The sequence below is a fragment of the Amia ocellicauda genome, unplaced genomic scaffold, assembly GCF_036373705.1.
Source record: "Amia ocellicauda isolate fAmiCal2 unplaced genomic scaffold, fAmiCal2.hap1 HAP1_SCAFFOLD_33, whole genome shotgun sequence".
Lineage (NCBI taxonomy): Eukaryota > Metazoa > Chordata > Actinopteri > Amiiformes > Amiidae > Amia > Amia ocellicauda.
The window spans coordinates 426,938-557,426 of NW_027102898.1; the positions used below are offsets into that span (position 1 = coordinate 426,938).

General features: G+C 45.1%; 45 non-coding genes and 119 pseudogenes across 45 annotated transcripts; all 164 read right to left on the reverse strand.

The window, feature by feature from the left end:
- Positions 1–18,411: 18,411 nt before the first annotated feature.
- On the reverse strand, positions 18,412–18,526 carry LOC136731579 (U5 spliceosomal RNA). Its single transcript, XR_010809573.1, has one exon. It is a non-coding gene; the product is annotated as a U5 spliceosomal RNA (small nuclear RNA).
- Positions 18,527–25,060: 6,534 nt separating this feature from the next.
- On the reverse strand, positions 25,061–25,179 carry LOC136731133 (uncharacterized; annotated as a pseudogene).
- A 226-nt stretch (positions 25,180–25,405) lies between these two features.
- Positions 25,406–25,524, reverse strand: LOC136731832 (uncharacterized; annotated as a pseudogene).
- Positions 25,525–25,740: 216 nt separating this feature from the next.
- LOC136731312 (uncharacterized) lies at positions 25,741–25,859 on the reverse strand (annotated as a pseudogene).
- Positions 25,860–26,074: 215 nt separating this feature from the next.
- LOC136731822 (uncharacterized) lies at positions 26,075–26,193 on the reverse strand (annotated as a pseudogene).
- A 216-nt stretch (positions 26,194–26,409) lies between these two features.
- On the reverse strand, positions 26,410–26,528 carry LOC136732034 (uncharacterized; annotated as a pseudogene).
- Positions 26,529–26,743: 215 nt separating this feature from the next.
- Positions 26,744–26,862, reverse strand: LOC136731809 (uncharacterized; annotated as a pseudogene).
- A 221-nt stretch (positions 26,863–27,083) lies between these two features.
- Positions 27,084–27,202, reverse strand: LOC136731206 (uncharacterized; annotated as a pseudogene).
- Positions 27,203–27,417: 215 nt separating this feature from the next.
- LOC136731659 (5S ribosomal RNA) lies at positions 27,418–27,536 on the reverse strand. The gene has a single exon (XR_010809649.1). It is a non-coding gene; the product is annotated as a 5S ribosomal RNA (ribosomal RNA).
- A 218-nt stretch (positions 27,537–27,754) lies between these two features.
- Positions 27,755–27,873, reverse strand: LOC136731735 (uncharacterized; annotated as a pseudogene).
- Positions 27,874–28,092: 219 nt separating this feature from the next.
- Positions 28,093–28,211, reverse strand: LOC136731605 (5S ribosomal RNA). Its single transcript, XR_010809598.1, has one exon. It is a non-coding gene; the product is annotated as a 5S ribosomal RNA (ribosomal RNA).
- A 221-nt stretch (positions 28,212–28,432) lies between these two features.
- Positions 28,433–28,551, reverse strand: LOC136731352 (uncharacterized; annotated as a pseudogene).
- A 210-nt stretch (positions 28,552–28,761) lies between these two features.
- LOC136731817 (uncharacterized) lies at positions 28,762–28,880 on the reverse strand (annotated as a pseudogene).
- Positions 28,881–29,432: 552 nt separating this feature from the next.
- On the reverse strand, positions 29,433–29,551 carry LOC136731879 (uncharacterized; annotated as a pseudogene).
- A 222-nt stretch (positions 29,552–29,773) lies between these two features.
- LOC136731509 (uncharacterized) lies at positions 29,774–29,892 on the reverse strand (annotated as a pseudogene).
- Positions 29,893–30,107: 215 nt separating this feature from the next.
- LOC136731513 (5S ribosomal RNA) lies at positions 30,108–30,226 on the reverse strand. The gene has a single exon (XR_010809553.1). It is a non-coding gene; the product is annotated as a 5S ribosomal RNA (ribosomal RNA).
- A 215-nt stretch (positions 30,227–30,441) lies between these two features.
- LOC136731767 (uncharacterized) lies at positions 30,442–30,560 on the reverse strand (annotated as a pseudogene).
- A 217-nt stretch (positions 30,561–30,777) lies between these two features.
- Positions 30,778–30,896, reverse strand: LOC136731700 (5S ribosomal RNA). The gene has a single exon (XR_010809688.1). It is a non-coding gene; the product is annotated as a 5S ribosomal RNA (ribosomal RNA).
- Positions 30,897–31,111: 215 nt separating this feature from the next.
- On the reverse strand, positions 31,112–31,230 carry LOC136731769 (uncharacterized; annotated as a pseudogene).
- Positions 31,231–31,447: 217 nt separating this feature from the next.
- LOC136731701 (5S ribosomal RNA) lies at positions 31,448–31,566 on the reverse strand. The gene has a single exon (XR_010809689.1). It is a non-coding gene; the product is annotated as a 5S ribosomal RNA (ribosomal RNA).
- A 220-nt stretch (positions 31,567–31,786) lies between these two features.
- LOC136731773 (uncharacterized) lies at positions 31,787–31,905 on the reverse strand (annotated as a pseudogene).
- Positions 31,906–32,122: 217 nt separating this feature from the next.
- Positions 32,123–32,241, reverse strand: LOC136731360 (uncharacterized; annotated as a pseudogene).
- Positions 32,242–32,466: 225 nt separating this feature from the next.
- On the reverse strand, positions 32,467–32,585 carry LOC136731335 (uncharacterized; annotated as a pseudogene).
- A 221-nt stretch (positions 32,586–32,806) lies between these two features.
- Positions 32,807–32,925, reverse strand: LOC136731252 (uncharacterized; annotated as a pseudogene).
- A 217-nt stretch (positions 32,926–33,142) lies between these two features.
- Positions 33,143–33,261, reverse strand: LOC136731166 (uncharacterized; annotated as a pseudogene).
- Positions 33,262–33,484: 223 nt separating this feature from the next.
- LOC136731259 (uncharacterized) lies at positions 33,485–33,603 on the reverse strand (annotated as a pseudogene).
- Positions 33,604–33,819: 216 nt separating this feature from the next.
- LOC136731439 (uncharacterized) lies at positions 33,820–33,938 on the reverse strand (annotated as a pseudogene).
- A 222-nt stretch (positions 33,939–34,160) lies between these two features.
- LOC136731223 (uncharacterized) lies at positions 34,161–34,279 on the reverse strand (annotated as a pseudogene).
- A 226-nt stretch (positions 34,280–34,505) lies between these two features.
- Positions 34,506–34,624, reverse strand: LOC136731805 (uncharacterized; annotated as a pseudogene).
- A 226-nt stretch (positions 34,625–34,850) lies between these two features.
- Positions 34,851–34,969, reverse strand: LOC136731718 (5S ribosomal RNA). The gene has a single exon (XR_010809705.1). It is a non-coding gene; the product is annotated as a 5S ribosomal RNA (ribosomal RNA).
- Positions 34,970–35,184: 215 nt separating this feature from the next.
- Positions 35,185–35,303, reverse strand: LOC136731162 (uncharacterized; annotated as a pseudogene).
- A 219-nt stretch (positions 35,304–35,522) lies between these two features.
- LOC136731892 (uncharacterized) lies at positions 35,523–35,641 on the reverse strand (annotated as a pseudogene).
- Positions 35,642–35,865: 224 nt separating this feature from the next.
- LOC136731517 (uncharacterized) lies at positions 35,866–35,984 on the reverse strand (annotated as a pseudogene).
- Positions 35,985–36,198: 214 nt separating this feature from the next.
- On the reverse strand, positions 36,199–36,317 carry LOC136731376 (uncharacterized; annotated as a pseudogene).
- Positions 36,318–36,538: 221 nt separating this feature from the next.
- LOC136731556 (uncharacterized) lies at positions 36,539–36,657 on the reverse strand (annotated as a pseudogene).
- Positions 36,658–36,872: 215 nt separating this feature from the next.
- On the reverse strand, positions 36,873–36,991 carry LOC136731240 (uncharacterized; annotated as a pseudogene).
- Positions 36,992–37,210: 219 nt separating this feature from the next.
- LOC136731135 (uncharacterized) lies at positions 37,211–37,329 on the reverse strand (annotated as a pseudogene).
- Positions 37,330–37,539: 210 nt separating this feature from the next.
- LOC136731577 (5S ribosomal RNA) lies at positions 37,540–37,658 on the reverse strand. The gene has a single exon (XR_010809571.1). It is a non-coding gene; the product is annotated as a 5S ribosomal RNA (ribosomal RNA).
- A 224-nt stretch (positions 37,659–37,882) lies between these two features.
- LOC136731227 (uncharacterized) lies at positions 37,883–38,001 on the reverse strand (annotated as a pseudogene).
- A 219-nt stretch (positions 38,002–38,220) lies between these two features.
- On the reverse strand, positions 38,221–38,339 carry LOC136731136 (uncharacterized; annotated as a pseudogene).
- A 210-nt stretch (positions 38,340–38,549) lies between these two features.
- LOC136731587 (5S ribosomal RNA) lies at positions 38,550–38,668 on the reverse strand. Its single transcript, XR_010809580.1, has one exon. It is a non-coding gene; the product is annotated as a 5S ribosomal RNA (ribosomal RNA).
- Positions 38,669–38,892: 224 nt separating this feature from the next.
- LOC136731377 (uncharacterized) lies at positions 38,893–39,011 on the reverse strand (annotated as a pseudogene).
- A 555-nt stretch (positions 39,012–39,566) lies between these two features.
- LOC136731241 (uncharacterized) lies at positions 39,567–39,685 on the reverse strand (annotated as a pseudogene).
- A 219-nt stretch (positions 39,686–39,904) lies between these two features.
- LOC136731137 (uncharacterized) lies at positions 39,905–40,023 on the reverse strand (annotated as a pseudogene).
- Positions 40,024–40,233: 210 nt separating this feature from the next.
- Positions 40,234–40,352, reverse strand: LOC136731617 (5S ribosomal RNA). Its single transcript, XR_010809609.1, has one exon. It is a non-coding gene; the product is annotated as a 5S ribosomal RNA (ribosomal RNA).
- A 224-nt stretch (positions 40,353–40,576) lies between these two features.
- Positions 40,577–40,695, reverse strand: LOC136731228 (uncharacterized; annotated as a pseudogene).
- Positions 40,696–40,914: 219 nt separating this feature from the next.
- On the reverse strand, positions 40,915–41,033 carry LOC136731138 (uncharacterized; annotated as a pseudogene).
- A 210-nt stretch (positions 41,034–41,243) lies between these two features.
- LOC136731589 (5S ribosomal RNA) lies at positions 41,244–41,362 on the reverse strand. Its single transcript, XR_010809582.1, has one exon. It is a non-coding gene; the product is annotated as a 5S ribosomal RNA (ribosomal RNA).
- A 224-nt stretch (positions 41,363–41,586) lies between these two features.
- Positions 41,587–41,705, reverse strand: LOC136731269 (uncharacterized; annotated as a pseudogene).
- A 220-nt stretch (positions 41,706–41,925) lies between these two features.
- Positions 41,926–42,044, reverse strand: LOC136731687 (5S ribosomal RNA). Its single transcript, XR_010809675.1, has one exon. It is a non-coding gene; the product is annotated as a 5S ribosomal RNA (ribosomal RNA).
- Positions 42,045–42,265: 221 nt separating this feature from the next.
- Positions 42,266–42,384, reverse strand: LOC136731557 (uncharacterized; annotated as a pseudogene).
- Positions 42,385–42,599: 215 nt separating this feature from the next.
- LOC136731209 (5S ribosomal RNA) lies at positions 42,600–42,718 on the reverse strand. The gene has a single exon (XR_010809523.1). It is a non-coding gene; the product is annotated as a 5S ribosomal RNA (ribosomal RNA).
- Positions 42,719–42,927: 209 nt separating this feature from the next.
- LOC136731405 (uncharacterized) lies at positions 42,928–43,046 on the reverse strand (annotated as a pseudogene).
- Positions 43,047–43,256: 210 nt separating this feature from the next.
- Positions 43,257–43,376, reverse strand: LOC136731384 (uncharacterized; annotated as a pseudogene).
- Positions 43,377–43,594: 218 nt separating this feature from the next.
- On the reverse strand, positions 43,595–43,713 carry LOC136731978 (uncharacterized; annotated as a pseudogene).
- Positions 43,714–43,911: 198 nt separating this feature from the next.
- On the reverse strand, positions 43,912–44,030 carry LOC136731904 (uncharacterized; annotated as a pseudogene).
- A 208-nt stretch (positions 44,031–44,238) lies between these two features.
- LOC136731406 (uncharacterized) lies at positions 44,239–44,357 on the reverse strand (annotated as a pseudogene).
- A 210-nt stretch (positions 44,358–44,567) lies between these two features.
- Positions 44,568–44,696, reverse strand: LOC136731456 (uncharacterized; annotated as a pseudogene).
- Positions 44,697–44,905: 209 nt separating this feature from the next.
- LOC136731464 (uncharacterized) lies at positions 44,906–45,034 on the reverse strand (annotated as a pseudogene).
- A 219-nt stretch (positions 45,035–45,253) lies between these two features.
- LOC136731662 (5S ribosomal RNA) lies at positions 45,254–45,372 on the reverse strand. The gene has a single exon (XR_010809652.1). It is a non-coding gene; the product is annotated as a 5S ribosomal RNA (ribosomal RNA).
- Positions 45,373–45,595: 223 nt separating this feature from the next.
- LOC136731278 (uncharacterized) lies at positions 45,596–45,714 on the reverse strand (annotated as a pseudogene).
- A 209-nt stretch (positions 45,715–45,923) lies between these two features.
- Positions 45,924–46,042, reverse strand: LOC136731408 (uncharacterized; annotated as a pseudogene).
- Positions 46,043–46,252: 210 nt separating this feature from the next.
- LOC136731385 (uncharacterized) lies at positions 46,253–46,372 on the reverse strand (annotated as a pseudogene).
- Positions 46,373–46,590: 218 nt separating this feature from the next.
- On the reverse strand, positions 46,591–46,709 carry LOC136731979 (uncharacterized; annotated as a pseudogene).
- Positions 46,710–46,919: 210 nt separating this feature from the next.
- Positions 46,920–47,038, reverse strand: LOC136731454 (5S ribosomal RNA). The gene has a single exon (XR_010809547.1). It is a non-coding gene; the product is annotated as a 5S ribosomal RNA (ribosomal RNA).
- A 210-nt stretch (positions 47,039–47,248) lies between these two features.
- LOC136731720 (5S ribosomal RNA) lies at positions 47,249–47,367 on the reverse strand. Its single transcript, XR_010809707.1, has one exon. It is a non-coding gene; the product is annotated as a 5S ribosomal RNA (ribosomal RNA).
- Positions 47,368–47,590: 223 nt separating this feature from the next.
- On the reverse strand, positions 47,591–47,709 carry LOC136731290 (uncharacterized; annotated as a pseudogene).
- A 210-nt stretch (positions 47,710–47,919) lies between these two features.
- On the reverse strand, positions 47,920–48,038 carry LOC136731615 (5S ribosomal RNA). The gene has a single exon (XR_010809607.1). It is a non-coding gene; the product is annotated as a 5S ribosomal RNA (ribosomal RNA).
- A 209-nt stretch (positions 48,039–48,247) lies between these two features.
- LOC136731590 (5S ribosomal RNA) lies at positions 48,248–48,366 on the reverse strand. Its single transcript, XR_010809583.1, has one exon. It is a non-coding gene; the product is annotated as a 5S ribosomal RNA (ribosomal RNA).
- A 223-nt stretch (positions 48,367–48,589) lies between these two features.
- LOC136731361 (uncharacterized) lies at positions 48,590–48,708 on the reverse strand (annotated as a pseudogene).
- Positions 48,709–48,918: 210 nt separating this feature from the next.
- On the reverse strand, positions 48,919–49,037 carry LOC136731466 (5S ribosomal RNA). Its single transcript, XR_010809548.1, has one exon. It is a non-coding gene; the product is annotated as a 5S ribosomal RNA (ribosomal RNA).
- Positions 49,038–49,247: 210 nt separating this feature from the next.
- Positions 49,248–49,366, reverse strand: LOC136731985 (uncharacterized; annotated as a pseudogene).
- Positions 49,367–49,589: 223 nt separating this feature from the next.
- Positions 49,590–49,708, reverse strand: LOC136731253 (uncharacterized; annotated as a pseudogene).
- A 210-nt stretch (positions 49,709–49,918) lies between these two features.
- LOC136731616 (5S ribosomal RNA) lies at positions 49,919–50,037 on the reverse strand. Its single transcript, XR_010809608.1, has one exon. It is a non-coding gene; the product is annotated as a 5S ribosomal RNA (ribosomal RNA).
- Positions 50,038–50,246: 209 nt separating this feature from the next.
- Positions 50,247–50,365, reverse strand: LOC136731314 (5S ribosomal RNA). The gene has a single exon (XR_010809533.1). It is a non-coding gene; the product is annotated as a 5S ribosomal RNA (ribosomal RNA).
- Positions 50,366–50,589: 224 nt separating this feature from the next.
- Positions 50,590–50,708, reverse strand: LOC136731294 (uncharacterized; annotated as a pseudogene).
- Positions 50,709–50,917: 209 nt separating this feature from the next.
- LOC136731413 (uncharacterized) lies at positions 50,918–51,036 on the reverse strand (annotated as a pseudogene).
- A 219-nt stretch (positions 51,037–51,255) lies between these two features.
- LOC136732026 (uncharacterized) lies at positions 51,256–51,374 on the reverse strand (annotated as a pseudogene).
- A 209-nt stretch (positions 51,375–51,583) lies between these two features.
- LOC136731409 (uncharacterized) lies at positions 51,584–51,701 on the reverse strand (annotated as a pseudogene).
- A 222-nt stretch (positions 51,702–51,923) lies between these two features.
- LOC136731957 (5S ribosomal RNA) lies at positions 51,924–52,042 on the reverse strand. The gene has a single exon (XR_010809738.1). It is a non-coding gene; the product is annotated as a 5S ribosomal RNA (ribosomal RNA).
- A 213-nt stretch (positions 52,043–52,255) lies between these two features.
- LOC136731295 (uncharacterized) lies at positions 52,256–52,374 on the reverse strand (annotated as a pseudogene).
- A 210-nt stretch (positions 52,375–52,584) lies between these two features.
- Positions 52,585–52,704, reverse strand: LOC136731386 (uncharacterized; annotated as a pseudogene).
- Positions 52,705–52,922: 218 nt separating this feature from the next.
- Positions 52,923–53,041, reverse strand: LOC136731167 (uncharacterized; annotated as a pseudogene).
- Positions 53,042–53,250: 209 nt separating this feature from the next.
- LOC136731218 (uncharacterized) lies at positions 53,251–53,369 on the reverse strand (annotated as a pseudogene).
- A 223-nt stretch (positions 53,370–53,592) lies between these two features.
- On the reverse strand, positions 53,593–53,711 carry LOC136731518 (uncharacterized; annotated as a pseudogene).
- A 216-nt stretch (positions 53,712–53,927) lies between these two features.
- Positions 53,928–54,045, reverse strand: LOC136731169 (uncharacterized; annotated as a pseudogene).
- Positions 54,046–54,927: 882 nt separating this feature from the next.
- Positions 54,928–55,045, reverse strand: LOC136732031 (uncharacterized; annotated as a pseudogene).
- A 220-nt stretch (positions 55,046–55,265) lies between these two features.
- On the reverse strand, positions 55,266–55,384 carry LOC136731500 (5S ribosomal RNA). The gene has a single exon (XR_010809551.1). It is a non-coding gene; the product is annotated as a 5S ribosomal RNA (ribosomal RNA).
- Positions 55,385–55,605: 221 nt separating this feature from the next.
- On the reverse strand, positions 55,606–55,724 carry LOC136731548 (uncharacterized; annotated as a pseudogene).
- A 215-nt stretch (positions 55,725–55,939) lies between these two features.
- LOC136731958 (uncharacterized) lies at positions 55,940–56,058 on the reverse strand (annotated as a pseudogene).
- A 214-nt stretch (positions 56,059–56,272) lies between these two features.
- Positions 56,273–56,391, reverse strand: LOC136732043 (uncharacterized; annotated as a pseudogene).
- Positions 56,392–56,607: 216 nt separating this feature from the next.
- On the reverse strand, positions 56,608–56,726 carry LOC136731296 (uncharacterized; annotated as a pseudogene).
- Positions 56,727–56,936: 210 nt separating this feature from the next.
- On the reverse strand, positions 56,937–57,055 carry LOC136731421 (uncharacterized; annotated as a pseudogene).
- A 215-nt stretch (positions 57,056–57,270) lies between these two features.
- Positions 57,271–57,389, reverse strand: LOC136731833 (uncharacterized; annotated as a pseudogene).
- Positions 57,390–57,609: 220 nt separating this feature from the next.
- Positions 57,610–57,728, reverse strand: LOC136731951 (uncharacterized; annotated as a pseudogene).
- A 223-nt stretch (positions 57,729–57,951) lies between these two features.
- Positions 57,952–58,070, reverse strand: LOC136731181 (uncharacterized; annotated as a pseudogene).
- A 215-nt stretch (positions 58,071–58,285) lies between these two features.
- Positions 58,286–58,404, reverse strand: LOC136731297 (uncharacterized; annotated as a pseudogene).
- Positions 58,405–58,614: 210 nt separating this feature from the next.
- LOC136731728 (5S ribosomal RNA) lies at positions 58,615–58,733 on the reverse strand. Its single transcript, XR_010809715.1, has one exon. It is a non-coding gene; the product is annotated as a 5S ribosomal RNA (ribosomal RNA).
- A 209-nt stretch (positions 58,734–58,942) lies between these two features.
- LOC136731696 (5S ribosomal RNA) lies at positions 58,943–59,061 on the reverse strand. The gene has a single exon (XR_010809684.1). It is a non-coding gene; the product is annotated as a 5S ribosomal RNA (ribosomal RNA).
- A 208-nt stretch (positions 59,062–59,269) lies between these two features.
- Positions 59,270–59,388, reverse strand: LOC136731298 (uncharacterized; annotated as a pseudogene).
- A 211-nt stretch (positions 59,389–59,599) lies between these two features.
- On the reverse strand, positions 59,600–59,718 carry LOC136731389 (5S ribosomal RNA). Its single transcript, XR_010809541.1, has one exon. It is a non-coding gene; the product is annotated as a 5S ribosomal RNA (ribosomal RNA).
- A 209-nt stretch (positions 59,719–59,927) lies between these two features.
- On the reverse strand, positions 59,928–60,046 carry LOC136731707 (5S ribosomal RNA). The gene has a single exon (XR_010809695.1). It is a non-coding gene; the product is annotated as a 5S ribosomal RNA (ribosomal RNA).
- Positions 60,047–60,270: 224 nt separating this feature from the next.
- On the reverse strand, positions 60,271–60,389 carry LOC136731530 (uncharacterized; annotated as a pseudogene).
- Positions 60,390–60,605: 216 nt separating this feature from the next.
- LOC136731768 (5S ribosomal RNA) lies at positions 60,606–60,724 on the reverse strand. Its single transcript, XR_010809720.1, has one exon. It is a non-coding gene; the product is annotated as a 5S ribosomal RNA (ribosomal RNA).
- A 220-nt stretch (positions 60,725–60,944) lies between these two features.
- LOC136732039 (5S ribosomal RNA) lies at positions 60,945–61,063 on the reverse strand. Its single transcript, XR_010809746.1, has one exon. It is a non-coding gene; the product is annotated as a 5S ribosomal RNA (ribosomal RNA).
- A 223-nt stretch (positions 61,064–61,286) lies between these two features.
- Positions 61,287–61,405, reverse strand: LOC136731447 (uncharacterized; annotated as a pseudogene).
- A 212-nt stretch (positions 61,406–61,617) lies between these two features.
- Positions 61,618–61,736, reverse strand: LOC136731623 (5S ribosomal RNA). Its single transcript, XR_010809615.1, has one exon. It is a non-coding gene; the product is annotated as a 5S ribosomal RNA (ribosomal RNA).
- A 220-nt stretch (positions 61,737–61,956) lies between these two features.
- Positions 61,957–62,075, reverse strand: LOC136731691 (5S ribosomal RNA). The gene has a single exon (XR_010809679.1). It is a non-coding gene; the product is annotated as a 5S ribosomal RNA (ribosomal RNA).
- Positions 62,076–62,289: 214 nt separating this feature from the next.
- LOC136731450 (uncharacterized) lies at positions 62,290–62,408 on the reverse strand (annotated as a pseudogene).
- A 210-nt stretch (positions 62,409–62,618) lies between these two features.
- LOC136731924 (5S ribosomal RNA) lies at positions 62,619–62,737 on the reverse strand. The gene has a single exon (XR_010809735.1). It is a non-coding gene; the product is annotated as a 5S ribosomal RNA (ribosomal RNA).
- A 220-nt stretch (positions 62,738–62,957) lies between these two features.
- Positions 62,958–63,076, reverse strand: LOC136731910 (uncharacterized; annotated as a pseudogene).
- Positions 63,077–63,300: 224 nt separating this feature from the next.
- Positions 63,301–63,419, reverse strand: LOC136731324 (uncharacterized; annotated as a pseudogene).
- Positions 63,420–63,638: 219 nt separating this feature from the next.
- On the reverse strand, positions 63,639–63,757 carry LOC136731920 (uncharacterized; annotated as a pseudogene).
- Positions 63,758–63,981: 224 nt separating this feature from the next.
- Positions 63,982–64,100, reverse strand: LOC136731448 (uncharacterized; annotated as a pseudogene).
- A 210-nt stretch (positions 64,101–64,310) lies between these two features.
- LOC136731630 (5S ribosomal RNA) lies at positions 64,311–64,429 on the reverse strand. The gene has a single exon (XR_010809622.1). It is a non-coding gene; the product is annotated as a 5S ribosomal RNA (ribosomal RNA).
- Positions 64,430–64,648: 219 nt separating this feature from the next.
- On the reverse strand, positions 64,649–64,767 carry LOC136731472 (uncharacterized; annotated as a pseudogene).
- A 215-nt stretch (positions 64,768–64,982) lies between these two features.
- Positions 64,983–65,100, reverse strand: LOC136731170 (uncharacterized; annotated as a pseudogene).
- Positions 65,101–65,308: 208 nt separating this feature from the next.
- Positions 65,309–65,427, reverse strand: LOC136731476 (uncharacterized; annotated as a pseudogene).
- Positions 65,428–65,650: 223 nt separating this feature from the next.
- Positions 65,651–65,769, reverse strand: LOC136731788 (uncharacterized; annotated as a pseudogene).
- Positions 65,770–66,323: 554 nt separating this feature from the next.
- Positions 66,324–66,441, reverse strand: LOC136731953 (uncharacterized; annotated as a pseudogene).
- Positions 66,442–66,661: 220 nt separating this feature from the next.
- Positions 66,662–66,780, reverse strand: LOC136731561 (5S ribosomal RNA). Its single transcript, XR_010809557.1, has one exon. It is a non-coding gene; the product is annotated as a 5S ribosomal RNA (ribosomal RNA).
- Positions 66,781–66,999: 219 nt separating this feature from the next.
- Positions 67,000–67,118, reverse strand: LOC136731219 (uncharacterized; annotated as a pseudogene).
- A 214-nt stretch (positions 67,119–67,332) lies between these two features.
- On the reverse strand, positions 67,333–67,451 carry LOC136731248 (uncharacterized; annotated as a pseudogene).
- A 219-nt stretch (positions 67,452–67,670) lies between these two features.
- LOC136731948 (uncharacterized) lies at positions 67,671–67,789 on the reverse strand (annotated as a pseudogene).
- Positions 67,790–68,004: 215 nt separating this feature from the next.
- LOC136732007 (uncharacterized) lies at positions 68,005–68,123 on the reverse strand (annotated as a pseudogene).
- Positions 68,124–68,340: 217 nt separating this feature from the next.
- Positions 68,341–68,459, reverse strand: LOC136731369 (uncharacterized; annotated as a pseudogene).
- Positions 68,460–68,676: 217 nt separating this feature from the next.
- Positions 68,677–68,795, reverse strand: LOC136731810 (uncharacterized; annotated as a pseudogene).
- Positions 68,796–69,014: 219 nt separating this feature from the next.
- LOC136731991 (uncharacterized) lies at positions 69,015–69,133 on the reverse strand (annotated as a pseudogene).
- Positions 69,134–69,347: 214 nt separating this feature from the next.
- Positions 69,348–69,466, reverse strand: LOC136731333 (uncharacterized; annotated as a pseudogene).
- Positions 69,467–69,692: 226 nt separating this feature from the next.
- Positions 69,693–69,811, reverse strand: LOC136731109 (uncharacterized; annotated as a pseudogene).
- Positions 69,812–70,021: 210 nt separating this feature from the next.
- On the reverse strand, positions 70,022–70,140 carry LOC136732030 (uncharacterized; annotated as a pseudogene).
- A 226-nt stretch (positions 70,141–70,366) lies between these two features.
- Positions 70,367–70,485, reverse strand: LOC136731712 (5S ribosomal RNA). Its single transcript, XR_010809700.1, has one exon. It is a non-coding gene; the product is annotated as a 5S ribosomal RNA (ribosomal RNA).
- Positions 70,486–70,695: 210 nt separating this feature from the next.
- Positions 70,696–70,814, reverse strand: LOC136731750 (5S ribosomal RNA). The gene has a single exon (XR_010809718.1). It is a non-coding gene; the product is annotated as a 5S ribosomal RNA (ribosomal RNA).
- A 209-nt stretch (positions 70,815–71,023) lies between these two features.
- On the reverse strand, positions 71,024–71,142 carry LOC136731772 (uncharacterized; annotated as a pseudogene).
- Positions 71,143–71,366: 224 nt separating this feature from the next.
- LOC136731531 (uncharacterized) lies at positions 71,367–71,485 on the reverse strand (annotated as a pseudogene).
- Positions 71,486–71,702: 217 nt separating this feature from the next.
- LOC136731811 (uncharacterized) lies at positions 71,703–71,821 on the reverse strand (annotated as a pseudogene).
- Positions 71,822–72,040: 219 nt separating this feature from the next.
- On the reverse strand, positions 72,041–72,159 carry LOC136731850 (uncharacterized; annotated as a pseudogene).
- Positions 72,160–72,374: 215 nt separating this feature from the next.
- Positions 72,375–72,493, reverse strand: LOC136731334 (uncharacterized; annotated as a pseudogene).
- A 227-nt stretch (positions 72,494–72,720) lies between these two features.
- On the reverse strand, positions 72,721–72,839 carry LOC136731762 (5S ribosomal RNA). Its single transcript, XR_010809719.1, has one exon. It is a non-coding gene; the product is annotated as a 5S ribosomal RNA (ribosomal RNA).
- A 214-nt stretch (positions 72,840–73,053) lies between these two features.
- Positions 73,054–73,172, reverse strand: LOC136731339 (uncharacterized; annotated as a pseudogene).
- A 210-nt stretch (positions 73,173–73,382) lies between these two features.
- On the reverse strand, positions 73,383–73,501 carry LOC136731263 (uncharacterized; annotated as a pseudogene).
- Positions 73,502–73,710: 209 nt separating this feature from the next.
- Positions 73,711–73,829, reverse strand: LOC136731790 (uncharacterized; annotated as a pseudogene).
- Positions 73,830–74,053: 224 nt separating this feature from the next.
- LOC136731473 (uncharacterized) lies at positions 74,054–74,171 on the reverse strand (annotated as a pseudogene).
- Positions 74,172–74,381: 210 nt separating this feature from the next.
- LOC136731950 (uncharacterized) lies at positions 74,382–74,500 on the reverse strand (annotated as a pseudogene).
- Positions 74,501–74,719: 219 nt separating this feature from the next.
- On the reverse strand, positions 74,720–74,837 carry LOC136731233 (uncharacterized; annotated as a pseudogene).
- A 221-nt stretch (positions 74,838–75,058) lies between these two features.
- LOC136731484 (uncharacterized) lies at positions 75,059–75,177 on the reverse strand (annotated as a pseudogene).
- Positions 75,178–75,720: 543 nt separating this feature from the next.
- Positions 75,721–75,839, reverse strand: LOC136731909 (uncharacterized; annotated as a pseudogene).
- Positions 75,840–76,047: 208 nt separating this feature from the next.
- LOC136731210 (uncharacterized) lies at positions 76,048–76,166 on the reverse strand (annotated as a pseudogene).
- Positions 76,167–76,375: 209 nt separating this feature from the next.
- LOC136731606 (5S ribosomal RNA) lies at positions 76,376–76,494 on the reverse strand. The gene has a single exon (XR_010809599.1). It is a non-coding gene; the product is annotated as a 5S ribosomal RNA (ribosomal RNA).
- A 209-nt stretch (positions 76,495–76,703) lies between these two features.
- LOC136731592 (5S ribosomal RNA) lies at positions 76,704–76,822 on the reverse strand. Its single transcript, XR_010809585.1, has one exon. It is a non-coding gene; the product is annotated as a 5S ribosomal RNA (ribosomal RNA).
- A 216-nt stretch (positions 76,823–77,038) lies between these two features.
- On the reverse strand, positions 77,039–77,157 carry LOC136731737 (uncharacterized; annotated as a pseudogene).
- Positions 77,158–77,383: 226 nt separating this feature from the next.
- Positions 77,384–77,502, reverse strand: LOC136731593 (5S ribosomal RNA). The gene has a single exon (XR_010809586.1). It is a non-coding gene; the product is annotated as a 5S ribosomal RNA (ribosomal RNA).
- Positions 77,503–77,728: 226 nt separating this feature from the next.
- Positions 77,729–77,847, reverse strand: LOC136731594 (5S ribosomal RNA). The gene has a single exon (XR_010809587.1). It is a non-coding gene; the product is annotated as a 5S ribosomal RNA (ribosomal RNA).
- Positions 77,848–78,062: 215 nt separating this feature from the next.
- Positions 78,063–78,181, reverse strand: LOC136731981 (uncharacterized; annotated as a pseudogene).
- A 220-nt stretch (positions 78,182–78,401) lies between these two features.
- Positions 78,402–78,519, reverse strand: LOC136731705 (5S ribosomal RNA). The gene has a single exon (XR_010809693.1). It is a non-coding gene; the product is annotated as a 5S ribosomal RNA (ribosomal RNA).
- A 219-nt stretch (positions 78,520–78,738) lies between these two features.
- Positions 78,739–78,857, reverse strand: LOC136731636 (5S ribosomal RNA). Its single transcript, XR_010809628.1, has one exon. It is a non-coding gene; the product is annotated as a 5S ribosomal RNA (ribosomal RNA).
- Positions 78,858–79,067: 210 nt separating this feature from the next.
- LOC136731755 (uncharacterized) lies at positions 79,068–79,186 on the reverse strand (annotated as a pseudogene).
- A 211-nt stretch (positions 79,187–79,397) lies between these two features.
- On the reverse strand, positions 79,398–79,516 carry LOC136731775 (uncharacterized; annotated as a pseudogene).
- Positions 79,517–79,726: 210 nt separating this feature from the next.
- Positions 79,727–79,845, reverse strand: LOC136731743 (uncharacterized; annotated as a pseudogene).
- Positions 79,846–80,063: 218 nt separating this feature from the next.
- LOC136731602 (5S ribosomal RNA) lies at positions 80,064–80,182 on the reverse strand. The gene has a single exon (XR_010809595.1). It is a non-coding gene; the product is annotated as a 5S ribosomal RNA (ribosomal RNA).
- Positions 80,183–80,401: 219 nt separating this feature from the next.
- LOC136731912 (uncharacterized) lies at positions 80,402–80,520 on the reverse strand (annotated as a pseudogene).
- A 210-nt stretch (positions 80,521–80,730) lies between these two features.
- On the reverse strand, positions 80,731–80,849 carry LOC136731935 (5S ribosomal RNA). The gene has a single exon (XR_010809736.1). It is a non-coding gene; the product is annotated as a 5S ribosomal RNA (ribosomal RNA).
- A 209-nt stretch (positions 80,850–81,058) lies between these two features.
- LOC136731429 (uncharacterized) lies at positions 81,059–81,177 on the reverse strand (annotated as a pseudogene).
- Positions 81,178–81,396: 219 nt separating this feature from the next.
- On the reverse strand, positions 81,397–81,515 carry LOC136731899 (uncharacterized; annotated as a pseudogene).
- Between the last annotated feature and the right edge of the window lie 48,974 nt (positions 81,516–130,489).

A 130,489-nucleotide genomic window follows, 5' to 3' on the forward strand; every position in this document is an offset into this window, starting at 1 on the left:
CACAATAAGAAAAGCACTGAAAACAGAAGACAAAATAAACAAACTGAAAAAAGTAAAGCAACAAAAAAACGCAGCCAAAGGACAGAGCTCTCAGCAGCACTCCCGCTCACTGCAGACCCCTCCCACACACTCCCAGCTGAGAGAGAGAGAGAGAGAGAGAGAGAGTTAGTGTCTGTCTGTCTCTCTCTCTCTGTAGATGCATCATAGGGAACATATGTAACAATCTCTCTTTTTGTTTACCAAAAATGAGAATGAACGTATTTCAAGTGGGTGTTGCCTTGGTTGGAAACGTTTTAAGATTATTTATGAAGTGTAAAGTGGATTTGTCTCAGTTCTCCGTAGTTTTCAATGTATGTGCCATTCAGTAGCGTTCATGTTACAGATGTGCCCTATGCAGTGGTAGGGTCAATAAAATGTCAGTAAAACTTTATTTTAGCAATTATGAAGGGGAAGAACTGCAAATAGAGGGTCCCCACTAATTATCTAACTTACCAACAACGTTTCAAATTAGGTCTTGCGAAGCTGCCAAATAATGCTGTATAATCGTATGTGTCTTCATACACCGGCTGCTATAGTCTGATAGCTTTGATTATATATATATATATTTTCTCGTGAACCACAAATGCTATTTGCTTGATTTTTACAGAGTATGTTATAAATACCATTCTTATGAAGCCTGACAAATTGTATGCTGTAATTATGAATATTTTCAAATCATTTGTTTGTTTTTCCTAACATGTTACAAATGTTCCCTATGTGAAAGATGCATTATATCTTAATAACGTCTAAACAATTAAAGATATACAGATTATTATTTTTGGTAAAGTTATAATACATTGCTATTAACTATGTGTGTCAGTAAAAGTTTAAATTTCCTAAAGGATTTTTATTGATCTTGCAAAATAAGTGTTTAGGGAACATTTGTAACATAGAGGTGGGTTAGCCACCGGCTAAGGGCAGCGGCTCCGGCTCCAGCACCGTCACCATGTCGCTGGAAAAGCGCTAAGTGAGCTCACAGTGAGCTCAGTGTAATGTCTGCTCTGGTGAGCTCACAGTGTGACCTAGTCGTGAGTTCACGTCTTCACTGGGTAGTCCTTGACAACTTAATTGACTCAAATCTTGGGCTTAATTGGTCAAAATGACCATTGGTTGAAGGTACTCAGGGACTGATGTGTAGAGAGACTTATTAAACCTGCAGGATTGTGGTTTTCCCAGATCAGAATTAACCAGATCACCACAAAGGAACATGGTAGGTGCTATTGCAACACAGATTACACAAATACATTGAAATCCAAGTTTGCAGTGGTCCTTGGGCCATTGGGTGGTGATCCAGATCACTTCAGCAGGAATTTTGCAGTGGTCTGGACTACAACTCTCTCTCTCTCTCTCTCTCTCTCTCAATTCAGTGCATTTGAATTGTCAAAGCAATTGGACATGCATACATACATACATACATATACACTCACCTAAAGGATTATTAGGAACACCTGTTCAATTTCTCATTAATGCAATTATCTAATCAACCAATCACATGGCAGTTGCTTCAATGCATTTAGGGGTGTGGTCCTGGTCAAGACAATCTCCTGAACTCCAAACTGAATGTCTGAATGGGAATGAAAGGTGATTTAAGCAATTTTGAGCGTGGCATGGTTGTTGGTGCCAGACGGGCCGGTCTGAGTATTTCACAATCTGCTCAGTTACTGGGATTTTCACGCACAACCATTTCTAGGGTTTACAAAGAATGGTGTGAAAAGGGAAAAACATCCAGTATGCGGCAGTCCTGTGGGCGAAAATGCCTTGTTGATGCTAGAGCTCAGAGGAGAATGGGCCGACTCGATTCAAGCTGATAGAAGAGCAACTTTGACTGAAATAACCACTCGCTACAACCGAGGTATGCAGCAAAGCATTTGTGATGCCACAACACGTACAACCTTGAGGCGGATGGGCTACAACAGCAGAAGACCCCACTGGGTACCACTCATCTCCACTACAAATAGGAAAAAGAGGCTACAATTTGCACAAGCTCACCAAAATTGGACAGTTGAAGACTGGAAAAATGTTGCCTGGTCTGATGAGTCTCGATTTCAGAGTCAGAATTTGGCGTAAACAGAATGAGAACATGGATCCATCATGCCTTGTTACCACTGTGCAGGCTGGTGGTGGTGGTGTAATGGTGTGGGGGATGTTTTCTTGGCACACTTTAGGCCCCTTAGTGCCAATTGGGCATCGTTTAAATGCCACGGCCCGTTGTTTCTGACCATGTCCATCCCTTTATGACCACCATGTACCCATCCTCTGATGGCTACTTCCAGCAGGATAATGCACCATGTCACAAAGGTCGAATTATTTCAAATTGGTTTCTTGAACATGACAATGAGTTCACTGTACTAAACTGGCCCCCACAGTCACCAGATCTCAACCCAATAGAGCATCTTTGGGATGGGGTGTGTAGCGTTATGTTGGGTGTATTTGGATAAGAGTATTTGGGCTCTGAGCTGAAGCACGGATCTAAAGAAGACCTCTCCCCCCCAAAGTTATCAGATTTCCTTTGCTCATCAGCTTGGAACTGGTTTGCATCAAAGTGACAGTTTTGGGGAGGATGGCACCGAGAAGAGGCCAAATAGTTTGTTATTCTGCTATGAGATGTCTGGAGAAAGGGGCCTGTGGGTGATAAAAACTCTTTGAAGTGGATGAGAGCCGAAATCCCGACATAGAGCTACGAACCCAGGCCAACCGGCATTTCCAAAAGATGGCATGGATTGACATCAGTCATAAATCAAGCCCCCCTCCAATAGGACACTGGGGGCTGAAACCGAAATCCAATCTCAAGAACGCAGGAACCAATCACCTATTGATCTGACAGACTATAAAGGACAAACACGGCCTTTCTTTCTCTCTCTCTCTCACCTGAACCAGTAACTCGCTGCCACAGCTCAACCTGTAGCTCTGTTGCCCGAACCGGAACCAGAAACCAACCAAGTCTTTGCCGGCAACAGAAGAGTTAAACTGGGAGAAGGAGATTGAGCGAAGAATTCTTTTAAAGGACTTTATTAAATAAATAACTTTACAGACCCACCTGATCAGTGGAGTTTTACAGCTGGACAATTGACTAAGTCGACTGAATACGAAAGTGTCAGTCATTTAAATAGCTATTTGAGTTTTAAGAAACTTGACCCTTGGAACAAACAGGGCCCTGCTTTCCTCAAAGACTTTGTCTTCAAGTAACTACGGTGGAACCCTGCTTACAAAGAAGATTTTGTGCACAACCTTGGAGCCTTCAAACCAGTGGAAAATCTGTTTGGAAACGACTCTACTTTCGCGAAACCCCAACTTCCAGGTGCATCGACTGAGTGGAAGTTCTTGGACAAAGCCGAACCGGACTGCCTTTGTTCCAAACCACACGGACCTCGTGCCGTGTGCTGTTATCTGAGCCCGAAGGCAGAGAGGCCTCTCTGCTACGAAGTTCAGATAAGTTTAACAGTTTGGAGTTCATGATTCATGACATTTGAGAAATCAATAAGAAATGTTAATCTGTGATTCATAACTCTAGAATGTGTAATATCATTTAGTTTTCTTAAATATAAATGTGTGTTGCATTAAACTGTTTTGTTGATAATTTTAGAAATAAAATCTGTCAACGCCGAGAAATATCTTCTCATTCCTGTTTAACTGTTTAGTCTGAAATTGACACAAGTTAATAGACACCAGATTATAGGTGGCCTGCCTGCCTATCCTTAATCATTGAATAATAATCAGTTAAGGGAAATTGTGGTAACAAGTAATGATAGGATCTTTCTCTCCACCTAAACGTTAATGAGACTGATATATATATAACGAGAAGTTACCTGACATAAATACTAACCTGCGTAGTTATTTAATGTCTGACTAATAATACTAACAAGAGACTCACCTTCATGTTACTAACTGGTATTGTAGTCAATGTGTTTATAACCTCTTTTGTTTAACGATTTGTGTTATCATATGCGATCCCATGGTCTTTGATTTGGTCACGGAAGTGATTTGTCTTTGATTTGTTGATATAGAGTTGAATTTTAATTAGTTTTTCCCTTTTGTATAATTAGTGTAGTGCTACATTTAGTCTTTGTTTTGAATAAATTTGACAATTTATATCTTTGAAATTGGTGTCTGCGTCCAATTATTACAGAAATTGAGTTCTACAAGATTCCAGGATTCGTGATAAGGTGATACTATAAATTCACTTCTTTAATTGAAATTTATAAGTGTACCTTACGCTACAGGTGGAACGGGAGCTTCGTGCCCTGGATGTGCATCCCACAAATCTCCATCAACTGCAAGATGCTATCCTATCAATATGGGCCAACATTTCTAAAGAATGCTTTCAGCACCTTGTTGAATCAATGCCACGTAGAATTAAGGCAGTTCTGAAGGCGAAAGGGGGTCAAACACAGTATTAGTATGGTGTTCCTAATAATCCTTTAGGTGAGTGTATATGGAAAAGGAACAATATGTGTACATCTCTGCATATGGTGCCCTAACAGATGTGCAAGTTACATGACAGACAGACACTCACACACACTTTCAAAGACAGACAGGCAGACAGACACTCACACACACTTTCACACACTCACTTTCACAGACAGACAGACACAGACACAGACACACTCACTTTCACACAGAGACAGGCACATTTTCACACAGAGACAGACACACAAACACACACAAACAGACACAGACACACATACTTTGACAGACAGACAGACAGACAGACACATGCATATTATGGGTCTTTGTTGGGTAGTGAAATGGGTAGCATCAGTCGCAGTGTGGGTAATGTCAGGGAGCCAATCATAGTCCCCGTTATTTGCATATCGTGGCGCAAAGCTTTCTGGGAAAAGCAACTAAACACGTTTAGTCATGTATTTGTCCATAGTTTACACATGAGATGAAAGAGACAGTATGACGTATTGAGCACCTGGGATTCCTCATGTGTATGTGAGGGGCAGAGGAACCGGATCCCAAGTGTGCGTCCCAGGTGCTATAGGTTTCAAAGCATGCAGGGGAATAGGCACCCCACCCTGACACCTATAGAAGACTGGATAGGGAGATATAAATAGCAATGGGGAGACTCTTGTACTTGGTGTGGCTCTATCCATATAGTGGGGCCAGCAGCCACTTAGCAGGTGCAGCAATAGAAGCTCAGCCTGGGGAGACTGGATTTAGCATTTCCTCTCCATTTTGATAACTATCCATAATCATTTCTGCAAAATACTTCTATGATACCTATGTATGTTTTTTACTTGTACTATATTATACTATCAAGTATCAGTGTACACATACAATGTGACCTGTTACATTAATACAGAGGCCACGGAAGGCCAGATCACTAATAGCCACTGTCCCCTGATATTACACTTTTTTACAATCACTTTGGCACTCATTTCAGAACCTTGATGTCATTTTTCAAAACTCTAGACACTAAACTCACACCCGATGATCAAAATGCACATTTTTCAAAACTCTAACACTTTTTTACAATTGCTTGGATACAATACACATCAACCTCAGATCATTTGTTCATTGAACTAAAATGACACAACTTAACATCAAAGTATTACCATTTCAAAATGCAATTCACACATTACATCTGAGATCACTGTCTATTCATTTCATTACAAAGATCTAACTATCAATTGATACAGCTGCTCAAAATGATAAGTGACTGTTGCATTACTCTTAATGCATAGTTTTATGGAAACTGACAAACAGTATTCCATGTTTCGATCATGAAAGTTTCAGGATAATGAGATCCATTGACACCAATAACCGAGGAGCATGGTTTCTTAGGGTTACCATAGACTTGACTGTGTCTTCTTGTTTGTGAAGGAACAGGACTGTGTTTTCCTGTCTGGGTTCCCGCAGGCTTAAGTGGGTTTGACCTACTATTAGAAAAAAAAAAAAAAAGGAGCGCTAATTAATTGTTCAATATCTGATACGCCGGTGATAATATAAAATAACGTGTTTATAGTTTATAGAAGTTTATAGTGTTTATGGTAAATGAAGAAAAGTCATTAAGTTATATACAAGTTCTATAAATGCAAACATTGAAAAGCATGTTTGTTGTTATTCCTATATAGGATTTAGTATTATTTGTGTTTTCTTGTTTTTTGCTATTTTTTCTCCCCTGTCGTTTATTGTTATTTTGCGGGCTTGCACGCCTTGGTTGTTGTGTACAAAACGATACATAGAAAATGGGAAAACGTGTTACTGTGTGGGAACAGCTCTAGTAAGATGGGCGACCCGCCACTTAAAGGTACACATGTAAGGTACATGTATGATAACTATGGAGTGAAGCGGTGCGTTTGACTGGACAATAGGTGACAGAAAATTAAGGTTTCCAGAAGATGGGACTTTTGATTCAGATAGACTTGAGCACCTAAAAACGGTTTTGCAAAATAGGAATACAAAGCATTAAGAAATGAGAAACCAAAGCTAGCTATCTTAAAACATTTGTTAGAGAAAAGAAAGAAAAGACAACAGGCATAATTCAATCTGAATGCCCCGAAGACAAATTAAAAATATATATATATATGTTTTTCAGTATAAATGACAGTCCTCAAGATACTGAAGGAAAATTACTAGATAAGTAATAAATAAGGGTAGTTTGAGACACTGCAGGTCAATATAACATGCCAACCAAAACCATGGTATCTGAATTTACTATGGATATAAATTAATATGTGTCTCTTTGTATGTTTGTACGTTTTCAGTTTGCGCAAGGTAAATGTCCATATTTTGACTTTTTCATGTACTGTATAGTCCAGAATATGACTAAGAGAGTCATAAGTCACAAATAGTTACAGAATGATAGCTAAAAAACGCCAGTTAAATATGTTGTAATAACAGACCTACAAGAAAGTCAGCATTTAACTGTACACAGAATGCTATTGCAAACAGAAATAATAATACAAAATTAAGTTATTTAAATAGGTCTTACGAATACAGAAGTTAAAAGTAACATGTTAGAAATGGAATTAGAGCCAAATTTAGAAATAGGAATCCGAGGCAACCACAAACATTCGGTGAAGGTTTCTTACATATTGATAAATAGATAACCAGATACTCCAGGAAATTAACGATGTGCTCATTTGGAAGCTATGAGTTCCACAATGAAGAGTTTTTAAATCCCTAGTAATAGATCCCTAAATACAATGTGTAGGTAAGAAATTAACTATTGATCAGTTCAATCTGGATTCGGGAACAGTTCTTCTGAACCTGTACTGGTGTAGATTGGACTTCAATAGGAGGAAGTGACACAATAAAGACATGAGCCACGCAGGAGGACAGTCTTAGTGCCCACGCAGGTTCTTAGTTGGGGAAATCATTGACTGGACACATTTTTTGAAAATGTGCTTTCCTGAAGTACCTGGACATCATTATTCAGAATAATGAAAAGGCTTATTTTCCAAAGATTAAATACATTCATTAACTACAATAATGTAGTGAAATGTATATAAATAGTAATAATACAAATCGATCAAATATAACTTGCATTTTCTTGTAAGAAATTACGAATAGGAGAAAGAACAGCTGTTGGGATGCAGTGCGATGTTATCCAAAATTGAAAGCGGTTGAGAAAGGAGAGTTTGTTCTGTGTGAGACAAATGTACTGCCACGAGAGACTCTGATGGTGATTGACTGGAATATGAGGGAAAATAATGAAGTTACTACAGGTATAACTAAAGGTGTAACATAACTAATTTAATGAAACATAGTCATGGCAAGTTATAAAACTGTTTGGAAATAGTCCTTTCACAAACAGAAATACCCTATCAATTAGGAAGAGGGGGGCAGGGGGCAAGGGCCGTATGTGCTCCTCTGCTCCCCCTGTTCGCCTGAGCAGACAAGCAGCCTGAGATGAGAGAGAGAGAGAGAGAGAGAGAGAGAGAGAGAGAGAGAGAGAGAAGTCAGAGACAAGGCAGAGACTGTAAGTACGTGTAAGGGTTCATAACTTATTACAAACAGAGCAAGAGTGTAATGAATGGTAATTTACACTGCTTGTATTAATAATGATAATAATATTGATGTTGATACAGACGAATACATCACATACTAGATGACAACCGCATAAAACTAATAATAATGAAAATAGGAATAATAGGAGTATGGAAATAATTTCAAATTATGGTTTATTGGTAAAAAATGAATTGAGAAACAAAGATTAATAACTGCCATCATTTACCCAACTACTATTAACTATGGTGTTGAAGGAGCTGCTGTAATAGTTATTGTAATGTTCTCAGGTATTTAAGTTAGATAAAAGGACAAAGATAAGCACATTGTTTTGAAACTTTGACAACTCCACACAAAAAGAGTATCTACACTAGGAAGTAAAGCTGATTCAATAAACACAGGAGATATGATGCTGCTGACGACAGCTGAGTGCTGTACTGAAATAATTTGATAAATGAGATAAATTGGAATCAAGATTATTATTATTTTGAATTGTCCCTTTACTAGAAACCTTATAGATTGTGCGAATGTCAACTAATGTGATAGAGATGCCTTTTATAAGGACGATCTCTGATGTTGTGTGAACCACACATTGTGTCTTCAGACTGATTTATTCCACATGGCAGATATGCATATTATGAATCGTGTCCTGAAGGAACCGATGTCTGACCCATATGGAGAAGATGCTGGTGTTCTTGTTGAGACACAGTAGGCCGAGGGCGCGGCTTTAAAGACAGCCTCACAGCAACTTGAACAGACCAATGCTGAGGTCCACTACGCTGAAGTGATGCTTGACTCAGTGGAGAAATAAGTTAAAATACTATAATTAAAGGTTTTCCAGATTATAGGAATCTACAATATATTGTGAAACTGCTCAGATGACGTCCGCAGTAGCACATATTCTTCTATTGATAGTTTAATTTATAATGTACTATTAGTGGAGATGTCACATTATTCAAATGAATAGAATGACAGCCATGAAGTCAGAATCAGTCCATTGCCCTTCACTTAAGATTTGTACAATGTATAATGTTTATAAATCAAAACGCAACAAATATATGTACAATACAGTTTACAAACTGAATTTGTAAAAAAGAATGTTTTGCTGACTTTTGTATTCTCTTTGAAGCAACAAAATGTATGTGTTATGTATGTCGTAACTAGGGTTTGACTTTTATGACCTGGGGCTGGATGAAATTTAATTTGAGATGCCCTGTAAAAGCTCCAGGAAATTGCAACTGGCCACTGCACCTTCCATAAGAGAGCTCAAACATTTGCTAATGCATTGGTTGCCTCACAGGCACTCTTTCCCTGGTTTGCCCATGTGGCGCATGGTGTTGGCCACACGGGCAAAGGGGGGATGTGTGCATCAGTCTTTTAAATTGGTTTGCCCCAGGTTTTATAGTAACAGCTTAGCAATATTGTAGAACTTGCCACATTTGTCAAGCTCATAATCCTGCAATATGCAAATAGATTGTGTTCAAAAGCTTAAATGTTGTGGATATGAATATATACTTGTAATAATATATAGGTGTTCTAAATGGGTTGAAGCCTATCCCGTAGGAAGGCTGAAGTAGTAAAAGTAGCAAAAATACAGTTAAGGGATGTTATATGTAGATTTCGCATTCCAGGGAAATTTCCAGTGATAGGAACACTCACTTCACTGGGACAATAGTGCAGGAACTATGCAAAGCCCTGCGAGGTAAACAACATTTTCACTGCCCCATCAGGCTCAGTCAGCTGGAGCAGTGGAGAAACAAAATGGGATATTAAAGAATAAGCTGTCTAATATATGCAAACAAACAGGACTCAAACGTCCAGATCCCCTTCCTATAGTCCTAATGACAATGAAATCGTCAGCAAATTGAGAAAAACAGGTCTTTCTCCGTGTGAGATTATTATGGGATGACTTATGAGACTCTCCATCACTCCTCCATTGTCTGTAAGGGAAATGGACATCCACTTGATGGATGATGCTATGTTGTCTTTTTGTATGGGACTAACACGTGCTTTCGAAGCTGTCCATTCACAGATGAAAGCCGCCCAGACTGAACCATCCCAGCAGGTTTACCACCCCTTCCAGCAAGATGACTGTGTATATCAAAGCACACAAGAGAAAGTCCTCCCAACAGCCCAGGTGGACAGGGCCCTACCAGGTGCTCCTGACCACCCACACAGCTGTGAAGTGCCTAGGAACGACGACATGGATCCACTCCTCACACTGCAAACTTGCCAATCGAGGCGATCAGCACAACCCTGGTGGAGAACAGAGGGATAAAGGAATTGTTCTTCCACATCAGATTTGACATTACTGTATGTATGCAGGCCCTTGTAATTGCTTTTCCAATACTGCCAACTGGTTATTGATGATTGATTTCACATTGTGGTACGAGTATCGAGTGAAATGCGTGCTATCCACCTCAACAACACAGCGATAACATGGAGCCGACAGGTGATCCAGGTCACAATAGAGGTCAAGCAGTGGGAGGAGGAAGACGTGGTGGTCAAAGGTGTAGCGTAAGGTACACTTATAAAATTCAATTAAAGAAGTGAATTTATAGTATCACCTTATCACGAATCCTGGAATCTTGTAGAACTCAATTTCTGTAATAATTGGACGCAGACACCAATTCCAAAGATATAAATTGTCAAATTTATTCAAAAACAAAGACTAAATGTAGCACTACACTAATTATACAAAAGGGAAAAACTAATTAAAATTCAACTCTAGATCAACAAATCAAAGACAAATCACTTCCGTGACCAAATCAAAGACCATGGGATCGCATATGATAACACACAAATCATTAAACAAAAAAGGTTATAAACACATTGACTACAATACCGGTTAGTAAGACGAAGGTGAGTCTCTCATTAGTATTGTTAGTCAGACATTCAATAACTACGCAGGTTAGTATTTATGTCAGGTAACTTCTCGTTATATATATATCAGTCTCATTAACGTTTAGGTGGAGAGAAAGATCCTATCATTACTTGTTACCACAATTTCCCTTAACTGATTATTATTCAATGATTAAGGATAGGCAGGGCCACCTATAATCTGGTGTCTATTAACTTGTGTCAATTTCAGACTAAACAGTTAAACAGGAATGAGAAGATATTTCTCGGCGTTGACAGATTTTATTTCTAAAATTATCAACAAAACAGTTGAATGCAACACACATTTATATTTAAGAAAACTAAATGATATTACACATTCTAGAGTTATGAATCACAGATTAACATTTCTAATTGATTTCTCAAATGTCATGAATCACAAACTCCAAACTGTTAAACTTATGTGAACTTCGTCACAGAGAGGCCTCTCTGGCTTCGGGCTCAGATAACAGCACACGGCACGAGGTCTGTGTGGTTTGGAACAAAGGCAGTCCGGTTCGGCTTTGTCCAAGAACTTCCACTCAGTCGATGCACCTGGAAGTTGGGGTTTCGCGAATGTAGAGTCTTTTCCAAACAGATTTTCCACTGGTTTGAAGGCTCCAAGGTTGTGCACAAAATCTTCTTTGTAAGCAGGGTTCCACCGTAGTTACTTGAAGACAAAGTCTTTGAGGAAAGCAGGGCCCTGTTCGTTCCAAGGGTCAAGTTTCTTAAGACTCAAATAGCTATTTAAATGACTTTCGTATTCAGTCGACTTAGTCAATTGTCCAGCTGGATGGCTGGGCACAGGCGGGCAGCGCAGTCTTTAAAGTTCTTTATTTAATAAAGTCCTTTAAAATAATTATTCGTACGGCTCAATCTCCTTCTCCCAGTTTAACCCTTCTGTTGCTGGTAAAGACTTAGTTGGTTTATGGTTCCGGTTCTGGCAACAGAGATACAAGTTGAGCTGTGGCAGCGAGTTACTGGTTTAGGTGAGAGAGAGAGAGAGATGCCGTGCGTTACCCTTTATACGCCTGTCAGATCAATAGGTGATTGGTTCTTTAGTTTGTGAGATTGGATTTCGGCTTCAGCCCCCAGTGTCCTATTGGAGGGGGGCTTGATTTATGACTGATGTCAATCCATGCCATCTTTTGGAAATGCCGGTTGGCACGGGTTCGTAGCTCTGTGTCGGGATTTCGGCTCTCGTCCATTTCAAAGAGTTTTTATTTCCTACAGGCCCCCTTCCCCAGACATCTCACAGCAGGGATTCCAAGCTATTTGGCCCATTCTCGGTGCCATCCTCCCAAGACTGTCACTTTGATGTAAACCAGTTCACATGCTGATGAGTTAAGGAAATCTGATAAATTTGGGGGGAGAGGTCTTCTTTAGATCAGTGCTTCAGCTCAGAGCTAAAATGCTCTTATCAGAATACACCCAACATAACGCTACACTGGTTAATTCTGTTCTGGGAAAACCACAATCCTGCAGGTTTAATAAGTCTCTCTACACATCAGTCCCTGAGTACCTTCAACCAATGGTCATTTTGACCAATTAAGCCCAAGAATTGAGTCAATTAAGTTGTCAAGGACTACCCAGTGAAGACGTGAACTCACGACTAGGTCACACTGTGAGCTCACCAGAGCAGACATTACACTGAGCTCACTGTGAGCTCACTTAGCGCTTTTCCAGCGACATGGTGCCGGTGCTGGAGCCGGAGCTGCTGCTCGGCCTGGGATCCAGCTGATCTTTTTTGAACCGGCCCGCTTTTCCACCGGTTTTGACGTCACTGGATGTGGGCGTTCCCAAGCATGGAGTAGAAGTGGAGAAACACAGCAATAGTAATCAGCACCGAGGCGACTGCGTCTTTAAACCCCATTTAACATCACAATCAAACTCATTCCGCGTCTATGGCAAATCGTAACCCTAATGTTACAAATGTTCCCTAAACACCTATTTTGCAGGATCAATAAAAAATTATTAGGATTTTTTAAACTTTTACTGACACACATAGTTAATAGCAATGTGTTATAACTTTACCGAAAATAATAATCTGTATATCTTTAATTGTTTAGACGTTATTAAGATATAATGCATCTTTCACATAGGGAACATTTGTAACATGTTAGGAAAAACAAACAAATGATTTGAAAATATTCATAATTACAGCATACAATTTGTCAGGCTTCATAACAATGGTATTTATAACATACTCTGTAAAAATCAAGCAAATAGCATTTGTGGTTCACGAGAAAATATGTATATATAATCAAAGCTATCAGACTATAGCAGCCGGTGTATGAAGACACATACGATTATACAGCATTATTTGGCAGCTTCGCAAGACCTAATTTGAAACGTTGTTGGTAAGTTAGATAATTAGTGGGGACCCGCTATTTGCAGTTCTTCCCCTCCATAATTGCTAAAATAAAGTTTTACTGACATTTTATTGACCCTACCACTGCATAGGGCACATCTGTAACATGAACGCTACTGAATGGCACATACATTGAAAACTACGGAGAACTGAGACAAATCCACTTTACACTTCATAAATAATCTTAAAACGTTTCCAACCAAGGCAACACCCACTTGAAATACGTTCATTCTCATTTTTGGTAAACAAAAAGAGAGATTGTTACATATGTTCCCTATGATGCATCTACAGAGAGAGAGAGACAGACAGACACTAACTCTCTCTCTCTCTCTCTCTCTCTCTCTCTCTCTCTCAGCTGGGAGTGTGTGGGAGGGGTCTGCAGTGAGCGGGAGTGCTGCTGAGAGCTCTGTCCTTTGGCTGCGTTTTTTTGTTGCTTTACTTTTTTCAGTTTGTTTATTTTGTCTTCTGTTTTCAGTGCTTTTCTTATTGTGGGGGAACAGGGGAGGGGAGGGGGGAGTACCGGTAGTTCTTCCCGGGTCGGGGGGTCGGACCCCCTGAATGCGTCTTTTGAAAAACTGACCCGACGCCATGGAGTCAAGATCGCTCCGGTGCAGTTCTGCCCCCTAGAGCAGTGTGTGTTAGCGGTTGGGGAGGTAGCAGGGTGTGAAAATATCAAGTCTGCTGCCATTGTTATCTTCTTAAAAACCACTGATCTGCTCAATCAGCTAGTGGCTAATGGCACAGTGTTAGACGACACTTTCACCCCGGTGTTGCCGCTCGCTGCTCCTGCCCGGAAGGTAACGCTGTCTAACGTCCCTCCGTTCATCCGCACCGGCTCGGGCAGCTGATGTCCGGCATTAAGAGGGTCCCGCTGGGCTGCAAAGCCCCGCAACTGAAACACGTCGTGTCCTTCCGAAGGCAGCTGTATATGATCCTCAATAACATCAATGAGGATCTTAATGTCTCCGAAGTTGGATCTCTCTTGCTGCCACCACCACGAAGATTGCTCTTTAGTAATGTTGGAAAGTCAAAGACAGCAACCGTCAGGGTTCTTGCATATGACGTATTCGTGCTGCACCTCTCTGCAAGGATCCAGGACAGTTTGTCAATGTAAACTCCAGTGCCTGGGAATATTTCCACCTAAAAGACAATGGTAAATAAAAAACAAGTTTATCCCCAAACTATTCTTATATTATGTTAAGTGGAATACATTATCAGTAAGGCTGTGATTTTGTTACAGAAATGTGTTATTAAAGACCACAGTATGTCTCAATTCTAAGTTTATTAATTTACAGACATAATAAAGTCAGTGAATCTGTGACACCCATAATTCAATTACATTCTTATTATCAACTATAACTATGAATATAACTGATAATGTAGCATCATTAGATTGTTTACAACCAATATTTGTTTTCAATATATATATTTTTACCTTGTCTTTGTAATATTGTAGACCAAGAGTGTTATACCTGTTTTGGTGATTCTTTGTCAGATTCAGAACAATTTGCTGTGGGGCTGTCAGAACCACTTGATGGTGACACACTTTTGTCTTCATTGCTGATAAATGTGGCTTTTGTTACAATTTTTTTCAGATTGTCCAAAAGGTCTGGAATCTCTGGAGAAAAAAACCTTAGTATTAAATGATAATCATTTCTAGTAATATATTTAATACAAAGTGAAAACAAAACCATCAATGCCTGCAATTATACTTGAGAGACTTGCTCTATGTTATTGGCAAACTGACCTTTTTGTGGGTCATTAACATTAGCTACAAAAAAATAAAAGAGATAAAATACAAGAATTACCAGGTCTAATGTAATGCATATAGTCATTAATGTAGGATTATGAAGTTATGTTGAAAAACTTTATTTAATAATCAGTATTATTAAACTATTAGACAGTGCACATTAAGAGTCTGTATTGTGGTTCTAGATTACTTCAGTATGATCAACTATAATACATTACTCTGGAATCTAAATTACTGAAGAATAACATTTATCAAGGTAAGGTCTTTTTAAGTGTTTTCCTTTTCGAGCTGCTTAACTTTTTGCTGTAGCTCAACTTCACTGGACTCTTTAAATGTCTGTAGAATATGACGGGATCTAATTCTTGAAGCTCCATCGGTTTTCTTTCTTATTTTGTGCTGTATTCAGAGAGGAAAAGAGTTTAAAATGAATATATATATATATATATGAAAATGATTTAAATAAAACAATCCTGCAATACATTTATTTAATATTTGCAGTAATTATCTCACCGGTAACTGTGGTTCATCAAGGTCACTATCATCTGAAATTTGAAGTTTTTTGTTTGGTTTAGGTACTCTCTTCATTTTAGGACAGGGCATTTTTGTTAGGTCATTAAGTTTTCTTCTTAGTTCGCCTTCTTTTCCTAAAATAAAAATAAAATAAATAAAACCCTGCATTATGTCCACAGATATTTGGGGATTATATTTATTTGTCATAAAAATACTGTGCTTTGACCATACAAATTAAGATGAACAGCCAACACTGAATCAAAACTGAAGTTAAATTATATCTGGTTTAATTTATTTTGTGATTTGGGGGATTTTATTGTAAAGCACAACACCCAATAAATCGTTCTTACAAATGCCAGTCAAGTATGACGAGTTTTTAGCGCCCTCACCACCACCTACCATGTTATAAGAGTATGTTAGAAGTACAACACCAACAGGGTGTAATCGCATAGACCACTCGAGTATAAAGTACTACATATCCCATCTGTTACAGTTTTTTTTCTTCTTCTGAAACTGCAAGCGCACTACATAAAGTTTGGCAAATGAAGAAATTTGGATGATGAGTTTACAATCTTATAAACAGTATTTAAGTAAACCTAGATATGCAATTCCAAAAAGAACAGCATCGAGATGGAGAAACAGGATAAAAAAATAATAATACAATGTTTATACTTTTTGTATTTTAATTACAGTATGTAATTATTGCCTTTTGATTTACATTTACAGAAAAAGAACGGCGGCAAACGTGGACTACCCAACAAGAAGCAACAAAGTTACTAAAATATCAGATTCTCAGGTAAGCTTCATGCAGCCATACATGTATAATTATAAAATCAATCCAAAAAATAGACCTTGTTTACCCTACAACTGATTTGAGTGTTAATTCTATTTAAGATATAAAAAAATATTTTGTTTTCTGAACTAATAATCTGTGAACATTCTATTATCTCTATAATTTTAATTAATACATTTATTTTATTATTGGTGGAACATTATATTTTTCAGCTCAGATGATTTCACATACCATCAATTTTTCTGTTAATAAATGTGCAAAAACAAATCAGATGGATAGGCCCCTACATATGAACATTAAGTTAAAGGCCTAGAGTGAGTGTTCTTCACTTCCAGTCATGGCGGGCCACAATCCAGCTCTTTGTAACTCATCAACAACCAAAGACCTGGGAAAAGGGTTAAATGGTTTCAGTTAAGCCAATTAGGTAATTAAGAGCTCAACTGGAAAAAAAACAGCAGGCATAGGGGTACTTTAGGACCACAGTCACTGATATAACCTACAATGTTGTTGTAATGAAAATCAGCAGACAGTGGGCCTCCTCCAGGACTAAGGTTGAGAAGCACTGGTCTTGAAGACCACAATAACAATCGACCTCAAGGGCTAGGGATATTCGAGGTGATGCTAAACCAGTCCTGAATGTTTAAATATAATGTTATTTTCTTGTAGTGTGCCGTTGCTGTTAATGCAACCAGTTATATTGAGCCATCAAATACAGAAGCTGACGAAAGACATCAACATGTGAATTTAGTTGTAAATTTAAAGTGTGTGTGAAAGGTATTTTGTATATGGAGATTAACCCATAGTTTCACAGATAAATTGTGGACCAGTGATATTCAGGATCTTCAAAACAAGTCCTGAATGCTCAAACTTAACACTTCTTTTTTTAGAGTGTCGTTGCTGTCAATCCAGCCAGTGATGTGGAGCCATCAGATACAGAAGCTGATGAAAAACAACATGTAAATTTCCTAAATTAATATGGTGCATCAAAATACTTATTTAGCACTTTCAACTGTTTCTTTGTGATTCCTAAAATTACTTTACAGGCTGGGGCTGGGGGAAGACACTGCGCCCGCCTGGAGAAGCCTGTACAAGCCCCCCTCAATAAGAGAGCTGGCAATCTGCAGTGGAGGGTGTTACACACCATTATTGCTGTCAATTCTTTTATTACTGTTCTTAACCCTGCTGTGTCCGACGCCTGCCCATTCTGTGCTCAGAGAGAGACCGTGTTTCACTGTTTCAGCACTTGCTCTCGGTTGTCACCCATTTTTAGTCTTTTAACTCGTCTTTTTACTGATCTTAACCTGATTTTTAACACAAAGGTTTTTATTTTAGGGGCGCGATACACCAGAAAGACCAAACATGTGGACCAGCTGGTAAACTTCTTGCTGGGCCAGGCTAAAATGGCCGTCTATAAGACTAGGAAGAACAGAGTGTGTGGGGAGGGCAGTGAGGATGCAGTGAGAGTGTTTGCCATGCTGGTCAAGTGCAGAGTCAGACTAGAGTTTAACTATTACAGGCTGATGAATGATTTGGAGAGTTTTGAACAGGTCTGGTGTATTAATGATGCCCTTTGTGAATTGTATGACGGGGAGTTGGTTTTTATTATGTAATTCATTTATAGGGTTTAGTATTTGATGGTTGTTTTGTTGTGTGTATTGGGTTGCTTTCTTTAAAAGTGTACAGATCAGTGGCGGAGTTAATGCTTGTTGGGGGGAGACAAACAAAGGGGAACACTATTTTTTATTTATTTATTTATTTTCTTTTGTATGAATTATTGCGTGTTGCAAACAGGCAATGAAGTCTGATAAAAGTCAAAAAGTCTCTCTCTCTCTCACACACACACACACAGCCAGCAAGACACACAGAGCCAGCCAGCTCAGCGATGACATCACAAACATCTCTCTCAGGTGACTCCTATGACATCACAGAGCACGTACATTCCGTTGCTTGCCGTCTGTCAACCACTCAGTCACTGCCAGCCAGACTGGCTGGCTGACTGGATGGTGGGGCTGCTTGCTGCTGCTGCGTACCTTAGCAAGCTTATTTGCTTGACCGGCCTTCCTCCTCCGCCCACATGCCCACCTATGTCCGATCTGCTGTTCACCTGGATCACAGCTCCGCCCCAACAAGGCAGAGCCTCCCAAGAATGGTACAAACTCACCCACGATCCCCTCCACGGAAAGCTATAGCAAAAGGCAAAAGCATTATACGTAATGAAGAGGAACCCGAGTCCAAGACGCATCCGACCAGCCATACATATTTGTATGTATTAAAGATCACATTTTATTACATTTAGATTTTCTGTACTTTATTACATCTTTTTGTGATTTTTAAATGTATTGTTTCTTTTCCTTATATATGTATGTATGTATGTGTGTGTGTGTCTGTGTGAAAGTGTATGTGTTTGTGTGTCTCTGTGTGAAAGTGAGTGTGTGTGTGTGTGTCTGTAAGTGTGTGTGTCTGTCTCTGTGTTTGTGTGTCTGTCTCTGTGTGAAAGTGAGTGTGTGTGCGTGTGTCTGTCTGTGAAAGTGTGTGTGTGTGTGTGGGTGTGACAGTGTGTATGAGTGTCTGTCTGTCATGTAACTCGCACATCTGTGAGGGCACCATTTTTGCAGAAAGAGATGTACACATTTTGGAGCAACATATGCTGCCATCCAGACATCGTCTTTTCCAGGGACGTCCCTGCATTTTTCAGCAGGATAACGCCAAACCACATTCTGCCCAGATTACAAGCGCATGGTTGCGTAGGCAGAGAGTGCGGGTGCTAGCATGGCCTGCCTGCAGTCCTGACCTGTCTCCGAATTGAGAATGTGTGGCGCACTATGAAGTGCAAATGAAGACAACGAAGGCCCTGTGCAGTTGCGCAGCTGAGGAAATGCATAATGGATGAATGGGGGGAAATCCCGCTTGCTAAACTTAACCAAGAGGTGCCTTCAGTGCCCAAGTGCTTAATAAGTGTTATTAAAAGAAAAGGTGATGTTACATAGTGGTAAACAGTCGACTGTCCCAGCTTTCTTGGTTTCTTTTCACTGCTAATGAGATGCTGTAGAGTGAGTTAGTTATATTGCTTTCAGGAGCTCTAATCGTATTGATGAGTTCATGCAGCATTTGTAATTGAATTTCAAAAAGAAATCCTTGCTGTCTGGCCTGTGTGTATGAGATGTACTCTGTCAATCTTTGGCTAACAACTGAAACATTGGTAGAACAGAAATGGCAACATAAAAAAGAAAAGTACATTTTAAAAGAGCACATTAAATAGGATGAATATACAGTTTTTTACAATCACTTTGTCACTAATTTCAGAACCTTGATGTCATTTTTCAAAACTCTAGACACAAAACTCAAAACGGTCATCACTTGTAACACAGGCTGTCCAATGTTCAAAACATTGCATTGTGCATTCATATCTTTAAAGAAACCTTGCACTTGCAGACTTGTTGGTTCAAATAATTCATTTATCATGAAATACCATAGTAACATTTATTTAGATCACCCACACAGAAGATACCGATAGTTTCACTGTGTAGTTGTTCGTACAATCATTAAATATTGTAGTACAAAATATGTGATACATGTTTCATTATGGTACTACACATAAATACATCACTGTAAAAGGACTAGTAGAGAGAATACTACAGACACAGTGGAATCATTGAACAAAATCTGAAATGTATTGATGCAATACAATCAAATCACACCATAGGTTTCTTTGAAGCCATGCAACAATAATTAGCTACAAAAAAGAACAAAACTACAGTAAAATGTCAACTGCAGTGTTCCTCACCTGGCTTAGTGTAAAAAGCAAAACAAAGGATTGATTACTGTACTTCTAAATTTCCATCAGCCCTGTGTTCAGGTTCAGGTTCTCACAACCATTTTTCACAAGAGGCATCTTGAAACTGAACATACCTGAACATACTCAGTCATCAGCTGCTTCACTCTGTCTGCATTTCTTTCAAAAGGCACACTATACTCTGTGCTACACATTGGTATGCAGTATACAGTCATTTGACAATTGAGAGTAGCCTAATGTTTAGTGCATGCTGAAGACTTGCCGCTTCTCAGTACGGAAATTTCTGATGATTGAGGCCACAGTTGATCCTGAGTTGATTCTGAGGTTTGATTGAATCATTGTAGCTGCCTCAGTCATGGTCATGCCATGATTTACAACATGCTCTACAACTATTTCTCGGATTTCACTGGACACTATTTGCTGTTGCTGCCGCTGTCTGGTCCGTGGCCTTGTCCTCTACCACGTTCCCCCAACACCTCTCAAATGAGGCCCATGGCTGCCTCTCTGGTGAGGCCTAAGCCCTCCTCTATGACGAGGCCCACGACCACCTCTCAGAAGGGGTGCATGTCCCCTTCCATTCCTTTGACCACCACGTCTTCCTCCTCCCACTGCTTGACCTCTATTGTGACCTGGATGACTTGCCGGCTCCATGTTATCACTGTGTTGCTGGGGTGGATAGCACTCATTTCACTCGATACTCGTACCACAATGTGAAATCAATCATCAATAACCAGTTGGCAGTATTGGAAAAGCAATTACAAGGGCCTGCATACATACAGTAATATCAAATCTGATGTGGAAGAACAATCATCTTCAACCAGGTTGGAGCGTTAGTTGCAATGCCTTTAATACACGCAGCGTGGAGAGGAACAGTGACTCAAGTAGATCCCAAAGTCGCTCTGCCTTCATTTTAACAGTCAGAGCTTTTATACACAAAAATCAAAGAGCTGGTTATAATCAGAAAGTCATTACTATGTTATCTTAAAAGTTAGCTAAGCAGAATTTATATCATTATAGGACAGAGTTCATAGATCAACACATGGATTAGGGAGCAGGCACTTCAATCATACTGTTTGACATTGTCTCCAAGATTCTCATCGTAAATAACAAGCAGAAATCAAACTACCTTCTGGCCTGACCTTCTAGCTTGACCTTATCTTTCTTAAGTATACAAGAGAGAAAAACAGGTATTAGAGAAAGAATTTCTAACTTTCCTTCCACACTGCAAACATGGTGTGGAAAAGTGCTACATGATGATGAATGATGATGAAATATTACATCCATAGATAATGTAGTCCAACTGGTTCATGCTCCTCGTTTATTGATGTCAATGGATCTCATTATCCTGAAACTTTCATGATCGAAACATGGAATATTGTTTGTCAGTTTCCATAAAATTATGCATTAAGAGTAATGCAACAGTCACTTATCATTTTGAGCAGCTGTATCAATTGATAGTTAGATCTTTGTAATGAAATGAATAGACAGTGATCTCAGATGTAATGTGTGAATTGCATTTTGAAATGGTAATACTTTGATGTTAAGTTGTGTCATTTTAGTTCAATGAACAAATGATCTGAGGTTGATGTGTATTGTATCCAAGCAATTGTAAAAAAGTGTTAGAGTTTTGAAAAATGTGCATTTTGATCATCGGGTGTGAGTTTAGTGTCTAGAGTTTTGAAAAATGACATCAAGGTTCTGAAATGAGTGCCAAAGTGATTGTAAAAAAGTGTAATATCAGGGGACAGTGGCTATTAGTGATTTGGCCTTCCGTGGCTTCTGTATTAATGTAACAGGTCACATTGTATGTGTACACTGATACTTGATAGTATAATATAGTACAAGTAAAAAACATACATAGGTATCATAGAAGTATTTTGCAGAAATGATTATGGATAGTTATCAAAATGGAGAGGAAATGCTAAATCCAGTCTCCCCAGGCTGAGCTTCTATTGCTGCACCTGCTAAGTGGCTGCTGGCCCCACTATATGGATAGAGCCACACCAAGTACAAGAGTCTCCCCATTGCTATTTATATCTCCCTATCCAGTCTTCTATAGGTGTCAGGGTGGGGTGCTTATTCCCCTGCATGCTTTGAAACCTATAGCACCTGGGACGCACACTTGGGATCCGGTTCCTCTGCCCCTCACATACACATGAGGAATCCCAGGTGCTCAACACGTCATACTGTCTCTTTCATCTCATGTGTAAACTATGGACAAATACATGACTAAACGTGTTTAGTTGCTTTTCCCAGAATGCTTTGCGCCACGATATGCAAATAACGGGGACTATGATTGGCTCCCTGACATTACCCACACTGCGACTGATGCTACCCATTTCACTACCCAACAAAGACCCATAATATGCGTGTGTCTGTCTGTCTGTCTGTCAAAGTATGTGTGTGTGTGTCTGTGTGTGTCTGTGTCTGTCTGTCTGTGTGTGAAAGTGTGTGTGTGTCTGTCTGTCTGTCTGTCATGTAACTTGCACATCTGTGAGGGCACCACTAATGCAGAAAGAGATGTACACGTATTGTTTATTTTCCATATATATGTATGTATGTATGTATGCATGTCCAATTGCTTTGACAATACAAATGAATTGAATTGAGAGGGAGAGAGAGAGAGTAAGAGAGAGAGAGAGAGACAGACAGACAGACAGACAGAGAGACACACACACACACACACACACACACACACACACACACACACAGAGAGCCAGCCAGCCAGCCAGCCAGCTCAGCGATGACATGACGAGCCTCTCTCAGCTTACTGCTATGACAGCACAGAGCACGTACATTCCGTTTAACAAATCGTTAAACAAAAAAGGTTATAAACACATTGACTACAATACCGGTTAGTAAGACGAAGGTGAGTCTCTCATTAGTATTGTTAGTCAGACATTCAATAACTACGCAGGTTAGTATTTATGTCAGGTAACTTCTCGTTATATATATATCAGTCTCATTTACGTTTAGGTGCCGAGAAAGATCCTATTTGTTACCACAATTTCCCTTAACTGATTATTATTCAATGATTAAGGATAGGCAGGGCCACCAATAATCTAATGTCTATTAACTTGTGTCAATTTCAGACTAAACAGTTAAACAGGAATGAGAAGATATTTCTCGGCGTTGACAGATTTTATTTCTAAAATTATCAACAAAACAGTTGAATGCAACACACATTTATATTTAAGAAAACTAAATGATATTACACATTCTAGAGTTATGAATCACAGATTAACATTTCTAATTGATTTCTCAAATGTCATGAATCACAAACTCCAAACTGTTAAACTTATGTGAACTTCGTCGCAAAGAGGCCTCTCTGGCTTCGGGCTCAGATAACAGCACACGGCACGAGGTCCGTGTGGTTTGGAACAAAGGCAGTCCGGTTCGGCTTTGTCCAAGAACTTCCACTCAGTCGATGCACCTGGAAGTTGGGGTTTCGCGAATGTAGAGTCTTTTCCAAACAGATTTTCCATTGGTTTGAAGGCTCCAAGGTTGTGCACAAAATCTTCTTTGTAAGCAGGGTTCCACCGTAGTTACTTGAAGACGAAGTCTTTGAGGAAAGCAGGGCCCTGTTTGTTCCAAGGGTCAAGTTTCTTAAGACTCAAATAGCTATTTAAGTGACTGACACTTTCGTATTCAGTCGACTTAGTCAATTGTCCAGCTGTAAAACTCCACTGATCAGGTGGGTCTGTAAAGTTATTTATTTAATAAAGTCCTTTAAAATAATTCTTCGCTCAATCTCCTTCTCCCAGTTTAACTCTTCTGTTGCCGGCAAAGACTTGGTTGGTTTCTGATTCCGGTTCTGGCAACAGAGCTACAGGTTGAGCTGTGGCAGCGAGTTTCTGGTTCAGGTGAGAGAGAGAGAGAGAGAAAGACTGTCCGCTGTTCCTTATAGTCTGTCAGATCAGTAGGTGATTGGTCCCTGAGTTCTTGAGATTGGATTTCGGTTTCAGCCCCCAGTGTCCTATTGGAGGGAGGCTTTATTTATGACTGATGTCAATCCATGCCATCTTTTGGAAATGCCGGTTGGCCTGGGTTCGTAGCTCTATGTCGGGATTTCGGCTCTCATCCACTTCAAAGAGTTTTTATCACCTACAGGCCCCTTTCTCCAGACATCTCATAGCAGAATTCCAAACTATTTGGCCTCTTCTCGGTGCCATCCTCCCCAAAACTGTCACTTTGATGCAAACCAGTTCCAAGCTGATGAGCTAAGGAAATCTGATAACTTTGGGGGGGGAGAGGTCTTCTTTAGAACAGTGCTTCAGCTCAGAGCCCAAATGCTCTTATCCAAATACACCCAACATAACGCTACATATGTATGTATGTATGTATATATGTGTAGAAGGAAAATTAGAAATTATTTTCTTACACCTGTTTTTCTCTCTTGTATACTTAAGAAAGATACGGTCAAGCTAGAAGGTCAGCCCAGAAGATAGTTTGATTTCTGTTTGTTATTTACGATGAGAACCTTGGAGACAATGTCAAACGGTATGACCTACGTGCCTGTTCCCTAAAACCATGTGTTGACCTATGAACTCTGTTCTATAATGATATATGTTCTGCTTAGTTAGCCTTTAAGATAACATAGTAATGACTTTCTAGCATGTATGGATGTATGTATGTATGTATATATATATATATATATGTATGTATGTATGTCCAATTGCTTTGACAATACAAATGAATTGAATTGAGAGGAAGAGAGAGAGAGAGAGAGAGAGAAAGAGAGAGAGAGAGACAGACAGACAGACAGACAGCTCAGCGATGACATCACGAGCCTCTCTCAGCTGACTGCTATGACATCACAGAGCACGTACATTCCGTTGCTTGTCGTCTGTCAACCACTCAGTCACTGCTAGCCAGACTGTCCCTAAGACAAAGTGTACAATACTTCAATTATATCTCCACCAGACAGATAAAGAGTATTAAGAGCTACGATGAAGTTACCCAGGAGACGTAAAAAGCTTGCATCACCTGGTATTTCCTGGAGGTCACCCATCCAAGTACTAACCAGGCCCTGGCCCGTTTAGTTTCCAAGGTCTGACGAGATCGGGCAAGTTCAGGACGGTGTGGCCACAAGCCAAGAGGCCTGGCTGCATGATGTCTCTAAAAGGCTGGAGGGTATTGACGGAAATTCCAGCAGAAAAAAAAAAAAAAAAAAGAAAAAAAAGAAAAATGGATGGAAAAATATCAGTGCAGCAAAGGGTGTTGACAGTAGCTGGGTACGTGTACAATACTTCAATTATATCTCCTCCAGACAGATAGAGAGTATTAAGAGCTACGATAAAGTTACCTAGGAGACGTAAAAGCTTGCAGCACCAGGTATTTCCAGGAGGTCTCACATTCAAGTACTGACCAGGTCCTGCCCCGTTTAGCTTCCGAGATCTGACGAGATCGGGCGCGTTCAGGACGGTGTGGCCGCAAGCCGAGACGCCAGGCTGCATGATGTGTCTTAAAGGCTGGAGGGTATTGACGGAACTTCCAGCAAAAAAAAAAAGAAAAAAGAAAAATGGAGGGAAAAATATTAGTGCAGCAATGGGTGTTGAAATTAGCCGGGTACGTGTACAATTCTTCAATTATATCTCCTCCAGACTGTAAGAGAGTATTAAGAGCTACGATGAAGTTACCCAGGAGAAGTAAAAAGCTCGCAGCACCTGGTATTTCCAGGAGGTCACCCATCCAAGTACTGACCAGGCCCTGCCCTGTTTAGAATCTGAGATATGACGAGATCGGGCGCGTTCAGGACGGTGTGGCCGCAAACCAAGAGGCCTGGCTGCATGATGTCTCTTAAAGGCTGGAGGGTATTGACGGAACTTCCAGCAAAAAAAAAAGAAAAAAGAAAAATGGAGGGAAAAATATCAGTGCAGCAAAGGGTGTTGAAAGTAGCCGGGTACGTGTACAATTCTTCAATTATATCTCCTCCAGACAGAAAGAGAGTATTAAGAGCTACGATGAAGTTACCCAGTAGACGTAAAAAGCTTGCAGCAGCTGGTATTTCCAGGAGGTCACCCATTCAAGCACTAACCAGGCCCTGTCCCGTTTAGCTTCCGAGATCTGACGAGATCGGGCGCGTTCAGGACGGTGTGGCCGCAAACCGAGAAGCCTGGCTGCCTGATGTCTCTTAAAGGCTGGCGGGTATTGACGGACCTTCCAGCAAAAAAAAAAGAAAAAAGAAAAATGGAGGGAAAAATATCAGTGCAGCAAAGGGTGTTTGAAAGTTGCCGGGTACGTGTACAATTCTTCAATTATATCTCCTCCAGACAGAAAGAGAGTATTAAGAGCTACGATGAAGTTACCCAGGAGACGTAAAAAGCTTGCAGCACCAGGTATTTCCACGAGTTCTCACACTCAAGTACTGACCAGGCCCTGCCCCGTTTAGCTTCCGAGATCTGATGAGATCGGGCGCATTCGGGACAATGTGTCCGCATGCCAAGAGGCCTGGTTGCATGATGTCTCTTAAAGGCTGGAGGGTATTGACGGAACTTCCAGCAAAAAAAAACGAAAAAAGAAAAATGGAGGGAAAAATATCTGTGCAGTAAAGGGTGTTGAAAGTAGCCGGGTACGTGTACAATTCTTCAATTAAATCTCCTCCAGACAGAAAGAGAGTATTAAAAGCTACAACGAAGTTCCCCAGGTGACGTAAAAAGCTTGCAGCACCTGGTACTTCCAGGAGGTCTCCCATCCAAGTACTGACCAGGTCCTGCCCCGTTTAGTTTCCGAGATCTGACGAGATCGGGCGCGTTCAGGACGGTGTGGCCACAAGCCGAGACGCCTGGCTGAATGATGTCTCTTAAAGGCTGGCGGGTATTGACGGAATTTCCAGCATAAAAAAAAAAAAAAAAAAATAGAAAAATGGAGGGAAAAATATCAGTGCAGGAAAGGGTGTTGAAAGTAGCCGGGTACGTGTACAATTCTTCAATTATATCTCCTCCAGACTGAAAGAGAGTATTAAGAGCTACGATGAAGTTACCCAGGAGACGTAAAAAGCTTGCAGCACCTGGTATTTCCAGGAGGTCAACAATCCAAGTACTGACCAGGCCCTGCCCCGTTTAGCTTCCGAGATCTGACGAGATTGGGGGCGTTTAGGACGGTGTGGCCGCAAGCCAAGAGGCCTGGCTGCATGATGTCTCTTTAAGGCTGGCGGGTATTGACGGAACTTCTAGCAAAAAAAAAAAAAAAAAGAAAAACGGAGGCAAAAATATCAGTGCAGCAAAGGGTGTTGAAAGTTGCCGGGTACGTGTACAATACTTCAATTATATCTCCCCCAGACAGAAAGAGAGTATTAAGAGCTACGATAAAGTTACCCAGGAGAAGTAAAAAGCTTGCAGCACCTGGTATTTCCAGGAGGTCACCCATCCAAGTACTGACCAGGCCCTGCCCCATTTAGCTTCCGAGATCTGACGAGATCGGACGCATTCAGGACGGTGTGGCCACAAGCCGAGACGCCTGGCTGCATGATATCTCTTAAAGGTTGGTGGGTATTGACGGAACTTCCAGCAGAAAAAAAAAAAAGAAAAAGAAAAATGGAGGCAAAAATATCAGTGCAGCAATGGGTGTTGAAAGTTGCCGGGTACGTGTACAATACCTCAATTATATCTCCTCCAGACAGAAAGAGAGTATTAAGAGCTACGATAAAGTTACCCAGGAGAAGTAAAAAGCTTGCAGCACCTGGTATTTCCAGGAGGTCTCCCATTTAAGTACTGACCAGGCCCTGCCCCGTTTAGCTTCCGAGATCTGACGAGATCGGGCGCATTCAGGACGGTGAAGCCACAAGCCGAGACGCCTGGCTGCATGATGTCTCTTAAAGGTTGGCGGGTATTGACGGAACTTCCAGCAGAAAAAAAAAAAAAGAAAAAGAAAAATGGATGGAAAAATATCAGTGCAGCAAAGGGTGTTGAAAGTAGCCGGGTACGTGTGCAATACTTCAATTATATCTCCTCCAGACTGAAAGAGAGTATTAAGAGCTACGATGAAGTTACCCAGGAGACGTAAAAAGCTTGCAGCACCTGGTATTTCCAGGAGGTCACCCACCCAAATACTGACCAGACCCTGTCCCGTTTAGCTTCCGAGATCTGATGAGATTGGGCGCGTTCAGGACGGTGTGGCCGCAAACCAAGAGGCCTGGCTGCATGATGTCTCTTAAAGGCTGGCGGGTATTGACGGAATTTCCAGCATAAAAAAAAAAAAAAAAAAATAGAAAAATGGAGGGAAAAATATCAGTGCAGCAAAGGGTGTTGAATGTAGCCGGGTACGTGTACAATTCTCCAATTATATATCCTCCAGACTGAAAGAGAGTATTAAGAGCTACGATGAAGTTACCCAGGAGACGTAAAAAGCTTGCAGCACCTGGTATTTCCAGGAGTTCACCCATCCAAGTACTGACCAGGCCCTGCCCCGTTTAGAATCTGAGATATGACGAGATCAGGCGCGTTCAGGACGGTGTGGCCGCAAACCAAGAGTCCTGGCTGCATGATGTCTCTTAAAGGCTGGCGGGTATTGACGGAACTTCCATCAAAAAAAAAAAAAGAAAAACGGAGGGAAAAATATCAGTGCAGCAAAGGGTGTTGAAAGTAGCCGGGTTCGTGTACAATACTTCAATTATATCTCCTCCAGACAGAAAGAGAGTATTAAGAGCTACGATGAAGTTACCCAGGAGACAAAAAAGCTTGCAGCACCTGGTATTTCCAGGAGGTCTCCCATCCAAGTACTGACCAGGCCCTGCCCCGTTTAGTTTCCGAGATCTGACGAGATCGGGCGCGTTAAGGACGGTGTGGCAGCAAGCCAAGAGGCCTGGCTGCATGATGTCTCTTAAAGGCTGGCGGGTATTGACGGAACTTCCAGCAGAAAAAAAAAGAAAAATGAAAAATGGAGGGAAAAATATCAGTGCAGCAAAGGGTGTTGAAAGTAGCCGGGTACGTGTACAATTCTTCAATTATTTATCCTCCAGACTGAAAGAGAGTATTAAGAGCTACGATGAAGTTACCCAGGAGACGTAAAAAGCTTGCAGCACCTGGTATTTCCAGTAGTTCACCCATCCAAGTACTGACCAGGCCCTGCCCCATTTAGAAACTGAGATATGACGAGATCGGGCGCGTTCAGGACGGTGTGGCCGCAAACCAAGAGGCCTGGCTGCATGATGTCTCTTAAGGGCTGGTGGGTATTGACGGAACTTCAAGACCCCAAAAAAAAAAAAAAAGAAAAATAGACGGAAAAATATCAGTGCAGCAAAGGGTGTTGAAAGTAGCCAGGTACGTGTACAATACTTCAATTATATCTCCTCCAGACAGAAAGAGAGTATTAAGAGCTACGATGAAGTTACCCAGGAAACGTTAAAAGCTTGCAGCACCTGGTATTTCTAGGAGGTCTCCCATCCAAGTACTGACCAGGCCCTGCCCCGTTTAGCTACCGAGATCTGACGAAATCGGGCGCATTCAGGACAGTGTGGCCACAAGCCGAGAGGCCTGGCAGCATGATGTCTCTTAAAGGTTGGCGGGTATTGATGAAACTTCCAGCAAAAAAAAAAAAAAAAAAAAAAAAGAAAAATGGATGGAAAAATATCAGTGCAGCAAAGGGTGTTGACAGTAGCTGGGTACGTGTACAATACTTCATTTATATCTCCTCCAGAAAGATAGAGAGTATTAAGAGCTACGATGAAGTTACCCAGGAGACGTAAGAAGCTTGCAGCACCTGGTATTTCCTGGATGTCACCCATCCAAATAATGACCAGGCCCTGCCACGTTTTGCTTCTAAGATCTGACAAGATCGGGCGCGTTCAGGACGGTGTGGCCGCAAGCCAAGAGGCCTGGCTGCATGATGTCTCTTAAAGGCTGGCGGGTATTGACGAACTTCCAGAAAAAATAAAAAAGTAAAAGAAAAATGGAGGGAAAAATATCAGTGCAGCAAAGGGAGTTGAAAGTATTCGGGTACTTGTACAATTCTTCAAATTTATCTCCTCCAGACAGAAAGAGAGTATTAAGAGCTACGATGAAGTTACCCAGGAGACGTAAAAAGCTTGCAGCACCTGGTATTTCCAGGAGGTCACCCATCCAAGTACTGACCAGGCCCTGTCCCGTTTAGCTTTTGAGATCTGATGAGATCGGGCGCGTTCAGGACGGTGTGGCTGCAAGCCAAGAGGTCTGGCTGCATGATGTCTCTTAAAGGCTGGAGGGTATTGACGGAACTTCCAGCAAAGAACAAAAGAAAAAAGAAAAATGAAGGGAAAAATATCAGTGCAGCAAAGGGTGTTGAAAGTAGCCGGGTACGTGTACAATACTTCAATTATATCTCCTCCAGACAGAAAGAGAGTATTAAGAGCTACGATGAAGTTACCCAGGAGACGAAAAAGCTTGCAGCACCTGGTATTTCCAGGAGATTACCCATCCAAGTACTGACCAGGCCCTGCCCTGTTTAGCTTCCGAGATCTGACAAGATCGGGCACGTTCAGGACGGTGTGGCCGCAAGCCAAGATGCCTGGCTGCATGATGTCTCTTAAAGTCTGGCGGGTATTGACGGAACTTCCAGCAAAAAAAAAAAAGATAAAAGAAAAATTGAGGGAAAAATATCAGTGCAGCAATGTGTGTTGAAAGTAGCCGGGTACGTGTACAATTCTTCAATAATATCTCCTCCAGACTGAAAGAGAGTATTAAGAGCTACGATGAAGTTACCCAGGAGACGTAAAAAGCTTGCAGCACCTGGTATTTCCAGGAGGTCTTCCATCCAAGTACTGACCAGGCCCTGCCCCGTTTAGTTTCCGAGATCTGACGAGATCGGGCGCGTTCAGGACGGTGTGGCTGCAAGCCAAGAGGTCTGGCTGCATGATGTCTCTTAAAGGCTGGAGGGTATTGACGGAATTTCCAGCAAAGAACAAAAGAAAAAAGAAAAATGAAGGGAAAAATATCAGTGCAGCAAAGGGTGTTGAAAGTAGCCGGGTACGTGTACAATACTTCAATTATATCTCCTCCAGACAGAAAGAGAGTATTAAGAGCTACGATGAAGTTACCCAGGAGACGAAAAAGCTTGCAGCACCTGGTATTTCCAGGAGATTACCCATCCAAGTACTGACCAGGCCCTGCCCTGTTTAGCTTCCGAGATCTGACAAGATCGGGCACGTTCAGGACGGTGTGGCCGCAAGCCAAGATGCCTGGCTGCATGATGTCTCTTAAAGTCTGGCGGGTATTGACGGAACTTCCAGCAAAAAAAAAAAAGATAAAAGAAAAATTGAGGGAAAAATATCAGTGCAGCAAAGTGTGTTGAAAGTAGCCGGGTACGTGTACAATTCTTCAATAATATCTCCTCCAGACTGAAAGAGAGTATTAAGAGCTACGATGAAGTTACCCAGGAGACGTAAAAAGCTTGCAGCACCTGGTATTTCCAGGAGGTCTTCCATCCAAGTACTGACCAGGCCCTGCCCCGTTTAGTTTCCGAGATCTGACGAGATCGGGCGCGTTCAGGACGGTGTGGCTGCAAGCCAAGAGGTCTGGCTGCATGATGTCTCTTAAAGGCTGGAGGGTATTGACGGAACTTCCAGCAAAAAAAAATTAATAAATAATTAGAAAAATGGAGGGAAAAAGATCAGTGCAGCAAAGGGTGTTGAAAGTAGCCGGGTACGTGTACAATACTTCAAATATATCTCCTCCAGACAGAAAGAGAGTACTAAGAGCTACGATGAAGTTACCCAGGAGACGAAAAAGCTTGCAGCACCTGGTATTTCCAGTAGGTCACCCATCCAAGTAGTGACCAGGCCCTGCCCCGTTTAGCTTCCAAGATCTGACGAGATCGGGCGCGTTCAGGACGGTGTGGCCGCAAGCCAAGATGCCTGGCTGCATGATGTCTCTTAAAGGCTGGCGGGTATTGACAGAACTTCCAGCAAAGAAAAACATAAAAAAAGAAAAATGGAGGTAAAAATATCAGTGCAGCAAAGGCTGTTGAATGTAGCTGGGTACGTGTGCAATTCCTCAATTATAACACCTCCAGACAGATAGAGAGTATTAAGAGCTACGATGAAGTTACCCAGGAGACGTAAAAAGCTTGCAGCACCTGGTATTTCTTGGAGGTCTCCAATCCAAGTACTGACCAGGCCCTGCCCCGTTTAGCTTCCGTGATCTGACGAGATCGGGCGCATTCAGGACTGTGTGGCCACAAGCCGAGAGGCCTGGCTGCATGATGTCTCTTAAAGGTTGGCGGGTATTGACGGAACTTCCAGCAAAAAAAAAAAAAAAAAAAAAGAAAAAAGAAAAATGGATGGAAAAATATCAGTGCAGCAAAGGGTGTTGACAGTAGCTGGGTACGTGTACAATACTTCAATTATATCTCCTCCAGACAGATAGAGAGTATTAAGAGCTACAATAAAGTTACCCAGGAGACGTAAAAGCTTGCAGCACCAGGTATTTCCAGGAGGTCTCACATTCAAGTACTGACCAGGTCCTGCCCCGTTTAGCTTCCGAGATATGACGAGATCGGGCACGTTCAGGACGGTGTGGCCGCAATCCGAGATGTCTGGCTGCATGATGTCTCTTAAAGGCTGGCGGGTATTGACGGAACATCCAAAAAAAAAAAAAAAAAAAGAAAAAAGAAAAACGGAGGGAAAAATATCAGTGCAGTAAAGGGTGTTGAAAGTAGCCGGGTACGTGTTCATTACTTCAATCATATCTCCTTCAGAAAGAAAGAGAGTATTAAGAGCTACGATGAAGTTACCCAGGAGACATAAAAAGCTTGCAGTACCTGGTTTTTCCAGGAGGTCACCCATCCAAATACTGACCAGGCCCTGCCACGTTTTGCTTCCAAGATCTAACAAGAACGGGCGCGTTCAGGACGGTGTGGCCGCAAGCCAAGCGGCCTGGCTGCATGATGTCTCTTAAAGGCTGGAGGGTAATGACGGAACTTCCAGCAAAAAAAAAAAAAAAAAAAGAAAAATGGAGGGAAAAATATCAGTGCAGCAAAGGCTGTTGATAGTAGCTGGGTACGTGTACAATTCCTCAATTATAACACCTCCAGACAGATAGAGAGTATTAAGAGCTACGATGAAGTTACCCAGGAGACGTAAAAAGCTTGCAGCACCTGGTATTTCCAGGAGGTCACCCATCCAAGTCGTAACCAGGCCCTGTACCCTTTAGCTTCCGAGACCTGATGAGATCGGGCGCGTTCAGGATGGTGTGGCCGCAAGCCAAAAAGTCTGCCTGCATGAAGTCTCTTAAAGGCTGGCGGGTATTGACGGAACTTCTAGCAAAAAAAAAAAAAAATTAAAAAATATAAAAATGGAGGGAAAAATATCAGTGCAGCAAAGGGTGTTGAAAGTAGCCGGGTACGTGTACAATTCTTCAATTATAACACCTCCAGACAGATAGAGAGTATTAAGAGCTACGATGAAGTTACCCAGGAGACGTAAAAAGCTTGCAGCACCTGGTATTTCCAGGAGGTCACCCATCCAAGTACTGACCAGGCCCTGCCCCGTTTATCGTCTGAGATCTGACGAGATTGGGCGTCTTCAGGACGGTGTGGCCTCAAGCCAAGAGGCCAGGCTGCATGATGTCTCTTAAAGGCTGGCGGGTTATGACGGAACTTCCAGCAAAAAAAAAAAGAAAAAAGAAAAATCGAGGGAAAAATATCAATGCAGCAAAGGGTGTTGAAAGTAGCCAGGTACGTGTAATTTTCTTCAATTATATCTCCTCCAGACAGAAAGAGAGTATTAAGAGCTACGATGAAGTTACCCAGTAGACGTAAAAAGCTAGCAGCACCTGGCATTTCCAGGAGGTCACTCATTCAAGCACTAACCAGGTCCTGTCCCGTTTAGCTTCCGAGATCTGACAAGATCAGGCGCGTTCAGGATGGTGTGGCCGAAAGCCAAGCGGTCTGGCTGCATGATGTCCCCTAAAGGCTGGCGGGTATTGACTGAATTTCCAGCTAAAAAAGAAAAAAAGAAAAAATATAAAAATGGAGGGAAAAATATCAGTGCAGCAAAGGGTGTTGAAAGTAGCCGGGTACGTGTACAACAATTCAATTATATCTCCTCCAGTCAGAAAGAGAGTATTAAGAGCTACGATAAAGTTACCCAGGAGACGTAAAAAGCTTGCAGCACCAGGTATTTCCAGGAGGTCTCACATTCAAGTAATGACCAGGCCCTGCCCCGATTAGCTTCCGAGATCTGACGAGATCGGGCGCGTTCAGGACGCTGTGGCCGCAAGCCAAGAAGCCCGGCTGCATGATGTATCTTAAAGGCACGAGGGTATTGACGGAACTTCTAGCAAAAAAAAAAAAAAAATTAAAAAAAACAGAAAAACGGAGGGAAAAATATCAGTGCAGCAAAGGGTGCTGAAAGTAGCCGGGTACGTGTACAATTCTTCAATTATATCTCCTCCAGATTTAAAGAGAGTATTAAGAGCTACGATGAAGTTACCCAGGAGACGTAAAAAGCTTGCAGCACCTGGTATTTCCAGGAGGTCACCCATCCAAGTACTGACCAGGACCTGCCCCGTTTAGCTTCCGAGATCTGACGAGATCGGGCGCGTTCAGGACGCTGTGGCCACAAGCCGAGAAGCCTGGCTGCATGATGTATCTTAAAGGCACGAGGGTATTGACGGAACTTCTAGCAAAAAAAAAAAAAAAATTAAAAAAAACAGAAAAACGGAGGGAAAAATATCAGTGCAGCAAAGGGTGCTGAAAGTAGCCGGGTACGTGTACAATTCTTCAATTATATCTCCTCCAGATTTAAAGAGAGTATTAAGAGCTACGATGAAGTTACCCAGGAGACGTAAAAAGCTTGCAGCACCTGGTATTTCCAGGAGGTCACCCATCCAAGTACTGACCAGGACCTGCCCCGTTTAGCTTCCGAGATCTGACGAGATCGGGCGCGTTCAGGACGCTGTGGCCGCAAGCCGAGAAGCCTGGCTGCATGATGTATCTTAAAGGCACGAGGGTATTGACGGAACTTCTAGCAAAAAAAAAAAAAAAAAGAAAAATGGAGGGAAAAATATCAGTGCAGCAAAGGCTGTTGAAAGTAGCAGGGTACGTGTACAATTCCTCAATTATAACACCTCCAGACAGATAGAGAGTATTAAGAGCTACGATGAAGTTACCCAGGAGACGTAAAAAGCTTGCAGCACCAGGTATTTCCAGGAGGTCTCCCATCCAAGTACTGACCAGGCCCTGCCCGGTTTAGTTTCAGAGATCTGACGAGATCGGGCGCATTCTGTACGGTGTGGCTACAAGCCGACAGTCCTGGCTGCATGATGTCTCTAAAAGACTGGCGGATATTGACGGAATTTCCAGCAAAAAAAAAAAAAAAAAAATAGAAAAATGGAGGGAAAAATATCAGTGCAGGAAAGGGTGTTGAAAGTAGCCGGGTACGTGTACAATTCTTCAATTATATCTCCTGGAGACAGAAGGAGAGTATTAAGAGCTACGATGAAGTTACCCAGGAGACGTAAAAGGCTTGCAGCACCTGGTATTTCTAGGAGGTCTCCCATCCAAGTACTGACCAGGCCCTGCCTCGTTTAGCTTCCAAGATCTGACGAGATCGGGCGAGTTCAGGATGGTGTGGCCGCAAGCCGAAATGCCTGGCTGCATGATGTCTCTTAAAGGTTGGCGGGTATTGACGGAACTTCCAGAAAAAAAAATAAATAAAAAAAGAAAAAAGAAAAATGGATGGAAAAATATCAGTGCAGCAAAGGGTGTTGACAGTAGCTGGATACGTGTACAATACTTCAATTATATCTCCTCCAGACAGAGAGAGAGTACTAAGAGCTACGATAAAGTTACCCAGGAGACGTAAAAGCTTGCAGCACCTGGTATTTCCAGGAGGTCTCACATTCAAGTACTGACCAGGTCCTGCCCCGTTTAGCTTCCGAGATCTGACGATATCATGCGCATTCAGGACGGTGTGGCCGAAAGCCGAGAGGCCCGGCTGCATGATGTCTCTTTAAGGCTGGCGGGTATTGACGGAACTTCCAGCAAAAAAAAAAGAAAAAAGAAAAATGGAGGGAGAAATATCAGTGCAGCAAAGGGTTTTGAAAGTAGCCGGGTACGTGTACAATTCTTCAATTATATCTCCTGGAGACAGAAAGAGAGTATTAAGAGCTACGATGAAGTTACCCTGGAGACGTAAAAGCTAGCAGCACCAGGTATTTCCAGGAGGTCTCACATTCATGTACTGACCAGGTCCTGCCCAGTTTACCTTCCGAGATCTGACGAGATCGGGCGCGTTCAGGACGGTGAGGCCGCAAGCCGAGATGTCTGGCTGCATGATGTCTCTTAAAGGCTGGCGGGTATTGACGGAACTTCCAGCAAAAAATTAAAAATAAATAAATAGAAAAACGGAGGGAAAAATATCAGTGCAGGACAGGGTGTTGAAAGTAGCCGGGTACATGTACAATTCTTCAATTATATCTCCTCCAGACTGAATGAGAGTATTAAGAGTTACGCTGAAGTTACCCAGGAGATGTAAAAAGCTTTCAGCACCTGGTATTTCCAGGAGGTCACCCATCCAATTACTGACCAGGACCTGCCCAGTTTTTCTTCCGAGATCTGACGAGATCTTGCGTCTTCAGGACGGTGTGGCCTCAAGCCAAGAGGCCTGGCTGCATGATGTCTCTTAAAGGCTGGAGGGTATTGATGGAACTTCCAGCAAAAAACAAAAGAAAAAAGAAAAATGGAGGGAAAAATATCAGTGCAGCAAAGCGTGTTGAAGGTAGCCGGGTACGTGTACAATTCTTCAATTATATCTCCTCCAGACAGATAGAGAGTATTAAGAGCTACGATAAAGTTACCCAGGAGACGTAAAAGCTTGCAGCACCAGGTATTTCCAGGAGGTCTCACATTCAAGTACTGACCAGATCCTGCCCCGTTTAGCTTCCGAGATCTGACGAGATCGGGCGCGTTCAGGACGGTGAGGCCGCATGCCGAGATGTCTGGCTGCATGATGTCTCTTAAAGGCTGGCGGGTATTGATGGAATTTCCAGCAAAAAAGAAAAAAAAAAAAATAGAAAAATGGAGGGAAAAATATCAGTGCAGGAAAGGGTGTTGAAAGTAGCCGGGTATGTGTACAATTCTTCAATTATATCTCCTGGAGACAGAAAGAGAGTATTAAGAGCTACGATGAAGTTACCCTGGAGACGTAAAAGCTAGCAGCACCAGGTATTTCCAGGAGGTCTCACATTCATGTACTGACCAGGTCCTGCCCCGTTTAGCTTCCGAGATCTGACGAGATCGGGCGCGTTCAGGATGGTGTGGCCGCAAGCCGAGATGCCTGGCTGCATGATGTCTCTTAAAGGCTGGCGGGTATTGACGGAACTGCCAGCAAAAAAAAAAAAGAAAAATAGAGGGAAATATACCAGTGCAGCAAAGGGTGTTGAAAGTAGCCGGGTACGTGTACAATTCTTCAATTATATCTCCTGGAGACAGAAAGAGAGTATTAAGAGCTACGATGAAGTTACCCAGGAGACGTAAAAAGCTTGCAGCACCTGGTATTTCTAGGAGGTCTCCCATCCAAGTACTGACCAGGCCCTGCCCCGTTTTGCTTCCGAGATCTGACGAGATCGGGCGCATTCAGGATGGTGTGGCCGCAAGCCGAGAGGCCTGGCTGCATGATGTCTCTTAAAGGTTGGCGGGTATTGACGGAACTTCCAGAAAAAAAAAAAAAGAAAAAAAGAAAAAAGAAAAATGGATGGAAAAATATCAGTGCAGCAAAGGGTGTTGACAGTAGCTGGATACGTGTACAATACTTCAATTATATCTCCTCCAGACAGAGAGAGAGTATTAAGAGCTACAATAAAGTTACCCAGGAGACGTAAAAGCTTGCAGCACTAGGTATTTCCAGGAGGTCTCACATTCATGTACTGACCAGGTCCTGCCCCGTTTAGCTTCCGAGATCTGACGAGATCGGGCGCGTTCAGGATGGTGTGACCGCAAGCCGAGATGCCTGGCTGCATGATGTCTCTTAAAGGCTGGCGGGTATTATCGGAACTTCCAGCAAAAAAAAAAAAAAAAAAAAATGGAAAATGGAGGGAAAAATATCAGTGCAGCAAAGGCTGTTGAAAGTAGCCGGGTACGTGTACAATTCTTCAATTATATCTCCTGGAGACAGAAAGAGAGTATTAAGAGCTACGATGAAGTTACCCTGGAGACGTAAAAGCTAGCAGCACCAGGTATTTCCAGGAGGTCTCACATTCATGTACTGACCAGGTCCTGCCCCGTTTAGCTTCCGAGATCTGACGAGATCGGGCGCGTTCAGGATGGTGTGGCCGCAAGCCGAGATGCCTGGCTGCATGATGTCTCTTAAAGGCTGGCGGGTATTGACGGAACTGCCAGCAAAAAAAAAAAAGAAAAATAGAGGGAAATATACCAGTGCAGCAAAGGGTGTTGAAAGTAGCCGGGTACGTGTACAATTCTTCAATTATATCTCCTGGAGACAGAAAGAGAGTATTAAGAGCTACGATGAAGTTACCCAGGAGACGTAAAAAGCTTGCAGCACCTGGTATTTCTAGGAGGTCTCCCATCCAAGTACTGACCAGGCCCTGCCCCGTTTTGCTTCCGAGATCTGACGAGATCGGGCGCATTCAGGATGGTGTGGCCGCAAGCCGAGAGGCCTGGCTGCATGATGTCTCTTAAAGGTTGGCGGGTATTGACGGAACTTCCAGAAAAAAAAAAAAAGAAAAAAAGAAAAAAGAAAAATGGATGGAAAAATATCAGTGCAGCAAAGGGTGTTGACAGTAGCTGGATACGTGTACAATACTTCAATTATATCTCCTCCAGACAGAGAGAGAGTATTAAGAGCTACGATAAAGTTACCCAGGAGACGTAAAAGCTAGCAGCACCAGGTATTTCCAGGAGGTCTCACATTCATGTACTGACCAGGTCCTGCCCAGTTTACCTTCCGAGATCTGACGAGATCGGGCGCGTTCAGGACGGTGAGGCCGCAAGCCGAGATGTCTGGCTGCATGATGTCTCTTAAAGGCTGGCGGGTATTGACGGAACTTCCAGCAAAAAATTAAAAATAAATAAATAGAAAAACGGAGGGAAAAATATCAGTGCAGGACAGGGTGTTGAAAGTAGCCGGGTACATGTACAATTATTCAATTATATCTCCTCCAGACTGAATGAGAGTATTAAGAGTTACGCTGAAGTTACCCAGGAGATGTAAAAAGCTTTCAGCACCTGGTATTTCCAGGAGGTCACCCATCCAATTACTGACCAGGACCTGCCCAGTTTTTCTTCCGAGATCTAACGAGATCTTGCGTCTTCAGGACGGTGTGGCCTCAAGCCAAGAGGCCTGGCTGCATGATGTCTCTTAAAGGCTGGAGGGTATTGATGGAACTTCCAGCAAAAAACAAAAGAAAAAAGAAAAATGGAGGGAAAAATATCAGTGCAGCAAAGCGTGTTGAAGGTAGCCGGGTACGTGTACAATTCTTCAATTATATCTCCTCCAGACAGATAGAGAGTATTAAGAGCTACGATAAAGTTACCCAGGAGACGTAAAAGCTTGCAGCACCAGGTATTTCCAGGAGGTCTCACATTCAAGTACTGACCAGATCCTGCCCCGTTTAGCTTCCGAGATCTGACGAGATCGGGCGCGTTCAGGACGGTGAGGCCGCATGCCGAGATGTCTGGCTGCATGATGTCTCTTAAAGGCTGGCGGGTATTGATGGAATTTCCAGCAAAAAAGAGAAAAAAAAAAATAGAAAAATGGAGGGAAAAATATCAGTGCAGGAAAGGGTGTTGAAAGTAGCCGGGTACGTGTACAATTCTTCAATTATATCTCCTGGAGACAGAAAGAGAGTATTAAGAGCTACGATGAAGTTACCCTGGAGACGTAAAAGCTAGCAGCACCAGGTATTTCCAGGAGGTCTCACATTCATGTACTGACCAGGTCCTGCCCCGTTTAGCTTCCGAGATCTGACGAGATCGGGCGCGTTCAGGATGGTGTGGCCGCAAGCCGAGATGCCTGGCTGCATGATGTCTCTTAAAGGCTGGCGGGTATTGACGGAACTGCCAGCAAAAAAAAAAAAGAAAAATAGAGGGAAATATACCAGTGCAGCAAAGGGTGTTGAAAGTAGCCGGGTACGTGTACAATTCTTCAATTATATCTCCTGGAGACAGAAAGAGAGTATTAAGAGCTACGATGAAGTTACCCAGGAGACGTAAAAAGCTTGCAGCACCTGGTATTTCTAGGAGGTCTCCCATCCAAGTACTGACCAGGCCCTGCCCCGTTTTGCTTCCGAGATCTGACGAGATCGGGCGCATTCAGGAAGGTGTGGCCGCAAGCCGAGAGGCCTGGCTGCATGATGTCTCTTAAAGGTTGGCGGGTATTGACGGAACTTCCAGAAAAAAAAAAAAAGAAAAAAAGAAAAAAGAAAAATGGATGGAAAAATATCAGTGCAGCAAAGGGTGTTGACAGTAGCTGGATACGTGTACAATACTTCAATTATATCTCCTCCAGACAGAGAGAGAGTATTAAGAGCTACAATAAAGTTACCCAGGAGACGTAAAAGCTTGCAGCACTAGGTATTTCCAGGAGGTCTCACATTCATGTACTGACCAGGTCCTGCCCCGTTTAGCTTCCGAGATCTGACGAGATCGGGCGCGTTCAGGATGGTGTGACCGCAAGCCGAGATGCCTGGCTGCATGATGTCTCTTAAAGGCTGGCGGGTATTATCGGAACTTCCAGCAAAAAAAAAAAAAAAAAAAAATGGAAAATGGAGGGAAAAATATCAGTGCAGCAAAGGCTGTTGAAAGTAGCCGGGTACGTGTACAATTCTTCAATTATATCTCCTGGAGACAGAAAGAGAGTATTAAGAGCTACGATGAAGTTACCCTGGAGACGTAAAAGCTAGCAGCACCAGGTATTTCCAGGAGGTCTCACATTCATGTACTGACCAGGTCCTGCCCCGTTTAGCTTCCGAGATCTGACGAGATCGGGCGCGTTCAGGATGGTGTGGCCGCAAGCCGAGATGCCTGGCTGCATGATGTCTCTTAAAGGCTGGCGGGTATTGACGGAACTGCCAGCAAAAAAAAAAAAGAAAAATAGAGGGAAATATACCAGTGCAGCAAAGGGTGTTGAAAGTAGCCGGGTACGTGTACAATTCTTCAATTATATCTCCTGGAGACAGAAAGAGAGTATTAAGAGCTACGATGAAGTTACCCAGGAGACGTAAAAAGCTTGCAGCACCTGGTATTTCTAGGAGGTCTCCCATCCAAGTACTGACCAGGCCCTGCCCCGTTTTGCTTCCGAGATCTGACGAGATCGGGCGCATTCAGGATGGTGTGGCCGCAAGCCGAGAGGCCTGGCTGCATGATGTCTCTTAAAGGTTGGCGGGTATTGACGGAACTTCCAGAAAAAAAAAAAAAGAAAAAAAGAAAAAAGAAAAATGGATGGAAAAATATCAGTGCAGCAAAGGGTGTTGACAGTAGCTGGATACGTGTACAATACTTCAATTATATCTCCTCCAGACAGAGAGAGAGTATTAAGAGCTACGATAAAGTTACCCAGGAGACGTAAAAGCTTGCAGCACTAGGTATTTCCAGGAGGTCTCACATTCATGTACTGACCAGGTCCTGCCCCGTTTAGCTTCCGAGATCTAACGAGATCGGGCGCGTTCAGGATGGTGTGACCGCAAGCCGAGATGCCTGGCTGCATGATGTCTCTTAAAGGCTGGCGGGTATTGACGGAACTTCCAGCAAAAAAAAAAAAAAAAAAAAATGCAAAATGGAGGGAAAAATATCAGTGCAGCAAAGGCTGTTGAAAGTAGCCGGGTACGTGTACAATACTTCAATTATATCTCCTCCAGACAGATAGAGAGTATTAAGAGCTACGATGAAGTTTCCCAGGAGACGTAAAAAGCTTGCAGCACCAGGTATTTCCAGGAGGTCTCCCATCCAAGTACTGACGAGGCCCTGCCCCGTTTAGCTTCCGAGATCTGACGAGATCGGGCGTGTTCAGGACGGTGTGGCCGCAAGCCAAGAGGCCGGGCTGCATGATGTCTCTTAAAGGCTGGCGGGTATTGACGGAACTTCCAGCAAAAAATAAAAAATAAATAAATAGAAAAACGGAGGGAAAAATATCAGTGCAGGACAGGGTGTTGAAAGTAGCCGGGTACATGTACAATTCTTCAATTATATCTCCTCCAGACTGAATGAGAGTATTAATAGCTACGCTGAAGTTACCCAGGAGATGTAAAAAGCTTTCAGCACCTGGTATTTCCAGGAGGTCACCCATCCAATTACTGACCAGGACCTGCCCAGTTTTTCTTCCGAGATCTGACGAGATCTTGCGTCTTCAGGACGGTGTGGCCTCAAGCCAAGAGGCCTGGCTGCATGATGTCTCTTAAAGGCTGGAGGGTATTGATGGAACTTCCAGCAAAAAACAAAAGAAAAAAGAGAAATGGAGGGAAAAATATCAGTGCAGCAAAGCGTGTTGAAGGTAGCCGGGTACGTGTACAATTCTTCAATTATATCTCCTCCAGACAGATAGAGAGTATTAAGAGCTACGATAAAGTTACCCAGGAGACGTAAAAGCTTGCAGCACCAGGTATTTCCAGGAGGTCTCCCATCCAAGTACTGACCAGGTCCTGCCCCGTTTAGCTTCCGAGATCTGACGAGATCGGGCGCATTCAGGACGGTGTGGCCACAAGCCGAAAGGCCTGGCTGCATGATGTCTCTTAAAGGTTGGCGGGTATTGACGGAACTTCCAGCAAAAAAAAAAAAAAAAAATGGATGGAAAAATATCAGTGCAGCAAAGGGTGTTGACAGTAGCTGGGTACGTGTACAATACTTCAATTAAATCTCCTCCAGACAGATAGAGAGTATTAAGAGCTACGATAAAGTTACCCAGGAGACGTAAAAGCTTGCAGCACGAGGTATTTCCAGGAGGACTCACATTCGTGTACAGACCAGGTCCTGCCCCGTTTAGCTTCCGAGATCTGACGAGATCGGGCGCGTTCAGGATGGTGTGGCCGCAAGCCGAGATGCCTGGCTGCATGATGTCTCTTAAAGGCTGGCGGGTATTGACATAACTGCCAGCAAAAAAAAAAAAGAAAAATAGAGGGAAAAATACCAGTGCAGCAAAGGGTGTTGAAAGTAGCCGGGTACGTTTACAATTCTTCAATTATATCTTCTCCAGACATAAAGAGAGTATTAAGAGCTACGATGAAGTTCCCCAGGAGACGTAAAAAGCTGGCAGCACCTGGTATTTCCAGGAGGTCTCACATTTAAGTACTGACCAGGTCCTGCCCCGTTTAGCTTCCGAGATCTGACAAGATCGGGCGCGTTCAGGACGGTGTGGCCGGCAAGCCGAGATGTCTGGCTGCATGATGTCTCTTAAAGGCTAGCGGGTATTGACGGAATTTCCAGCAAAAAAATAAAAAAGAAAAAAGAAAAATGGATGGAAAAATATCAGTGCAGCAAAGGGTGTTGACAGTAGTTGGGTACGTGTACAATACTTCAATTATATCTCCTCCAGACAGATAGAGAGTATTAAGAGCTACGATAAAGTTACCCAGGAGACGTAAAAGCTTGCAGCACCAGGTATTTCCAGGAGGTCTCACATTCATGTACTGACCAGGTCCTGCCCCGTTTAGCTTCCGAGATCTGACGAGATCGGGCGCGTTCAGGATGGTGTGGCCGCAAGCCGAGATGCCTGGCTGCATGATGTCTCTTAAAGGCTGGCGGGTATTGACATAACTGCCAGCAAAAAAAAAAAAGAAAAATACCAGTGCAGCAAAGGGTGTTGAAAGTAGCCGGGTACGTGTACAATTCTTCAATTATATCTCCTGGAGACAGAAAGAGAGTATTAAGAGCTACGATGAAGTTACCCAGGAGACGTAAAAAGCTTGCAGCACCTGGTATTTCTAGGAGGTCTCCCATCCAAGCACTGATCAGGCCCTGCCCCGTTTAGCTTCCGAGATCTGACGAGATCAGGCGCATTCAGGACGGTGTGGCCACAAGCCGAAAGGCCTGGCTGCATGATGTCTCTAAAGGTTGGCGGGTATTGACGGAACTTCCAGCAAAAAAAAAAAAAAAAAATGGATGGAAAAATATCAGTGCAGCAAAGGGTGTTGACAGTAGCTGGGTACGTGTACAATACTTCAATTAAATCTCCTCCAGACAGATAGAGAGTATTAAGAGCTACGATAAAGTTACCCAGGAGACGTAAAAGCTTGCAGCACGAGGTATTTCCAGGAGGACTCACATTCGTGTACAGACCAGGTCCTGCCCCGTTTAGCTTCCGAGATCTGACGAGATCGGGCGCGTTCAGGATGGTGTGGCCGCAAGCCGAGATGCCTGGCTGCATGATGTCTCTTAAAGGCTGGCGAGTATTGACATAACTGCCAGCAAAAAAAAAAAAGAAAAATAGAGGGAAAAATACCAGTGCAGCAAAGGGTGTTGAAAGTAGCCGGGTACGTTTACAATTCTTCAATTATATCTTCTCCAGACATAAAGAGAGTATTAAGAGCTACGATGAAGTTCCCCAGGAGACATAAAAAGCTGGCAGCACCTGGTATTTCCAGGAGGTCTCACATTTAAGTACTGACCAGGTCCTGCCCCGTTTAGCTTCCGAGATCTGACAAGATCGGGCAAGATCGGGCGCGTTCAGGATGGTGTGGCCGCAAGCCGAGATGCCTGGCTGCATGATGTCTCTTAAAGGCTGGCGGGTATTGACGGAACTGCCAGCAAAAAAAAAAAGAAAAATAGAGGGATATATACCAGTGCAGCAAAGGGTGTTGAAAGTAGCCGGGTACGTGTACAATTCTTCAATTATATCTTCTCCAGAGAGAAAGAGAGTATTAAGAGCTACGATGAAGTTCCCCAGGAGACATAAAAAGCTGGCAGCACCTGGTATTTCCAGGAGGTCTCACATTTAAGTACTGACCAGGTCCTGCCCCGTTTAGCTTCCGAGATCTGACAAGATCGGGCAAGATCGGGCGCGTTCAGGACGGTGTGGCCGCAAGCCGAGATGTCTGGCTGCATGATGTCTCTTAAAGGCTGGCGGGTATTGACGGAATTTCCAGCAAAAAAAAAAAAAAAAAAAAAGAAAAATGGAGGGAAAAATATCAGTGCAGGAAAGGGTGTTGAAAGTAGCCGGGTACGTGTACAATTCTTCAATTATATCTCCTGGAGACAGAAAGAGAGTATTAAGAGCTACGATGAAGTTACCCAGGAGACGTAAAAAGCTTGCAGCACCTGGTATTTCTAGGAGGTCTCCCATCCAAGTACTGACCAGGCCCTGCCCCGTTTAGCTTCCGAGATCTGACGAGATCGGGCGCATTCAGGACGGTGTGGCCACAAGTCAAAAGGCCTGGCTGCATGATGTCTCTTAAAGGTTGGCAGGTATTGAAGGAACTTCCAGCAAAAAAAAAAAAAAAAAAAAAAAAAAGAAAAATGGATGGAAAAATATCAGTGCAGCAAAGGGTGTTGACAGTAGCTGGGTACGTGTACAATACTTCATTTATATCTCCTCCAGAAAGATAGAGAGTATTAAGAGCTACGATAAAGTTACCCAGGAGACGAAAAAGCTAGCAGCACCAGGTATTTCCAGGAGGACTCACATTCATGTACTGACCAGGTCCTGCCCCGTTTAGCTTCCGAGATCTGACGAGATCGGGCGCATTCAGGACGGTGTGGCCACAAGCCGAAAGGCCTGGCTGCATGATGTGTCTTAAAGGTTGGCGGGTATTGACGGAACTTCCAGCAAAAAAAAAAAAAAAAAATGGATGGAAAAATATCAGTGCAGCAAAGGGTGTTGACAGTAGCTGGGTACGTGTACAATACTTCAATTAAATCTCCTCCAGACAGATAGAGAGTATTAAGAGCTACGATAAAGTTACCCAGGAGACGTAAAAGCTTGCAGCACGAGGTATTTCCAGGAGGACTCACATTCGTGTACAGACCAGGTCCTGCCCCGTTTAGCTTCCGAGATCTGACGAGATCGGGCGCGTTCAGGATGGTGTGGCCGCAAGCCGAGATGCCTGGCTGCATGATGTCTCTTAAAGGCTGGCGGGTATTGACATAACTGCCAGCAAAAAAAAAAAAGAAAAATAGAGGGAAAAATACCAGTGCAGCAAAGGGTGTTGAAAGTAGCCGGGTACGTTTACAATTCTTCAATTATATCTTCTCCAGACATAAAGAGAGTATTAAGAGCTACGATGAAGTTCCCCAGGAGACGTAAAAAGCTGGCAGCACCTGGTATTTCCAGGAGGTCTCACATTTAAGTACTGACCAGGTCCTGCCCCGTTTAGCTTCCGAGATCTGACAAGATCGGGCGCGTTCAGGACGGTGTGGCCGGCAAGCCGAGATGTCTGGCTGCATGATGTCTCTTAAAGGCTAGCGGGTATTGACGGAATTTCCAGCAAAAAAATAAAAAAGAAAAAAGAAAAATGGATGGAAAAATATCAGTGCAGCAAAGGGTGTTGACAGTAGTTGGGTACGTGTACAATACTTCAATTATATCTCCTCCAGACAGATAGAGAGTATTAAGAGCTACGATAAAGTTACCCAGGAGACGTAAAAGCTTGCAGCACCAGGTATTTCCAGGAGGTCTCACATTCATGTACTGACCAGGTCCTGCCCCGTTTAGCTTCCGAGATCTGACGAGATCGGGCGCGTTCAGGATGGTGTGGCCGCAAGCCGAGATGCCTGGCTGCATGATGTCTCTTAAAGGCTGGCGGGTATTGACATAACTGCCAGCAAAAAAAAAAAAGAAAAATAGAGGGAAAAATACCAGTGCAGCAAAGGGTGTTGAAAGTAGCCGGGTACGTTTACAATTCTTCAATTATATCTTCTCCAGACATAAAGAGAGTATTAAGAGCTACGATGAAGTTACCCAGGAGACGTAAAAAGCTTGCAGCACCTGGTATTTCTAGGAGGTCTCCCATCCAAGTACTGACCAGGCCCTGCCCCGTTTAGCTTCCGAGATCTGACGAGATCGGGCGCGTTCAGGATGGTGTGGCCACAAGCCGAGATGCCTGCCTGCATGATGTCTCTTAAAGGCTGGCGGGTATTGACATAACTGCCAGCAAAAAAAAAAAAGAAAAATAGAGGGAAAAATACCAGTGCAGCAAAGGGTGTTGAAATTAGCCGGGTACGTGTACAATTCTTCAATTATATCTCCTGGAGACAGAAAGAGAGTATTAAGAGCTACGATGAAGTTACCCAGGAGACGTAAAAAGCTTGCAGCACCTGGTATTTCTAGGAGGTCTCCCATCCAAGCACTGACCAGGCCCTGCCCCGTTTAGCTTCCGAGATCTGACGAGATCGGGCGCATTCAGGACGGTGTGGCCACAAGCCGAAAGGCCTGGCTGCATGATGTCTCTAAAGGTTGGCGGGTATTGACGGAACTTCCAGCAAAAAAAAAAACGAAAAATAGAAAAAAGAAAAATGGATGGAAAAATATCAGTGCAGCAAAGGGTGTTGACAGTAGCTGGATACGTGTACAATACTTCAATTATATCTCCTCCAGACAGAGAGAGAGTATTAAGAGCTACGATAAAGTTACCCAGGAGATGTAAAAGCTTGCAGCACTAGGTATTTCCAGGAGGTCTCACTTTCACGTACTGACCAGGTCCTGCCCCGTTTAGCTTCCGAGATCTGACGAGATCGGGCGCGTTCAGGATGGTGTGGCCGCAAGCCGAGATGCCTGGCTGCATGATGTCTCTTAAAGGCTGGCGGGTTTTGACATAACTGCCAGCAAAAAAAAAAAAGAAAAATAGAGGGAAAAATACCAGTGCAGCAAAGGGTGTTGAAAGTAGCCGGGTACGTTTACAATTCTTCAATTATATCTTCTCCAGACATAAAGAGAGTATTAAGAGCTACGATGAAGTTACCCAGGAGACGTAAAAAGCTTGCAGCACCTGGTATTTCTAGGAGGTCTCCCATCCAAGTACTGACCAGGCCCTGCCCCGTTTAGCTTCCGAGACCTGACGAGATCGGGCGCGTTCAGGACGGTGTGGCCGCAAGCCGAGATGCCTGGCTGCATGATGTCTCTTAAAGGCTGGCGGGTATTGACGGAACTGCCAGCAAAAAAAAAAAGAAAAATAGAGGGAAATATACCAGTGCAGCAAAGGGTGTTGAAAGTAGCCGGGTACGTGTACAATTCTTCAATTATATCTCCTGGAGACAGAAAGAGAGTATTAAGAGCTACGATGAAGTTACCCAGGAGACGTAAAAAGCTTGCAGCACCTGGTATTTCTAGGAGGTCTCCCATCCAAGTACTGAACAGGCCCTGCCCCGTTTAGCTTCCGAGATCTGACGAGATCGGGTGCATTCAGGACGGTGTGGCCACAAGCCGAAAGGCCTGGCTGCATGATGTCTCTTAAAGGTTGGCGGGTATTGACGGAACTTCCAGCAAAAAAAAAAAAAAAAAAAGAAAAAAGAAAAATGGATGGAAAAATATCAGTGCAGCAAAGGGTGTTGACAGTAGCTGGATACGTGTACAATACTTCAATTATATCTCCTCCAGACAGAGAGAGAGTATTAAGAGCTACGATAAAGTTACCCAGGAGATGTAAAAGCTTGCAGCACTAGGTATTTCCAGGAGGTCTCACTTTCATGTACTGACCAGGTCCTGCCCCGTTTAGCTTCCGAGATCTGACGAGATCGGGCGCGTTCTGGATGGTGTGGCCGCAAGCCGAGATGCCTGGCTGCATGATGTCTCTTAAAGGCTGGCGGGTATTGACATAACTGCCAGCAAAAAAAAAAAAGAAAAATAGAGGGAAAAATACCAGTGCAGCAAAGGGTGTTGAAAGTAGCCGGGTACGTTTACAATTCTTCAATTATATCTTCTCCAGACATAAAGAGAGTATTAAGAGCTACGATGAAGTTACCCAGGATACGTAAAAAGCTTGCAGCACCTGGTATTTCTAGGAGGTCTCCCATCCAAGTACTGACCAGGCCCTGCCCCGTTTAGCTTCCGAGATCTGACGAGATCGGGCGCGTTCAGGATGGTGTGGCCACAAGCCGAGATGCCTGCCTGCATGATGTCTCTTAAAGGCTGGCGGGTATTGACATAACTGCCAGCAAAAAAAAAAAAGAAAAATAGAGGGAAAAATACCAGTGCAGCAAAGGGTGTTGAAATTAGCCGGGTACGTGTACAATTCTTCAATTATATCTCCTGGAGACAGAAAGAGAGTATTAAGAGCTACGATGAAGTTACCCAGGAGACGTAAAAAGCTTGCAGCACCTGGTATTTCTAGGAGGTCTCCCATCCAAGCACTGACCAGGCCCTGCCCCGTTTAGCTTCCGAGATCTGACGAGATCGGGCGCATTCAGGACGTTGTGGCCACAAGCCGAAAGGCCTGGCTGCATGATGTCTCTAAAGGTTGGCGGGTATTGACGGAACTTCCAGCAAAAAAAAAAACGAAAAATAGAAAAAAGAAAAATGGATGGAAAAATATCAGTGCAGCAAAGGGTGTTGACAGTAGCTGGATACGTGTACAATACTTCAATTATATCTCCTCCAGACAGAGAGAGAGTATTAAGAGCTACGATAAAGTTACCCAGGAGATGTAAAAGCTTGCAGCACTAGGTATTTCCAGGAGGTCTCACTTTCACGTACTGACCAGGTCCTGCCCCGTTTAGCTTCCGAGATCTGATGAGATCGGGCGCGTTCAGGATGGTGTGGCCGCAAGCCGAGATGCCTGGCTGCATGATGTCTCTTAAAGGCTGGCGGGTTTTGACATAACTGCCAGCAAAAAAAAAAAAGAAAAATAGAGGGAAAAATACCAGTGCAGCAAAGGGTGTTGAAAGTAGCCGGGTACGTTTACAATTCTTCAATTATATCTTCTCCAGACATAAAGAGAGTATTAAGAGCTACGATGAAGTTACCCAGGAGACGTAAAAAGCTTGCAGCACCTGGTATTTCTAGGAGGTCTCCCATCCAAGTACTGACCAGGCCCTGCCCCGTTTAGCTTCCGAGACCTGACGAGATCGGGCGCGTTCAGGACGGTGTGGCCGCAAGCCGAGATGCCTGGCTGCATGATGTCTCTTAAAGGCTGGCGGGTATTGACGGAACTGCCAGCAAAAAAAAAAAGAAAAATAGAGGGAAATATACCAGTGCAGCAAAGGGTGTTGAAAGTAGCCGGGTACGTGTACAATTCTTCAATTATATCTCCTGGAGACAGAAAGAGAGTATTAAGAGCTACGATGAAGTTACCCAGGAGACGTAAAAAGCTTGCAGCACCTGGTATTTCTAGGAGGTCTCCCATCCAAGTACTGACCAGGCCCTGCCCCGTTTAGCTTCCGAGATCTGACGAGATCGGGCGCATTCAGGACGGTGTGGCCACAAGCCGAAAGGCCTGGCTGCATGATGTCTCTTAAAGGTTGGCGGGTATTGACGGAACTTCCAGCAAAAAAAAAAAAAAAAAAAAGAAAAAAGAAAAATGGATGGAAAAATATCAGTGCAGCAAAGGGTGTTGACAGTAGCTGGATACGTGTACAATACTTCAATTATATCTCCTCCAGACAGAGAGAGAGTATTAAGAGCTACGATAAAGTTACCCAGGAGACGTAAAAGCTTGCAGCACTAGGTATTTCCAGGAGGTCTCACTTTCATGTACTGACCAGGTCCTGCCCCGTTTAGCTTCCGAGATCTGACGAGATCGGGCGCGTTCAGGATGGTGTGGCCGCAAGCCGAGATGCCTGGCTGCATGATGTCTCTTAAAGGCTGGCGGGTATTGACGGAACTGCCAGCAAAAAAAAAAAGAAAAATAGAGGGAAATATACCAGTGCAGCAAAGGGTGTTGAAAGTAGCCGGGTACGTGTACAATTCTTCAATTATATCTTCTCCAGACAGAAAGAGAGTATTAAGAGCTACGATGAAGTTCCCCAGGAGACGTAAAAAGCTGGCAGCACCTGGTATTTCCAGGAGGTCTCACATTTAAGTACTGACCAGGTCCTGCCCCGTTTAGCTTCCGAGATCTGACAAGATCGGGCGCGTTCAGGACGGTGTGGCCGGCAATTCGAGATATCTGGCTGCATGATGTCTCTTAAAGGCTAGCGGGTATTGACGGAATTTCCAGCAAAAAAAATAAAAATAAAAAAGAAAAATGGATGGAAAAATATCAGTGCAGCAAAGGGTGTTGACAGTAGCTGGGTACGTGTACAATACTTCAATTATATCTCCTCCAGACAGATAGAGAGTATTAAGAGCTACGATAAAGTTACCCAGGAGACGTAAAAGCTTGCAGCACCAGGTATTTCCAGGAGGTCTCACATTCATGTACTGACCAGGTCCTGCCCCGATTAGCTTCCGAGATCTGACGAGATCGGGCGCGTTCAGGATGGTGTGGCCGCAAGCCGAGATGCCTGGCTGCATGATGTCTCTTAAAGGCTGGCGGGTATTGACGGAACTGCCAGCAAAAAAAAAAAGAAAAATAGAGGGAAATATACCAGTGCAGCAAAGGGTTTTGAAAGTAGCCGGGTACGTGTACAATTCTTCAATAATATCTCCTACAGACTGAAAGAGAGTATTAAGAGCTATGATGAAGTTACCCGGGAGACGTAAAAAGCTTTCAGCTCCTGGTATTTCCAGGAGGTCACCCATCCAAGTACTGACCAGGCCCTGCCCCGTTAGCTTCCAAGATCTGACGAGATCTGGCGAGTTCAGGATGGTGTGGCCGCAAGCCAAGAGGCCTGGCTGCATGATAAATCTCATAAAGGCTGGCGGGTATTGACGGAATTTCCAGCAAAAAAAAAAAAAAAAAAAATAGAAAAATGGAGGGAAAAATATCAGTACAGGAAAGGGTGTTGAAAGTAGCCGGGTACGTGTACAATTCTTCAATTATATCTGCTGGAGACAGAAAGAGAGTATTAAGAGCTACGATGAAGTTACCCAGGAGTCGTAAAAGGCTTGCAGCACCTGGTATTTCTAGGAGGTCTCCCATCCAAGTACTGACCAGGCCCTGCCCCGTTTAGCTTCCGAGATCTGACGAGATCGGGCGCATTCAGGACGGTGTGACCGCAAGCCAAAAGGCCTGGCTGCATGATGTCTCTTAAAGGTTGGCGGGTATTGACGGAACTTCCAGCAAAAAAAAAAAAAAAAAAAAAATGGATGGAAAAATATCAGTGCAGCAAAGGGTGTTGACAGTAGCTGGATACGTGTACAATACTTCAATTATATCTCCTCCAGACAGAGAGAGAGTATTAAGAGCTACGATAAAGTTACCCAGGAGACGTAAAAGCTTGCAGCACTAGGTATTTCCAGGAGGTCTCACTTTCATGTACTGACCAGGTCCTGCCCCGTTTAGCTTCCGAGATCTGACGAGATCGGGCGCGTTCAGGATGGTGTGGCCGCAAGCCAAGATGCCTGGCTGCATGATGTCTCTTAAAGGCTGGCGGGTATTGACGGAACTGCCAGCAAAAAAAAAAAAGAAAAATAGAGGGAAATATACCAGTGCAGCAAAGGGTGTTGAAAGTAGCCGGGTACGTTTACAATTCTTCAATTATATCTTCTCCAGACAGAAAGAGAGTATTAAGAGCTACGATGAAGTTCCCCAGGAGACGTAAAAAGCTGGCAGCACCTGGTATTTCCAGGAGGTCTCACATTTAAGTACTGACCAGGTCCTGCCCCGTTTAGCTTCCGAGATCTGACAAGATCGGGCGCGTTCAGGACGGTGTGGCCGGCAAGCCGAGATGTCTGGCTGCATGATGTCTCTTAAAGGCTAGCGGGTATTGACGGAATTTCCAGCAAAAAAATAAAAAATAAAAAATAAAAATGGATGGAAAAATATCAGTGCAGCAAAGGGTGTTGACAGTAGCTGGGTACGTGTACAATACTTCAATTATATCTCCTCCAGACAGATAGAGAGTATTAAGAGCTACGATAAAGTTACCCAGGAGACGTAAAAGCTTGCAGCACCAGGTATTTCCAGGAGGACTCACATTCATGTACTGACCAGGTCCTGCCCCGATTAGCTTCCGAGATCTGACGAGATCGGGCGCGTTCAGGATGGTGTGGCCGCAAGCCAAGATGCCTGGCTGCATGATGTCTCTTAAAGGCTGGCGGGTATTGACGGAACTGCCAGCAAAAAAAAAATGAAAAATAGAGGGAAATATACCAGTGCAGCAAAGGGTGTTGAAAGTAGCCGGGTACGTGTACAATTCTTCAATTATATCTCCTGGAGACAGAAAGACAGTATTAAGAGCTACGATGAAGTTACCCAGGAGACGTAAAAAGCTTGCTGCACCAGGTATTTCTAGGAGGTCTGCCATCCAAGCACTGACCAGGCCCTGCCCCGTTTAGCTTCCGAGATCTGACGAGATCAGGCGCATTCAGGACGGTGTGGCCACAAGCCGAAAGGCCTGGCTGCATGATGTCTCTAAAGGTTGGCGGGTATTGACGGAACTTCCAGCAAAAAAAAAAAATAAAAAAAGAAAAAAGAAAAATGGATGGAAAAATATCAGTGCAGCAAAGGGTGTTGACAGTAGCTGGATACGTGTGCAATACTTCTATTATATCTCCTCCAGACAGAGAGAGAGTATTAAGAGCTACGATAAAGTTACCCAGGAGACGTAAAAGCTTGCAGCACCTGGTATTTCCAGGAGGTCTCACATTCAAGTACTGACCAGGTCCTGCCCCGTTTAGCTTCCGAGATCTGACGATATCATGCGCATTCAGGACGGTGTGGCCGAAAGCCGAGAGGCCCAGCTGCATGATGTCTCTTTAAGGCTGGCGGGTATTGACGGTACTTCCAGCAAAAAAAAAAAGAAAAAAGAAAAATGGAGGGAAAAATATCAGTGCAGCAAAGGGTTTTGAAAGTAGCCGGGTACGTGAACAATTCTTCAATAATATCTCCTACAGACTGAAAGAGAGTATTAAGAGCTATGATGAAGTTACCCAGGAGACGTAAAAAGCTTGCAGCACCTGGTATTTCTAGGAGGTCTCCCATCCAAGTACTGACCAGGACCTGCCCCGTTAGCTTCCGAGATTTGACGAGATCGGGCGCGTTCAGGATGGTGTGGCCGCAAGCCGAGATGCCTGGCTGCATGATGTCTCTTAAAGGCTGGCGGGTATTAACGGAACTGCCAGCAAAAAAAAAAAGAAAAATAGAGGGAAATATACCAGTGCAGCAAAGGGTGTTGAAAGTAGCCGGGTACGTGTACAATATTTCAATTATATCTCCTCCAGACAGATAGAGAGTATTAAGAGCTACGATAAAGTTACCCAGGAGACGTAAAAGCTTGCAGCACGAGGTATTTCCAGGAGGTCTCACATTCATGTACTGACCAGGTCCTGCCCCATTAGCTTCCGAGATCTGACAAGATCGGGCGCGTTCAGGACGGTGTGGCCGCAAGCCGAGATGTCTGGCTGCATGATGTCTCTTAAAGGCTGGCGGGTATTGACGGAATTTCCAGCAAAAAAAAAAAAAAAAAAAAAGAAAAATGGAGGGAAAAATATCAGTGCAGGAAAGGGTGTTGAAAGTAGCCGGGTACGTACGTGTACAATTCTTCAATTATATCTCCTCCAGACAGATAGAGAGTATTAAGAGCTACGATGAAGTTACCCAGGAGACGTAACAGCTTGCAGCACCTGGTATTTCCAGGAGGTCTCACATTCAAGTACTGACCAGGTCCTGCCCGTTTAGCTTCCGAGATCTGACGATATCATGCGCGTTCAGGACGGTGTGGCCGAAAGCCAAGAGGCCCGGCTGCATGATGTCTCTTTAAGGCTGGCGGGTATTGACGGAACTTCCAGCAAAAAAAAAAAGAAAAAAGAAAAATGGAGGGAAAAATATCAGTGCAGCAAAGGGTTTTGAAAGTAGCCGGGTACGTGTACAATTCTTCAATAATATCTCCTACAGACTGAAAGAGAGTATTAAGAGCTATGATGAAGTTACCCAGGAGACGTAAAAAGCTTGCAGCACCTGGTATTTGCAGGAGGTCACCCATCCAAGTACTGACCAGGCCCTGCCCCGTTAGCTTCCGAGATCTGACGACATCGGGCGCGTTCAGGACGGTGTGGCCGCAAGCCAAGAGGCCTGGCTGCATGATGTCTCTTAAAGGCTGGCGGGTATTGACGGAACTTCCAGCAAAAAAAAAAAAAAAAAAAAATGGAAAATGGAGGGAAAAATATCAGTGCAGCAAAGGCTGTTGAAAGTAGCCGGGTACGTGTACAATACTTCAATTATATCTCCTCCAGACAGATAGAGAGTATTAAGAGCTACGATGAAGTTTCCCAGGAGACGTAAAAAGCTTGCAGCACCAGGTATTTCCAGGAGGTCTCCCATCCAAGTACTGACCAGGCCCTGCCCGGCTTAGCTTCCAAGATCTGATGAGATCGGGCGTGTTCAGGACGGTGTGGCCGCAAGCCAAGAGGCCTGGCTGCATGATGTCTCTTAAAGGCTGGCGGGTATTGACGGAACTTCCAGCAAAAAATAAAAAATAAATAAATAGAAAAATGGAGGGAAAAATATCAGTGCAGGACAGGGTGTTGAAAGTAGCCGGGTACATGTACAATTCTTCAATTATATCTCCTCCAGACTGAATGAGAGTATTAAGAGCTACGCTGAAGTTACCCAGGAGATGTAAAAAGCTTTCAGCACCTGGTATTTCCAGGAGGTCAACCATCCAATTACTGACCAGGCCCTGCCCAGTTTTTCTTCCGAGATCTGACGAGATCTTGCGTCTTCAGGACGGTGTGGCCTCAAGCCAAGAGGCCTGGCTGCATGATGTCTCTTAAAGGCTGGAGGGTATTGATGGAACTTCCAGCAAGAAACAAAAGATAAAAGAAAATTGGAGGGAAAAATATCAGTGCAGCAAAGCGTGTTGAAGGTAGCCGGGTACGTGTACAATTCTTCAATTATATCTCCTCCAGACAGATAGAGAGTATTAAGAGCTACGATAAAGTTACCCAGGAGACGTAAAAGCTTGCAGCACCAGGTATTTCCAGGAGGTCTCACATTCAAGTACTGCCTAGGTCCTGCCCCGTTTAGCTTCCGAGATCTGACGAGATCGGGCGCGTTCAGGACGGTGTGGCCGCAAGCCGAGATGTCTGGCTGCATGATGTCTCTTAAAGGCTGGCGTGTATTGACGGAATTTCCAGCAAAAAAAAAAAAAAAAAGAAAAATGGATGGAAAAATATCAGTGCAGCAAAGGGTGTTGACAGTAGCTGGGTACGTGTACAATTCTTAAATTATATCTCCTCCAGACAGAAAGAAAGAACTAAGAGCTACGATAAAGTTACCCAGGAGACGTAAAATCTTGCAGCACCAGGTATTTCCAGGAGGTCTCCCATCCAAGTACTGACCAGGTCCTGCCCCGTTTAGCTTCCGAGATTTTATGAGATCGGGCACGTTCAGGACGGTGTGGCCACAAGCCGAGAAGCCTGGCTGCATGATGTCTCTTAAAGGTTGGCGGGTATTGACGGAACTTCCAGCAAAAAAAAAAAAAAAAAAAGAAAAATGGATGGAAAAATATCAGTGCAGCAAAGGGTGTTGACAGTAGCTGGGTACGTGTACAATATTTCAATTATATCTCCTCCAGACAGATAGAGAGTATTAAGAGCTACGATAAAGTTACCCAGGAGACGTAAAAGCTTGCAGCACTAGGTATTTCCAGGAGGTCTCACTTTCATGTACTGACCAGGTCCTGCCCCGTTTAGCTTCCGAGATCTGACGAGATCGGGCGCGTTCAGGATGGTGTGGCCGCAAGCCGAGATGCCTGGCTGCATGATGTCTCTTAAAGGCTGGCGGGTATTGACGGAACTGCCAGCAAAAAAAAAAAAGAAAAATAGAGGGAAATATACCAGTGCAGCACAGGGTGTTGAAAGTAGCCGGGTACGTGTACAATTCTTCAATTATATCTCCTGGAGACAGAAAGAGAGTCATAAGAGCTACGATGAAGTTACCAAGGAGACGTAAAAAGCTTGCAGCACCTGGTATTTCTAGGAGGTCTCCCATCCAATTACTGACCAGGCCCTGCCCAGTTTTTCTTCCGAGATCTGACGAGATCTTGCGTCTTCAGGACGGTGTGGCCTCAAGCCAAGAGGCCTGGCTGCATGATGTCTCTTAAAGGCTGGAGGGTATTGATGGAACTTCCAGCAAGAAACAAAAGAAAAAAGAAAAATGGAGGGAAAAATATCAGTGCAGCAAAGCGTGTTGAAGGTAGCCGGGTACGTTTACAATTCTTCAATTATATCTCCTCCAGACAGATAGAGAGTATTAAGAGCTACGATAAAGTTACCCAGGAGACGTAAAAGCTTGCAGCACCAGGTATTTCCAGGAGGTCTCACATTCAAGTACTGACCAGGTCCTGCCCCGTTTAGCTTCCGAGATCTGACGAGATCGGGCGCGTTCAGGACGGTGTGGCCGCAAGCCGAGATGTCTGGCTGCATGATGTCTCTTAAAGGCTGGCGTGTATTGACGGAATTTCCAGCAAAAAAAAAAAAAAAAAAAATAGAAAACTGGAGGGAAAAATATCAGTGCAGGAAAGGGTGTTGAAAGTAGCCGGGTACGTGTACAATTCTTCAATTATATCTCCTGGAGACAGAAAGAGAGTATTAAGAGCTACGATGAAGTTACCCAGGAGACGTAAAAAGATTCCAGCACCTGGTATTTCTAGGAGGTCTCCCATCCAAGTACTGACCAGGCCCTGCCCCGTTTAGCTTCCGAGATCTGACGAGATCGGGCGCATTCAGGACGGTGTGGCCACAAGCCGAAAGGCCTGGCTGCATGATGTCTCTTAAAGGTTGGCGGGTATTGACAGAACTTCCAGCAAAAAAAAAAAAAAAAAAAAAAAAAAGAAAAATGGATGGAAAAATATCAGTGCAGCAAAGGGTGTTGACAGTAGCTGGGTACGTGTACAATTCTTAAATTATATCTCCTCCAGACAGAAAGAAAGAACTAAGAGCTACGATAAAGTTACCCAGGAGACGTAAAATCTTGCAGCACCAGGTATTTCCAGGAGGTCTCACATTCAAGTACTGACCAGGTCCTGCCCCGTTTAGCTTCCGAGATCTTACGAGATCGGGCACGTTCAGGACGGTGTGGCCGCAAGCCGAGAAGCCTGGCTGCATGATGTCTCTTAAAGGTTGGCGGGTATTGACGGAACTTCCAGCAAAAAAAAAAAAAAAAAAGAAAAATGGATGGAAAAATATCAGTGCAGCAAAGGGTGTTGACAGTAGCTGGGTACGTGTACAATATTTCAATTATATCTCCTCCAGACAGATAGAGAGTATTAAGAGCTACGATAAAGTTACCCAGGAGACGTAAAAGCTTGCAGCACTAGGTATTTCCAGGAGGTCTCACTTTCATGTACTGACCAGGTCCTGCCCCGTTTAGCTTCCGAGATCTGACGAGATCGGGCGCGTTCAGGATGGTGTGGCCGCAAGCCGAGATGCCTGGCTGCATGATGTCTCTTAAAGGCTGGCGGGTATTGACGGAACTGCCAGCAAAAAAAAAAAAGAAAAATAGAGGGAAATATACCAGTGCAGCAAAGGGTGTTGAAAGTAGCCGGGTACGTGTACAATTCTTCAATTATATCTCCTGGAGACAGAAAGAGAGTATTAAGAGCTACGATGAAGTTACCAAGGAGACGTAAAAAGCTTGCAGCACCTGGTATTTCTAGGAGGTCTCCCATCCAAGTACTGACCAGGTCCTGCCCCGTTTAGCTTCCGAGATCTGACAAGATCGGGCGCGTTCAGGATGGTGTGGCCGCAAGCCGAGATGTCTGGCTGCATGATGTCTCTTAAAGGCTGGCGGGTATTGACGGAACTGCCAGCAAAAAAAAAAAGAAAAATAGAGGGAAATATACCAGTGCAGCAAAGGGTGTTGAAAGTAGCCGGGTACGTGTACAATTCTTCAATTATTTCTCCTGGAGACAGAAAGAGAGTATTAAGAGCTACGATGAAGTTACCAAGGAGACGTAAAAAGCTTGCAGCACCTGGTATTTCTAGGAGGTCTCCCATCCAAGTACTGACAAGGCCCTGCCCCGTTTAGCTTCCGAGATCTGACGAGATCGGGCGCATTCAGGACGGTGTGGCCGCAAGCCAAGAGGCCTGGCTGCATGATGTCTCTTAAAGGTTGGCGGGTATTGACGGAACTTCCAGCAAAAAAAAAAAGAAAAATGGATGGAAAAATATCAGTGCAGCAAAGGGTGTTGACAGTTGCTGGATACGTGTACAATACTTCAATTATATCTCCTCCAGACAGAGAGAGAGTATTGAGAGCTACGATAAAGTTACCCAGGAGACGTAAAAGCTTGCAGCACTAGGTATTTCCAGGAGGTCTCACTTTCATGTACTGACCAGGTCCTGCCCCGTTTAGCTTCCGAGATCTGACGAGATCGGGCGCGTTCAGGATGGTGTGGCCGCAAGCCGAGATGCCTGGCTGCATGATGTCTCTTAAAGGCTGGCGGGTATTGACGGAACTGCCACTAAAAAAAAAAAAAGAAAAATAGAGGGAAATATACCAGTGCAGCAAAGGGTGTTGAAAGTAGCCGGGTACGTGTACAATTCTTCAATTATATCTCCTGGAGACAGAAAGAGAGTATTAAGAGCTACGATGAAGTTACCCAGGAGACGTAAAAAGCTTGCAGCACCTGGTATTTCTAGGAGGTCTCCCATCCAAGTACTGACCAGGCCCTGCCCTGTTTAGCTTCCGAGATCTGACGAGATCGGGCGCATTCAGGACGGTGTGGCCGCAAGCCAAGAGGCCTGGCTGCATGATGTCTCTTAAAGGTTGGCGGGTATTGACGGAACTTCCAGCAAAAAAAAAAAGAAAAATAGAGGGAAATATACCAGTGCAGCAAAGGGTGTTGAAAGTAGCCGGGTACGTGTACAATTCTTCAATTATATCTCCTGGAGACAGAAAGAGAGTATTAAGAGCTACGATGAAGTTACCCAGGAGACGTAAAAAGCTTGCAGCACCTGGTATTTCTAGGAGGTCTCCCATCCAAGTACTGACAAGGCCCTGCCCCGTTTAGCTTCCGAGATCTGACGAGATCGGGCGCGTTCAGGACGGTGTGGCCGCAAGCCGAAAGGCCTGGCTGCATGATGTCTCTTAAAGGTTGGCGGGTATTGACGGAACTTCCAGCAAAAAAAAAATAGAAAAATAGAAAAAAGAAAAATGGATGGAAAAATATCAGTGCAGCAAAGGGTGTTGACAGTAGCTGGATACGTGTACAATACTTCAATTATATCTCCTCCAGACAGAGAGAGAGTATTGAGAGCTACGATAAAGTTACCCAGGAGACGTAAAAGCTTGCAGCACTAGGTATTTCCAGGAGGTCTCACTTTCATGTACTGACCAGGTCCTGCCCCGTTTAGCTTCCGAGATGTGACGAGATCGGGCGCGTTCAGGATGGTGTGGCCGCAAGCCGAGATGCCTGGCTGCATGATGTCTCTTAAAGGCTGGAGGGTATTGACGGAACTTCCAGCAAAAAAAAAAAAGAAAAAGGAAAAATGGAGGGAAAAATATCAGTGCAGGAAAGGGTGTTGAAAGTAGCCGGGTACGTGTACAATTCTTCAATTAATCTCCTCCAGACAGAAAGAGAGTATTAAAAGCTACGACGAAGTTCCCCAGGTGACGTAAAAAGCTTGCAGCACCTGGTACTTCCAGGAGGTCTCCCATCCAAATACTGACCAGGCCCTGCCCCGTTTAGCTTCCGAGATCTGACGAGATCGGGCGCGTTCAGGACGGTGTGGCCGCAAGCCAAAAGGCCTGGCTGCATGATGTCTCTTAAAGGCTGGCGGGTATTGACGGAATTTCCAGCAAAAAAAAAAAAAAAAAAAATAGAAAAATGGAGGGAAAAATATCAGTGCAGGAAAGGGTGTTGAAAGTAGCCGGGTACGTGTACAATTCTTCAATTATATCTCCTGGAGACAGAAAGAGAGTATTAAGAGCTACGATGAAGTTACCCAGGAGACGTAAAAGGCTTGCAGCACCTGGTATTTCTAGGAGGTCTCCCATCCAAGTACTGACCAGGCCCTGCCCCGTTTAGCTTCCGAGATCTGACGAGATCGGGCGCATTCAGGACGGTGTGGCCACAAGCTGAAAGGCCTGGCTGCATGATGTCTCTTAAAGGTTGGCGGGTATTGACAGAACTTCCAGCAAAAAAAAAAAAGAAAAAAAGAAAAAGAAAAATGGATGGAAAAAAATCAGTGCAGCAAAGGGTGTTGACAGTAGCTGGATACGTGTACAATACTTCAATTATATCTCCTCCAGACAGAGAGAGAGTATTAAGAGCTACGATAAAGTTACCCAGGAGACGTAAAAGCTTGCAGCACTAGGTATTTCCAGGAGGTCTCACTTTCATGTACTGACCAGGTCCTGCCCCGTTTAGCTTCCGAGATCTGACGAGATCGGGCGCGTTCAGGATGGTGTGGCCGTAAGCCGAGATGCCTGGCTGCATGATGTCTCTAAAAAAGGCTGGCGGGTATTGACGGAACTGCCAGCAAAAAAAAAAAAGAAAAATATAGGGAAATATACCAGTGCAGCAAAGGGTGTTGAAAGTAGCCGGGTACGTGTACAATTCTTCAATTACATCTCCTGGAGACAGAAAGAGAGTATTAAGAGCTACGATGAAGTTACCCAGGAGACGTAAAAAGCTTGCAGCACCTGGTATTTCTAGGAGGTCTCCCATCCAAGTACTGACCAGGCCCTGCCCCGTTTAGCTTCCGAGATCTGACGAGATCGGGCGCGTTCAGGACGATGTGGCCGCAAGCCAAGAGGCCTGGCTGCATGATGTCTCTTAAAGGCTGGCGGGTATTGACGGAATTTCCAGCAAAAAAAAAAAAAAAAAAAATAGAAAAATGGAGGGAAAAATATCAGTGCAGGAAAGGGTGTTGAAAGTAGCCGGGTACGTGTACAATTCTTCAATTATATCTCCTGGAGACAGAAAGAGAGTATTAAGAGCTACGATGAAGTTACCCAGGAGACGTAAAAGGCTTGCAGCACCAGGTATTTCTAGGAGGTCTCCCATCCAAGTACTGACCAGGCCCTGCCCCGTTTAGCTTCCGAGATCTGACGAGATCGGGCGCGTTCAGGATTGTGTGGCCGCAAGCCAAGAGGCCTGGCTGCATGATGTCTCTTAAAGGTTGGCGGGTATTGACGGAACTTCCAGCAAAAAAAAAAAAAAAAAAAAAAATGGATGGAAAAATATCAGTGCAGCAAAGGGTGTTGACAGTAGCTGGGTACGTGTACTATACTTCAATTATATCTCCTCCAGACAGATAGAGAGTATTAAGAGCTACGATAAAGTTACCCAGGAGACGTAAAAGCTTGCAGCACTAGGTATTTCCAGGAGGTCTCACTTTCATGTACTGACCAGGTCCTGCCCCGTTTAGCTTCCGAGATCAGACGAGATCGGGCGCGTTCAGGATGGTGTGGCCGTAAGCCAAGATGCCTGGCTGCATGATGTCTCTTAAAGGCTGGCGGGTATTGACGGAACTGCCAGCAAAAAAAAAAAAGAAAAATAGAGGGAAATATACCAGTGCAGCAAAGGGTGTTGAAAGTAGCCGGGTACGTGTACAATTCTTCAATTACATCTCCTGGAGACAGAAAGAGAGTATTAAGAGCTACGATGAAGTTACCCAGGAGACGTAAAAAGCTTGCAGCACCTGGTATTTCTAGGAGGTCTCCCATCCAAGTACTGACCAGGCCCTGCCCCGTTTAGCTTCCGAGATCTGACGAGATCGGGCGCGTTCAGGACGGTGTGGCCGCAAGCCAAGAGGCCTGGCTGCATGATGTCTCTTAAAGGCTGGCGGGTATTGACGGAATTTCCAGCAAAAAAAAAAAAAAAAAAAATAGAAAAATGGAGGGAAAAATATCAGTGCAGGAAAGGGTGTTGAAAGTAGCCGGGTACGTGTACAATTCTTCAATTATATCTCCTGGAGACAGAAAGAGAGTATTAAGAGCTACGATGAAGTTACCCAGGAGACGTAAAAGGCTTACAGCACCTGGTATTTCTAGGAGGTCTCCCATCCAAGTACTGACAAGGCCCTGCCCCGTTTAGCTTCCGAGATCTGACGAGATCGGGCGCATTCAGGACGGTGTGGCCACAAGCCGAAAGGCCTGGCTGCATGATGTCTCTTAAAGGTTGGCGGGTATTGACGGAACTTCCAGCAAAAAAAAAATAGAAACAAAGAAAAAAGAAAAATGGATGGAAAAATATCAGTGCAGCAAAGGGTGTTGACAGTAGCTGGATACGTGTACAATACTTCAATTATATCTCCTCCAGACAGATAGAGAGTATTAAGAGCTACGATAAAGTTACCCAGGAGACGTAAAAGCTTGCAGCACCAGGTATTTCCAGGAGGTCTCACATTCATGTACTGACCAGGTCCTGCCCCGTTTAGCTTCCGAGATCTGACTTGATCGGGCACGTTCAGGACGGTGTGGCCGCAAGCCGAGTTGTCTGGCTGCATGATGTCTCTTAAAGGCTAGCGGGTATTGACGGAATTTCCAGCAAAAAAAAAAAAAAAAAAAAAGAAAAATGGAGGGAAAAATATCAGTGCAGGAAAAGGTGTTGAAAGTAGCCGGGTACATGTACAATTCTTCAATTATATCTCCTGGAGACAGAAAGAGAGTATTAAGAGCTACGATGAAGTTACCCAGGAGACGTAAAAAGCTTGCAGCACCTGGTATTTCTAGGAGGTCTCCCATCCAAGTACTGACCAGGCCCTGCCCCGTTTAGCTTCCGAGATCTGACGAGATCGGGAGCATTCAGGACGTTGTGGCCACAAGTCAAAAGGCCTGGCTGCATGATGTCTCTTAAAGGTTGGCGGGTATTGACGGAACTTCCAGCAAAAAAAAAAAAGAAAAAAAGAAAAAAGAAAAATGGATGGAAAAATATCAGTGCAGCAAAGGGTGTTGACAGTAGCTGGGTACGTGTACAATACTTCAATTATATCTCCTCCAGACAGAGAGAGAGTATTAAGAGCTACGATAAAGTTACCCAGGAGACGTAAAAGCTTGCAGCACTAGGTATTTCCAGGAGGTCTCACTTTCATGTACTGACCAGGTCCTGCCGCGTTTAGCTTCCGAGATCTGACGAGATCGGGCGCATTCAGGACGGTGTGGCCACAAGCCGAAAGGCCTGGCTGCATGATGTCTCTTAAAGGTTGGCGGGTATTGACGGAACTGCCAGCAAAAAAAAAATAGAAAAATAGAGGGATATATACCAGTGCAGCAAAGGGTGTTGAAAGTAGCCGGGTACGTGTACAATTCTTCAATTATATCTCCTGGAGACAGAAAGAGAGTATTAAGAGCTACGATGAAGTTACCCAGGAGACGTAAAAAGCTTGCAGCACCTAGTATTTCTAGGAGGTCTCCCATCCAAGTACTGACCAGGCCCTACCCCGTTTAGCTTCCGAGATCTGACGAGATCGGGCGCATTCAGGACGGTGTGGCCACAAGCCAAAAGGCCTGGCTGCATGATGTCTCTTAAAGGTTGGCGGGTATTGACGGAACTTCCAGCAAAAAGAAAAAAAAAAAAAATAGAAAAATGGAGGGAAAAATATCAGTGCAGGAAAGGGTGTTGAAAGTAGCCGGGTACGTGTACAATTCTTCAATTATATCTCCTGCAGACTGAAAGAGAGTATTAAGAGCTACGATAAAGTTACCCAGGAGACGTAAAAGCTTGCAGCACCTGGTATTTCCAGGAGGTCTCACATTCAAGTACTGACCAGGTCCTGCCCCGCTTAGCTTCCGAGATCTGACGATATCATGCGCATTCAGGACGGTGTGGCCGAAAGCCGAGAGGCCCAGCTGCATGATGTCTCTTTAAGGCTGGCGGGTATTGACGAACTTCCAGCAAAAAAAAAAAGAAAAAAGAAAAATGGAGGGAAAAATATCAGTGCAGCAAAGGGTTTTGAAAGTAGCCGGGTACGTGTACAATTCTTCAATAATATCTCCTACAGACTGAAAGAGAGTATTAAGAGCTATGATGAAGTTACCCAGGAGACGTAAAAAGCTTGCAGCACCTGGTATTTCTAGGAGGTCTCCCATCCAAGTACTGACCAGGACCTGCCCCGTTAGCTTCCGAGATTTGACGAGATCGGGCGCGTTCAGGATGGTGTGGCCGCAAGCCGAGATGCCTGGCTGCATGATGTCTCTTAAAGGCTGGCGGGTATTGACGGAACTGCCAGCAAAAAAAAAAAGAAAAATAGAGGGAAATATACCAGTGCAGCAAAGGGTGTTGAAAGTAGCCGGGTACGTGTACAATACTTCAATTATATCTCCTCCAGACAGATAGAGAGTATTAAGAGCTACGATAAAGTTACCCAGGAGACGTAAAATCTTGCAGCACGAGGTATTTCCAGGAGGTCTCACATTCATGTACTGACCAGGTCCTGCCCCGTTTAGCTTCCGAGATCTGACAAGATCGGGCGTGTTCAGGACGGTGTGGCCGCAAGCCGAGATGTCTGGCTGCATGATGTCTCTTAAAGGCTGGCGGGTATTGACGGAATTTCCAGCAAAAAAAAAAAAAAAAAAAAAGAAAAATGGAGGGAAAAATATCAGTGCAGGAAAGGGTGTTGATAGTAGCCGGGTACGTACGTGTACAATACTTCAATTATATCTCCTCCAGACAGATAGAGAGTATTAAGAGCTACGATGAAGTTACCCAGGAGACGTAAAAAGCTTGCAGCACCTGGTATTTCTAGGAGCTCTCCCATCCAAGTACTGACCAGGCCCTGCCCCGTTTAGCTTCCGAGATCTGACGAGATCGGGCGCATTCAGGACGGTGTGGCCACAAGCCGAAAGGCCTGGCTGCATGATGTCTCTTAAAGGTTGGCGGGTATTGACGGAACTTCCAGCAAAAAAAAAAAAAAAAAAAAATAGAAAAATGGAGGGAAAAATATCAGTGCAGGAAAGGGTGTTGAAAGTAGCCGGGTACGTGTACAATTCTTCAATTATATCTCCTGCAGACTGAAAGAGAGTATTAAGAGCTACGATAAAGTTACCCAGGAGACGTAAAAGCTTGCAGCACCTGGTATTTCCAGGAGGTCTCACATTCAAGTACTGACCAGGTCCTGCCCGTTTAGCTTCCGAGATCTGACGATATCATGCGCGTTCAGGACGGTGTGGCCGAAAGCCAAGAGGCCCGGCTGCATGATGTCTCTTTAAGGCTGGCGGGTATTGACGGAACTTCCAGCAAAAAAAAAAAGAAAAAAGAAAAATGGAGGGAAAAATATCAGTGCAGCAAAGGGTTTTGAAAGTAGCCGGGTACGTGTACAATTCTTCAATAATATCTCCTACAGACTGAAAGAGAGTATTAAGAGCTATGATGAAGTTACCCAGGAGACGTAAAAAGCTTGCAGCACCTGGTATTTCCAGGAGGTCACCCATCCAAGTACTGACCAGGCCCTGCCCCGTTAGCTTCCGAGATCTGACGACATCGGGCGCGTTCAGGACGGTGTGGCCGCAAGCCAAGAGGCCTGGCTGCATGATTCCTCTTAAAGGCTGGCGGGTATTGACGGAACTTCCAGCAAAAAAAAAAAAAAAAAAAAATGGAAAATGGAGGGAAAAATATCAGTGCAGCAATGGCTGTTGAAAGTAGCCGGGTACGTGTACAATACTTCAATTATATCTCCTCCAGACAGATAGAGAGTATTAAGAGCTACGATGAAGTTTCCCAGGAGACGTAAAAAGCTTGCAGCACCAGGTATTTCCAGGAGGTCTCCCATCCAAGTACTGACCAGGCCCTGCCCCGCTTAGCTTCCAAGATCTGACGAGATCGGGCGAGTTCAGGATGGTGTGGCCGCAAGCCGAGATGCCTGGCTGCATGATGTCTCTTAAAGGCTGGCGGGTATTGACGGAATTTCCAGCAAAAAAAAAAAAAAAAAAAATAGAAAACTGGAGGGAAAAATATCAGTGCAGGAAAGGGTGTTGAAAGTAGCCGGGTACGTGTACAATTCTTCAATTATATCTCCTCCAGACAGATAGAGAGTATTAAGAGCTACGATAAAGTTACCCAGGAGACGTAAAAGCTTGCAGCACCAGGTATTTCCAGGAGGTCTCACATTCATGTACTGACCAGGTCCTGCCCCGTGTAGCTTCCGAGATCTGACGAGATCGGGCGCGTTCAGGACGGTGTGGCCGCAAGCCGAGATTTCTGGCTGCATGATGCCTCTTAAAGGCTGGCGTGTATTGACGGAATTTCCAGCAAAAAAAAAAAAAAAAAGAAAAATGGATGGAAAAATATCAGTGCAGGAAAGGGTGTTGAAAGTAGCCGGGTACGTGTACAATTCTTCAAATATATCTCCTCCAGACAGATAGAGAGTATTAAGAGCTACGATAAAGTTACCCAGGAGACGTAAAAGCTTGCAGCACCAGGTATTTCCAGGAGGTCTCACATTCATGTACTGACCAGGTCCTGCCCCGTTTAGCTTCCAAGATCTGACGAGATCGGGCGAGTTCAGGATGGTGTGGCCGCAAGCCGAGATGCCTGGCTGCATGATGTCTCTTAAAGGCTGGCGGGTATTGACGGAATTTCCAGCAAAAAAAAAAAAAAAAAAAATAGAAAACTGGAGGGAAAAATATCAGTGCAGGAAAGGGTGTTGAAAGTAGCCGGGTACGTGTATAATTCTTCAATTATATCTCCTGGAGACAGAAAGAGAGTATTAAGAGCTACGATAAAGTTACCCAGGAGACGTAAAAGCTTGCAGCACCAGGTATTTCCAGGAGGTCTCACATTCATGTACTGACCAGGCCCTGCCCCGTTTAGCTTCCGAGATCTGACGAGATCGGGCGCATTCAGGACGGTGTGGCCACAAGCCGAAAGGCCTGGCTGCATGATGTCTCTTAAAGGTTGGCGGGTATTGACAGAACTTCCAGCAAAAAAAAAAAAAAAAAAGAAAAATGGATGGAAAAATATCAGTGCAGCAAAGGGTGTTGACAGTAGCTGGGTACGTGTACAATTCTTAAATTATATCTCCTCCAGACAGAAAGAAAGAACTAAGAGATACGATAAAGTTACCCAGGAGACGTAAAATCTTGCAGCACCAGGTATTTCCAGCAGGTCTCCCATTCAAGTACTGACCAGGTCCTGCCCCGTTTAGCTTCCGAGATCTTACGAGATCGGGCACGTTCAGGACGGTTTGGCCGCAAGCCGAGAAGCCTGGCTGCATGATGTCTCTTAAAGGTTGGCGGGTATTGACGGAACTTCCAGCAAAAAAAAAAAAAAAAAAAAGAAAAATGGATGGAAAAATATCAGTGCAGCAAAGGGTGTTGACAGTAGCTGGGTACGTGTACAATATTTCAATTATATCTCCTCCAGACAGATAGAGAGTATTAAGAGCTACGATAAAGTTACCCAGGAGACGTAAAAGCTTGCAGTACTAGGTATTTCCAGGAGGTCTCACTTTCATGTACTGACCAGGTCCTGCCCCGTTTAGCTTCCGAGATCTGACGAGATCGGGCGCGTTCAGGATGGTGTGGCCGCAAGCCGAGATGCCTGGCTGCATGATGTCTCTTAAAGGCTGGCGGGTATTGACGGAACTGCCAGCAAAAAAAAAAAAGAAAAAGGAAAAATGGAGGGAAAAATATCAGTGCAGGAAAGGGTGTTGAAAGTAGCCGGGTACGTGTACAATTCTTCAATTAAATCTCCTCCAGACAGAAAGAGAGTATTAAAAGCTACGACGAAGTTCCCCAGGTGACGTAAAAAGCTTGCAGCACCTGGTACTTCCAGGAGGTCTCCCATCCAAGTACTGACCAGGTCCTGCCCCGTTTAGTTTCCGAGATCTGACGAGATCGGGCGCGTTCAGGACGGTGTGGCCACAAGCCGAGACACCTGGCTGCATGATGTCTCTTAAAGGCTGGCGGGTATTGACGGAATTTCCAGCATAAAAAAAAAAAAAAAAAATAGAAAAATGGAGGGAAAAATATCAGTGCAGGAAATGGTGTTGAAAGTAGCCGGGTACGTGTACAATTCTTCAATTATATCTCCTCCAGACTGAAAGAGAGTATTAAGAGCTACGATAAAGTTACCCAGGAGACGTAAAAGCTTGCAGCACCAGGTATTTCCAGGAGGTCTCACATTCAAGTACTGACCAGGTCCTGCCTCGTTTAGCTTCCGAGATCTGACGAGATCGGGCGTGTTCAGGATGGTGTGGCCGCAAGCCGAGATGCCTGGCTGCATGATGTCTCTTAAAGGCTGGCGGGTATTGACGGAATTTCCAGCAAAAAAAAAAAAAAAAGAAAAACGGAGGCAAGAATATCAGTGCAGCAAAGGGTGTTGAAAGTTGCCGGGTACGTGTACAATTCTTCAATTATATCTCCTCCAGACAGAAAGAGAGAATTAAGAGCTACGATGAAGATACCCAGGAGACGTAAAAAGTTTGCAACACCTCGTATTTCCAGAAGGTCACCCATAAAAGTATTGACCAGGCCCTGCCCCGTTTAAATTCCGAGATCTGACGAGATCGGGCGCGTTCAGGACGGTGTGGCCGCAAGCCAAGAGGCCTTGTTGCATGATGTCTCTTAAAGGCTGGCGGGTATTGACGGAACTTCCAGCAAAAAAAAATAAAAAAAGAAAAAGAAAAAGAAAAATGGAGGGAAAAATATCAGTGCAGCAAAGGGTGTTGAAAGTAGACGGGTACGTGTACAATTCTTCAATTATATCTCCTCCAGACAGATAGAGAGTATAAAGAGCAACGATAAAGTTACCCAGGAGATGTAAAAGCTTGCAGCACTAGGTATTTCCAGGAGGTCTCACAATCAAGTACTGACCAGGTCCTGCCCCGTTTAGCTTCCGAGATCTGACGAGATCGGGCGCGTTCAGGATGGTGTGGCCGCAAGCCGAGATGCCTGGCTGCATGATGTCTCTTAAAGGCTGGCGGGTATTGACGGAACTGCCAGGAAAAAAAAAAAAGAAAGATAGAGTGAAAAATACCAGTGCAGCAAAGGGTGTTGAAAGTAGCCGGGTACGTGTACAATTCTTCAATTATATATTCTCCAGACAGAAAGAGAGTATTAAGAGCTACGATGAAGTTCCCCAGGAGACGTTAAAAGCTTGCAGCACCAGGTATTTCCTGGAGGTCTCCCATCCAAGTACTGATCAGGCCCTGCCCCGTTTAGCTTCCGAGATCTGACGAGATAGGGCGCGTTCAGGACAATGTGGCCGCAAGCCAAGAGGCCTGGCTGCATGATGTCTCTTAAAGGCTGACGGGTATTGACGGAACTTCCAGCAAAAAAAAAAAAAAAAAATAAAGAAAAAGAAAAATGGAGGGAAAAATATCAGTGCAGTAATGGGTTTTGAAAGTAGCCGGGTACGTGTACAATTCTTCAATTATATCTCCTCCAGACAGAAAGAGAGTATTAAGAGCTACGATGAAGTTACCCAGGAGACGTAAAAAGCTTGCAGCACCTGGCATTTCCAGGAGGTCACCCATCCAAGTACTGACCAGGCCCTGCCCCGTTTAAATTCCAAGATCTGATGAGATCGGGGGCGTTCAGGATGGTGTGGCCGCAAGCCGAGATGCCTGGCTGCATGATGTCTCTTAAAGGCTGGCGGGTATTGACGGAACTGCCACCAAAAAAAAAAAAGAAAAATAGAGGGAAATATACCAGTGCAGCAAAGGGTGTTGAAAGTAGCCGGGTACGTGTACAATTCTTCAATTATATCTCCTGGAGACAGAAAGAGAGTATTAAGAGCTACGATGAAGTTACCCAGGAGACGTAAAAAGCTTGCAGCACCTGGTATTTCTAGGAGGTCTCCCATCCAAGTACTGACCAGGCCCTGCCCCGTTTAGCTTCCGAGATCTGACGAGATCGGGCGCATTCAGGACGGTGTGGCCGCAAGCCGAGATGCCTGGCTGCATGATGTCTCTTAAAGGTTGGCGGGTATTGACGGAACTTCCAGCAAAAAAAAAAAGAAAAATAGAGGGAAATATACCAGTGCAGCAAAGGGTGTTGAAAGTAGCCGGGTACGTGTACAATTCTTCAATTATATCTCCAGAAGACAGAAAGAGAGTATTAAGAGCTACGATGAAGTTACCCAGGAGACGTAAAAAGCTTGCAGCACCTGGTATTTCTAGGAGGTCTCCCATCCAAGTACTGACAAGGCCCTGCCCCGTTTAGCTTCCGAGATCTGACGAGATCGGGCGCATTCAGGACGGTGTGGCCACAAGCCGAAAGGCCTGGCTGCATGATGTCTCTTAAAGGTTGGCGGGTATTGACGGAACTTCCAGCAAAAAAAAAATAGAAACAAAGAAAAAAGAAAAATGGATGGAAAAATATCAGTGCAGCAAAGGGTGTTGACAGTAGCTGGATACGTGTACAATACTTCAATTATATCTCCTCCAGACAGAGAGAGAGTATTGAGAGCTACGATAAAGTTACCCAGGAGACGTAAAAGCTTGCAGCACTAGGTATTTCCAGGAGGTCTCACTTTCATGTACTGACCAGGTCCTGCCCCGTTTAGCTTCCGAGATGTGACGAGATCGGGCGCGTTCAGGATGGTGTGGCCGCAAGCCGAGATGCCTGGCTGCATGATGTCTCTTAAAGGCTAGAGGGTATTGACGGAACTTCCAGCAAAAAAAAAAAAGAAATAGGAAAAATGGAGGGAAAAATATCAGTGCAGGAAAGGGTGTTGAAAGTAGCCGGGTACGTGTACAATTCTTCAATTAAATCTCCTCCAGACAGAAAGAGAGTATTAAAAGCTACGACGAAGTTCCCCAGGTGACGTAAAAAGCTTGCAGCACCTGGTACTTCCAGGAGGTCTCCCATCCAAGTACTGACCAGGTCCTGCCCCGTTTAGTTTCCGAGATCTGACGAGATCGGGCGCGTTCAGGACGGTGTGGCCACAAGCCGAGACGCCTGGCTGCATGATGTCTCTTAAAGGCTGGCGGGTATTGACGGAATTTCCAGCATAAAAAAAAAAAAAAAAAATAGAAAAATGGAGGGAAAAATATCAGTGCAGGAAATGGTGTTGAAAGTAGCCGGGTACGTGTACAATTCTTCAATTATATCTCCTCCAGACTGAAAGAGAGTATTAAGAGCTACGATAAAGTTACCCAGGAGACGTAAAAGCTTGCAGCACCAGGTATTTCCAGGAGGTCTCACATTCAAGTACTGACCAGGTCCTGCCCCGTTTAGCTTCCGAGATCTGACGAGATCGGGCGTGTTCAGGATGGTGTGGCCGCAAGCCGAGATGCCTGGCTGCATGATGTCTCTTAAAGGCTGGCGGGTATTGACGGAATTTCCAGCAAAAAAAAAAAAAATAAGAAAAACGGAGGCAAGAATATCAGTGCAGCAAAGGGTGTTGAAAGTTGCCGGGTACGTGTACAATTCTTCAATTATATCTCCTCCAGACAGAAAGAGAGAATTAAGAGCTACGATGAAGATACCCAGGAGACGTAAAAAGTTTGCAACACCTCGTATTTCCAGAAGGTCACCCATAAAAGTATTGACCAGGCCCTGCCCCGTTTAAATTCCGAGATCTGACGAGATCGGGCGCGTTCAGGACGGTGTGGCCGCAAGCCAAGAGGCCTTGTTGCATGATGTCTCTTAAAGGCTGGCGGGTATTGACGGAACTTCCAGCAAAAAAAAATAAAAAAATAAAAAGAAAAAGAAAAATGGAGGGAAAAATATCAGTGCAGCAAAGGGTGTTGAAAGTAGCCTAGTAAGTGTACAATTCTTCAATTATATCTCCTGAAGACAGAAAGAGAGTATTAAGAGCTACGATGAAGTTACCCAGGAGACGTAAAAAGCTTGCAGCACCTGGTATTTCTAGGAGGTCTCCCATCCAAGTACTGACCAGGCCCTGCCCCGTTTAGCTTCCGAGATCTGACGAGATCGGGCGCATTCAGGACGGTGTGGCCGCAAGCCGAGAGGCCTGGCTGCATGATGTCTCTTAAAGGTTGGCGGGTATTGACGGAACTTCCAGCAAAAAAAAAAAAAAAAAAAAAAATGGATGGAAAAATATCAGTGCAGCAAAGGGTGTTGACAGTAGCTGGGTAAGTGTACAATACTTCAATTATATCTCCTCCAGACAGATAGAGAGTATTAAGAGCTACGATAAAGTTACCCAGGAGACGTAAAAGCTTGCAGCACCAGGTATTTCCAGGAGGTCTCACATTCATGTACCGACCAGGTCCTGCCCCGTTTAGCTTCCAAGATCTGACGAGATCGGGCGAGTTCAGGATGGTGTGGCCGCAAGCTGAGATGCCTGGCAGCATGATGTCTCTTAAAGGCTGGCGGGTATTGACGGAACTGCCAGCAAAAAAAAAAAAGAAAAATAGAGGGAAATATACCAGTGCAGCAAAGGGTGTTGAAAGTAGCCGGGTACGTGTACAATTCTTCAATTATATCTCCTGGAGACAGAAAGAGAGTATTAAGAGCTACGATGAAGTTACCCAGGAGACGTAAAAAGTTTGCAGCACCTCGTATTTCCAGAAGGTCACCTATAAAAGTACTGACCAGGCCCTGCCCCGTTTAAATTCCGAGATCTGACGAGATCGGGCGCGTTCAGGACGGTGTGGCCGCAAGCCGAGAGGCCTGGCTGCATGATGTCTCTTAAAGGCTGGCGGGTATTGACGGAACTGCCAGCAAAAATAAAAAGAAAAATAGAGGGAAAAATACCAGTGCAGCAAAGGCTGTTGAAAGTAGCCGGGTACGTGTACAATTCTTCAATTATATCTCCTCCAGACTGAAAGAGAGTATTAAGAGCTACGATGAAGTTACCCAGGAGACATAAAAAGCTTGCAGCACCTGGTATTTCTAGGAGGTCTCCCATCCAAGTACTGACCAGGTCCTGCCCCGTTTAGCCTCCGAGATCTGACGAGATCGGGCGCGTTCAGGATGGTGTGGCCACAAGCCGAAAGGCCTGGCTGCATGATGTCTCTTAAAGGTTGGCGGGTATTAACGGAACTTCCAGCAAAAAAAAAAAAAAAAAAAAGAAAAAAGAAAAATGGATGGAAAAATATCAGTGCAGCAAAGGGTGTTGACAGTAGCTGGATACGTGTAGAATACTTCAATTATATCTCCTCCAGACAGAGAGAGAGTATTAAGAGCTACGATAAAGTTACCCAGGAGACGTAAAAGCTTGCAGCACTAGGTATTTCCAGGAGGTCTCACATTCATGTACTGACCAGGTCCTGCCCCGTTTAGCTTCCGAGATCTGACGAGATCGGGCGCGTTCAGGATGGTGTGGCCGCAGCTGAGATGCCTGGCTGCATGATGTCTCTTAAAGGCTGGCGGGTATTGACGGAACTGCCAGCAAAAAAAAAAAAGAAAAATAGAGGGAAATATACCAGTGCAGCAAAGGGTGTTGAAAGTAGCCGGGTACGTGTACAATTCTTCAATTATATCTCCTGGAGACAGAAAGAGAGTATTAAGAGCTACGATGAAGTTACCCAGGAGACGTAAAAAGCTTGCAGCACGTGGTATTTCTAGGAGGTCTCCCATCCAAGTACTGACCAGGCCCTGCCCCGTTTAGCTTCCGAGATCTGACGAAATCAGGTGCATTCAGGACGGTGTGGCCACAAGCCGAAAGGCCTGGCTGCATGATGTCTCTTAAAGGTTGGCGGGTATTGACGGAACTTCCAGCAAAAAAAAAAAAAAAAAAATAGAAAAATGGAGGGAAAAATATCAGTGCAGGAAAGGGTGTTGAAAGTAGCCGGGTACGTGTACAATTCTTCAATAATATCTCCTGCAGACTGAAAGAGAGTATTAAGAGCTACGATAAAGTTACCCAGGAGACGTAAAAAGCTTGCAGCACCTGGTATTTCCAGGAGGTCACCCATCCAAGTTCTGACCAGGCCCTGCCCAGTTAGCTTCCGAGATCTGACGAGATCGGGCGCGTTCAGGACCGTGTGGCCGCAAGCTAAGAAGCCTGGCTGCATGATGTCTCTTAAAGGCTGGCGGGTATTGACGGAACTTCCAGCAAAAAATAAAAAATAAATAAATAGAAAAATGGAGGGAAAAATATCAGTGCAGGACAGGGTGTTGAAAGTAGCCGGGTACATGTACAATTCTACAATTATATCTCCTCCAGACTGAATGAGAGTATTAAGAGCTACGATGAAGTTACCCAGGAGATGTAAAAAGCTTTCAGCACCTGGTATTTCCAGGAGGTCACCCATCCAATTACTGACCAGGCCCTGCCCAGTTTTTCTTCCGAGATCTGACGAGATCTTGCGTCTTCAGGACGGTGTGGCCTCAAGCCAAGAGGCCTGGCTGCATGATGTCTCTTAAAGGCTGGAGGGTATTGATGGAACTTCCAGCAAAAAACAAAAGAAAAAAGAAAAATGGAGGGACAAATATCAGTGCAGCAAAGCGTGTTGAAGGTAGCCGGGTACGTGTTCAATTCTTCAATTATATCTCCTCCAGACAGATAGAGAGTATTAAGAGCTACGATAAAGTTACCCAGGAGACGTAAGAGCTTGCAGCACCAGGTATTTCCAGGAGGTCTCACATTCATGTACTGACCAGGTCCTGCCCCGTTTAGCTTCCAAGATCTGACGAGTTCAGGATGGTGTGGCCGCAAGCCGAGATGCCTGGCTGCATGATGTCTCTTAAAGGCTGGCGGGTATTCACGGAATTTCCAGCAAAAAAAAAAAAAAAAAAATAGAAAAATGGAGGGAAAAATATCAGTGCAGGAAAGGCTGTTGAAAGTAGCCGGGTACGTGTACAATTCTTCAATTATATCACCTGGAGACAGAAAGAGAGTATTAAGAGCTACGATGAAGTTACCCAGGAGACGTAAAAAGCTTGCAGCACCTGGTATTTCTAGGAGGTCTCCCATCCAATTACAGACCAGGCCCTGCCCCGTTTAGCTTCCGATATCTGACGAGATCGGGCGCATTCAGGACGGTGTGGCCACAAGCCGAAAGGCCTGCCTGCATGATGTCTCTTAAAGGTTGGCGGGTATTGACGGAACTTCCAGCAAAAAAAAAAAAAAAAATGGATGGAAAAATATCAGTGCAGCAAAGGGTGTTGACAGTAGCTGGGTACGTGTACAATACTTCAATTATATCTCCTCCAGACAGATAGAGAGTATTAAGAGCTACGATAAAGTTACCCAGGAGACGTAAAAGCTTGCAGCACAAGGTATTTCCAGGAGGTCTCACATTCATGTACTGACCAGGTCCTGCCCCGTTTAGCTTCCGAGATCTGACGAGATCGGGCGCGTTCAGGATGGTGTGGCCGCAAGCCGAGATGCCTGGCTGCATGATGTCTCTTAAAGGCTGGCGGGTATTGACGGAACTGCCAGCAAAAAAAAAAATAAAAATAGAGGGAAAAATACCAGTGCAGCAAAGGGTGTTGAAAGTAGACGGGTACGTGTACAATTCTTCAATTATATCTCCTGGAGACAGAAAGAGAGTATTAAGAGCTACGATGAAGTTACCCTGGAGACGTAAAAAGCTTGCAGTACCTGGTATTTCTAGGAGGTCTCCCATCCAAGTACTGACCAGGCCCTGCCCCGTTTAGCTTCCGAGATCTGACGAGATCGGGCGCGTTCAGGATGGTGTGGCCGCAAGCCGAGATGCCTGGCTGCATGATGTCTCTTAAAGGCTGGCGGGTATTGACGGAACTGCCAGCAAAAAAAAAAAGAAAAATAGAGGGAAATATACCAGTGCAGCAAAGGGTGTTGAAAGTAGCCGGGTACGTGTACAATTCTTCAATTACATCTCCTCCAGACAGAGAGAGAGTATTAAGAGCTACGATGAAGTTACCCAGGAGACGTAAAAAGCTTGCAGCACCTGGTATTTCTAGGAGGTCTCCCATCCAAGTACTGACCAGGTCCTGCCCCGTTTAGCTTCCGAGATCTGACGAGATCGGGCGCATTCAGGACGGTGTGGCCGCAAGCCGAGAGGCCTGGCTGCATGATGTCTCTTAAAGGTTGGCGGGTATTGACGGAACTGCCAGCAAAAAAAAAAAAAAAAAAGAAAAATGGATGGAAAAATATCAGTGCAGCAAAGGGTGTTGAAAGTAGCCGGGTACGTGTACAATTCTTCAATTATATCTCCTGGAGACAGAAAGAGAGTATTAAGAGCTACGATGAAGTTACCCAGGAGACGTAAAAAGCTTGCAGCACCTGGTATTTCTAGGAGGTCTCCCATCCAAGTACTGACCAGGCCCTGCCCCGTTAAGCTTCCGAGATCTGACGAGATCGGGCGCATTCAGGACGGTGTGGCCACAAGCCGAAAGGCCTGGCTGCATGATGTCTCTTAAAGGTTGGCGGGTATTGACGGAACTTCCAGCAAAAAAAAAAAAAGAAAAAAAGAAAAAAGAAAAATGGATGGAAAAATATCAGTGCAGCAAAGGGTGTTGACAGTAGCTGGATACGTGTACAATACTTCAATTATATCTCCTCCAGACAGAGAGAGAGTATTAAGAGCTACGATGAAGTTACCCAGGAGACGTAAAAAGCTTGCAGCACCTGGTATTTCTAGGAGGTCTCCCATCCAAGTACTGACCAGGTCCTGCCCCGTTTAGCTTCCGAGATCTGACGAGATCGGGCGCATTCAGGACGGTGTGGCCGCAAGCCGAGAGGCCTGGCTGCATGATGTCTCTTAAAGGTTGGCGGGTATTGACGGAACTTCCAGCAAAAAAAAAAAAAGAAAAAAAGAAAAAAGAAAAATGGATGGAAAAATATCAGTGCAGCAAAGGGTGTTGACAGTAGCTGGATACGTGTACAATACTTCAATTATATCTCCTCCAGACAGAGAGAGAGTATTAAGAGCTACGATGAAGTTACCCAGGAGACGTAAAAAGCTTGCAGCACCTGGTATTTCTAGGAGGTCTCCCATCCAAGTACTGACCAGGTCCTGCCCCGTTTAGCTTCCGAGATCTGACGAGATCGGGCGCATTCAGGACGGTGTGGCCGCAAGCCGAGAGGCCTGGCTGCATGATGTCTCTTAAAGGTTGGCGGGTATTGACGGAACTTCCAGCAAAAAAAAAAAAAAAAAAGAAAAATGGATGGAAAAATATCAGTGCAGCAATGGGTGTTGACAGTAGCTGGGTACGTGTACAATACTTCAATTATATCTCCTCCAGACAGATAGAGAGTATTAAGAGCTACGATAAAGTTACCCAGAAGACGTAAAAGCTTGCAGCACCAGGTATTTCCAGGAGGTCTCACATTCATGTACTGACCAGGTCCTGCCCCGTTTAGCTTCCGAGATCTGACGAGATCGGGCGCGTTCAGGATGGTGTGGCCGCAAGCCGAGATGCATGGCTGCATGATGTCTCTTAAAGGCTGGCGGGTATTGACGGAATTTCCAGCAAAAAAAAAAAAAAAAAAAATTGAAAAATGGAGGGAAAAATATCAGTGCAGCAAAGGGTTTTGAAAGTAGCCGGGTACGTGTACAATTCTTCAATAATATCTCCTACAGACTGACAGAGAGTATTAAGAGCTATGATGAAGTTACCCAGGAGACGTAAAAAGCTTGCAGCACCTGGTATTTCCAGGAGGTCACCCATCCAAGTACTGACCAGGCCCTGCCCCGTTAGCTTCCGAGATCTGACGAGATCGGGCGCGCTCAGGACGGTGTGGCCGCAAGCCAAGAGGCCTGGCTGCATGATGTCTCTTAAAGGCTGGCGGGTATTGACGGAACTTCCAGCAAAAAAAAAAAAAAAAAAAATGGAAAATGGAGGGAAAAATATCAGTGCAGCAAAGGCTGTTGAAAATAGCCGGGTACGTGTACAATACTTCAATTATATCTCCTCCAGACAGATAGAAAGTATTAAGAGCTACGATGAAGTTTCCCAGGAGACGTAAAAAGCTTGCAGCACCAGGTATTTCCAGGAGGTCTCCCATCCAAGTACTGACCAGGCCCTGCCCCCTTTAGCTTCCGAGATCTGACGAGATCGGGCGTGTTCAGGACGGTGTGGCCGCAAGCCAAGAGGCCTGGCTGCATGATGTCTCTTAAAGGCTGGCGGGTATTGACGGAACTGCCAGCAAAAAAAAAAAAGAAAAATAGAGGGAAAAATACCAGTGCAGCAAAGGGTGTTGAAAGTAGCCGGGTACGTGTACAATTCTTCAATTATATCTCCTCCAGACAGAAAGAGAGTATTAAGAGCTACGATGAAGTTACCCAGGAGACGTAAAAAGCTTGCAGCACCTGGCATTTCCAGGAGGTCACCCATCCAAGTACTGACCAGGCCCTGCCCCGTTTAAATTCCAAGATCTGATGAGATCGGGGGCGTTCAGGACGGTGTGGCTGCAAGCCAAGAGGCCTGGCTGCATGATGTCTCTTAAAGGCTGGCGGGTATCGACGGAACTGCCAGCAAAAAAAAAACAAGAGAAATGGTGGTAAAAATATCAGTGCAGCAAAGGGTGTTGAAAGTAGCCAGGTACGTGTACAATTCTTCAATTATATCTCCTCCAGACTGAAAGAGAGTATTAAGAGCAACGATGAAGTTACCCAGGAGACGTAAAAAGCTTGCAGCACCTGGTATTTCCAGGAGGACACCCATCCAAGTACTGACAAGGCCCTGCCCCGTTTGGCTTCCGAGATCTGACGAGATCGGGCGCGTTCAGGACGGTGTGGCCGCAAGCCAAGATCCCTGGCTGCATGATGTCTCTTAAAGGCTGGCGGGTATTGACGGAACAGCCAGCAAAAAAAAAAAAGAGAAATGGAGGGAAAAATATCAGTGCAGTAATGGGTTTTGAAAGTAGCCGGGTACGTGTACAAATCTTCAATTATATCTCCTCCGGACAGAAAGAGAGTATTAAGAGCTACGATGAAGTTACCCAGGAGACGTAAAAAGCTTGCAGCACCTGGTATTTCTAGGAGGTCAGCCATCCAAGTACTGACCAGGCCCTGCCCCGTTTAGCTTCCGAGATCTTACGAGATCGGGCGCATTCAGGACGGTGTGGCCACAAGCCGAGAGGCCTGGCTGCATGATGTCTCTTAAAGGTTGGCGGGTATTGACGGAACTTCCAGCAAAAAAAAAAAAAAAAAAAAGAAAAATGGAGGGAAAAATATCAGTGCAGCAAAGGCTGTTGAAAGTAGCCGGGTACGTGTACAATTCTTCAATAATATCTCCTCCAGACTGAAAGAGAGTATTAAGAGCTACGATGAAGTTACCCAGGAGACGTAAAAAGCTTGCAGCACCTGGTATTTCCAGGAAGTCACCCAACCAAATACTGACCAGGTCCTTCCCCGTTTAGCTTCCGAGATCTGACGAGATCGGGCGCGTTCAGGATGGTGTGGCCGCAAGCCAAGATGCCTGGCTGCATGATGTCTCTTAAAGGATGGCGGGTATTGACGGAATTTCCAGCAAAAAAAAAAAAAAAAAAAAAAGAAAAATGGAGGGAAAAATATCAGTGCAGCAAAGGGTGTTGAAAGTAGCCGGGTACGTGTACAATTCTTCACTTATATCTCCTCCAGACAGAAAGAGAGAATTAAGAGCTACGATAAAGTTACCCAGGAGACGTAAAAGCTTGCAGCACCAGGTATTTCCAGGAGGTCTCCCATCCAAGTACTGACCAGGTCCTGCCCCGTTCAGCTTCCGAGATCTGACTAGATCGGGCGCGTTCAGGATGGTGTGGCCGCAAGCCGAGATGGCTGGCTGCATGATGTCTCTTAAAGGCTGGCGGGTATTGACGGAACTGCCAGCAAAAAAAAAAAAGAAAAATAGAGGGAAATATACCAGTGCAGGAAAGGGTGTTGAAAGTAGCCGGGTACGTGTACAATTCTTCAATTATTTCTCCTCCAGACAGAAAGAGAGTATTAAGAGCTACGATGAAGTTACCCAGGAGACGTAAAAAGCTTGCAGCACCTGGCATTTCCAGGAGGTCACCCATCCAAGTACTGACCAGGCCCTGCCCCGTTTAGCTTCCGAGATCTTACGAGATCGGGCGCATTCAGGACGGTGTGGCCGCAAGCCAAAAGGCCTGGCTGCATGATGTCTCTTAATGGTTGGCGGATATTGACGGAACTTCCAGCAAAAAAAAAAAGAAAAATGGAGGGAAAAATATCAGTGCAGCAAAGGGTGTTGAAAGTAGCCGGGTACGTGTACAATTCTTCAATTATATCTTCTCCAGACAGAAAGAGAGTATAAAGAGCTACGATGAAGTTCCCCAGGAGACGTAAAAAGCTGGCAGCACCTGGTATTTCCTGGAGGTCTCACATTTAAGTACTGACCAGGTCCTGCCCCGTTTAGCTTCCGAGATCTGACAAGATCGGGCACGTTCAGGACGGTGTGGCCGCAAGAGGAGATGTCTGGCTGCATGATGTCTCTTAAAGGCTGGCGGGTATTGACGGAATTTCCACCAAGAAAAAAAAAAAAAAAAAAGAAAAAAGGAGGGAAAAATACCAGTGCAGCAAAGGGTGTTGAAAGTAGCCGGGTACGTGTACACTTCTTCAATTATATCTCCTGGAGACAGAAAGAGAGTATTAAGAGCTACGATGAAGTTACCCAGGAGACGTAAAAAGCTTGCAGCACCTGGTATTTCTAGGAGGTCTCCCATCCAAGTACTGACCAGGCCCTGCCCCGTTTAACTTCCGAAATCTGACGAGATTGGGCGCATTCAGGACGGTGTGGCCACAAGCCAAGAGGCCTGGCTGCATGATGTCTCTTAAAGGCTGGCGGGTATTGACGGAACTTCCAGCAAAAAAAAACAAAAAAAAAAGGAAAATGGAGGGAAAAATATCAGTGCAGGAAAGGGTATTGAAAGTAGCCGGGTACGTGTACAATACTTCAATTATATCTCCTCCAGACAGAAAGAGAGTTTTAAGAGCTACGATGAACTCACCTAAAGGATTATTAGGAACACCATACTAATACTGTGTTTGACCCCCTTTCGCCTTCAGAACTGCTTTAATTCTACGTGGCATTGCTTCAACAAGGTGCTGAAAGCATTCTTTAGAAATGTTGGCCCATATTGATAGGATAGCATCTTGCAGTTGATGGAGATTTGTGGGATGCACATCCAGGGCACGAAGCTCCCGTTCCACCACATCCCAAAGATGCTCTATTGGGTTCAGATCTGGTGACTGTGGGGGCCAGTTTAGTACAGTGAACTCATTGTCATGTTCAAGAAACCAATTTGAAATGATTCGACCTTTGTGACATGGTGCATTATCCTGCTGGAAGTAGCCATCAGAGGATGGGTACATGGTGGTCAAAAAGGGATGGACATGGTCAGAAACAATGCTCAGGTAGGCCGTAGCATTTAAACGATGCCCAATTGGCACTAAGGGGCCTAAAGTGTGCCAAGAAGACATCCCCCACACCATTACACCACCACCACCAGCCTGCACAGTGGTAACAAGACATGATGGATCCATGTTCTCATTCTGTTTACGCCAAATTCTGACTCTACCATCTGAATGTCTCACCTCTTTTTCCTATTTGTAGTGGAGATGAGTGGTACCCGGTGGGGTCTTCTGCTGTTGTAGCCCATCCGCCTCAAGGTTGTACGTGTTGTGGCTTCACAAATGCTTTGCTGCATACCTCGGTTGTAACGAGTGGTTATTTCAGTCAAAGTTGCTCTTCTATCAGCTTGAATCAGTCGGCCCATTCTCCTCTGACCTCTAGCATCAACAAGGCATTTTCGCCCACAGGACTGCCGCATACTGGATGTTTTTCCCTTTTCACACCATTCTTTGTAAACCCTAGAAATGGTTGTGCGTGAAAATCCCAGTAACTGAGCAGATTGTGAAATACTCAGAACGGCCCGTCTGGCACCAACAACCATGCCACGCTCAAAATTGCTTAAATCACCTTTCATTCCCATTCAGACATTCAGTTTGGAGTTCAGGAGATTGTCTTGACCAGGACCACACCCCTAAATGCATTGAAGCAACTGCCATGTGATTGGTTGATTAGATAATTGCATTAATGAGAAATTGAACAGGTGTTCCTAATAATCCTTTAGGTGAGTGTATATGTATGTATGTGTATGTATGTCCAATTGCTTTGACAATACAAATGAAATGAATTGAGAGAGAGAGAGAGAGAGAGAGAGAGAGAGAGAGAGAGAGAGAGAGAGAGAGAGAGAGGAATATGAGCTCCTAAAAAACATTTGTTTTTATACATAAGCGGATTTAATTTGTGATTTACAAATGAATATATAGCACTATAAACATACACAGAAGACATGGAATAGAAATTCAGAAGAAAAAGTATTCAAAAAATAATAATTTTAAGAGAAACACAAAAAGAAGAAAGCAGAGAGACAGTTCAGAAAAGAAAAGCTGAAGACAAGAATTGGAGGTAAGAGACAAATAATTAAACAAAAAAATATGTATTAATAAAATAAATAAGCATTCTCAGTAGTTGACTCAGCCAATGAAAATGCAGAGCTCCGATTTGAATAGAGTGACAGTAGGAGAGAGCCCAACTGCCACTGAGACTGATAGAAATCTATCGAACAGCAGTCTGACTGCAGAGCTGCCTTTTGAAATCCGATACCCTGAAGACATTCGCTCTGCACAGGCTAAGAAGGACTACAAACAAGCTGTGATGAGAGCATCTCCTTAGACCCTCATCCTAGACTACACCGGTAAAGGAGAAAACAGGGTCAAGAACAATCTACTGTTCTACACCGCCTTTCACAAAACCCTGTGCCAGACATACCCCAATAACAACAAGAGGGGCATTAGCAGAGGCAGGCAGATCTCAGTGCTGGTAGAGAAAGACACAGACAGTGTGATGCTCACTTTTAATGTATACCACAACGGGACCATCATGGTGCAGGGCAGCGAGAGCAGCCTGGACCAATTAGCTCTCGGCTTCCACACCTCAAAGCAGCAGACTGAGGTAGAGAAACAAGAGCCAGAGCCGGCCACCCTGCAGTCTGCCCCCAGCCACACGGAGCCAGACAGTGCCCCATCTCCCACAGACTGCCCCCCTGTCTCCCCAAAACTCTCCAGCAACATTAAAACACTAAAGGAATGCCTATCAGTGCTGGAGCTGGAGTTTGCGGAGTTCAGGGAGCAGACCTTGAGCACCCTGGCCCAGACCTCCTTGTGCGATCAGCTCCGGGATGAGATGCACAGACTAAAGATGCAGCACAAGGCTGAGATCCATGAGCTGAGAGCAGCAGTGAGAGACCTGGAGGAGCAGAGCCAAACCCTGAGGACGGAGCTGCGCAGAGCGAGGGAGGAGCTGACCAGGACACCCCAGCACAGCCAGCTAAGGAGCCTGCAGAGCCAGCTGGAGGAGCTAAGAGAGGAGCTACACATCACTGGAGCACAGAGACTGCACTGCACTGACCCCACAACACCTCCAACCCCTGACGCACCCACTGATCCACCCACACTCCCCACCACTCCTGACACACCCACTATCACCAGACCTGCCACTAATACACAACCCCCTGAAACGCCACTCCCCCAAAACACACCCGCTGCCCCCACCACTCCCGACGCAAACCCGGAGTGGCAGGTCAACGCAGAGGTGGTCATTCTGAGCGAATCCAATGGGAAGTTCCTGGTTGAGAGGCGCCTCTTCCCTGGGCGAAAAGTGAAAAAGCTTTGGTGCTCCACAGCACAGAGAGCCCTGGAGCTGCTCTCCAAGAGGAGGCTTTGCCAAGTCAAACACATCCTCATCCACACCGGCACTAACGACCTGAGTGCCCGCAGGGGCGATGTGGCCTCAGCCCTGAGACAGGTAGCAACGAAAGCCACAGAGGAATTCCCAACTGCCAAAATTTCCATCTCCACACTGCTGCCCCGCACAGACGTGCCCCTGCACATCATCCAGGCCATCAACGCAGAAGTGTCCCGAAGATGTGCCCTCCTCCCCAACGTCCACCTGGCACACCACTGAGACATCCAGCCACATCACCTGTATGACCACGTCCACCTCAACAAGACGGGTGTGAGGATCATCTCAAAGGTCCTCAAGGACACAACCCTGGGCCGAAACCCCACACACCCCCACCTCGAGACCAGGAGCAAACCCCCCAGCCCCCGGCCACATCCCCAGCCACCGGCTCCACCCCAGCCCCAGCCCCTGAGACCCCGCGGCCCCATTCCCCACCCCCCCATCCCCAGAGGGCCCGTCCAGCACAGCAGAGCGGACAGCCGGGGACCAGCACAGCCACACAGCCACGCAGCAGCGGCTTCCAGAGCCTGGAGGCCCGATGCTGCCCAGCTGGCCCAGATAAGGCAACTCCTCAGTGTCATCTGTACCACACTGCTGAGTTAACTGAGCCTCAACACACATATATATGGTTGTGGAGATGGAGAGTAAGAAAAAATGTGATTTAATTATTCTGATATTTTGATGCAAAGATAAAATCTTTGTGTGATTATTATGTATATCCATATATAATTATTAATAGTAATATAATATCAGTTGTAGACCACAAATTAAACTTTCTTATGTAGAAGAGACAAGTATAATAAAATATATTAACATGTCCTTTAAAATAAGCAGTTGGAATATGCAGGGTTTACGCTCCTCAACTTTTGGAATGAAGAGCACAGGCCCTGAACTGATCAACACTGTAAATAGTTCAGATGTTTTCATTCTTGTAGAGACTTGGTGCTGTGCAGATATGTCTATACACTGGATGGATACAATGGATACAGGGAGCTGATTGTGCCCTCCTATAAAAAACCCAAAGTCAGGTGTGGCAGGGCCTCGTGGGGGATTATCGTGTGGTACAGGGAGGAGCTCCGAGCAGCCCTATGCCCAGTACAGAGAGGAGACACACACCTGTGGATGAAAATCAGAAAAGACACCCTACAAAATAACACAGATATATACCTATGTGCAATTTATATGCCACCCGCAGACTCCCCCTACTATAATGAGGAAGGCTTTCATGAGCTTCAAAACGAAATCTGCCACTTCCAGACCCTGGGCTCTGTACTGCTGTGTGGCGATCTCAATGCCAGGACTGGCAGAGAGATGGACTACATCAATACAGAGGGGAACACACACCTGTTCGGAGACTCCCCGCTGTGCCACACACACACCTCCACACTGACACAGCCACGACAGCATGGTAAACAAGAGCAGGAAGCAGGTAGTGCGCCTATGTAAAAGCCTGGGTCTATATATCATCAATGGCAGGACTAGGGGGTACTCTCTGGGGAGATTCACATACTGCTCGGCTCTGGGCAGCAGTGTGGTGGACTACACCATAACTGACCTGGACCCACAAGCCAACAATGCGTTTATAGTCAGACAACAATCTCCACTATCAGACCACAGCCAAATAACACTTTACCTAAAAAGATCAGCGCAGCCACAAGTCAGAGCCAAACTTCCCACAAAACTGGTCTCCCTGCCACCCAGTTAGAGATGGTCAGAGCCCAGCACAGAGAACTACACAAGAGCCCTGAATAGTGATGAGATTGAAAACATGTTAGACAGATATCAATCCTCACACTATCAAATAAACCAAAACGGAATAAACTCAGCCACCAAAACACTGAATGAAATATTTGAGAGACTGGCTTTAAAATCAAACATTAAAACAATTAAAAACCAAAATATGAAATCGTCTAAAAGAAAAAAAGAACAGTGGTGTGACCAGGAGTGTGAAACTTCTAGGAAACACCTGAGACATCTCTCCAACACTAAACACAGAGAGCCCGACAACCAGGAGGCTCGCCTCAGCTACTGCCAGGCCCTGCGGCACTACAAGCAACTCCTCAGTAAGAAAAAAGACCACTATATGGGCAGAATAAATACCCCAAAAACAAAAAATGAAATACCAATTCAAAATGGAGAAATCTGGAAAACACACTTTGAAAAACTTTACCAAAATGTTGAAAACAATCCAAAGCCAGAACAGGTTAAAATATTAAAAAACCTAAATAAATTGGAAGAAATCATTAAGAATAACCAAAATCCCTTAGATAACCCATTTACAATACAGGAACTAAAACATCAACTCAAAATCCTCAAACCCAGGAAAGCCAGCGGCCCCGACAGCATCAGCCCTGAGATGCTGAAGCACAGCAGCCCGCAGCTGCAGGAGGCTCTGCTCAAACTCTTTAACCTGGTGCTGAGAGCTGGGTGTTTCCCTGAGGTCGGGAATCAAGGATTGATCACCCCGATTTTTAAAAGTGGAGACAAATTAGACCCCAATAACTACTGGGGCAGCTGTGTGAGCAGTAACCTGGGGAAGGTGTTCTGCAGTATCATCAACGCCCAGATACTGGCCTTCCTTACCAAGCACAGTGTCCTGAATAAGAGTCAGATTGGCTTCCTACCAAAACACAGCACAACCGATCATATTTACACTCTACACACCCTCATAAATAAATATACCCAAAACAATAAAGGAAAAATATTTGCCTGTTTTGTAGACTTTAGAAAGGCATTTGACTCAATCTGGCACAAGGGATTATTTTATAAACTTCTACAGAGTGGTGTAGGGGGTAAAGTTTATGACATCATTAAATCAATGTATTCTGAAAACAAATGCGGAGTTCAAATTGGCAACTCAAGAACAGAGTTCTTCACTCAGGGGCGGGGAGTGAGACAGGGCTGCAGTCTGAGTCCAACACTGTTCAACATCTACATCATCGAGTTGGCCACAGTGTTGGAGCAGTCTGACGCCCGCAGCCTAACTCTCCATGACACAGAGATCAAGTTCCTGCTCTACGCAGACGACCTGGTGCTGCTGTCGCCCACAGAGCAGGGGCTTCAGCAGAACCTGGCGCTGCTAGAGCAGTACTGTCAGAAATGGGCCCTGGCAGTCAATCTGGACAAGACCAGAGTTATGGTTTTCCAGAAAAAAGCCCCATCTCAGGGAAACAGGTACCGCTTCACTCTGGGCAGCACTGGATTAGAGCACTGCACCAGATACAACTACCTTGGCCTGACCATCAGTGCGTCAGGGAGCTTCAGCCTGGCTATAAACGCATTAAAAGACAAGGCACGCCGGGCATTTTATGCCATAAAGACACAATTTGGGAAAACAACAATACCAATAACTATTTGGATTAAAATATTAAACTCCATCATCCAACCAATCCTGCTATATGGGAGCGAAGTGTGGGGTCCCCTCATGAACCTCAATAACAACAATTGGGACAAAAGCCCCATGGAAATATTCCACCTAGAATTTAATAAAAACATCTTACACGTACACAGAAACGCCCCCACGGCTCTGAGGCTCACAGAGCCCGAACACACAATGACCAAAACAACAACAATTGGGAAAATTGACATGTACCTGAAAAGCAAATACACAAAAGATTAGAGACACGAATTAGAATTACAAAACAAATTGGAATGCTACCGGGCCCTGAATAGAAACATTACATTGGCTGAATACTTAAAAATCCAAAATATAAAAGAGAGACAAAATCTAACTAAATACAGGCTCAGTGACCACAGCCTCGCCATTGAAAAAGGCCGCTACAGAAAATTCTGGGTTGCCAGAGAAGAGCGGCTGTGCAGCCAGTGTGACCTAGGGGAGGTCGAAACACAGGCGCATTTCCTGCTGTCCTGCCCTAAATACACAAAAATCAGGGAGACATACTTTAAAATATTAAAAATGCATATCCCTGAGTTCAGCATGATCCCCGATTGCTGCAAACTCCCCGTCCTGCTGGGAGAGGAGGAGCGCACTGCCTTCTTAGCAGCGCAATATGTATCCACCTGCCACAGCCTGCGAGACAGTGTGTAGACACCAGCCTGTGGCACTCCATTTGCAAAACAAAATAAAAACAGTGATTTTTCTGATGTCATGACACAAATTTTGATACAAACAACAAATATGGTTTATATCCTACTTAATTTTATTTCAATGTGTACTATATTTGTTCCACTGAATCTTGTATTGCAATGTTTTGTCTTGATTGATAGAACATTTGTATCTGCTTTGGCAATATTGTGATAGATCATGCCAATAAAGCACCTTTGAATTGAATTGAAATGAATTGACAGACAGACAGACACACGCACACACACACACACACACACACACACACACACACACACAGAGCCAGCCAGCCAGACAGCCAGCCAGCTCAGCCATGACATCACGAGCCTCTCTCAGCTGACTGCTATGACATCACAGAGCACGTACATTCCGTTGCTTGCCGTCTGTCAACCACTCAGTCACTGCCAGCCAGACTGGCTGGCTGGCTGGATGGGGGGGCTGCTTGCTGCTGCTGCGTATCTTAGCAAGCTAATTTGCCTGACCGGCCTTCCTACTCCTATGCCCAAATGCCCACCTAAGCCCGATCTACTGTTCACCTGGATCACAGCTCCGCCCCAACAAGGCAGATCCTCCCAAAAATGGTACAAACTGATCCACGTTCCCCTCCACGGAAAGCTTTAGCCCAAAATAAGGGACACATTCTGTAACAACATAACGAATGCCCACCCAACCTGTGACAAAACTGAGAAAAATGAAAAACGCTCAGTCCTCCTGGTGGAGGGACACACAGCCACCCTGGCTGCCCAATATGTCAGCGCCTACCACAGCCTGAGGGACACAGTGACACACGAGCACCGGCTGTAAATATAATGTAAATACTCGTTTGTAATGCATGTCATTGTATTTCAAAAAGGAATCTGGAAATAGTAAACCTATTTTCTTTATTTGAATGTATTAGAGATCACATTTTATTACATTTTCTTTTTCTGTACTTCATTACATTATATTGAGATTCATAATTCTATTATTTATTTTCCGTATGTATGTATGTATGTATTATTGTATGGAAGGAAAGTTAGAAATTATTTTCTCAAACCCGTTTTGCTCTCTTGTATACTTAAGAAAGATAAGGTCAAGCTAGAAGGTCAGGCGGCCATAAGGTAGTTTGATTTCTGTTTGTTATTTACGATGAGAACCTTGGAGACAATGTCAAACGGTATGACCTACGTGCCTGTTCCTTAAAACCATGTGTAGATCTATGAACTCTGTTCTATAATGAAATATGTTCTGCTTAGTTAGCCTTTAAGATAACATAGTAATGATTTTCTAGCAAGTATGTATGTATGTATGTATGTCCAATTGCTTTGACAATACAAATGAATTGAATTGAGAGGGAGAGAGAGAGAGAGAGAGAGAGAGAGAGAGACAGACAGACAGACAGACTGACAAACACAAACAGACACACACACACACACACACAGCCAGCCAGCCAGCCAGCTCAGCGATGACATCACAAGCCTCTCTCAGCTGACTGCTATGACATCACAGAGCATGAACATTCCGTTGCTTGCCGTCTGTCAACCACTCAGTCACTGCCAGCCAGACTGGCTGGCTGGCTGGATGGGGGGGCTGCTTGCTGCTGCTGTGTAACTTAGCAAGCTTATTTGCTTGACCGGCCTTCCTACTCCTCTGCCCACATGCCCACCTATGCCCGATCTGCTGTTCACCTGGATCACAGCTCCGCCCCAACAAGGCAGATCCTCCCAAAAATGGTACAAACTGATCCACGTTCCCCTCCACAGAAAGCTTTAGCCCAAAATAAGGGACACATTCTGCCCAATATGTCAGCGCCTACCACAGCCTGAGGGACACAGTGACACACGAGCACCGGCTGTAAATATAATGTAAATACTCGTTTGTAATGCATGTCATTGTATTTCAAAAAGGAATCTGGAAATAGTAAACCTATTTTCTTTATTTGAATGTATTAAAGATCACATTTTATTACATTTTCTTTTTCTGTACTTCATTACATTATATTGAGATTCATAATTCTATTATTTATTTTCCGTATGTATGTATGTATGTATTATTGTATGGAAGGAAAGTTAGAAATGATTTTCTCAAACCTGTTTTTCTCTCTTGTATACTTAAGAAAGATAAGGTCAAGCTAGAAGGTCAGGCGGCCATAAGGTAGTTTGATTTCTGTTTGTTATTTACGATGAGAACCTTGGAGACAATGTCAAACGGTATGACCTACGTGCCTGTTCCTTAAAACCATGTGTAGATCTATGAACTCTGTTCTATAATGAAATATGTTCTGCTTAGTTAGCCTTTAAGATAACATAGTAATGATTTTCTAGCATGTATGTATGTATGTATGTATGTCCAATTGCTTTGACAATACAAATGAATTGAATTGAGAGGGAGAGAGAGAGAGAGAGAGAGAGAGACAGACAGACTGACAAACACAAACAGACACACACACACACACACACACACACACACACAGACACACACACAGCCAGCCAGCCAGCCAGCCAGCCAGCTCAGCGATGACATCACAAGCCTCTCTCAGCTGACTGCTATGACATCACAGAGCATGAACATTCCGTTGCTTGCCGTCTGTCAACCACTCAGTCACTGCCAGCCAGACTGGCTGGCTGGCTGGATGGGGGGGCTGCTTGCTGCTGCTGTGTACCTTAGCAAGCTTATTTGCTTGACCGGCCTTCCTACTCCTCTGCCCACATGCCCACCTATGCCCGATCTGCTGTTCACCTGGATCACAGCTCCGCCCCAACAAGGCAGATCCTCCCAAAAATGGTACAAACTGATCCACGTTCCCCTCCACAGAAAGCTTTAGCCCAAAATAAGGGACACATTCTGCCCAATATGTCAGCGCCAACCACAGCCTGAGGGACACAGTGACACACGAGCACCGGCTGTAAATATAATGTAAATACTCGTTTGTAATGCATGTCATTGTATTTCAAAAAAGGAATCTGGAAATGGTATACCTATTTTCTTTATTTGTATGTATTAAAGATCACATTTTATTACATTTTCTTTTTCTGTACGTCATTACATCTTATTGTGATTCATAATTCTATTATTTATTTTCCGTGTATATGTATGTATGTATGTATGTATTGTGACAAACCAAGGGGCAGGGTCATACATGGCAGATATGTCAGGCCAGGTCTGCTGCAAGGTGTGTACTCTAGGGTAGAATACCGACCCTAGGCAACTACACTCCCCAGAAACCCTCAGGCAGCCATTCTAGCACCTAATGTGGTCACTTGGTGTTACTTCCTCAATTATTCACCAGGTATATAAGGCGGGCCTGAGAGAGAGAAAAGTGAGAGACAATAGGGTGAGTTATCTGGAAAACAGAGGTAGCTCATAAGGAGAAAGCCAAGACTTATATATTCCAGACTTTGTTTAAAATAGAATGATTATGTAAGATTAGTTACAACTCCAGTGTGAGTTAGGTTTTGTTTTCAGATTTGTTTTGTTTGAAGTAAACATACAGGCACAGCCCTGTATTTGCAACCTCCTCCCTGGGTCATGACTGGTTTTTACTCCTAAGAAGATCACAGAGAAGACCCGCACATGTGTACAGCCAAGGCGTTTTGTCACATTTGGTGTAGAATGCGGGCAGCACCTCATGAAACCCAGACTGGCTGAGTGAATTTTTTTATCCAAAAAAAATAAAACTACAGGCTGTAATAGCCCAACAGGAAGCGACCAGGGTGCAGCAGGTGGCTCACCAGGATGCTATGCGGATGCATCAGGAAGCACTGCAGGTCCAGCATGATACAAATAAAATGTTTAGAGTAGAGCAGGAAAAGGTGACTAAAGAGCTGAAAGAGAGTGTTGAAGCACTTGCAACCAGGATTGGGCCACAGGGGGCTGCAACCCATTCCACTCCCCGCACCAATCACTTTCTGCAGAAAATGACAAAACAGGACGATGTTGAGGCCTTCCTTATGACCTTTGAGAGGACAGCAGAGAGAGGGATGGCCAAAAGATTCCTGGGCAGGGCTTGTGGCACCTTATCTGGCAGGGGATGCACAGAAAGCGTACTTTGATCTGGAGCTGAAGGACGCCCAGGACTATGATAAATTGAAAGCGGAGATAATGACCCGATTGGGCGTGACCACCGCAGTGAGGGCACATCGGTTTCAGCAGTGGGCCTACCAACCAGGACAACCAATCCGAACGCAGATGTTTGATCTGATCCATCTGGCCAGGAAATGGCTACAGCCAGAGGTCCATTCATCAGCCGAGGTGGTGGAGGCCATAGTCCTTGACAACTACCAACGCTGTTTGCCCAAGGACGTTCGACGCTGGGTTGGCCAGAATGAGGTGCTGTCCGCTGACACCTTGGTGGCCATTGTAGAGCGGTTCTATACAGCCGGAGCAGCAGAGCATGTACCGGAGGTTAAAAACTCGTTCCCCAGGCCATGACGAACCAGCGGACCGGGTAAGATGGTTCCAAAGTACTCTGGGAAACATGACGCGCTGGGTTGGAAGAAAAGAGCAAGACTGGGGGGGGCAAAGGTGGGGCCTAAAGCCGAGACTAAGGGTTATAGGGGGTCACCATCACAACCAATTGTCTGCTACAATTGTGACAAAGTAGGACATATTGCGGCCCACTGCCCAGGTAGAGAGGAACCAATGCAATGTAATGTGTGTGATATGGGGAAAGAGAAACCGGTATTTTATGCCTGCCCTGTTGGGACGGATGTTTTCATAGGCGGAGTACCTAATCCAAAACACATGTGTACAGTGATAGTCGATGAGAAAGAAGTGGCTGCTCTGCTCGACTCTGGCAGTATGGTTACACTGGTCACAGAAAAATTAGTAGCGACCAACAAGCTGGATAGACATCAGGAGCTCAGTATCACATGCACACATGGTGACACACGCCCCTATCCCACAGCCCTTGTAAACATACAGACAGAGGCCGGGAAACTAGATTACGAAGTCGGTGTGGTACCCAACATGCCATATGATGTGATACTGGGACGATATTTTCCTAATTTTGGAAAACTAGATAGAAAACATAGTAAATTGGAAATGCACACTGAAAACTGTAAGCCAGAAGTTGCCTCGATCCCACAACTAGAGCTAAAAGTAGACCTGGTTCCAGTTGAGTCGACAGTGAAGGTTTTGGTTGGGGAAAATTAAACTGAAAACATAGGGGTGGAATGTAGTGACGTAGATGACCCTATGGAGGGTGAGGAACCCAGCACTAGCAGGGTGGGTGAGAATCCATTCATAGAGACCCCTGAAGCTGACAATGTAGAAGTGTCAGTGTTAGAGGGACTCCCCACTGATTTTGGCAGCGCACAGGTGCGAGATCTCACTCTACACTATGCTAAAGAAAATGTGAAGGTAGTAAATGGGACCCCTATGACTACTGCAGACCCGCCAACAGCTTATCCTTATTTTATGGTAAAAAATGACCTATTGTACCGTGTAAATAAGATAGGGGTGGACATTGTGGAGCAATTGCTAGTTCCCACCCCATTCAGACGAACAGTTCTCAATCTGGCACATGGGCATATCCTGGGGGGACATCTGGGGATGGACAAAACCAAGGATAGACTCCTGAGGAGGTTTTACTGGCCAGGCGTACATGCAGACGTGACAGAACATTGTAGCTCATGTCCTGAATGTCAACTACATGCTCCTAAACCAGCCTTCAGAAGCCCACTGGTCCCTTTGCCCATCATAGAGACCCCCTTTGCTAGGATAGCTATGGATGTGGTGGGACCTCTCCCGAAATCAGCCAGAGGGCATCAGTATATACTGGTTATTTTGGATTATGCCACCAGGTACCCAGAAGCCATTCCACTGCGGACCATGGCTTCAAAAGGTATTGCAAAAGAGCTAATGTTGATGTGTAGTAGGGTGGGGATACCGAGGGAGATATTAACAGATCAGGGCACACCCTTTATGTCTAAGGTTATGACCGATCTGTGTAAATTGTTGCAGGTTAAGCAGTTGAGAACATCAGTCTACCACCCACAAACAGATGGGTTGGTTGAGAGATTTAATAGGACCCTGAAGTCCATGCTAAGAAAGGTAATCGATAAGGATGGGAAAAATTGGGAATTCATGCTGCCCTACTTGATGTCTGCCATTAGGGAAGTCCCACAGGCTTCCCTGGGCTTTTCGCCTTTTGAACTGTTATATGGGAGGCACCCCAGGGGGATATTAGACATAGCCCGTGAAACGTGGGAACACGAGTCCACTCCTTTCCGGAGTGTAGTCGAGCACATCAATGCTATGCAAGAGAGAATAGCCACAGTCACTCCCATTGTGAGAGAGCACCTAAGGCAGGCACAGGAACACCAACAATTCGCCTATAATCGTCAGGCTACACTGAGGGTGTTCCAGCCTGGTGATAGGGTGTTGGTGTTGGTTCCCACTGTAGAATGTAAATTTCTGGCTACGTGGATGGGACCTTATGAGATTATAGAGCGAATACGGGAAGTGAACTATAAGGTTCAGCAACCCGGCCGCCGACCCCCAGAACAAATATATCATGTCAACTTAATAAAAGCCTGGAAGGACAGGGAAGTGTTGATGTTGACTTACCCCCCTCAGCCACTAGGGACACCGAAGGTGAATATTGCAGCTGCCTTGTCACCTGACCAGTTGAAGGAGGTGAACGACTTGATAATACGTAATAGGGAAGTTTTCTCAGGCATACCGGGGCGTACCCATTTAGTCTCTCACAACATTGTGTCTCTCCCAGGAAAGAAGGTAAATATGAGGCCTTACAGGGTACCAGAAGCTCGCAGGAACACTATTAGAAATGAGGTTAAGGAAATGCTGGAGGCAGGGGTTATTGAAGAATCCCACAGTGAGTGGTCCAGCCCTATAGTCATGGTTTCCAAACCTGATGGCTCCTGGAGATTCTGTAATGATTTTAGAAAGGTTAATGAAATTTCAAAGTTTGATGCATACCCAATGCCCCGAGTAGATGAATTGTTAGAGAATATTGGGAATGCTCGCTATATTTCAACTATTGACTTAGCCAAGGGCTACTGGCAGATTCCCTTGACCCCGGGTGCCAAAGAAAAAACAGCCTTTGCAACCCCAGATGGTCTGTTTCACTACACAGTGATGCCCTTTGGCCTGCATGGTGCTCCTGCCACCTTTCAAAGGTTGATGGACCACATACTTAGACCACACAGGACGTATGCGGCAGCATATTTAGATGATGTGGTCATTCACAGTCCAGATTGGGAATCACATTTGTCTCAGCTCCAAGCGGTATTGGATTCAATACATGCAGCAGGCCTGATGGCTAATCCAACCAAATGCAATTTGGGGTTGGAAGAGGCCAAATACTTGGGCTATACAGTAGGGAGGGGTATGGTGAAACCCCAAATATCCAAGGTTGAAGCCATAAACTCTTGGCCTAGGCCTGTCAATAAAAAGCAGGTTAGGGCATTTTTAGGGTTAACTGGGTATTACCGGAGGTTTATTCCCAACTATGCTACCTTAGCGGCCCCTCTGACTGATATGACTAAGGCTACAGAACCCAATATGGTTAGATGGGGTGATACAGCAAACCGGGCTTTCCGGAGCCTACAGGAGGCGCTCTGCCGCAACCCCGTTTTAATGGTACCTGACTTTCAGAAAGAATTTATAGTCCAGACGGACGCCTCTGAGGTGGGGATCGGAGTGGTTTTGTCCCAAAGAATGGGTGATCACGAACACCCGGTGTTGTTCCTTAGCAGAAAGTTGGAATCCAATGAAATAAATTATTTGGTAGTTGAAAAAGAATGTTTGGCAGTGAAGTGGGCTTTGGACAGTCTTCGATACTATTTGTTGGGCAGGCACTTCACCCTGATCACTGACCATGCCCCCCTCACTTGGATGCATCGTTCGAAAGACAGGAATGCCCGTGTGATGAGGTGGTTTTTGAGTCTCCAACATTTTCATTTCACCCTGCAGCACAGGCCAGGGAAGGCCATGGGGAATGTTGATGGGCTGTCCCGGGTGCATGCTTTTTTGCGGCTGTCGCTCGACCTATGGGGTCGCAGCTGGGGGGGAGGATGTGGGACAAACCAAGGGGCAGGGTCATACATGGCAGATATGTCAGGCCAGGTCTGCTGCAAGGTCTGCACTCTAGGGAAGAAAACCGACCCTAGACAACTACACTCCCCAGAAACCCTCAGGCAGCCTAATGTGGTCACTTGGTGCTACTTCCTCAATTATTCACCAAGTATATAAGGCGGAAAGATAGAGTCAAGCTAGAAGGTCAGGCCAGAAGCTAGTTTGATTTCTGTTTGTTATTTACGATGAGAACCTTGGAAACAATGTCAAACGGTATGACCTACGTGCCTGTTCCCTAAAACCATGTGTAGACCTATGGACTCTGTTCTATAATGATATATGTTCTGCTTAGTTAGCCTTTAAGATAACATAGTAATGACTTTCTAGCATGTATGCATGTATGTATGTATGTATATATATATATGTATGTATGAATGTATGTATGTCCAATTGCTTTGACAATACAAATGAATTGAATTGAGAGGGAGAGAGAGAGAGAGAGAGAGAGAGAGAGACAGACAGACAGACAGACTGACAAACACAAACAGACACACACACACACACACACAGCCAGCCAGCCAGCCAGCCAGCCAGCTCAGCGATGACATCACAAGCCTCTCTCAGCTGACTGCTATGACATCACAGAGCATGAACATTCCGTTGCTTGCCGTCTGTCAACCACTCAGTCACTGCCAGCCAGACTGGCTGGCTGGCTGGATGGGGGGGCTGCTTGCTGCTGCTGTGTAACTTAGCAAGCTTATTTGCTTGACCGGCCTTCCTACTCCTCTGCCCACATGCCCACCTATGCCCGATCTGCTGTTCACCTGGATCACAGCTCCGCCCCAACAAGGCAGATCCTCCCAAAAATGGTACAAACTGATCCACGTTCCCCTCCACAGAAAGCTTTAGCCCAAAATAAGGGACACATTCTGCCCAATATGTCAGCGCCTACCACAGCCTGAGGGACACAGTGACACACGAGCACCGGCTGTAAATATAATGTAAATACTTGTTTGTTATGCATGTCATTGTATTTCAAAAAAGGAATCTGGAAATTTTTTTACATTTTCATTTTCTGTACTTCATTACATCTTATTGTGATTCATAATTCTATTATTTATTTTCCGTGTAGATGTATGTATGTATGTATGTATGTATGTATGTATGTATGTATGTATATGTATGTATGTCCAATTGCTTTGACAATACAAATGAATTGAATTGAGAGGGAGAGAGAGAAAGAGAGCGAGAGAGAGAGAGAGAGAGAGAGAGAGAGAGAGAGAGAGGAATATGAGCTCCTAAAAAACATTTGTTTTTATACATAAGCGGATTTAATTTGTCATTTACAAATGAATATATAGCACTATAAACATACACAGAAGACATGGAATAGAAATTCAGAAGAAAAAGTATTCAAAAAATAATAATTTTAAGAGAAACACAAAAAGAAGAAAGCAGAGAGACAGTTCAGGAAGAAAAGTCAGAAAAGAAAAGCTGAAGACAAGAATTGGAGGTAAGAGACAAATAATTAAACAAAAAAATATGTATTAATAAAATAAATAAGCATTCTCAGTAGTTGACTCAGCCAATGAAAATGCAGAGCTCCGATTTGAATAGAGTGACAGTAGGAGAGAGCCCAATTGCCACTGAGACTGATAGAAATCTATCGAACAGCAGTCTGACTGCAGAGCTGCCTTTTGAAATCCGATACCCTGAAGACATTCGCTCTGCACAGGCTAAGAAGGACTACAAACAAGCTGTGATGAGAGCATCTCCTGAGACCCTCATCCTAGACTACACCGGTAAAGGAGAAAACAGGGTCAAGAACAATCTACTGTTCTACACCGCCTTTCACAAAACCCTGTGCCAGACATACCCCAATAACAACAAGAGGGGCATTAGCAGAGGCAGGCAGATCTCAGTGCTGGTAGAGAAAGACACAGACAGTGTGATGCTCACTTTTAATGTATACCACAACGGGACCATCATGGTGCAGGGCAGCGAGAGCAGCCTGGACCAATTAGCTCTCGGCTTCCACACCTCAAAGCAGCAGACTGAGGTAGAGAAACAAGAGCCAGAGCCGGCCACCCTGCAGTCTGCCCCCAGCCACACGGAGCCAGACAGTGCCCCATCTCCCACAGACTGCCCCCCTGTCTCCCCAAAACTCTCCAGCAACATTAAAACACTAAAGGAATGCCTATCAGTGCTGGAGCTGGAGTTTGCGGAGTTCAGGGAGCAGACCTTGAGCACCCTGGCCCAGACCTCCTTGTGCAATCAGCTCCGGGATGAGATGCACAGACTAAAGATGCAGCACAAGGCTGAGATCCATGAGCTGAGAGCAGCAGTGAGAGACCTGGAGGAGCAGAGCCAAACCCTGAGGACGGAGCTGCGCAGAGCGAGGGAGGAGCTGACCAGGACACCCCAGCACAGCTAGCTGAGGAGCCTGCAGAGCCAGCTGGAGGAGCTAAGAGAGGAGCTACACATCACTGGAGCACAGAGACTGCACTGCACTGACCCCACAACACCTCCAACCCCTGACGCACCCACTGATCCACCCACACTCCCCACCACTCCTGACACACCCACTATCACCAGACCTGCCACTAATACACAACCCCCTGAAACGCCACTCCCCCAAAACACACCCGCTGCCCCCACCACTCCCGACGCAAACCCGGAGTGGCAGGTCAACGCAGAGGTGGTCATTCTGAGCGAATCCAATGGGAAGTTCCTGGTTGAGAGGCGCCTCTTCCCTGGGCGAAAAGTGAAAAAGCTTTGGTGCTCCACAGCACAGAGAGCCCTGGAGCTGCTCTCCAAGAGGAGGCTTTGCCAAGTCAAACACATCCTCATCCACACCGGCACTAACGACCTGAGTGCCCGCAGGGGCGATGTGGCCTCAGCCCTGAGACAGGTAGCAACGAAAGCCACAGAGGAATTCCCAACTGCCAAAATTTCCATCTCCACACTGCTGCCCCGCACAGACGTGCCCCTGCACATCATCCAGGCCATCAACGCAGAAGTGTCCCGAAGATGTGCCCTCCTCCCCAACGTCCACCTGGCACACCACTGAGACATCCAGCCACATCACCTGTATGACCACGTCCACCTCAACAAGACGGGTGTGAGGATCATCTCAAAGGTCCTCAAGGACACAACCCTGGGCCGAAACCCCACACACCCCCACCTCGAGACCAGGAGCAACCCCCCCAGCCCCCGGCCACATCCCCAGCCACCGGCTCCACCCCAGCCCCAGCCCCTGAGACCCCGCGGCCCCATTCCCCACCCCCCCATCCCCAGAGGGCCCGTCCAGCACAGCAGAGCGGACAGCCGGGGACCAGCACAGCCACACAGCCACGCAGCAGCGGCTTCCAGAGCCTGGAGGCCCGATGCTGCCCAGCTGGCCCAGATAAGGCAACTCCTCAGTGTCATCTGTACCACACTGCTGAGTTAACTGAGCCTCAACACACATATATATGGTTGTGGAGATGGAGAGTAAGAAAAAATGTGATTTAATTATTCTGATATTTTGATGCAAAGATAAAATCTTTGTGTGATTATTATGTATATCCATATATAATTATTAATAGTAATATAATATCAGTTGTAGACCACAAATTAAACTTTCTTATGTAGAAGAGACAAGTATAATAAAATATATTAACATGTCCTTTAAAATAAGCAGTTGGAATATGCAGGGTTTACGCTCCTCAACTTTTGGAATGAAGAGCACAGGCCCTGAACTGATCAACACTGTAAATAGTTCAGATGTTTTCATTCTTGTAGAGACTTGGTGCTGTGCAGATATGTCTATACACTGGATGGATACAATGGATACAGGGAGCTGATTGTGCCCTCCTATAAAAAACCCAAAGTCAGGTGTGGCAGGGCCTCGTGGGGGATTATCGTGTGGTACAGGGAGGAGCTCCGAGCAGCCCTATGCCCAGTACAGAGAGGAGACACACACCTGTGGATGAAAATCAGAAAAGACACCCTACAAAATAACACAGATATATACCTATGTGCAATTTATATGCCACCCGCAGACTCCCCCTACTATAATGAGGAAGGCTTTCATGAGCTTCAAAACGAAATCTGCCACTTCCAGACCCTGGGCTCTGTACTGCTGTGTGGCGATCTCAATGCCAGGACTGGCAGAGAGATGGACTACATCAATACAGAGGGGAACACACACCTGTTCGGAGACTCCCCGCTGTGCCACACACACACCTCCACACTGACACAGCCACGACAGCGTGGTAAACAAGAGCAGGAAGCAGGTAGTGCGCCTATGTAAAAGCCTGGGTCTATATATCATCAATGGCAGGACCAGGGGGTACTCTCTGGGGAGATTCACATACTGCTCGGCTCTGGGCAGCAGTGTGGTGGACTACGCCATAACTGACCTGGACCCACAAGCCAACAATGCGTTTATAGTCAGACAACAATCTCCACTATCAGACCACAGCCAAATAACACTTTACCTAAAAAGATCAGCGCAGCCACAAGTCAGAGCCAAACTTCCCACAAAACTGGTCTCCCTGCCACCCAGTTAGAGATGGTCAGAGCCCAGCACAGAGAACTACACAAGAGCCCTGAATAGTGATGAGATTGAAAACATGTTAGACAGATATCAATCCTCACACTATCAAATAAACCAAAATGGAATAAACTCAGCCACCAAAACACTGAATGAAATATTTGAGAGACTGGCTTTAAAATCAAACATTAAAACAATTAAAAACCAAAATATGAAATCGTCTAAAAGAAAAAAAGAACAGTGGTGTGACCAGGAGTGTGAAACTTCTAGGAAACACCTGAGACATCTCTCCAACACTAAACACAGAGAGCCCGACAACCAGGAGGCTCGCCTCAGCTACTGCCAGGCCCTGCGGCACTACAAGCAACTCCTCAGTAAGAAAAAAGACCACTATATGGGCAGAATAAATACCCCAAAAACAAAAAATGAAATACCAATTCAAAATGGAGAAATCTGGAAAACACACTTTGAAAAACTTTACCAAAATGTTGAAAACAATCCAAAGCCAGAACAGGTTAAAATATTAAAAAACCTAAATAAATTGGAAGAAATCATTAAGAATAACCAAAATCCCTTAGATAACCCATTTACAATACAGGAACTAAAACATCAACTCAAAATCCTCAAACCCAGGAAAGCCAGCGGCCCCGACAGCATCAGCCCTGAGATGCTGAAGCACAGCAGCCCGCAGCTGCAGGAGGCTCTGCTCAAACTCTTTAACCTGGTGCTGAGAGCCGGGTGTTTCCCTGAGGTCGGGAATCAAGGATTGATCACCCCGATTTTTAAAAGTGGAGACAAATTAGACCCCAATAACTACTGGGGCAGCTGTGTGAGCAGTAACCTGGGGAAGGTGTTCTGCAGTATCATCAACGCCCAGATACTGGCCTTCCTTACCAAGCACAGTGTCCTGAATAAGAGTCAGATTGGCTTCCTACCAAAACACCGCACAACCGATCATATTTACACTCTACACACCCTCATAAATAAATATACCCAAAACAATAAAGGAAAAATATTTGCCTGTTTTGTAGACTTTAGAAAGGCATTTGACTCAATCTGGCACAAGGGATTATTTTATAAACTTCTACAGAGTGGTGTAGGGGGTAAAGTTTATGACATCATTAAATCAATGTATTCTGAAAACAAATGCGGAGTTCAAATTGGCAACTCAAGAACAGAGTTCTTCACTCAGGGGCGGGGAGTGAGACAGGGCTGCAGTCTGAGTCCAACACTGTTCAACATCTACATCATCGAGTTGGCCACAGTGTTGGAGCAGTCTGACGCCCGCAGCCTAACTCTCCATGACACAGAGATCAAGTTCCTGCTCTACGCAGACGACCTGGTGCTGCTGTCGCCCACAGAGCAGGGGCTTCAGCAGAACCTGGCGCTGCTAGAGCAGTACTGTCAGAAATGGGCCCTGGCAGTCAATCTGGACAAGACCAGAGTTATGGTTTTCCAGAAAAAAGCCCCATCTCAGGGAAACAGGTACCGCTTCACTCTGGGCAGCACTGGATTAGAGCACTGCACCAGATACAACTACCTTGGCCTGACCATCAGTGCGTCAGGGAGCTTCAGCCTGGCTATAAACGCATTAAAAGACAAGGCACGCCGGGCATTTTATGCCATAAAGACACAATTTGGGAAAACAACAATACCAATAACTATTTGGATTAAAATATTAAACTCCATCATCCAACCAATCCTGCTATATGGGAGCGAAGTGTGGGGTCCCCTCATGAACCTCAATAACAACAATTGGGACAAAAGCCCCATGGAAATATTCCACCTAGAATTTAATAAAAACATCTTACACGTACACAGAAACGCCCCCACGGCTCTGAGGCTCACAGAGCCCGAACACACAATGACCAAAACAACAACAATTGGGAAAATTGACATGTACCTGAAAAGCAAATACACAAAAGATTAGAGACACGAATTAGAATTACAAAACAAATTGGAATGCTACCGGGCCCTGAATAGAAACATTACATTGGCTGAATACTTAAAAATCCAAAATATAAAAGAGAGACAAAATCTAACTAAATACAGGCTCAGTGACCACAGCCTCGCCATTGAAAAAGGCCGCTACAGAAAATTCTGGGTTGCCAGAGAAGAGCGGCTGTGCAGCCAGTGTGACCTAGGGGAGGTCGAAACACAGGCGCATTTCCTGCTGTCCTGCCCTAAATACACAAAAATCAGGGAGACATACTTTAAAATATTAAAAATGCATATCCCTGAGTTCAGCATGATCCCCGATTGCTGCAAACTCCCCGTCCTGCTGGGAGAGGAGGAGCGCACTGCCTTCTTAGCAGCGCAATATGTATCCACCTGCCACAGCCTGCGAGACAGCGTGTAGACACCAGCCTGTGGCACTCCATTTGCAAAACAAAATAAAAACAGTGATTTTTCTGATGTCATGACACAAATTTTGATACAAACAACAAATATGGTTTATATCCTACTTAATTTTATTTCAATGTGTACTATATTTGTTCCACTGAATCTTGTATTGCAATGTTTTGTCTTGATTGATAGAACATTTGTATCTGCTTTGGCAATATTGTGATAGATCATGCCAATAAAGCACCTTTGAATTGAATTGAAATGAATTGACAGACAGACAGACACACGCACACACACGCACACACACACACACACACACACACACACACACACACACACACACACACACAGAGCCAGCCAGCCAGACAGCCAGCCAGCTCAGCCATGACATCACGAGCCTCTCTCAGCTGACTGCTATGACATCACAGAGCACGTACATTCCGTTGCTTGCCGTCTGTCAACCACTCAGTCACTGCCAGCCAGACTGGCTGGCTGGCTGGATGGGGGGGCTGCTTGCTGCTGCTGCGTATCTTAGCAAGCTAATTTGCCTGACCGGCCTTCCTACTCCTATGCCCAAATGCCCACCTAAGCCTCGTTTGTAATGCATGTCATTGTATTTCAAAAAGGAATCTGGAAATAGTAAACCTATTTTCTTTATTTGAATGTATTAAAGATCACATTTTATTACATTTTCTTTTTCTGTACTTCATTACATTATATTGAGATTCATAATTCTATTATTTATTTTCCGTATGTATGTATGTATGTATTATTGTATGGAAGGAAAGTTAGAAATGATTTTCTCAAACCTGTTTTTCTCTCTTGTATACTTAAGAAAGATAAGGTCATGCTAGAAGGTCAGGAGGCCATAAGGTAGTTTGATTTCTGTTTGTTATTTACGATGAGAACCTTGGAGACAATGTCAAACGGTATGACCTACGTGCCTGTTCCTTAAAACCATGTGTAGATCTATGAACTCCGTTCTATAATGAAATATGTTCTGCTTAGTTAGCCTTTAAGATAACATAGTAATGATTTTCTAGCATGTATGTATGTATGTATGTATGTATGTCCAATTGCTTTGACAATACAAATGAATTGAATTGAGAGGGAGAGAGAGAGAGAGAGAGAGAGAGAGAGAGAGAGAGAGAGACAGACAGACAGACAGACTGACAAACACAAACAGACACACACACACACACACACACACACACACACACAGACACACACACAGCCAGCCAGCCAGCCAGCCAGCTCAGCGATGACATCACAAGCCTCTCTCAGCTGACTGCTATGACATCACAGAGCATGAACATTCCGTTGCTTGCCGTCTGTCAACCACTCAGTCACTGCCAGCCAGACTGGCTGGCTGGCTGGATGGGGGGGCTGCTTGCTGCTGCTGTGTACCTTAGCAAGCTTATTTGCTTGACCGGCCTTCCTACTCCTCTGCCCACATGCCCACCTATGCCCAATCTGCTGTTCACCTGGATCACAGCTCCGCCCCAACAAGGCAGATCCTCCCAAAAATGGTACAAACTGATCCACGTTCCCCTCCACAGAAAGCTTTAGCCCAAAATAAGGGACACATTCTGCCCAATATGTCAGCGCCAACCACAGCCTGAGGGACACAGTGACACACGAGCACCGGCTGTAAATATAATGTAAATACTCGTTTGTAATGCATGTCATTGTATTTCAAAAAAGGAATCTGGAAATGGTATACCTATTTTCTTTATTTGTATGTATTAAAGATCACATTTTATTACATTTTCTTTTTCTGTACTTCATTACATCTTATTGTGATTCATAATTCTATTATTTATTTTCCGTGTATATGTATGTATGTATGTATTGTGACAAACCAAGGGGCAGGGTCATACATGGCAGATATGTCAGGCCAGGTCTGCTGCAAGGTGTGTACTCTAGGGTAGAATACCGACCCTAGGCAACTACACTCCCCAGAAACCCTCAGGCAGCCATTCTAGCACCTAATGTGGTCACTTGGTGTTACTTCCTCAATTATTCACCAGGTTTATAAGGCGGGCCTGAGAGAGAGAGAAGTGAGAGACAATAGGGTGAGTTATCTGGAAAACAGAGGTAGCTCATAAGGAGAAAGCCAAGACTTATTTATTCCAGACTTTGTTTAAAATAGAATGATTTTGTAAGATTAGTTACAACTCCAGTGTGAGTTAGGTTTTGTTTTCAGATTTGTTTTGTTTGAAGTAAACATACAGGCACAGCCCTGTATTTGCAACCTCCTCCCTGGGTCATGACTGGTTTTTACTCCTAAGAAGATCACAGAGAAGACCCGCACATGTGTACAGCCAAGGCGTTTTGTCACATTTGGTGTAGAATGCGGGCAGCACCTCATGAAACCCAGACTGGCTGAGTGAATTTTTTTATCCAAAAAAAAAAAACTACAGGCTGTAATAGCCCAACAGGAAGCGACCAGGGTGCAGCAGTTGGCTCACCAGGATGCTATGCGGATGCATCAGGAAGCACTGCAGGTCCAGCATGATACAAATAAAATGTTTAGAGAAGAGCAGGAAAAGGTGACTAAAGAGCTGAAAGAGAGTGTTGAAGCACTTGCAACCAGGATTGGGCCACAGGGGGCTGCAACCCATTCCACTCCCCGCACCAATCACTTTCTGCAGAAAATGACAAAACAGGACGATGTTGAGGCCTTCCTTATGACCTTTGAGAGGACAGCGGAGAGAGGGATGGCCAAAAGATTCCTGGGCAGGGCTTGTGGCACCTTATCTGGCAGGGGATGCACAGAAAGCGTACTTTGATCTGGAGCTGAAGGACGCCCAGGACTATGATAAATTGAAAGCGGAGATAATGACCCGATTGGGCGTGACCACCGCAGTGAGGGCACATCGGTTTCAGCAGTGGGCCTACCAACCAGGACAACCAATCCGAACGCAGATGTTTGATCTGATCCATCTGGCCAGGAAATGGCTACAGCCAGAGGTCCATTCATCAGCCGAGGTGGTGGAGGCCATAGTCCTTGACAACTACCAACGCTGTTTGCCCAAGGACGTTCGACGCTGGGTTGGCCAGAATGAGGTGCTGTCCGCTGACACCTTGGTGGCCATTGTAGAGCGGTTCTATACAGCCGGAGCAGCAGAGCATGTACCGGAGGTTAAAAACTCGTTCCCCAGGCCATGACGAGCCAGCGGACCGGGTAAGATGGTTCCAAAGTACTCTGGGAAACATGACGCGCTGGGTTGGAAGAAAAGAGCAAGACTGGGGGGGGCAAAGGTGGGGCCTAAAGCCGAGACTAAGGGTTATAGGGGGTCACCATCACAACCAATTGTCTGCTACAATTGTGACAAAGTAGGACATATTGCGGCCCACTGCCCAGGTAGAGAGGAACCAATGCAATGTAATGTGTGTGATATGGGGAAAGAGAAACCGGTATTTTATGCCTGCCCTGTTGGGACGGATGTTTTCATAGGCGGAGTACCTAATCCAAAACACATGTGTACAGTGATAGTCGATGAGAAAGAAGTGGCTGCTCTGCTCGACTCTGGCAGTATGGTTACACTGGTCACAGAAAAATTAGTAGCGACCAACAAGCTGGATAGACATCAGGAGCTCAGTATCACATGCACACATGGTGACACACGCCCCTATCCCACAGCCCTTGTAAACATACAGACAGAGGCCGGGAAACTAGATTACGAAGTCGGTGTGGTACCCAACATGCCATATGATGTGATACTGGGACGATATTTTCCTAATTTTGGAAAAGTAGATAGAAAACTTAGTAAATTGGAAATGCACACTGAAAACTGTAAGCCAGAAGTTGCCTCGATCCCACAACTAGAGCTAAAAGTAGACCTGGTTCCAGTTGAGTCGACAGTGAAGGTTTTGGTTGGGGAAAATTAAACTGAAAACATAGGGGTGGAATGTAGTGACGTAGATGACCCTATGGAGGGTGAGGAACCCAGCACTAGCAGGGTGGGTGAGAATCCATTCATAGAGACCCCTGAAGCTGACAATGTAGAAGTGTCAGTGTTAGAGGGACTCCCCACTGATTTTGGCAGCGCACAGGTGCGAGATCTCACTCTACACTATGCTAAAGAAAATGTGAAGGTAGTAAATGGGACCCCTATGACTACTGCAGACCCGCCAACAGCTTATCCTTATTTTATGGTAAAAAATGACCTATTGTACCGTGTAAATAAGATAGGGGTGGACATTGTGGAGCAATTGCTAGTTCCCACCCCATTCAGACGAACAGTTCTCAATCTGGCACATGGGCATATCCTGGGGGGACATCTGGGGATGGACAAAACCAAGGATAGACTCCTGAGGAGGTTTTACTGGCCAGGCGTACATGCAGACGTGACAGAACATTGTAGCTCATGTCCTGAATGTCAACTACATGCTCCTAAACCAGCCTTCAGAAGCCCACTGGTCCCTTTGCCCATCATAGAGACCCCCTTTGCTAGGATAGCTATGGATGTGGTGGGACCTCTCCCGAAATCAGCCAGAGGGCATCAGTATATACTGGTTATTTTGGATTATGCCACCAGGTACCCAGAAGCCATTCCACTGCGGACCATGGCTTCAAAAGGTATTGCAAAAGAGCTAATGTTGATGTGTAGTAGGGTGGGGATACCGAGGGAGATATTAACAGATCAGGGCACACCCTTTATGTCTAAGGTTATGACCGATCTGTGTAAATTGTTGCAGGTTAAGCAGTTGAGAACATCAGTCTACCACCCACAAACAGATGGGTTGGTTGAGAGATTTAATAGGACCCTGAAGTCCATGCTAAGAAAGGTAATCGATAAGGATGGGAAAAATTGGGAATTCATGCTGCCCTACTTGATGTCTGCCATTAGGGAAGTCCCACAGGCTTCCCTGGGCTTTTCGCCTTTTGAACTGTTATATGGGAGGCACCCCAGGGGGATATTAGACATAGCCCGTGAAACGTGGGAACACGAGTCCACTCCTTTCCGGAGTGTAGTCGAGCACATCAATGCTATGCAAGAGAGAATAGCCACAGTCACTCCCATTGTGAGAGAGCACCTAAGGCAGGCACAGGAACACCAACAATTCGCCTATAATCGTCAGGCTACACTGAGGGTGTTCCAGCCTGGTGATAGGGTGTTGGTGTTGGTTCCCACTGTAGAATGTAAATTTCTGGCTACGTGGATGGGACCTTATGAGATTATAGAGCGAATACGGGAAGTGAACTATAAGGTTCAGCAACCCGGCCGCCGACCCCCAGAACAAATATATCATGTCAACTTAATAAAAGCCTGGAAGGACAGGGAAGTGTTGATGTTGACTTACCCCCCTCAGCCACTAGGGACACCGAAGGTGAATATTGCAGCTGCCTTGTCACCTGACCAGTTGAAGGAGGTGAACGACTTGATAATACGTAATAGGGAAGTTTTCTCAGGCATACCGGGGCGTACCCATTTAGTCTCTCACAACATTGTGTCTCTCCCAGGAAAGAAGGTAAATATGAGGCCTTACAGGGTACCAGAAGCTCGCAGGAACACTATTAGAAATGAGGTTAAGGAAATGCTGGAGGCAGGGGTTATTGAAGAATCCCACAGTGAGTGGTCCAGCCCTATAGTCATGGTTTCCAAACCTGATGGCTCCTGGAGATTCTGTAATGATTTTAGAAAGGTTAATGAAATTTCAAAGTTTGATGCATACCCAATGCCCCGAGTAGATGAATTGTTAGAGAATATTGGGAATGCTCGCTATATTTCAACTATTGACTTAGCCAAGGGCTACTGGCAGATTCCCTTGACCCCGGGTGCCAAAGAAAAAACAGCCTTTGCAACCCCAGATGGTCTGTTTCACTACACAGTGATGCCCTTTGGCCTGCATGGTGCTCCTGCCACCTTTCAAAGGTTGATGGACCACATACTTAGACCACACAGGACGTATGCGGCAGCATATTTAGATGATGTGGTCATTCACAGTCCAGATTGGGAATCACATTTGTCTCAGCTCCAAGCGGTATTGGATTCAATACATGCAGCAGGCCTGATGGCTAATCCAACCAAATGCAATTTGGGGTTGGAAGAGGCCAAATACTTGGGCTATACAGTAGGGAGGGGTATGGTGAAACCCCAAATATCCAAGGTTGAAGCCATAAACTCTTGGCCTAGGCCTGTCAATAAAAAGCAGGTTAGGGCATTTTTAGGGTTAACTGGGTATTACCGGAGGTTTATTCCCAACTATGCTACCTTAGCGGCCCCTCTGACTGATATGACTAAGGCTACAGAACCCAATATGGTTAGATGTGGTGAAACAGCAAACCGGGCTTTCCGGAGCCTACAGGAGGCGCTCTGCCGCAACCCCGTTTTAATGGTACCAGACTTTCAGAAAGAATTTATAGTCCAGACGGACGCCTCTGAGGTGGGGATCGGAGTGGTTTTGTCCCAAAGAATGGGTGATCACGAACACCCGGTGTTGTTCCTTTAGCAGAAAGTTGGAATCCAATGAAATAAATTATTTGGTAGTTGAAGAAGAATGTTTGGCAGTGAAGTGGGCTTTGGACAGTCTTCGATACTATTTGTTGGGCAGGCACTTCACCCTGATCACTGACCATGCCCCCCTCACTTGGATGCATCGTTCGAAAGACAGGAATGCCCGTGTGATGAGGTGGTTTTTGAGTCTCCAACATTTTCATTTCTCCCTGCAGCACAGGCCAGGGAAGGCCATGGGGAATGTTGATGGGCTGTCCCGGGTGCATGCTTTTTTGCGGCTGTCGCTCGACCTATGGGGTCGCAGCTGGGGGGGAGGATGTGGGACAAACCAAGGGGCAGGGTCATACATGGCAGACATGTCAGGCCAGGTCTGCTGCAAGGTCTGCACTCTAGGGAAGAAAACCGACCCTAGACAACTACACTCCCCAGAAACCCTCAGGCAGCCTAATGTGGTCACTTGGTGCTACTTCCTCAATTATTCACCAAGTATATAAGGCGGAAAGATAGAGTCAAGCTAGAAGGTCAGGCCAGAAGCTAGTTTGATTTCTGTTTGTTATTTACGATGAGAACCTTGGAAACAATGTCAAACGGTATGACCTACGTGCCTGTTCCCTAAAACCATGTGTAGACCTATGGACTCTGTTCTATAATGATATATGTTCTGCTTAGTTAGCCTTTAAGATAACATAGTAATGACTTTCTAGCATGTATGCATGTATGTATGTATATATATATATATATATATATATATATGTATGTATGAATGTATGTATGTCCAATTGCTTTGACAATACAAATGAATTGAATTGAGAGGGAGAGAGAGAGAGAGAGAGAGAGAGAGAGAGAGAGAGAGAGAGAGACAGACAGACTGAAAAACAGACAAACAGACACACACACACACACACACAGACATACACACACACACACAGAGCCAGCCAGCCAGCCAGCTCAGCGATGACATCACGAGCCTCTCTCAGCTGACTGCTATGACATCACAGAGCACGTACATTCCGTTGCTTGCCGTCTGACAACCACTCAGTCACTGCCAGCCAGACTGGCTGGCTGGCTGGATGTGGGGGATGCTTGCTGCTGCTGCGTACCTTAGCAAGCTTATTTGCTTGACCGGCCTTCCAACTCCTCTGCCCACATGCCCACCTATGCCCGATCTGCTGTTCACCTGGTCACAGCTCCGCCCCAACAAGGCAGATTCTCCCAAAAATGGTACAAACTGATCCACGTTCCCCTCCACGGAAAGCTTTAGCCCAAAATAAGGGACAAATTCTGTAACAACATAATGGATGCCCACCCAACCTGTGACAAAACTGAGAAAAAAGAAAAACGCCAGTCCTCCTGGGGGAGGGACACACAGCCACCCTGGCTGCCCAATATGTCAGCGCCTACCACAGCCTGAGGGACACAGTGACACACGAGCACCGGCTGTAAATATAATGTAAATACTTGTTTGTTATGCATGTCATTGTATTTCAAAAAAGGAATCTGGAAATAGTAAACCTATTTTCTTTATTTATATGTATTAAAGATCACATTTTTTTACATTTTCATTTTCTGTACTTCATTACATCTTATTGTGATTCATAATTCTATTATTTATTTTCCGTGTAGATGTATGTATGTATGTATGTATGTATGTATGTATGTATGTATATGTATGTATGTCCAATTGCTTTGACAATACAAATGAATTGAATTAAAAGGGAGAGAGAGAAAGAGAGAGAGAGAGAGAGAGAGAGAGAGAGGAATATGAGCTCCTAAAAAACATTTGTTTTTATACATAAGCGGATTTAATTTGTCATTTACAAATGAATATATAGCACTATAAACATACACAGAAGACATGGAATAGAAATTCAGAAGAAAAAGTATTCAAAAAATAATAATTTTAAGAGAAACACAAAAAGAAGAAAGCAGAGAGACAGTTCAGGAAGAAAAGTCAGAAAAGAAAAGCTGAAGACAAGAATTGGAGGTAAGAGACAAATAATTAAACAAAAAAATATGTATTAATAAAATAAATAAGCATTCTCAGTAGTTGACTCAGCCAATGAAAATGCAGAGCTCCGATTTGAATAGAGTGACAGTAGGAGAGAGCCCAATTGCCACTGAGACTGATAGAAATCTATCGAACAGCAGTCTGACTGCAGAGCTGCCTTTTGAAATCCGATACCCTGAAGACATTCGCTCTGCACAGGCTAAGAAGGACTACAAACAAGCTGTGATGAGAGCATCTCCTGAGACCCTCATCCTAGACTACACCGGTAAAGGAGAAAACAGGGTCAAGAACAATCTACTGTTCTACACCGCCTTTCACAAAACCCTGTGCCAGACATACCCCAATAACAACAAGAGGGGCATTAGCAGAGGCAGGCAGATCTCAGTGCTGGTAGAGAAAGACACAGACAGTGTGATGCTCACTTTTAATGTATACCACAACGGGACCATCATGGTGCAGGGCAGCGAGAGCAGCCTGGACCAATTAGCTCTCGGCTTCCACACCTCAAAGCAGCAGACTGAGGTAGAGAAACAAGAGCCAGAGCCGGCCACCCTGCAGTCTGCCCCCAGCCACACGGAGCCAGACAGTGCCCCATCTCCCACAGACTGCCCCCCTGTCTCCCCAAAACTCTCCAGCAACATTAAAACACTAAAGGAATGCCTATCAGTGCTGGAGCTGGAGTTTGCGGAGTTCAGGGAGCAGACCTTGAGCACCCTGGCCCAGACCTCCTTGTGCAATCAGCTCCGGGATGAGATGCACAGACTAAAGATGCAGCACAAGGCTGAGATCCATGAGCTGAGAGCAGCAGTGAGAGACCTGGAGGAGCAGAGCCAAACCCTGAGGACGGAGCTGCGCAGAGCGAGGGAGGAGCTGACCAGGACACCCCAGCACAGCTAGCTGAGGAGCCTGCAGAGCCAGCTGGAGGAGCTAAGAGAGGAGCTACACATCACTGGAGCACAGAGACTGCACTGCACTGACCCCACAACACCTCCAACCCCTGACGCACCCACTGATCCACCCACACTCCCCACCACTCCTGACACACCCACTATCACCAGACCTGCCACTAATACACAACCCCCTGAAACGCCACTCCCCCAAAACACACCCGCTGCCCCCACCACTCCCGACGCAAACCCGGAGTGGCAGGTCAACGCAGAGGTGGTCATTCTGAGCGAATCCAATGGGAAGTTCCTGGTTGAGAGGCGCCTCTTCCCTGGGCGAAAAGTGAAAAAGCTTTGGTGCTCCACAGCACAGAGAGCCCTGGAGCTGCTCTCCAAGAGGAGGCTTTGCCAAGTCAAACACATCCTCATCCACACCGGCACTAACGACCTGAGTGCCCGCAGGGGCGATGTGGCCTCAGCCCTGAGACAGGTAGCAACGAAAGCCACAGAGGAATTCCCAACTGCCAAAATTTCCATCTCCACACTGCTGCCCCGCACAGACGTGCCCCTGCACATCATCCAGGCCATCAACGCAGAAGTGTCCCGAAGATGTGCCCTCCTCCCCAACGTCCACCTGGCACACCACTGAGACATCCAGCCACATCACCTGTATGACCACGTCCACCTCAACAAGACGGGTGTGAGGATCATCTCAAAGGTCCTCAAGGACACAACCCTGGGCCGAAACCCCACACACCCCCACCTCGAGACCAGGAGCAAACCCCCCAGCCCCCGGCCACATCCCCAGCCACCGGCTCCACCCCAGCCCCAGCCCCTGAGACCCCGCGGCCCCATTCCCCACCCCCCCATCCCCAGAGGGCCCGTCCAGCACAGCAGAGCGGACAGCCGGGGACCAGCACAGCCACACAGCCACGCAGCAGCGGCTTCCAGAGCCTGGAGGCCCGATGCTGCCCAGCTGGCCCAGATAAGGCAACTCCTCAGTGTCATCTGTACCACACTGCTGAGTTAACTGAGCCTCAACACACATATATATGGTTGTGGAGATGGAGAGTAAGAAAAAATGTGATTTAATTATTCTGATATTTTGATGCAAAGATAAAATCTTTGTGTGATTATTATGTATATCCATATATAATTATTAATAGTAATATAATATCAGTTGTAGACCACAAATTAAACTTTCTTATGTAGAAGAGACAAGTATAATAAAATATATTAACATGTCCTTTAAAATAAGCAGTTGGAATATGCAGGGTTTACGCTCCTCAACTTTTGGAATGAAGAGCACAGGCCCTGAACTGATCAACACTGTAAATAGTTCAGATGTTTTCATTCTTGTAGAGACTTGGTGCTGTGCAGATATGTCTATACACTGGATGGATACAATGGATACAGGGAGCTGATTGTGCCCTCCTATAAAAAACCCAAAGTCAGGTGTGGCAGGGCCTCGTGGGGGATTATTGTGTGGTACAGGGAGGAGCTCCGAGCAGCCCTATGCCCAGTACAGAGAGGAGACACACACCTGTGGATGAAAATCAGAAAAGACACCCTACAAAATAACACAGATATATACCTATGTGCAATTTATATGCCACCCGCAGACTCCCCCTACTATAATGAGGAAGGCTTTCATGAGCTTCAAAACGAAATCTGCCACTTCCAGACCCTGGGCTCTGTACTGCTGTGTGGCGATCTCAATGCCAGGACTGGCAGAGAGATGGACTACATCAATACAGAGGGGAACACACACCTGTTCGGAGACTCCCCGCTGTGCCACACACACACCTCCACACTGACACAGCCACGACAGCGTGGTAAACAAGAGCAGGAAGCAGGTAGTGCGCCTATGTAAAAGCCTGGGTCTATATATCATCAATGGCAGGACCAGGGGGTACTCTCTGGGGAGATTCACATACTGCTCGGCTCTGGGCAGCAGTGTGGTGGACTACGCCATAACTGACCTGGACCCACAAGCCAACAATGCGTTTATAGTCAGACAACAATCTCCACTATCAGACCACAGCCAAATAACACTTTACCTAAAAAGATCAGCGCAGCCACAAGTCAGAGCCAAACTTCCCACAAAACTGGTCTCCCTGCCACCCAGTTAGAGATGGTCAGAGCCCAGCACAGAGAACTACACAAGAGCCCTGAATAGTGATGAGATTGAAAACATGTTAGACAGATATCAATCCTCACACTATCAAATAAACCAAAACGGAATAAACTCAGCCACCAAAACACTGAATGAAATATTTGAGAGACTGGCTTTAAAATCAAACATTAAAACAATTAAAAACCAAAATATGAAATCGTCTAAAAGAAAAAAAGAACAGTGGTGTGACCAGGAGTGTGAAACTTCTAGGAAACACCTGAGACATCTCTCCAACACTAAACACAGAGAGCCCGACAACCAGGAGGCTCGCCTCAGCTACTGCCAGGCCCTGCGGCACTACAAGCAACTCCTCAGTAAGAAAAAAGACCACTATATGGGCAGAATAAATACCCCAAAAACAAAAAATGAAATACCAATTCAAAATGGAGAAATCTGGAAAACACACTTTGAAAAACTTTACCAAAATGTTGAAAACAATCCAAAGCCAGAACAGGTTAAAATATTAAAAAACCTAAATAAATTGGAAGAAATCATTAAGAATAACCAAAATCCCTTAGATAACCCATTTACAATACAGGAACTAAAACATCAACTCAAAATCCTCAAACCCAGGAAAGCCAGCGGCCCCGACAGCATCAGCCCTGAGATGCTGAAGCACAGCAGCCCGCAGCTGCAGGAGGCTCTGCTCAAACTCTTTAACCTGGTGCTGAGAGCCGGGTGTTTCCCTGAGGTCGGGAATCAAGGATTGATCACCCCGATTTTTAAAAGTGGAGACAAATTAGACCCCAATAACTACTGGGGCAGCTGTGTGAGCAGTAACCTGGGGAAGGTGTTCTGCAGTATCATCAACGCCCAGATACTGGCCTTCCTTACCAAGCACAGTGTCCTGAATAAGAGTCAGATTGGCTTCCTACCAAAACACCGCACAACCGATCATATTTACACTCTACACACCCTCATAAATAAATATACCCAAAACAATAAAGGAAAAATATTTGCCTGTTTTGTAGACTTTAGAAAGGCATTTGACTCAATCTGGCACAAGGGATTATTTTATAAACTTCTACAGAGTGGTGTAGGGGGTAAAGTTTATGACATCATTAAATCAATGTATTCTGAAAACAAATGCGGAGTTCAAATTGGCAACTCAAGAACAGAGTTCTTCACTCAGGGGCGGGGAGTGAGACAGGGCTGCAGTCTGAGTCCAACACTGTTCAACATCTACATCATCGAGTTGGCCACAGTGTTGGAGCAGTCTGACGCCCGCAGCCTAACTCTCCATGACACAGAGATCAAGTTCCTGCTCTACGCAGACGACCTGGTGCTGCTGTCGCCCACAGAGCAGGGGCTTCAGTAGAACCTGGCGCTGCTAGAGCAGTACTGTCAGAAATGGGCCCTGGCAGTCAATCTGGACAAGACCAGAGTTATGGTTTTCCAGAAAAAAGCCCCATCTCAGGGAAACAGGTACCGCTTCACTCTGGGCAGCACTGGATTAGAGCACTGCACCAGATACAACTACCTTGGCCTGACCATCAGTGCGTCAGGGAGCTTCAGCCTGGCTATAAACGCATTAAAAGACAAGGCACGCCGGGCATTTTATGCCATAAAGACACAATTTGGGAAAACAACAATACCAATAACTATTTGGATTAAAATATTAAACTCCATCATCCAACCAATCCTGCTATATGGGAGCGAAGTGTGGGGTCCCCTCATGAACCTCAATAACAACAATTGGGACAAAAGCCCCATGGAAATATTCCACCTAGAATTTAATAAAAACATCTTACACGTACACAGAAACGCCCCCACGGCTCTGAGGCTCACAGAGCCCGAACACACAATGACCAAAACAACAACAATTGGGAAAATTGACATGTACCTGAAAAGCAAATACACAAAAGATTAGAGACACGAATTAGAATTACAAAACAAATTGGAATGCTACCGGGCCCTGAATAGAAACATTACATTGGCTGAATACTTAAAAATCCAAAATATAAAAGAGAGACAAAATCTAACTAAATACAGGCTCAGTGACCACAGCCTCGCCATTGAAAAAGGCCGCTACAGAAAATTCTGGGTTGCCAGAGAAGAGCGGCTGTGCAGCCAGTGTGACCTAGGGGAGGTCGAAACACAGGCGCATTTCCTGCTGTCCTGCCCTAAATACACAAAAATCAGGGAGACATACTTTAAAATATTAAAAATGCATATCCCTGAGTTCAGCATGATCCCCGATTGCTGCAAACTCCCCGTCCTGCTGGGAGAGGAGGAGCGCACTGCCTTCTTAGCAGCGCAATATGTATCCACCTGCCACAGCCTGCGAGACAGTGTGTAGACACCAGCCTGTGGCACTCCATTTGCAAAACAAAATAAAAACAGTGATTTTTCTGATGTCATGACACAAATTTTGATACAAACAACAAATATGGTTTATATCCTACTTAATTTTATTTCAATGTGTACTATATTTGTTCCACTGAATCTTGTATTGCAATGTTTTGTCTTGATTGATAGAACATTTGTATCTGCTTTGGCAATATTGTGATAGATCATGCCAATAAAGCACCTTTGAATTGAATTGAAATGAATTGACAGACAGACAGACACACGCACACACACACACACACACACACACACACACACACACACACACACACACACACACACAGAGCCAGCCAGCCAGACAGCCAGCCAGCTCAGCCATGACATCACGAGCCTCTCTCAGCTGACTGCTATGACATCACAGAGCACGTACATTCCGTTGCTTGCCGTCTGTCAACCACTCAGTCACTGCCAGCCAGACTGGCTGGCTGGCTGGATGGGGGGGCTGCTTGCTGCTGCTGCGTATCTTAGCAAGCTAATTTGCCTGACCGGCCTTCCTACTCCTATGCCCAAATGCCCACCTAAGCCCGATCTACTGTTCACCTGGATCACAGCTCCGCCCCAACAAGGCAGATCCTCCCAAAAATGGTACAAACTGATCCACGTTCCCCTCCACGGAAAGCTTTAGCCCAAAATAAGGGACACATTCTGTAACAACATAACGAATGCCCACCCAACCTGTGACAAAACTGAGAAAAAAGAAAAACGCTCAGTCCTCCTGGTGGAGGGACACACAGCCACCCTGGCTGCCCAATATGTCAGCGCCTACCACAGCCTGAGGGACACAGTGACACACGAGCACCGGCTGTAAATATAATGTAAATACTCGTTTGTAATGCATGTCATTGTATTTCAAAAAGGAATCTGGAAATAGTAAACCTATTTTCTTTATTTGAATGTATTAAAGATCACATTTTATTACATTTTCTTTTTCTGTACTTCATTACATTATATTGAGATTCATAATTCTATTATTTATTTTCAGTATGTATGTATGTATGTATTATTGTATGGAAGGAAAGTTAGAAATTATTTTCTCAAACCTGTTTTGCTCTCTTGTATACTTAAGAAAGATAAGGTCAAGCTAGAAGGTCAGGCGGCCATAAGGTAGTTTGATTTCTGTTTGTTATTTACGATGAGAACCTTGGAGACAATGTCAAACGGTATGACCTACGTGCCTGTTCCTTAAAACCATGTGTAGATCTATGAACTCTGTTCTATAATGAAATATGTTCTGCTTAGTTAGCCTTTAAGATAACATAGTAATGATTTTCTAGCATGTATGTATGTATGTATGTATGTCCAATTGCTTTGACAATACAAATGAATTGAATTGAGAGGGAGAGAGAGAGAGAGAGAGAGAGAGAGAGACAGACAGACAGACAGACTGACAAACACAAACAGACACACACACACACACACACAGCCAGCCAGCCAGCCAGCCAGCCAGCTCAGCGATGACATCACAAGCCTCTCTCAGCTGACTGCTATGACATCACAGAGCATGAACATTCCGTTGCTTGCCGTCTGTCAACCACTCAGTCACTGCCAGCCAGACTGGCTGGCTGGCTGGATGGGGGGGCTGCTTGCTGCTGCTGTGTAACTTAGCAAGCTTATTTGCTTGACCGGCCTTCCTACTCCTCTGCCCACATGCCCACCTATGCCCGATCTGCTGTTCACCTGGATCACAGCTCCGCCCCAACAAGGCAGATCCTCCCAAAAATGGTACAAACTGATCCACGTTCCCCTCCACAGAAAGCTTTAGCCCAAAATAAGGGACACATTCTGCCCAATATGTCAGCGCCTACCACAGCCTGAGGGACACAGTGACACACGAGCACCGGCTGTAAATATAATGTAAATACTCGTTTGTAATGCATGTCATTGTATTTCAAAAAGGAATCTGGAAATAGTAAACCTATTTTCTTTATTTGAATGTATTAAAGATCACATTTTATTACATTTTCTTTTTCTGTACTTCATTACATTATATTGAGATTCATAATTCTATTATTTATTTTCCATATGTATGTATGTATGTATTATTGTATGGAAGGAAAGTTAGAAATGATTTTCTCAAACTTGTTTTTCTCTCTTGTATACTTAAGAAAGATAAGGTCAAGCTAGAAGGTCAGGAGGCCATAAGGTAGTTTGATTTCTGTTTGTTATTTACGATGAGAACCTTGGAGACAATGTCAAACGGTATGACCTACGTGCCTGTTCCTTAAAACCATGTGTAGATCTATGAACTCTGTTCTATAATGAAATATGTTCTGCTTAGTTAGCCTTTAAGATAACATAGTAATGATTTTCTAGCATGTATGTATGTATGTATGTATGTCCAATTGCTTTGACAATACAAATGAATTGAATTGAGAGGGAGAGAGAGAGAGAGAGAGAGAGAGACAGACAGACTGACAAACACAAACAGACACACACACACACACACACACACACACACACAGACACACACACAGCCAGCCAGCCAGCCAGCCAGCCAGCTCAGCGATGACATCACAAGCCTCTCTCAGCTGACTGCTATGACATCACAGAGCATGAACATTCCGTTGCTTGCCGTCTGTCAACCACTCAGTCACTGCCAGCCAGACTGGCTGGCTGGCTGGATGGGGGGGCTGCTTGCTGCTGCTGTGTACCTTAGCAAGCTTATTTGCTTGACCGGCCTTCCTACTCCTCTGCCCACATGCCCACCTATGCCCGATCTGCTGTTCACCTGGATCACAGCTCCGCCCCAACAAGGCAGATCCTCCCAAAAATGGTACAAACTGATCCACGTTCCCCTCCACAGAAAGCTTTAGCCCAAAATAAGGGACACATTCTGCCCAATATGTCAGCGCCAACCACAGCCTGAGGGACACAGTGACACACGAGCACCGGCTGTAAATATAATGTAAATACTCGTTTGTAATGCATGTCATTGTATTTCAAAAAAGGAATCTGGAAATGGTATACCTATTTTCTTTATTTGTATGTATTAAAGATCACATTTTATTACATTTTCTTTTTCTGTACGTCATTACATCTTATTGTGATTCATAATTCTATTATTTATTTTCCGTGTATATGTATGTATGTATGTATTGTGACAAACCAAGGGGCAGGGTCATACATGGCAGATATGTCAGGCCAGGTCTGCTGCAAGGTGTGTACTCTAGGGTAGAATACCGACCCTAGGCAACAACACTCCCCAGAAACCCTCAGGCAGCCATTCTAGCACCTAATGTGGTCACTTGGTGTTACTTCCTCAATTATTCACCAGGTATATAAGGCGGGCCTGAGAGAGAGAGAAGTGAGAGACAATAGGGTGAGTTATCTGGAAAACAGAGGTAGCTCATAAGGAGAAAGCCAAGACTTATTTATTCCAGACTTTGTTTAAAATAGAATGATTATGTAAGATTAGTTACAACTCCAGTGTGAGTTAGGTTTTGTTTTCAGATTTGTTTTGTTTGAAGTAAACATACAGGCACAGCCCTGTATTTGCAACCTCCTCCCTGGGTCATGACTGGTTTTTACTCCTAAGAAGATCACAGAGAAGACCCGCACATGTGTACAGCCAAGGCGTTTTGTCACATTTGGTGTAGAATGCGGGCAGCACCTCATGAAACCCAGACTGGCTGAGTGAATTTTTTTATCCAAAAAAATAAAACTACAGGCTGTAATAGCCCAACAGGAAGCGACCAAGGTGCAGCAGGTGGCTCACCAGGATGCTATGCGGATGCATCAGGAAGCACTGCAGGTCCAGCATGATACAAATAAAATGTTTAGAGAAGAGCAGGAAAAGGTGACTAAAGAGCTGAAAGAGAGTGTTGAAGCACTTGCAACCAGGATTGGTCCACAGGGGGCTGCAACCCATTCCACTCCCCGCACCAATCACTTTCTGCAGAAAATGACAAAACAGGACGATGTTGAGGCCTTCCTTATGACCTTTGAGAGGACAGCAGAGAGAGGGATGGCCAAAAGATTCCTGGGCAGGGCTTGTGGCACCTTATCTGGCAGGGGATGCACAGAAAGCGTACTTTGATCTGGAGCTGAAGGACGCCCAGGACTATGATAAATTGAAAGCGGAGATAATGACCCGATTGGGCGTGACCACCGCAGTGAGGGCACATCGGTTTCAGCAGTGGGCCTACCAACCAGGACAACCAATCCGAACGCAGATGTTTGATCTGATCCATCTGGCCAGGAAATGGCTACAGCCAGAGGTCCATTCATCAGCCGAGGTGGTGGAGGCCATAGTCCTTGACAACTACCAACGCTGTTTGCCCAAGGACGTTCGACGCTGGGTTGGCCAGAATGAGGTGCTGTCCGCTGACACCTTGGTGGCCATTGTAGAGCGGTTCTATACAGCCGGAGCAGCAGAGCATGTACCGGAGGTTAAAAACTCATTCCCCAGGCCATGACGAACCAGCGGACCGGGTAAGATGGTTCCAAAGTACTCTGGGAAACATGACGCGCTGGGTTGGAAGAAAAGAGCAAGACTGGGGGGGGCAAAGGTGGGGCCTAAAGCCGAGACTAAGGGTTATAGGGGTCACCATCACAACCAATTGTCTGCTACAATTGTGACAAAGTAGGACATATTGCGGCCCACTGCCCAGGTAGAGAGGAACCAATGCAATGTAATGTGTGTGATATGGGGAAAGAGAAACCGGTATTTTATGCCTGCCCTGTTGGGACGGATGTTTTCATAGGCGGAGTACCTAATCCAAAACACATGTGTACAGTGATAGTCGATGAGAAAGAAGTGGCTGCTCTGCTCGACTCTGGCAGTATGGTTACACTGGTCACAGAAAAATTAGTAGCGACCAACAAGCTGGATAGACATCAGGAGCTCAGTATCACATGCACACATGGTGACACACGCCCCTATCCCACAGCCCTTGTAAACATACAGACAGAGGCCGGGAAACTAGATTACGAAGTCGGTGTGGTACCCAACATGCCATATGATGTGATACTGGGACGATATTTTCCTAATTTTGGAAAACTAGATAGAAAACATAGTAAATTGGAAATGCACACTGAAAACTGTAAGCCAGAAGTTGCCTCGATCCCACAACTAGAGCTAAAAGTAGACCTGGTTCCAGTTGAGTCGACAGTGAAGGTTTTGGTTGGGGAAAATTAAACTGAAAACATAAGGGTGGAATGTAGTGACGTAGATGACCCTATGGAGGGTGAGGAACCCAGCACTAGCAGGGTGGGTGAGAATCCATTCATAGAGACCCCTGAAGCTGACAATGTAGAAGTGTCAGTGTTAGAGGGACTCCCCACTGATTTTGGCAGCGCACAGGTGCGAGATCTCACTCTACACTATGCTAAAGAAAATGTGAAGGTAGTAAATGGGACCCCTATGACTACTGCAGACCCGCCAACAGCTTATCCTTATTTTATGGTAAAAAATGACCTATTGTACCGTGTAAATAAGATAGGGGTGGACATTGTGGAGCAATTGCTAGTTCCCACCCCATTCAGACGAACAGTTCTCAATCTGGCACATGGGCATATCCTGGGGGGACATCTGGGGATGGACAAAACCAAGGATAGACTCCTGAGGAGGTTTTACTGGCCAGGCGTACATGCAGACGTGACAGAACATTGTAGCTCATGTCCTGAATGTCAACTACATGCTCCTAAACCAGCCTTCAGAAGCCCACTGGTCCCTTTGCCCATCATAGAGACCCCCTTTGCTAGGATAGCTATGGATGTGGTGGGACCTCTCCCGAAATCAGCCAGAGGGCATCAGTATATACTGGTTATTTTGGATTATGCCACCAGGTACCCAGAAGCCATTCCACTGCGGACCATGGCTTCAAAAGGTATTGCAAAAGAGCTAATGTTGATGTGTAGTAGGGTGGGGATACCGAGGGAGATATTAACAGATCAGGGCACACCCTTTATGTCTAAGGTTATGACCGATCTGTGTAAATTGTTGCAGGTTAAGCAGTTGAGAACATCAGTCTACCACCCACAAACAGATGGGTTGGTTGAGAGATTTAATAGGACCCTGAAGTCCATGCTAAGAAAGGTAATCGATAAGGATGGGAAAAATTGGGAATTCATGCTGCCCTACTTGATGTCTGCCATTAGGGAAGTCCCACAGGCTTCCCTGGGCTTTTCGCCTTTTGAACTGTTATATGGGAGGCACCCCAGGGGGATATTAGACATAGCCCGTGAAACGTGGGAACACGAGTCCACTCCTTTCCGGAGTGTAGTCGAGCACATCAATGCTATGCAAGAGAGAATAGCCACAGTCACTCCCATTGTGAGAGAGCACCTAAGGCAGGCACAGGAACACCAACAATTCGCCTATAATCGTCAGGCTACACTGAGGGTGTTCCAGCCTGGTGATAGGGTGTTGGTGTTGGTTCCCACTGTAGAATGTAAATTTCTGGCTACGTGGATGGGACCTTATGAGATTATAGAGCGAATACGGGAAGTGAACTATAAGGTTCAGCAACCCGGCCGCCGACCCCCAGAACAAATATATCATGTCAACTTAATAAAAGCCTGGAAGGACAGGGAAGTGTTGATGTTGACTTACCCCCCTCAGCCACTAGGGACACCGAAGGTGAATATTGCAGCTGCCTTGTCACCTGACCAGTTGAAGGAGGTGAACGACTTGATAATACGTAATAGGGAAGTTTTCTCAGGCATACCGGGGCGTACCCATTTAGTCGCTCACAACATTGTGTCTCTCCCAGGAAAGAAGGTAAATATGAGGCCTTACAGGGTACCAGAAGCTCGCAGGAACACTATTAGAAATGAGGTTAAGGAAATGCTGGAGGCAGGGGTTATTGAAGAATCCCACAGTGAGTGGTCCAGCCCTATAGTCATGGTTTCCAAACCTGATGGCTCCTGGAGATTCTGTAATGATTTTAGAAAGGTTAATGAAATTTCAAAGTTTGATGCATACCCAATGCCCCGAGTAGATGAATTGTTAGAGAATATTGGGAATGCTCGCTATATTTCAACTATTGACTTAGCCAAGGGCTACTGGCAGATTCCCTTGACCCCGGGTGCCAAAGAAAAAACAGCCTTTGCAACCCCAGATGGTCTGTTTCACTACACAGTGATGCCCTTTGGCCTGCATGGTGCTCCTGCCACCTTTCAAAGGTTGATGGACCACATACTTAGACCACACAGGACGTATGCGGCAGCATATTTAGATGATGTGGTCATTCACAGTCCAGATTGGGAATCACATTTGTCTCAGCTCCAAGCGGTATTGGATTCAATACATGCAGCAGGCCTGATGGCTAATCCAACCAAATGCAATTTGGGGTTGGAAGAGGCCAAATACTTGGGCTATACAGTAGGGAGGGGTATGGTGAAACCCCAAATATCCAAGGTTGAAGCCATAAACTCTTGGCCTAGGCCTGTCAATAAAAAGCAGGTTAGGGCATTTTTAGGGTTAACTGGGTATTACCGGAGGTTTATTCCCAACTATGCTACCTTAGCGGCCCCTCTGACTGATATGACTAAGGCTACAGAACCCAATATGGTTAGATGGGGTGATACAGCAAACCGGGCTTTCCGGAGCCTACAGGAGGCGCTCTGCCGCAACCCCGTTTTAATGGTACCTGACTTTCAGAAAGAATTTATAGTCCAGACGGACGCCTCTGAGGTGGGGATCGGAGTGGTTTTGTCCCAAAGAATGGGTGATCACGAACACCCGGTGTTGTTCCTTAGCAGAAAGTTGGAATCCAATGAAATAAATTATTTGGTAGTTGAAAAAGAATGTTTGGCAGTGAAGTGGGCTTTGGACAGTCTTCGATACTATTTGTTGGGCAGGCACTTCACCCTGATCACTGACCATGCCCCCCTCACTTGGATGCATCGTTCGAAAGACAGGAATGCCCGTGTGATGAGGTGGTTTTTGAGTCTCCAACATTTTCATTTCACCCTGCAGCACAGGCCAGGGAAGGCCATGGGGAATGTTGATGGGCTGTCCCGGGTGCATGCTTTTTTGCGGCTGTCGCTCGACCTATGGGGTCGCAGCTGGGGGGGAGGATGTGGGACAAACCAAGGGGCAGGGTCATACATGGCAGATATGTCAGGCCAGGTCTGCTGCAAGGTCTGCACTCTAGGGAAGAAAACCGACCCTAGACAACTACACTCCCCAGAAACCCTCAGGCAGCCTAATGTGGTCACTTGGTGCTACTTCCTCAATTATTCACCAAGTATATAAGGCGGAAAGATAGAGTCAAGCTAGAAGGTCAGGCCAGAAGCTAGTTTGATTTCTGTTTGTTATTTACGATGAGAACCTTGGAAACAGTGTCAAACGGTATGACCTACGTGCCTGTTCCCTAAAACCATGTGTAGACCTATGGACTCTGTTCTATAATGATATATGTTCTGCTTAGTTAGCCTTTAAGATAACATAGTAATGACTTTCTAGCATGTATGCATGTATGTATGTATATATATATATATATATATATATATATATATGTATGTATGAATGTATGTATGTCCAATTGCTTTGACAATACAAATGAATTGAATTGAGAGGGAGAGAGAGAGAGAGAGAGAGAGAGAGAGAGAGAGAGAGAGAGAGAGAGAGAGAGAGAGACAGACAGACTGAAAAACAGACAAACAGACACACACACACACACACAGACATACACACACACACACAGAGCCAGCCAGCCAGCCAGCTCAGCGATGACATCACGAGCCTCTCTCAGCTGACTGCTATGACATCACAGAGCACGTACATTCCGTTGCTTGCCGTCTGACAACCACTCAGTCACTGCCAGCCAGACTGGCTGGCTGGCTGGATGTGGGGGATGCTTGCTGCTGCTGCGTACCTTAGCAAGCTTATTTGCTTGACCGGCCTTCCAACTCCTCTGCCCACATGCCCACCTATGCCCGATCTGCTGTTCACCTGGTCACAGCTCCGCCCCAACAAGGCAGATTCTCCCAAAAATGGTACAAACTGATCCACGTTCCCCTCCACGGAAAGCTTTAGCCCAAAATAAGGGACAAATTCTGTAACAACATAATGGATGCCCACCCAACCTGTGACAAAACTGAGAAAAAAGAAAAACGCCAGTCCTCCTGGGGGAGGGACACACAGCCACCCTGGCTGCCCAATATGTCAGCGCCTACCACAGCCTGAGGGACACAGTGACACACGAGCACCGGCTGTAAATATAATGTAAATACTTGTTTGTTATGCATGTCATTGTATTTCAAAAAAGGAATCTGGAAATTTTTTTACATTTTCATTTTCTGTACTTCATTACATCTTATTGTGATTCATAATTCTATTATTTATTTTCCGTGTAGATGTATGTATGTATGTATGTATGTATGTATGTATGTATGTATATGTATGTATGTCCAATTGCTTTGACAATACAAATGAATTGAATTGAGAGGGAGAGAGAGAAAGAGAGCGAGAGAGAGAGAGAGAGAGAGAGAGAGAGAGAGAGAGAGAGAGGAATATGAGCTCCTAAAAAACATTTGTTTTTATACATAAGCGGATTTAATTTGTGATTTACAAATGAATATATAGCACTATAAACATACACAGAAGACATGGAATAGAAATTCAGAAGAAAAAGTATTCAAAAAATAATAATTTTAAGAGAAACACAAAAAGAAGAAAGCAGAGAGACAGTTCAGGAAGAAAAGTCAGAAAAGAAAAGCTGAAGACAAGAATTGGAGGTAAGAGACAAATAATTAAACAAAAAAATATGTATTAATAAAATAAATAAGCATTCTCAGTAGTTGACTCAGCCAATGAAAATGCAGAGCTCCGATTTGAATAGAGTGACAGTAGGAGAGAGCCCAATTGCCACTGAGACTGATAGAAATCTATCGAACAGCAGTCTGACTGCAGAGCTGCCTTTTGAAATCCGATACCCTGAAGACATTCGCTCTGCACAGGCTAAGAAGGACTACAAACAAGCTGTGATGAGAGCATCTCCTGAGACCCTCATCCTAGACTACACCGGTAAAGGAGAAAACAGGGTCAAGAACAATCTACTGTTCTACACCGCCTTTCACAAAACCCTGTGCCAGACATACCCCAATAACAACAAGAGGGGCATTAGCAGAGGCAGGCAGATCTCAGTGCTGGTAGAGAAAGACACAGACAGTGTGATGCTCACTTTTAATGTATACCACAACGGGACCATCATGGTGCAGGGCAGCGAGAGCAGCCTGGACCAATTAGCTCTCGGCTTCCACACCTCAAAGCAGCAGACTGAGGTAGAGAAACAAGAGCCAGAGCCGGCCACCCTGCAGTCTGCCCCCAGCCACACGGAGCCAGACAGTGCCCCATCTCCCACAGACTGCCCCCCTGTCTCCCCAAAACTCTCCAGCAACATTAAAACACTAAAGGAATGCCTATCAGTGCTGGAGCTGGAGTTTGCGGAGTTCAGGGAGCAGACCTTGAGCACCCTGGCCCAGACCTCCTTGTGCAATCAGCTCCGGGATGAGATGCACAGACTAAAGATGCAGCACAAGGCTGAGATCCATGAGCTGAGAGCAGCAGTGAGAGACCTGGAGGAGCAGAGCCAAACCCTGAGGACGGAGCTGCGCAGAGCGAGGGAGGAGCTGACCAGGACACCCCAGCACAGCTAGCTGAGGAGCCTGCAGAGCCAGCTGGAGGAGCTAAGAGAGGAGCTACACATCACTGGAGCACAGAGACTGCACTGCACTGACCCCACAACACCTCCAACCCCTGACGCACCCACTGATCCACCCACACTCCCTACCACTCCTGACACACCCACTATCACCAGACCTGCCACTAATACACAACCCCCTGAAACGCCACTCCCCCAAAACACACCCGCTGCCCCCACCACTCCCGACGCAAACCCGGAGTGGCAGGTCAACGCAGAGGTGGTCATTCTGAGCGAATCCAATGGGAAGTTCCTGGTTGAGAGGCGCCTCTTCCCTGGGCGAAAAGTGAAAAAGCTTTGGTGCTCCACAGCACAGAGAGCCCTGGAGCTGCTCTCCAAGAGGAGGCTTTGCCAAGTCAAACACATCCTCATCCACACCGGCACTAACGACCTGAGTGCCCGCAGGGGCGATGTGGCCTCAGCCCTGAGACAGGTAGCAACGAAAGCCACAGAGGAATTCCCAACTGCCAAAATTTCCATCTCCACACTGCTGCCCCGCACAGACGTGCCCCTGCACATCATCCAGGCCATCAACGCAGAAGTGTCCCGAAGATGTGCCCTCCTCCCCAACGTCCACCTGGCACACCACTGAGACATCCAGCCACATCACCTGTATGACCACGTCCACCTCAACAAGACGGGTGTGAGGATCATCTCAAAGGTCCTCAAGGACACAACCCTGGGCCGAAACCCCACACACCCCCACCTCGAGACCAGGAGCAAACCCCCCAGCCCCCGGCCACATCCCCAGCCACCGGCTCCACCCCAGCCCCAGCCCCTGAGACCCCGCGGCCCCATTCCCCACCCCCCCATCCCCAGAGGGCCCGTCCAGCACAGCAGAGCGGACAGCCGGGGACCAGCACAGCCACACAGCCACGCAGCAGCGGCTTCCAGAGCCTGGAGGCCCGATGCTGCCCAGCTGGCCCAGATAAGGCAACTCCTCAGTGTCATCTGTACCACACTGCTGAGTTAACTGAGCCTCAACACACATATATATGGTTGTGGAGATGGAGAGTAAGAAAAAATGTGATTTAATTATTCTGATATTTTGATGCAAAGATAAAATCTTTGTGTGATTATTATGTATATCCATATATAATTATTAATAGTAATATAATATCAGTTGTAGACCACAAATTAAACTTTCTTATGTAGAAGAGACAAGTATAATAAAATATATTAACATGTCCTTTAAAATAAGCAGTTGGAATATGCAGGGTTTACGCTCCTCAACTTTTGGAATGAAGAGCACAGGCCCTGAACTGATCAACACTGTAAATAGTTCAGATGTTTTCATTCTTGTAGAGACTTGGTGCTGTGCAGATATGTCTATACACTGGATGGATACAATGGATACAGGGAGCTGATTGTGCCCTCCTATAAAAAACCCAAAGTCAGGTGTGGCAGGGCCTCGTGGGGGATTATCGTGTGGTACAGGGAGGAGCTCCGAGCAGCCCTATGCCCAGTACAGAGAGGAGACACACACCTGTGGATGAAAATCAGAAAAGACACCCTACAAAATAACACAGATATATACCTATGTGCAATTTATATGCCACCCGCAGACTCCCCCTACTATAATGAGGAAGGCTTTCATGAGCTTCAAAACGAAATCTGCCACTTCCAGACCCTGGGCTCTGTACTGCTGTGTGGCGATCTCAATGCCAGGACTGGCAGAGAGATGGACTACATCAATACAGAGGGGAACACACACCTGTTCGGAGACTCCCCGCTGTGCCACACACACACCTCCACACTGACACAGCCACGACAGCGTGGTAAACAAGAGCAGGAAGCAGGTAGTGCGCCTATGTAAAAGCCTGGGTCTATATATCATCAATGGCAGGACCAGGGGGTACTCTCTGGGGAGATTCACATACTGCTCGGCTCTGGGCAGCAGTGTGGTGGACTACGCCATAACTGACCTGGACCCACAAGCCAACAATGCGTTTATAGTCAGACAACAATCTCCACTATCAGACCACAGCCAAATAACACTTTACCTAAAAAGATCAGCGCAGCCACAAGTCAGAGCCAAACTTCCCACAAAACTGGTCTCCCTGCCACCCAGTTAGAGATGGTCAGAGCCCAGCACAGAGAACTACACAAGAGCCCTGAATAGTGATGAGATTGAAAACATGTTAGACAGATATCAATCCTCACACTATCAAATAAACCAAAACGGAATAAACTCAGCCACCAAAACACTGAATGAAATATTTGAGAGACTGGCTTTAAAATCAAACATTAAAACAATTAAAAACCAAAATATGAAATCGTCTAAAAGAAAAAAAAGAACAGTGGTGTGACCAGGAGTGTGAAACTTCTAGGAAACACCTGAGACATCTCTCCAACACTAAACACAGAGAGCCCGACAACCAGGAGGCTCGCCTCAGCTACTGCCAGGCCCTGCGGCACTACAAGCAACTCCTCAGTAAGAAAAAAGACCACTATATG